Source organism: Halichoerus grypus, unplaced genomic scaffold, assembly GCF_964656455.1.
Source record: "Halichoerus grypus unplaced genomic scaffold, mHalGry1.hap1.1 HAP1_SCAFFOLD_68, whole genome shotgun sequence".
Lineage (NCBI taxonomy): Eukaryota > Metazoa > Chordata > Mammalia > Carnivora > Phocidae > Halichoerus > Halichoerus grypus.
The window spans coordinates 2,858-147,036 of NW_027555009.1; the positions used below are offsets into that span (position 1 = coordinate 2,858).

Here is a 144,179-nt window from a genome sequence, read left to right on the forward strand (position 1 = left end):
TTTTAAAAAGTGTATGAATAGAAGTACTATTTAGTTTTTTGAAAGATGGATTCTATAAATAGAAACTAATATCATTATCAAAAGCCTTATATATCAAAAATCTATCCATGTATGGAATTAGGTGAAATAGAGACTGTCCTTTGGGACTTTGTGTTCTAAGTAAGTTCTGGTGGAGACATAAAAAAAGGTACATAGATGGCCAAAAAGCATTACCTAAATATGTCGAATAGTTACAATAATAACATAATCAGATGTTTTGGTGAGTACCTCTTGAAGGGTGAAGTGTAAATATTCTGTCCTCACGTATCATATTGGAATGATTTGTTAATGTGCCTGCATTTCCACTAGACTGGCCTCATAAGGGCAACAGGTATCCATAATTATGTAGTTTTGTTTCCATAATATGCTGGCAATATAGCAAGTACTGAATAAATATATAAATAAAGGTGAGAACCTGTGTGCTTCTTTATCTGTTCTTTTTCACCCAAAGATCATGTGGGCTCCTGATCGTCTGGAGCTTACCTCTGTATAGCTCTCTCTTACAGACTTGCTAAGTCACAAAGTGTTCAGAAACACATAGACACACCAGATCAACTTTTGTGAATGGGCTGCTTGGCTGAAGTATGACTAAAGCACACATGGGCAAGGGGAGTTTGTTGCTTCTTTTACAGAAACAGAAGTGAGATTTCAGTATTTATTTGTGTCATGGAAGAAGAGGGCTCAATGAATATGGGGGAAATGGGCTTGATGAGTAATGAAGGCCAGGCAGCAAAGGGCGTCATTGTCTTTGGACACACTCAAGAAGGAGTGATCAGGGACAAAGAACTTTTAATCGAGTATGTTAAAGAAAAGCAGGAGAGCTCTGTGGTAGGAAGTAGTTAAATGTGCCATCTGTTTAGGTCTCTAGTAGGCTCTAAAATGACTTCAGGATATGTGTTTTAACCATTTTGAGGTTTCTTTTCCAGGACATGTTCACATTGGGCTATATTCACATTTTTAATATTCCTGGTTATTTTTAGGATTTTAAAGTATTCATATATTGTGGTACTGTTTTTTCTTTGTTAGAGCCTTGAGAGGGATAGTTTTCATATAATTCCACATGACATAGTGAAAAGAGTAATAGTACAATTTTTTTTCTGCAAGTTTTGTAAAGCTCGATAGCAGGAAATGGTGTATTGTGAATCTATCACTTCCTAAAAAGGCATTCTGGAAGAAACTACTTTTCAGCTGAATGAACTTTACTTTTACATTATTTGTTATACTTTGTGTATAGTCTTGGCTTAAAATGTTCTTTTGGCATTGGACATTATGAGATTTCCTTTCCATGATTACTTTTATTTAACCGGTTATTCATATTCTTGGTGCAAATCGATAATAATGAAATAAATTCTATGTTTTCATGTAAGTATATGCAGTTTCAAAAAATATAAATGGTTTCTAACAGATCAACAATCCAAAAATAGGCAAAGAATATGAAAAAGAGTTAAACCAAATGACCTAAAAACAAACAAAAATGTTTATAAATCTGGGAGGCTCAGTTTCACTTACAAGAAAAATGCAACTATAATATGAGCTATCGCTTCTTTCATGCATCCAGATTGGCAAGAATAAATAGTTTGATAAAACACAAACTGGGTATGGGAAAATAGGTAGTGTCAGGAAATAAGTGCTTTCATATGTGGATGATGGGAATAAATCAAAATTAAAAATGCACCTAGCCCTAAATGCAGTGAATTCAGGTCTAAGAATTTATCTCAAGAGATATAAGTGCACATGTTTGCAAAATATACTTTGGTATTCAGTATTTTCTGGCTCCACCCACTCTAAATATCTATTCATATACTGTTTTTAAAAATGTCAGCATTTCCATATGGGGTGTGTGTGTGTGTGTGTGTGTGTAAAATTAGAAAGGAAAGTATAAAACAATGCCTTTATTAGGTATATATATACAAATGTGTGCACAGACAGGATATCAGAGACCTGGAATAGGAGGGGACTTTCTTTTCACTGTATTTTTGTTATTCAGTTTGCAGTTTTGTTTTTATTGTGTATATGCATTACTTTGTAAAAATCAGCTTGAATAGTTTTTGACATGTAATTTACATGCTGTAAAATTTGCCAGTTGAAAGTTAATTATGTGATTTTTAGTGTATTTATAGAGTTCTGCATCTATCCATACAATCTAATTTTAGAAACTTTTCATCATCCTCAGAAGAAACTTTGTACCATTAGCAAACAGTTGCTATCACACCTCACTTCCCTAGCTCTAGACATCCATTACTCTACTTTCTGTAAATAGATTTGTCTCTTCTGGAATTCATATAAATGGTATCATACAACATGTGGTCATTTATAACTAGCTTCTTTCAGTTAAATAATATTTTTGAGGTTCATCCATGTTGTAGCATGCCCTATATTACTTTTTGAGTTAAAAAATGTTAAAATTAAAGTAAAAAAAGCAATTGGAAAATTATCCTTTTTAAGTATGTTGTGTAATGGTTGTGAAATGGAAGAGAATTACAGAGAAAGTATTTGTTGTCAGAGTTACTATTTATTGAGCATCTTTGATGTACTAGTAATTCTTTTAGGCTTTATGTATGTTATCTTATTTAATCCTTACAATATATGTAATAGATGGTATTGTATTGTTTCTACAAATGAGTAAATTAAGTGGTATGATTATAAGTTTTGTGTCAATTTACACATAAAAGCATAAAGTATAAAAATAGATGTATGCAGATATCTACAGCCAAAGTTAGAATATTTTACATGCTACATAACACCACAATGCACAGTGGAAATACCACTCATTAGCCAGATAGTTCTAATAGAATTTTTTGCAATTATAGATCTAGTCTGTATCTCTTCTGTTATAGTATCCACAACTACATGTGGCTGTTGGTTACGTGAAATAGGACTAGTGTGAGTGAGGAACTAAATTTTAATGTTATATAATTGTAAATAATTTAAATTTAACTACACTCTGCTTCTGTCCTTGATGTAGTAACAGTTACCGGTTGATCACAGTAATCCTTACTCCTACAGCTGTAACAGTCAAACCCTGTGCAACAGATGAAACAGTGGTTTCAAGGTCTTGGTTATAAGACACCAAAGGGCAGAGAGGTCCCTGAGAGCAGGGAAACAAATGAAATTAACCCTACGAGTAGAGTATGCTAGCTTCCCACTTGCGGGAGTTTCAAGGCTTGGATCAAAGAGGAGGCATTCAGACAAGGTCAAGGACTTTCTGAGTTGAAGAAACAGAGTGGAGAGTGAGAGAAGACAATGCTGGATAGAGTTCATAGAACAGAAGACTAGAGAGAAAAGTGCTTAGCTGCTTGCCTAATGATTAGGACAAGTACCTGCGGGAAATGCCCCAGGTCAAGGAAAGAACAACCTGAAAGGATTTGAGGTCCTTACTTGAGTGCTTGCCTTTCAGATAGCAGCAGGAATAGTGTCTTGTTTCTACTAGCCAGACTGGAAAAATCTCAAGATTCATGTGGCTTTGGGTAAAGTACACATAAGGGTCTTATCTCAGTTAATGGGGAGTAATTGGCTCTAAATTGAGTACTACTCTGCTCCCTCCTAAAATATCTTAAGAGCAAGTCCTTAAGTGATCAAACTGTTTCCAAATAACTGTGTCCCTGAACAAAGCTCAAGATCTATGAGAATACAGAAATATCGAGCACTCACCAAGGTAAAATTCAGAATGTCTGATAGCCAATCAAAATTACCAGGCATGCAGTAAGAAACAAGAAAATTTGACCCATAATGAGACAATAAATATGTCAATACCAAACCCAAACTGACAAAGCTGTTAGAGTTAGTAGGCAAGGACATTAAAAAGAGTTATTATAACTGAATTCCATAGTTTCAAAAAGTTAGAGATATGGAAAATAGGGAAAAAATCTAAATCAAACTTCTAGAGATGATAATTACACAGTGTAAGATGGAAAATCTACTGAATGGCATTAATGACACACATTGCAGAAGAAAATATTGGTGAACTTGAAGACATAATAATAGAAGCAACCCAAAATAAAACAGAGAGAGTAAAGAGATTTTTTTTTTTTTACAAAGTAAACAGAACATTAGTTGTGGGACAACTTCAGGGGACCTACTGTATATTAATTTGAGTTCCTAAAGAAGAAAAGGGGGAAAGAAAAAAATTAATGTAATTATGACTGAAAAATTTTTCAAATTTGGTGAAAATTGTAAACCCACAGGTCCAAGAAATTTAATGAAACCATAGTAGAAGAAACAAGAAGAAGACTACTCCAAGGCACATCATAATCAAATTGTACGAAGATATTGGAGTGACATTTGTTGAGCTAACTACTGAAATAAAATCCATCAACCTAGAAATCTACACCCTGCAAAAGTCTTTAAAAATAAAGGAAATTATTTTAGATCTATGTTTTTAAAGAAAAAATATTAAAATGTAGTCATTTTGTAATATAGGTTAAAGTATGATAGATGACAATAATAGCACAAAGGGCAGAAGAGGAGGAATGGAAGTATCCTATTGTAAAGTTCCATATTATATATTAAGTAGTATAATATCCCTTGAATGGAGACTATCAATTTAAAAATCTATACTATAAACCCTAAAGCAAACACTAAAATAAGCCAACAAAGGAGAGAAAATGGAATCATAAAAAATAGTTAATCCAGAAAAGGCAGAAAAAGAACACAAATGAGAAACAATAGAAAAATAAATACCAAGATGATAGATTTAATTTTGAACTTACCAGTAGTCATGTTAAATATGAACACTCAATGCCAATGAAGAGATGGAGGTTTTCAGATAGCATGTAAAACAAGAAACAACAAGAATGCCTACACACATGAACTTCTAATATAAAGACCCAATCAGTTAAAAGTAAAAGAATGGACAACTAATAGTATCAAAAGAAATCTGGAGTTACAGACAAAATAGATTTCAGAACAAGGGATATTATCAGAGATAAGGTAATTTCATCATGATAAAGTGGACATAATTCTAAATATTTATGTTCCTAAAAACAGAGCTTCAGAATACACCAAGGAAAAACTGATAGAACTGCAAGGAGAGATTGTGGAGACAACTCCACAATTATAGCAGGACATTTTGATAACTTTTCTCAATAATTGATTGAACAAGTAGACAATTAGGGATACAGAAGATTTGAACAACCTAATCGATAGGTATCTCTCTCAGCAACAGTAGAAGGCACATTCTTTTAAAATGCGCATTGGGGGGCGCTTGTGTGGCTCAGTCGGTTAAGTGTCTGCCTTCGGCTCAGGTCATGATCCCACATCTGGCTCTGCTCGGCAGGGAGTCTGCTTCTCCCTCTTCCTCTGTAATCTCTCTCACTTTTGTGCTCTCTCAAATAAATAAATAAAATCTTAAAAAAATAAAATGCACATTGGGGTGGGGGGTTGCCTGGCTGGCTCAGTCTGAGGAGCATGCAACTCTTGATCTTAGCATTGTGAGTTTGAGCCCCATATTGAGTATAGAGGTTACATAAAAAAAAAAAAAATACACATGGATATTTACCAAGTATATGGAACATATTCTGATATGTTTTGGGACACAAAATAAGTCCTGATAAATTTAGAAATAATCAACTCATATAAAGTATTTTCTGACCATAATGGAATCAAATAAGAAGTCAGTAACAACAGAAAGGTCACTTAAAATCCCCAAATATTTGGAAACTAAACATACTTCTAAGTAAGTCATGTATCACAGAGGTAAGCAAAAGCAAAATTTGAAAGTATTTTGAATGAATAAAAATGAATAACGAACTTATCAAAATTATCAGGATACAGGTACAGCAGATCTTAGGAAGATATTAATTATATACCTATATTTAAAAAAAAAATCTAGATCAATGGCCTAAATTTTTGTCTTTAAAAAAATAGGAAAACAAAAGCAAATGAAATCCAAAGCAAACAGAAAAAGGAACTAATAAAGATCAAGTTGAAATCAATGAAATAGAAAACAGAAAAACGATAGAGAACATTAATGAAACCAAAAGTGAAACTTAGGTGGACCTAAATTCTTTTTAGCTTTAAAATTTTGTAATTTGAAACACAGAGAAAATACTCTTCTTTATTTACCTACAGATTTACATTTATTTGAAAAAACATTTTTTTGAAAGTCAAGATGTATAGTAAATTAGCACAATTAAAAAAAATTTGAAACACTAGGTCACTCAAATTTCAATCCTTTCTTTAGCATCTTTAACACAATACTGAATACCTTTCATAATAAGAATCAGAACCTTCCCATGGTTCTGTTGATATAGTCCCCTCACTTATCTCTCATTTCCTCAATGTCTGTACCAAGTCTCTGCATCCTTGACTACTTTGTATAAAACAACAACCCCTATTCTCCTGCATTTATTTCCTTATCCTGCTTTGTTTTTCTCCAAAACTGCAATCACTATCTTTTCCTTTAATATCTTCTTTTACCTAACTAAAAGATAGCTTTCTTTAGGGCAAGGAGTTTGTGCATTTTGTGTACTGTTGTAAGTTCTCGAACAGTGCCCAGCACATAATAGGCAGTCAGTAAATACCTGTTAAATGAAATGATCAATTATACATTAATATCCTTTAGATTCTCCTCCCCCCCACCCCATTTGTACAGATTTTCATCTCTTGAATTTGAGAGATTTTGAAAGGTCTGTCTGTTTAATAGAAACTTTCCAGACTTAGGTGTCTAGGTGACGTTTTTCGTATCTAGATCACTTCTGTAAGTAACAAAACAAAGTTAAAACAGTTTGCTGAACACCTCTAACAATTATCGTCTCATTAAATCTTCCCAGCAGTTCAAAGTGAGATGAAATTCTCACTTTACAGACAAGGGATCTAAGGCTTAGGAAATTAAGTAAGGCTTTGAAAGTCACATACAACTAGATTCAAACCCAGATCTGCCATACTGTAAAGATTGAGATCTTAAACATTGTACTTTTTCCCAGTTTCAGATGTATTATTTGCAGAAATAAATGTTAGTTTAACATGAGTATCGATAGGTTTAGCATATTAGGTTAGAGCATAGCAACATTTTGAGGGAAAGAGACTAAGGAAATTTTCCTTAGAGAAGTTAGAGGGTGTGGGAAAGATTTGTGGGACACTTCTAGAGAGGTTTGTGAATAGGTCTGCAAAGGGGAAAATGACTAGGTCAGGGAAGGAATGAAACATTGAACATCTAGGAAGGATGGCTTTGCCCAAAGGGATAAAATGATAGGGAAATACAAATTGAGGTTCGTGATCTGGGTCATTGGCTGGCAAATTATAACCAGTAAATAAACTCAATTGGACTCTAATTTTTAATTGGTTAATCAATAATTGAAAATTATTCCATATGCTTTAAGTTATGTTGTCAAAAGCAGTGATATGAACCTTACACATCATTGATAGGGTATTTTTAAAGGTAATGGAAAGGAAGGAGCGAGGAGGACAGAAGATTGTGTGTGCTTATTAGAAAAAATTTTATATACTTTACATATAGAAAAAGATTTTATATATTTTCTGTATAATAAGTAATAAAAATATTTGTTTTGTAGTAATTGATACTTTCTTTTGGTTTGTAGGTTTATAGATTTCTAAGCCATTCAGGTTATGTTTATAGTGCTTATCTTAAGCCAAGGTGGCAAACTTGTCAAACTTAATTTGTAATAGCAAAACTATTAGACTTCCCTTAAGTTGACTAGAAATTATTTGTGTTGGAAGTAACAAAACACTGTTTTGCACAATATTCATTTTTGGTGCGCTTTGCGGTCAGCCATTTACAGTTAAAGATTGTCCATTTGTCATTTGTCTATGATGTGAGGCCATTGACAGTCATGTTTAGTTTACACTGTTGTTAACATAAGAACACATTTTACAACTTGTTTTTCAGTGATTTAAAACAACTTATGGAGATCCACTTTGTTGGCACAACTAAGCTTTTGGTCAGGACTTGGATTCTGGATTCTTTCCATATATACCTTTTTTTTTTTTTTTTTAGGAGAGTAGCGGGGAAGGGGCAGAGGGAGAGGGAGAATGTTAGGCGGGCTCCATACCCAGTGTGGAGCTGGACGTGGGGCTTGATCTCGCAACACTGAGATCATGACCTGAGCCAAAATCAAGTCAGATGCTTAACTGACTGAGCACCCCTCCATATACATTTTATTTTGTTGTATTTAGTGTGATATGTTTGAGGGGAGCTTTTAAAGTTAGGTTTACTATATTCGGATGCCTGTTTTTAGAGGATTTTTTTATAGCTAGTCCATATCCCACAAAGGATGATTATATTTTTAGGAGTTTTTCTTATTGATTAGAATTGGTTGACAACTGAACTGTATTTTAGGTTTGAAAAAAATCTGGTCATCTTGGTATAACAGTTAATATGCTTATGATTTATTTGCTGACTTCATTATATAAGAGCCATTGTCTTTGTTCTTAAGTTACTTGCTTTTTCAGGCATTTTTAGATTATTTAAAAAATTGATCCTTTTTGAACCATGTTACCCTTCTACCTAATCTGTATACATATATACATATAGTAATATATATACATATTTTATACTACATAATGTAAAATGTATGTAATTTTATTTATATGTGTGTGTACAGACTCATTATTGCCTTAATATGGTTTATATGAAAGGTAGAGAATATGACACGTGTATGACTAGTTTTCACATCTTTAAATCAGGCACAAGATTTAATAGTGGGTATTTTGCTTTTATAAGACACAATGATGCAACAACATGGGTGGAGCTAGAGAGTATAATGCTAAGTGAAATAAGTCAGTCAGAGAAAGACAAATACCATATGATTTCACTCACATGTGGGATTTAAGAAACAAAACAAGTAAAGGGGAAAAAAAAGAGAGGAGAGACAAACCAAGAAACAGACTCTTAACTATAGAAAACAAACTGATGGTTACCAGAGGGGAGGTGCGTGGGGGGATGTGGATTAAAGAGTACACTTGTCCTGATAAGTACCCCACGATGTATGGAATTGGTGAATCATTATCTTGTACTCTTGAAACTAATATAACACTGTATGGTAACTATACTGGAATTAAAATTTAGAAAAAGAAAGATACACAAATGATGTCAGTGTTCTTTTGCAAGTAATATATTTTCTCCTTGTTGTAGGTCCTTTTGTTCTGCATCACAGCTGCCATGTACATGTTCTTTTTCAGGTATGTCCTGTTATACCTATTTATTTTAATAGAAAAAATAGGGTTCCTTTGTGTTTTTTAAATCAGCCATGTAACTAATGTTGTTCCCTAAATAATTATTTCTCACAAGTAGCACGAGGTTTTGTTTTGTTTTTGTTTCCTTCCTCTAGGATTGTTAGAGATAAATCACTGCTTCTTAGTGGATAGAAGAGAGGGAAAAAAGATTTGTTTTGTTTGTTTGTTTGTTTTTCATATTCTCCTTACAGGTTCATCTTGGAAAGCTGAATATATAAATTAATAATCTTAAATACTGATAAGTGAGTTTTTGTTTTTTGTGGACCTGATTTTAGATATTCTCCACTCTCCAACATTTTAAATCAATTTAAGTCAACATTTTAAATTTAAATAAGAAATTTAAATAAATTTAAATAAGAAAAAAGTGATGGTAGGGCTTAATCTAAATCTTCTGCCAAGGTAACCTAGCACATTAATAATTGTCTTTAAAATATTAAATTAGTCCATAATGTCAGAGTTGTATTTCTCATTGACATTGAAACTGTGAGGCCTGTGGAGCAGTGTTAGGATGGCTCAAGATTTCAAGGCCAATGAAAAGGATACCATCGTTCTATAGCCATAGCAGTACAGGAAGAGGATTTTGGATTGGGAAGAGTCCATTCCTTCCTAACCTTTATTGTCAGTGATACCAGTAATTCCCATTTATTTCAGTCTTATTACACTAATTTGAATAGACTTTTCTTGATTTTTCTGGATATAGGCAGAATTCAATCACAATAGGAAGGACCAAACTTTTAAAATTAAAATTTGTACTTGATTGACCAAAGCAGTTACAGATTTTAATAAGATATATTTGATAGATATCTTAATTTTTTTCTTTTTACCTAAATCAGACAATTCAACCATACCAGAATTTTAAAACAATTTCCTGCCAGAACATCCTAATAAATATTTGATAAGCACAATGATAGGATTTTAACTTACTATGACTTTATCCAAAATTTTACATGCACATTTAAAGTGATGCTGCTGCTGTTATTCTTGTCAAGGGACAGCCAGGCCATTAGAAGGGAAAAATGGATCAGATTTCAAGGTAGGGAGAACTTGATTTGTAAAGGATTGGTAATGGGTGCATAATATTTTTTGTCAGTTATTAATGACTGAAAAATCATTGCAGCTCTCCGGGGGTCTTTGTGAAATTGTTTGAGCTACCATATGGTCTTTCTTATATTTTAACAATTTAGGGGTGTCTACCATATGGTCTCTTTCTTATATTTTAACAATTTATGGGTCAGGTATAGGAGTTAGGGACAATGACTATATCATTTCATCAATTTCCAAAAATTGTATATTGTATTCAGATACATTATTAGGACAATATGTAAAAAGTTCACATGGTTGATCTTTATGTCTATCTAGTCTGAAGGTAAAGCTTACCTAGTGGGGAAAATATAAAAAAGAGAAAAACTTAGAAACCTATCTTCTGTTGACATGTACAGGAGGAAAATACAATATCAAGTAAATTTTCTTTTTGTGAAAATTCCCAAAAGCAGATAGTTAAATGCAACAGTCCTTCCAGTCTGACACTTAAAGACAGTGTATTTGATCAAGAGTTAGCATTTCTTAGTCGTCAGTTTTTGAGGTTTAAAAAACAAATTGTATGTTGAATATCGTGATAATGCCCAAGTTTTAGCTTGGTCCTCAGAAATCATACTTTGAAAACTGCTGCCATCAACGTAGTATTTTTGGTGTAGAAAGAAAATCAGCCCTATAAATATGTATTTTGGTGTAGAGCTATGAAGCCTTTTCCTGTTTCAGTCACAAAGTCTAGGTTAAAAACAACATTTTAAAATACTTTCCAGAAGGCTCAATACAAGGTTTTAGTGCCAAGATAAACATTTTCAGTTTTCTGAGGAAAGGGCTTGTTTTCTCCTAAAAGAAGCACTATCACCAAATTCCTAGTGTTCTTGGCAGAAGTTAGTTTGAATAACTCAACAAAAGAGGTTTGGCAAATGGTAAAATAAAACCATTTATAAAGTACTACAATCAAACAAAACAATGTTACATGTTTGTCTGAACTCTGGCTTGTGTTTGGAATGAACAAACAACATTGTACATAGCAGTTAGCGAGTCTAATTGCATTAAAATATTTTATTCTTAAAACTCAGTTTAATATACAGATATTTGAGGTCATATTTTTTCCATTTATTAACAATTTTAATTCTAATTGCTTAAAATAGGTAAATATCAAATGATATTGTCCCTAGGTTTCCATTTATACTAATTTCCTTTGAGAAGAGAGGATAAGGGAATCATTTTATGTTAGAAATTAATAAGCTTGTGTTTTTATCCTAACCTATAAGTGGGAAAAAGGGAAATGAGACCCCCTTTCAATAGAGAGGAAATGTGCCAATTTTATTTATTTAGAGTAGGAACTTGAGGAAGTAGTTCTATAAGTATTTTCTAAAAGTGACATATAGGATATGATGGTTATAGTATGAATTTACTTAAAAAGTAATGCAGTGTTCTTAGTATTAAAATCATGGCTATTAAAATGTGTAATGAAAACATCTTACTTTTGAGTAGTTCTTTTGTTATTTTTTAATAGGTACAGTTTTCTTTTCACATGCATTTTCTCATACACAGTGATCTTGATTTTCAATCTGTACATCAGAAATAAGGCTTACATTCAGATAGAATTCTAAGAAAACTTCAGAGGCTTGGGTTAAGGAACGTGAAGAGAGTTCTAGTTCTTAGCCAGCTGGCCATCCATCCATCCAGGTGTCTGTTGATACCAACATATGCTGTGGATTCTGTTAAGAACTGGGGTACAATATTTTGAAGATATTTTGAAAGAAGTCTTTCTGTACAACCCCCCAGTGGGCATTCTTCATAATGATTCTGCTTCCATTGTTCAATCATGTTATTATTTTGTATGTTGTTGTCATAACTTCGTCTTAGAGCATGTCTGTCACTATGAAGCAGAAATCATAGTTGAAAATTTGGTAGAATATTTCTTCTCATGCATACCTTTAAAGCACATTTTTTTTTTAACTTCTAAATGTATACTTATGGGTAAAGCAACTTTTTTTTTTTTTTTTTTAAGTCAAGGATTTATTATAGTTGTTGATTCAGGCTTTATTAGGATCTTTCCAACAGTCATGTGGAGAGAAGAAATGACTCTCTTTTGAACCATTAGCTCTTTCATTTTTTTAACTGAAAAGCAAAGGAGAGAATCAACAACAACACAAACAGCATGCCAAAACTAATACACATAATCCTGCTAACAAAAAACAATGAAACATGCTATACTTTTAAACAATTTATTTATTGGTTTTATTTCAACATTAGGTATCTGTGTATGGAGAACACATAGTTTAGAAAAGTGAAATAATTCAGTTTCACTTTTCTTTAATAATTTAATTTAAAATAGTATCATAAAGCATATCATGACAGCTTTGATCCCATCCTGGTGAGTACCTAGCTAGAAATTCTTTCCACCTGCCTTTGCAAAGGCAGCAACAAATCCAACAGTTTGTTTAAACATGTAGATTGAAAGACTCAGACTTGTTGTCATAGCAGATAATCTATGGACTGTGTATGACTGATTCACAGGAGACATAACTTAATCTGCTATAAACATTGAAAAACGTATTTTTATTTAGAATCTAGTGCAAATTAAAGTTGATTGTTGTTGTGTTTAAAACATTATTTAGAAATAGTATTGATGCCTGCCATGGATGAATTCTGGTCAAGTCTCTGTGAAGGTACAAATAATAAACTGTTTCATTAGTCTCAAGATAATGGATGTATTTTGTTTTTAAGAAAATGAAATGACACTATTCATTGGCTGTCTGCATTTTTGAGTGAAAGACATTTGTGATTGTCCTTGAATCTCCTAATGTAAATGGAACCTAGTATCTTTGAAGTGACTTTAACAGCAAGTAAAGAACTTTTTATCTGGGTCTTTCGACAATTATTGATTTTAACAAAAGCCCTTTAAATATCAATTAGGTTCTATTTTTTAAAGTACTGCCTAAAACTACACAGAAATTCAGTCTAGAAAATTATATATAGCATTTGAACTTTAAAAGTTTTACTTCAGGATTAGGAGAGTTTGCCCTAATGAGGTTTGTATTTTGAAGAGATTTCTTCCAGCAAAGCAGAGAGTGAATTGGGGGCTTGTAGGGGGCATAATGGCAGTTAATGGGAGGATACTGTTGCAGTTATCCTGGAAGAAAAGTGGGGGCGTGACTGAAGGTTATTATGGTAATAATAAATAATAAACATAGTAAAGAGTGGATCTATATGAGATATGAGTATTGATGCTTGGATGAAGAAGAGAAAAACACTGGAAATTAGAAAATTAGCAAATTAGAAAATGTATGGAAATTGAGTACAGATTTTGCAATTACTGAGATTGAAGTGCATTTAAGACACTCACATTAAGAGATATAAATGTATATCACTTGGGTATTTGGAGATTAGGACATAAATAGAGGCTATGCTTGATTGTCACACCAATTGGTTGAGTACAGACAAATTATACAACTTCTGTATGCTTAGCTTTTTCTTTATTAAAAAGTATAAATTATTATATGGACCTCATAGGTTGGCTTCTGGTGATTAAATTAGCACAGTGTCTTTCAAACTTTTTTGAATATGACCCAAAATAAGAACTACACACACACACACATAAATTTTCCAGAATAATACTTAACCTTACTACATGGAATACATTTGGATATTTTTTATTCTAATTTGTTTTATTTAAAAAGCTGCTTTGAACTACCAGCAGTGTGAAAAAACACTGAGCTAATACAGGTGAGCACCTTGCTCAGTGATTATTATTTTAGCAGAAGTAGAGTTATGAGTAGTGATTATTGTCTGTAAACTAGGAAAGAAAGTTAATTAAAATGGAGGATTTCAAGAATGAGGGCATTATCTTTAGTGTTAATGCTGTAAATATATTCATTAAGGTAAGGGCTAAAAATGTTCATTTGCTCTAGCAACCTGGTTGTCAGTAGTAACCAGCTAGAGAAATTTTTGTTGCTGAATTGGGATAGTAGATTGAGAAATGTGACATGATGTTCACTTTAAATATATACAATTAATTTTGTCAATTATTTTTTGAGGAAAGTTAGGAAAATTTTTTTTAATAAATGCAAAAAAGGTGTGAGCTGAGGAAGCGGAATGAATATAATAAACTCAAAGTTTGAGCGGAGAAAGGGCAAGTTGTTATAGGAGTAAGGTTTTCTTTTGGATTCCTTCTTAGTTTATTTTTTTTTAGGCAAGAGAGACTAGACTATGGGAAAGTTTAAGTGAGTAAAAGAAGGTTGCACAAGCAGGAGAGATTAACAAGTTGGGGAAATAGGAAAGAGAAGAGAAATGGTCTAAAATGCAGTCCAGAATGTCAACAGAGATAGCTAGATTGTTAAACCTATTTGTCTGATAGAGATCATGTTAGATAATTATGAGGAAATTGAAGTTCCTTTTAAAAGCCTTGAACATACTGTTTAAGTGGAAGAGGATTGATAAATATAGAAGAGGTAGTAAATAGAAAAATCTTAGGTCTTTGGCTTCCTAAATTCATTGTCATTCTTAAAAGGTATTAATTACAAGTTAATTAACTTGTTGATAAAAATTGACATGGGCTTGGGAAACCAACATTCCTCAGAAGATATATGCAGGTGAACTGAGGTACTTTCATAAATGGCAACTAACTAGGGAGCTTACCAAGAATGCAAAATCTGTCCTATGCAAAGATAAAGGTAGAGATCCTCAGGACTGTTGCTTTCCTCAAAGCAAGTTGAAAAGGTGAGAAAACATAGGTTCAAAATTTTGTAAATCACTGTGTCTGACAATGCAGAGCTTATTATCAAGTCAAATGACTGTAATCTGACTTTCTTTTTGGGGGAGGTAGAGAATTAGTCTGCCCATGTGGTGAATATACTCCATCTATGGATGGAAGTTGTGGCAAATCTGTTTTCACTTTTTGCCTATCAGCCTTTGAAATACTGTGCCTCAATAAAGAAATTGCTCAAACATTTTATATCTAATATAAATGTTTGTTGTTTTTTAGTAGAAAGCAAAGAGAAATATTGTTTGGAGAAATACTATCAACTTAAAATGCAATTTCTTACAGACTTCGTGGCACACAATCACATTAGAAGTGGTCAGTTGTCTTTGCAGTTTTATTTTCAAGAATAAAAATGCATTTTTGGGTGGTTTTCTAAATGTAAATATTTTATTTATTTTTATTGATGTCGAAGTTCAAGAAGTGATGACATGTTACTAAGTCAGTGAAGAGTTTACACTGTTAACATGCCAGTAGGCTTGTTCTAGTAGTTCTCAGGTTCCACTGGATGTTGGAGCCTCTGTGAATCAAGATGGCAGTTTGCAGTTACAATAAAGGATAAACCATAATTATGCTTATCTTTTTTTTTTTACTAAAACAATTTTAACTTATGTTAGCACTTTTCACCTAAATCAAGTTGGCACTATATAGTTGTATTTATTTTTTATTGAATCTGTAAGATACAATGTAGCTAGAATTTAATAGTAGTTAATAGCTATGTCATGCATAAGAAGTCATTTGTTCCAAGTTCTACACTTGTATTTATTTTATTAACAGAAGAATAATTCTTATAAATAATTCTTCTTAAGTATTTAGGAGAAATGAAAATGGTTTTGTTTTGGAAATGACAATTCACAGAAGATTTTAATAAAGCATTTCTGTTTTGAGCAACAAAAAATCACTCTTGGGTGTAAGAATCTGTTACCTTAACAGAAGTCTCAGCAAATCAAATATTCATAAGTAAGAGAAATAATATGATAAAGTTCTAACATTAGTGGTGAATTCTTGAAATAATGTAGATACATTTTTTTTTCCCTGATGATGTCAGTCATAGTTTATTAGCATTGGTGATTATTGCTGGAGATGGTTTGAGTAAAAGAGTACCTGGTAAATGTTTGAATAAATGATACTGAGTTTAAAATATCTAATGATTGAGTAAAATTTTTAGCTTTTCAGAATTTTCATTTACTTAATGAAAAACATAGATGTGTTTTTGGAGGTTCCATGGTATAATGGAAATTGTATAGTCTTCAGTGCCTCACGTTCGAACAGACCTCTCTTTAGGTTTTGGCTCTTACCACTTACTAATTCTGTGGCTTTGGTAAATTATTTCTTTGGTTTCTTTTTAAATTTTTCATCCATAAAAGTATCCCTATAGTTATGAGAATTTAGAACAGATATCCCCAAGAAAATATTTTTTAAATGATATTTAAGTTTCCAAGCTAATCCTTTAAAATTAACCTATAAATGAATCCATAAAATGTACTTGGAGTATAGTGCCAGTAGTACTATAGAAACAAATAATATTTATGATAATATATTTTTGGGAAAATATATTTATTTCCAATATGTTAGAGCTAAAGCAAAAGGATTGGAAATTACCCAGTTCTTGAGCTATTCCACAGTGTCCCCTGTCAGAGCAAGAGCTCAGAGCATAGGAGATGGGAAATGAGGGGATAGAAGAACAGAATTAGACCTCCCAGGAAGAGAGTGGTTAAAAGCAAAATGAAACAGTGGCGCCTGGGTGGCTCAGGTGGTTAAGCATCCGACTCTTGGTTTTGGCTCAGGTCATGATTTCAGGGTCGTGAGATAGAGCCCCGCATTGGGCTCGTGCTCTGTGAGGAGTCTGCTAAAGATTCTCTCCCTCCCACCCCGAAATAAATAATCTTAAAACAAACAAACAAACAAAAACAGGCTAATACCGCAAATTTAAGAGCCAAAAGAGTGGGATTATGGTTTAACCTGGGGCTTTCCTTTTACTTGTCTTCCTTTTTCTTTCTTCTCCTCCCTATTCCCTACTCTGATGCCATCTGACTGGAGGGGTGTTGGGGCAGCACAGTAAGTGGGGCTAGAGAAGAAGGGGTCTTGGAAGTATAGGGTAGATGGGCGCTGTGGGTGTTGGGGTAGGTGGGTAGGGAGGAGAGTGAGGAGGAAGGAAGTGTATTGGCCCCAGATTCCCAGAGCAGCAAGATTTGGCTGTGTCTTTCTGTTGCCAGCCTTACTCTTAACTAGTTGCTAGTCCATCCATTGGAAATTGGTTTAAAAAAAATCTAAAGAATGGAACCAACCAAGGTTATGGGGATTAAGGAGTGCAACTTGTTGTGATGAGCACCCGGTGATGTATGGAATTGTTGAATCACTACACATACACCTAAAAGTAATGCAACACTGTATGTTAACTAACTGGAATTAAAATAAAAACTTAAAAAAAAAGAATGGAGCCAAATAGGGTATCCTTTTCACTCCACGTTCCAAATCTCTCTGGGCATCATATTGCATCATATTCTATCATAACTCAACAGAATAAAGCCATAGGTGATTCCTGAAAGTGTCTGCAGCACTTTTTTGGTCATTTTTCAAACAGCTACCATGCACTTGACCCTGTTTTCACACAGTTGACTATTTCATCTCTTGCCTGTAGAGGTGGGAATGATAGAGAAGGGGAGGAATAAGGAAGAGGAAACAATTGCTAGAAGCAGTAGGTTAAGAGGAGGCCTAAGTTATGTTGCTAGAGTGGCCATTTGTATTGGAAGAATCTACATTCATTTTTGTGTATCTTCCGTGTAGTTAAAAGCCAGTATTTTCCCAGAATTTGCTGGTATATCATCTTCTTGTATAAAAGGGGCTGAGGAGAGCGCCCGTGCTCTCCTCTGCCATAGGAGGTTACAGGGAGAAGCCTCTGTCCATGAGGAGGTGGGCTGCACCAGGCACTGAGTAGGCTGGCACCCATGGCCTTGGACTTCCCAGCCCCAAGAGCCGTGAGAAACAGATTTCCGTTGTTTGTAAGCCATCCAGTGTCTAGTATTTTGTTATACTAGCTTGAACTAAGACAACTGGGAAGGGCTTTTCCACTTTCTAATGTAATGCGTTAATATTTCAGGTGTCCATTACAAAAATTGGCTTGCAGACCTGCTTGCTACCCTGAGGTGTAGGCCAACTACTGTCTCCATGTAAGCTTCCTTTCCCTTAAAGGAAAGTCTTTTAATAGGAGTCTTTTAAATGAAGTCTGAAATTATAAACTCCTTTGAATTAAATTTATTATTCATTCTTAACCCAAACACCACTCTACTGTATACAATAGAAGATCTATAGTATTAGCCAAAACCAGGGATTCCAGCTATGCAAACTTACACACCTATACACCATAGTCGTAATTATAACTTACTCCATTTCATTTGGGCTTGAGATATAAATATAATGGTTTTGAAAATATGAGATTAAAATTATTTGGAATTGAATATAATTTATAAATGATAAATATAGAAGCTTGAAGCGATTTAGCTGTGAAGAGACGATACAGAAGTAATTGCAGATACTTTTAAGAATTACCTTTTGGCTTTATTTGGTTGAGTTATGATATAATGCCTAGAGAGATTTTTAAATTTGGGAATTATGATGAGTAAAGAAGAATGATAAAACTAACTCTATAATGAGAACTGATGCCTTGTGAATTAGAAAAATAGCCAGAATTTTGTAAAACACATTAGAGGACAAATAGCCTCAAATTAAGATTATATTGATTTTTTTGTAAAATACATATATGTATATATTTTGTTCATTGTAGAAAAATACCAAACAAAATCTTTCAGAGAATAACTGCTACCTTTGTGTATATCCTTATTGGCCATTTGCTATGTCTTTGTCTGTCTTTCCTCTCCACCTGCCTGCCTTCTCTCCCTCTGCCTTCCGCTTTCCCTTCCTTCCTTATTCCTTTTCTTCCCCCCTCCTCATTTCCTCTCTCCTTCCACATCTTCTACATAGATATACTTCTCAAATGAGATCATATCATGTTGCTGGATGATGAAATGCCTTTTGTTGGCATATCTGCATTAGAAAAGACTAGGAACTTTCTGTGATTAGTCTAAGCAGCAAGCCTTCTCTTGAATTACACACACTTATACTCACATCCACTTGCCCAGGTGCACACAACAAATTATTAGAAGCGGTAGAAAGGATTCTGACACCAGTCTTCAGTTCTTCACTAAAAGAAACTGGTGATAACTCTTAATAATCTGAACATGACTAAAATAATGATTCCAAGCATCTATTCTTTCAAGTCCGGGGAATCCTCTTCTGTGTGCTATCTTCTTCTTGTTTAAGGAGAATTACTACTAATCACAGAAAGTTCTTAGACTTTGCTGATACAGATGTACAAATTTGAAGCAGTTAATTGCTTATTTTATTGGTTATGAGGAATGCTGTAACTCACTATGTTTTTTTCAAGCCTGACTTTGTTTCTGTTGTTTTCAACCGTGTGAGTTTGCTTAGAGGTAAGCAAGGGGCACTGTAGTGTAGCAGAGTTGGTTAAGAGCGTGAACTGTGGAGCCAGGCTGCGTTACGTTCAAATCTTCACTTCATCTAACTTGTTTTGTGATCTTGGCTAAGCTACTTAGCCTCTCTGTGCATCAGCTTTCTCATCTTAAAGTGGGAATAGTAATAGTACTTACCTCATGGGATTATTATAAGAATTAAATGACTGTTGAGGCGCCTGGGTGGTTCAGTCCTTAAGCGTCTGCCTTCAGCTCAGGGATCAAGCCCCGCATCGGGCTCCCTGCTCTGCAGGAAGCCTGCTTCTCCCTCTCTCTCTCCCCCTGCTTGTGTTACCTCTCTCACTGTCTCTGTCTCTCTGTCAAATAAAAGAATTAAATGACTGTCATATTTTACACACTCAATAAATGTTAGCTATTTTTATTATTTAAGTCTGAGCTGTAAAGATCATTCATGTAGTCTATGATTCCATTTATATGATATGTCCAGAATAGGCAAATCCATAGAGATAGAAAGTAGATTTGCATTGCCTATGACTAGGGGACTTGCAGGGAATGGGGAATGACTACAAATGAGTATTTTTTTAGTGGTGATGAAAATGTTCTTAAAGTAATTGTGATGATGGGTACACAAGGCTGGGACTATAAAAATCACTGAATGTTGCATTTTAAATAGTGATTTGTATATTATGTAAATTATATCAATTAGCATGTTATTAAAAAATCTGAACTGGAAACAAACCTTTGTTGCACAGAGGCATGGTGTTTCTTGTGTTACCACCATCAGATATCCCACTGGTTGCTGCCTCTCAGGGATGCTACTCGTTTTTGTGGGCACATAGGCGTACACTGAAACAGAACATCAGGAGACTTCTCTTTTTCTCAGGTGTATTTGAAGGAGTGTTCCCTTGGAGAATGACAGAATGAAGAACATGCACGTGCCCTGTAGGGCTTATCAGCTCTCTTTCCAGAATTGTCAGAACTGCAGTTTAGGATATGTATGCTCTTGGTTATGAGACACTACACTTTGGAATTAGAAGGAAAACAAAAGAGGAAGCTGCCATAGAAGTCTCAAGTGTATATAAGATTGTTAATACAACATTGTGCTGAAATTCGTTTTTTGATATTTCTGAGTTAGGATGTTAAATTTTTTACTTGGTAGTAGCGTTTGAAAAGTGCAGTTTAAAAAAAGGTTTATAGGCTTGCCAACAAAGACTAATTTCAGAAATACATGCAGATATGGTACAATATCAAAAGTACTTATTAATTGGAGGAAAACAAGATGAAGGATGAGATAAAGTTATTTATATGAAACAGGCGTTTAGTGAAAATATTCTTAAATATAAGTCTGATGACTTATAGGCATCAGAATGAACACATGAGGAGAAGAACTGCCCTAACTGACCCACAGACCTGCAGCATGACACAGAGCTGGCCCAGTCAACTTGCTTATTACATGCTATGCTCCGTAGATGCCAGCTAAAACTGGGATAATAAATTAAAGTAAAATACACAATGAATGCTAAAAGAAGTTGATATTGAGAAAAATGTAAGAGAGAGAAAAAGAAACTTAATAATCGCTAAGCATCCAAAGTGAGTATATGAATACCTGTTTTCTATTTCATCTAAGAAAAGGACTTGGGTAAGCCCATTTCCCCTTGTTAGAGACATTTAGGATATTTGGGGAAAATGTCCTGACTCTATATATAAGTCTTGCTTATCAAAGTGAAAAGTCATGGATTGCCATTTAAAGACTGATCACGAGGATGTTCTTTAAATACCTAGAAAGTGCATTGCTAATACATCCCAATTTAGTTTGAATGAAAATTAAATTATAGTCTTTGGCAAAAGAAATTATTAGTTCATGACTTGATTATATTTTGAATATGTATTTCACAGATTATATCTGATTATATATTGAAGAAGAATTTTGCTGTAGTGTCCTTTTATTTTGAGGGAGATGTTTTAAATCGCTGTCCTTGCCATAGAAAATTATTGAATTGAATGGAAGGGCATAGAAGGAAATTATATTAGTATTTATGTCATGTATCATCAATTCTTTTTCTTTCATGATCTATTCTAGACATTTTTTAAGTCACAGCAAAAATTGGAAATATTTGGATTTATTCCAATCTGTATCCTTAAAATGTCAAATAAAATCTCCACTCATGAAGGCTTATTTTTCGTGCTGCACAGGTTTAGTGACAGGGCTTCCTGGGGGAGGAAGTACGTTACAGCTGCACTGAGCTGAAAGTTACAGTAAAAGAATATTTTTCCACCATTATCAGTTTTCAGCACAGATTCTGTCTCTAATTTGTGATTGAGTCACTGAACCAGGAAGGTGTTTACCTGCAAGGTGAGCTGGTCGAAACGGGAGAAGCTTTTAAGTTCTAAAATTTCAGCCATAGTCTTCCCTAGAGGAAGAAAAAAGTGGGTCTCCTCCTCCCTTTTTTATATGCTCTTGTCAATCACAAAGCCTCTTTGTACTGGTGGGGCCTGGATGGTGACTGAGGGCTGGCTGTTTATCGTGTTCCCGTCATCCTAAAACGCAAAATAAAAGGAGGAGGAAAACATAACTTTGGGTTCCCAGGCCTTAGAGAATTAAGTTGCTTGTGGCAGCCCGGGTCCTCTGAATCCAAGCTACCTTGGAATGCTTTCTGAGGTGATTTGTTTGTTCACTAAAATGGAGTATGTAATTCTTACAGTTTTAAGCTCCTTAAAGCACATTCAGAACAAGAATAATATTCAGAATCTGATAATGGAAAGCAGTTGAGCTTATCAGAGTTAATGTCTTCTATCACAGAAACATCAAGCTCTAGTAATAGGAGCACAATTGCTATTTTATCTTATGTTTCTTGCTTGAGTGTTAAAAAGATGCTTTTGGAATTCGATAATTCTCAATTGTACCAATTGTAATTGTACCAATTGTAATATTTTGTACAAACCCTTCTTGCAGGGTGTCATTTTAAGATATTTTCAGGGATTCTTATAGAAGAGGAGACTCCCCTCACCTTTTAAAATCACTAGCAACTTCTGGTATGAAACATGTAGGGAAATTTGTTATAGCAAGCCAACCTTGTTGAAATTACTTGAGTCCTAAGACTTACAGTCATTAAAGTTTTTGATCGCTTAACTAAAGTTATTGACTCTTTCTTTTGGATTTTAGCTTATATCCCTTATAATTTTCTATTACATTCTAATGATAGGAACAACTGTGTGAATGGATATGAGTTGGACTGATATGGCTTTCACCTTAAAAGAATATTGACCTGGTGAAATAGTGTTCTTTTAAATTATTCTTTAGAAGAGCAGAAATAAAATAGTTCCAATAAGGATGAAAAAGAAAGGTTTTGTTGTTAAATGAGGTATTCCTTTTTATTGATTCCGAAGTACACACTTACTAATGCTCAAGAGGTATAAAATGAATTATTACAAATTCAGATGTCTGATGTAAAAGCTATAAGGAAATTCTCAAACTTGTATGTGCATACAGATCACTGGGAGATATTATTGAAATGCAGATGATGATTCAGTTGGTCTGGGGTGGGATCTTAGCTTCTGCATTTCCAGGAAGTTCCCAGGTGATGCTAGTGCTGCTGGCCCTGGGATCACATCTTGAGCGGCACATCTGTAAGTCACCTCAAGAAACAAATTATAAAATTAAAATGAAAAAAAAAAAATCCAAGACTTTATAATCTCACTGCCTCTCTTGGCAACCCATTCTAGTAGTTGACAATATATAGAGTCAGGACATTTTCCCCAAATATCCTAAATGTCTCTAACAAGGGGGAATGGGCTTACCCAAGTCCTTTTCTTAGATGAAATAGAAAACAGGTATTCATATACTCACTTTGGATGCTTAGCGATTATTAAGTTTCTTTTTCTCTCTCTTACATTTTTCTCAATATCAACTTCTTTTAGCATTCATTGTGTATTTTACTTTAATTTATTATCCCAGTTTTAGCTGGCATCTACGGAGCATAGCATGTAATAAGCAAGTTGACTGGGCCAGCTCTGTGTCATGCTGCAGGTCTGTGGGTCAGTTAGGGCAGTTCTTCTCCTCATGTGTTCATTCTGATGCCCACGCTGAAGAGACAAAAGCTATGCAAGGAAAGCCATCCTCAGGGCAGTGGAATGAGGTTTGTTTTCACTAACGCATTCTCCAAAATGTTTGTACGTGTATATCTTAAGTGCTTTATTAGCACACATCTATATTCGCTCATTTACCAAGGCATTTTCTTCGAGTATGAGTTCCCTAGCTGGGGTCCTGAGTTGTTTTTGTTGTATAAACCATACTTATAAGGTGTTGTCTTTCCAAAGCATTCAACTCAGTTTCCATGGAAAAAAAAATTTAATCCTTTTTGGTTTATGTAATGTGTAGGTCAGTTACATAATTACATTAATAAATATAAATGACATCAACACATCTGGGGACAAACACAACCGATTTTTGACAGGCATATAACTCAGCTAGTGTGAACAGAGGTGTATGCAGTCATATTTGAGAGTGGTGTTTTTATTTCTGAGCAATCAATGTGAATATTAGAATGTTTTACAGAGAGAAAATAGAGACGCCAAGATAAATTTGTCTTATTTAATGTAGTCTCCTAAATGGAGGTTAGATAATTTTTTACAGTAAAGAGCACATTTAAAACATACTAACTTCTGATCCTACACCTTTTACCTCTGCAATATCATCATCCTGGCTTCTTTTCCATTCTTTCAGGATTTTTTTTCTATGCTTTAAAGCCCTCAAAATTTGGCCGTTACCCTTTTTTTTTTGTTGGTGGTGGTGGTGGGGGCGGGGGGCTTGTTATTTATCCTAGTAGAGCCAAACTTCAGTCATACTTTCACTGTAGGAATCAATTTATATATTTGACATAGATCTTGATGCTTATTTAGCCTAAAAATAACTGAATTTAAGAATTCATGGATTATATGCTGATTCAGTGTTATTTTAAGTTCATTTGATATGTTGCAAAATTCCATAAACAAAAGTATTTTCCTTTAAAGTGAATAATACCAATACTTAATGTTTCAGAGGATCATAGATTTTTAGAGTAGGGAGCAAATTAGAGATTATGTAATATAGCATTGTCCCTTTTCTGTTGAGGAAACAGAATCTCTGAGGATTTTTGTGACTTGTCTTAGCTCAGTCAGCAATTAGGGCAGAGGTAGAAGTAGAATTTTGAAAAATTTGCTTTAAATACCATAAATCATTTCAAAACAGTTGAATATTTAGAAATTTATGTGAGAAACATGGCAAAAGATTCAGCTGTTTTTGTACTCTTAAATGTACAATGTAATGGAAAGCACTTTTTGAGAGGAAAGCTGAAATTAAACGGAAAGACCTAGAAATTAAGGAAGGTAAAAGTTTGGTCACAATTTTCTTAATGCATATTTTGGGTTTGTGTATGAAATAGTTTTAACTATAACAGAAATACCATCTCATGGGATTATTAATCTTTCTGTTTGAAATAATATTTCTGATAATTGCCATTAGAAATCCTTGGAACTCCTTTCTTGTGACTAGATTTTAAACCAGAAAGGAGAAAAGCTCCTTTGTAGTCAGATGGCTATGCTTTCTGTCTTTGTGTTTCAGCCTCTCTCCCTTTCCCTATCTTCCTCCCTGCCTCTGACCCTCCCCATCTCCACCGTTTCTCTTTCAATCTTTTTGTTTTTTGCTTTATTATATATTGTCAAGGAAATAACTAGAATTGCTTTATGGCACTTACCATTAAATATCCATCATGTCATTTTAAGTGTGACAAATGTGTCTGTGAATGGCATTTTAGAATGGAATTAAATTTATGTTACTCCTCCTTATGCCTTATTACTAATTTCTTAAAACGAAGAAACTATACATTAGTATATATTTATAATCATCTCTGAAATTTTATCATGAATATGTTTTTATGAAATGTAAAGAGATATGTATTAAACAGCAGTTGGTACATTTTAAGGACTTCAGTTTTAATTTCTGCAATATAGTTGCAGCCTTAAGGCCAGTGCATATAGTCAGTTGTCACTTACATTTAATCTTCTAAAGGTAAGTTATATTAATTTCATGTAGGAACTCAGAAACATATTAAACTTTATTCTGCATTTATTACCTTTGAGAACATTATTTTACTTGTAGCATTAAAGTTTATTTTGTTGAAAAATGACTGACTAGATTTCCAAAGAGATTTATAAAAAGAGATTGTTATTTTTTAAAGCTCTGAACTACTTGAAATTTCATAAGTCTGAAACTAGGTTGTAGAAGACAGGTTTTACATTCTTGGTTTTCAGATCAAATTGGCTACAGTAATAATAAGCTACAATTGAAATATGAAACTTTGACGTAAAGCAGAAATTGGAATGTTACTAACAGCTGTTGTCATAAAAGAGAGTGGCTAGAATTTTATTGTGTGTATAGAACATCTCACAAGTCTCATCTTTTAGCTTACTGAATTTAGTTCTAATTCTGCTCTGCTTCATTTCTCTTCAAGAACCAAATGTTTCCTCTCCAGAAATGAATTAAATGGATATTAGGCTGATCACACCCACCTTGTAAAACGTTCTGTCATGTCTAAAACTGATCACACCCACCTTGTAAAATGTTCTGTCTTGTCTAAAACTATTCTTTCCAAATCATAATTCCTTTGGGTTTAACTGTTTTTATGGGTTAATAATATTTAGATCTTGACCTCCTGCCCCATTTCTAACCCTGCAAATCTGACTAGATTCCCTCTCTTGGCTGTTGAACTTTTTTTTTAAGATTTTATTTATTTATTTGAGAGAGAGTGCGAGAGAGAGAACATGAGCAGAGGGAGGGGTAGAGGGAGAAGAAGACCCCTTCCCCTGCTGAGCAGGGATCCCAGCACCCTGGGATCATGACCTGAGTGAGCCCAAGGTAGACACTTAACCAACTGAACCACCCAGGGGCCCTCCCCCTCTTTTTTTTGGCTGTGAACTTTTTGTTTAAATTCAGCCTATCTCTTCTTTTCAGCATAATTTCCCTTCTTTTTCTTTTTTTTTTTTTCCGCCTGTCAGTGAAGTCTACCCTGTGAGTGGTCATCTACAAGGTGGGAGTCATTATACAGGTCACACTTTGGGCACAGCATGCCTTATTTCAGTGCCCAGTTTTGTGGCGTGTGACTAATGTACCCTAAGTAGAACCTTCTATATTCTCATATAGGAAATAGTGCAGAAAGTCTGATTTCTTGGCCTGCAACATGAGTGGAAGAAATTTTAAATGTTTATGGCAAGGGCTATCAACACACTAGTGAAAGAGACAAATATTGTGAATCTGAGGAACAGATATTTAAGTTTTATCAGCTTTGAAGGAGTCATATATTAATAGGAACTTTACATGTAAATAGTATACAAAGTTCCCGTGACTTAAAAAATCCACCCTACTAGTCAGTGTCCGCCAGAGCATCTGAGCCATTTTGTCCCTCTTTGGCAGTTGGAGAGGGCTGTGGATGGTGACACTCTGATGAAAGATGAAATAATTATAGCTAGCTAGTATTTACTGAATGCTTATTATGTGTCAGGCATTGTGTTTAAACAGTATTGGGTTAATCCTTCCTAGTACCCACTATACACCAGGGTAGGTACTATTATCTTCTCCATATTCCACGTGAGGGAACTGAGGCTTTGAGAGGCCAAGTAACTTGCCAAGGATTATAGAACTAGAAATAAACAGAGATGAGGTTTGCTTTAAGGTCTCTTTAATCTCAGAGCCTGTTCTCATTTTCTTACCTATCTGACCACACCAGTACTTCCAGTCTTTTCCACATCATGTCATACCTAGAAAATGTGCGTGTGTTTACAGCATGGTGGGGGAAACGGCTAGGCTGCTTACAACTGGAGGCAACTGACCTGGAGATGATGGATAACCTAGAGGTCTCTCCCTGGATCCCACTGAGTCAAGTCAGAGTAAAGAAGGATTTAGTACCTAGTGATACTGGTCAGTTATTTGTGGCAGGCCCACCCATTGGGAAGCTCTGCGCTACACTACAGTGTCCCTTTAGAAAATAGGACGTGAGAGGTTTTTTTTTCCTAAGTTCACAATGCCTCCGGCTCCCCTTATCATCACAGACCAGGTGGTGGGAGTTTGGATTGGTGATGTGTTCTCAGATCTGTTATATTCCTCTCTTCCTCCCTCGCCCCCATCATCTGCTGAAGTAATAACAACATATATTATTGATGGTTGAGTTTTGTTCATTCAAGAAATATTTATTGAATATTTCTATGTGCAGCACTTTGGTAGTTAAAAAAGATTCACGGTTTGCCAGCAGAGATGATACTTGTTGCCATGGTCTGGATGTTTGTGTCCCCCTTCAGATTCATATATTAAAATTCTAACCTTCCAGGTGACGGTATAGAAGGAGGGGCCTTTTGGTGGTGATTAGGCTATGCAGGTGGAACCCTCATGAATGGGATCAGTGTCCTTATAAAACAGGCCCAAGAGAGATACTTTGGTCCTTTTGCCATGTGAAGACACTGCAAGAAAGTGCCATCCCACACACCAGGAAACTGGTTCTCACCACACACTGAATCTTACCAGACACTGGTGCCTTGATCTTGGACTTCTTAGCCTCTAGAACTATGAGCAGTAAGTTTCTATTGTTTATAAGCTACTAAGACTATGGCATTTTGTTGAAGCAGCTCAAATGGACAAAGACATTTGTACATCAATTACTTTACTATAGCGTGTACAGTATCCTACCCGTGTCATAAACAAAGTGCAACAAACAGGAAGGGTACTGTGATTAGTTTCAGTTAGTAAGTGTAGTGAATGTTTCACTAACAGGTAGCATCTTATCCAGGCCTTGAAAGATTAGTGGAATTTAAACACAGGAGGTTAAGAGGTTGGTGATGAGGACAGTAATGCAGATAGAGTTGATAGTATCAGGAAAGACTTAGACTAAAGTTGGAAAAGTTGGAATGCTTAGAACAGTGTTTACCTGTTAAAAAGAAAGGGAGGGACAAGGAGAGGAAAAGAACCCTTTCTTGCCCCTTGTTTCTTCCAGTTAGTACCTTATTTCTTTCTTCCTTTGTATAGCCAAATTTCTCAAATCATTTGCCCATACTTGCTGTTTGGCCTTCTTCTGTGCCGCTGTAATCTGATTTCCACATACTATGCTTCTGAGATTCATTTCGCTGAGATCATCAAAGACACCCTGTAACTAAATCTCCCAGGCACGTTTATGTTCTTATCAGGTCTCTCAACTGGTTACAACATTGTTGTCCATGTGTCATCCCTTAAAACATTCTCCTTAGTTTCCCTGAAATCATGTTTTTCCTCTCTGTCTAGTCACTCCTCCATCCTCTTTTTGTCCCTCTCTTACTTCTACCATCCTTAAGTGTTCTTGTATTCAATATTCTTTTCTAGGACCTCACCTTTTCTTACTCTTCATACTCTCTGTGGGTACTCTTACACATTTCTCTGGGTTCAGTTACCATGTATATACTGACGACCCCCTAATCTATATCTGTGTCTCAGATCTCTCCTGAACTGCTTGCTTAGTTATCTCACTGCCCCTCAAAATAAATTTTTCCCAAATTGAACATATTGTCACTGTCTCAACCCCTCCCCTAACCTCTTCTACCCTAAACTCTGTTTTTCATCAAGTGTTGATTGCAATAAACGGAAATGCCACCTACCCCGTTGGCCCCAGTTGGAAATTTGGCCACCATCCCAAACTTCTCCTTTTCAATTACTACGATATCGGCAGTCACCAAGAATTATCTATTTTGCGTCTTTAATAAATGTCGAATCCCTGAGACTCTCTCCATGCCCACTGTTGCTGCTCTCCTCCTTGATCAAGGCTTCCTTTGCCTTGGTACCACAACTGCCTTCTTATAGGTTTCCACGCGTCTCTTGTCTCACCTGTCCAGTTCATTTCCGAACTATAACCAGAGAGTATTCTGATCCTGTGCTTCCAGTTTAAAGCCATTCAGTGAATTTTTTGCCCTTAGAGTAAAGTCTAAACTCAGGTATTTATAAGTCTTTTTATAATGGTCTGGTATCACCTGAGAGACTAGGATCCTGCTCAGGAATTGGAGTCTGTTGCTTGGATTTGGATACCACTTTGTGTGATGTTGGACCGATTATCTTTCTTTTGCCTCATTTCTTTGCTTTGTTAAAATGGGATTAGGATTATTGCTAGGATTGAATGAGTTGTTAGAACAATACCTTGTATGTAGTAATTAGTCAGTAAATGTTAACTCTTATTATTGCAATTGTTACCTTACCCAAATCCATTATTAAATCCAATCTTAGGGCATCACTTAATATGGTCATTCACTGGTTAGAGCACAAGGATTTCTGTGATTTCAGCATACGTGGGGAGCATGAGGTAATTGGTGATTGTTGCAGATATGTACTAGCAGAAAGTAAATGGTTTATATGTTAGGTGCCAAATGAGAGAATAGACATTTGAACACCATCAGATTTCAAAAGAGGAAGAAGATGTTTTGTGAAAATTTGATCTGTCCTTTAAAAAGATAATCAGTACAGTGGTAGCTGCAGTAGCTAACATTTACTGAGCCCCTGCTATGTGCCAGGGACTATGTTAAACATTTTATGTACATTATTTTCCTCAAAAGAGCTTTCAGAAATGTTATTTGTAGCCCTGTTTTACAGATAGGAAACTGAATCAACAAAAATGAGGCAGTCCTATCAAATGTAGAGCTGGAATTCAAATCCAGAGAGATGACCAAGAAGTCTTCCAATTATTCATGTTTTCAAATGTTTTTCCTTATCTGTCACAAGTCTTTTGAGGCAATGCATGCACACACACAATCTCTTTGTCTCTCTAGTGGTGTTGAAAAACAATTTAGTTTCTTCATCCTGACATTATTTTAAATGTATATAAAATATGGCATATTTATCCAAACTCCTCATGCATAAAATACATTCTTCAAGTAAATTATAGTCTCAGCATGTAGAAAGAAAAAAAATTCCAAACATCAGCCTTGTAACATGAAAGGTTTCGGGAGTCAGTGTTCAAATGCACAAAACAAATAAATAAATATTTGACATGTTGTGTTACCTCAGGCTTTTTTTTTTTATTTTTTAAAGATTTTATTTATTTGACAGAGAGAGACACAGCACGAGAGGGAACACAAGCAGGGGGAGTGGGAGGGAGAAGCAGGCTTCCCGCGGAGCAGGGAGCCCGACGCGGGGCTCGATCCCAGGACCCCAGGATCATGACCTGAGCCGAAGGCAGACGCCCAACGACCGAGCCACCCGACCGAGCCACCCAGGCGCCCTACCTCAGGCTTTTAAGTGAAACATTCCGAGTTAAGTTTAGAGGAGCTTATGTTAAATATGTCTGTCGCTTTAGCCTTTTGTACTTTTGCAAATGTTAAAAAAGAACTAATATCCTATTGACAGTAGAGAAGTTCTGTTCAGGCTTGATTTAATCTGACTCTGTAGGCTTAGTACATTTCATGAAAGGAGAGCATTTGTTACAGAGCTTTTGTCTGAAGATTTGGGATGTTTATATTGGGTTTTTATTTTATTTGCAATAGACTTTAAATGGTGTTACAACAAGTACTATATTTTCGAACACCAAACACATTAGATTCTCTTGTGAGGATAGATTGGCTTTGGTTGCCACCTATGTGGTAATACCTTTTTCTTTCATTTCATTGGAAAAGATTATCCAACAATTATTGTCGTTCATCCCAGATTTAATTTGGTATTATGCATACCTATTGCATGGTTTGCTTTTTGTTCTTTCTTTTAAAATATCTAAAAGTTAATTTTGATTTTTTTTTTTGATAGCTTGCCCTAGCAGGCCAAAACTATGAACATTTTTCACTTTTCAGAATGTTATTTAGTCTTTTGTTCTTTCTGTTTCTTTGATAAAGAGATTATCAACTCTTTTTTCAACTGTCAGGATGTAGGGATGTAGACAACAATTCACAAGTTAATTGAGCTCTTTATGAAAAGAATATGACTTACTGCTTTTCACTAATACCAGATGAAAGAAGGTTTTTTTCTTTGAAATTTCTCACAGACATATTTATTTGTATTAGTGCATTTGTATGCCAAGTGACTTCTGATTTTTTCCCCCTTTAAAGAAAACATCTTGGAAATGAAGTCTTGGCAATTGGCTTCTCTTTTCCACTGTTTATATTTCTATCAGTGATTTTAGATCATCCATCCTGATGTTTTAGTTTGAGTTAGGATGGGGGAAAATGTAACCTTAAACTCTCTTTCTCCCTCTCTCTCTCTTTTTGACTGCCTTTTGAACATACAGTTGGCAATTTCGTAGTGGAATGAGCAGGCTTTAGAATTAGACTACTCTGGATTCAGATTCCACTTTTACCATTCACTGGTTGTGTGCAACCTTGAATAATTTACTTAATCTCCTGGAGCCTATTTATTTATTCATAAAATACCAATAATTTCTTCTTTGCTGATTGTACTGAAGATTAGAGATAGTTCTGATAAGGCCTCGTTCAGTGCCTGACACATAGTAAATACTCAGTAAATTTGTGGGGATTGTGCCACTTCTGTGAAGGAAAAAGATATTTTAGTTTGAGAAAATATCTGTTAAATTTTGTAATAGTTGTTAGTGCTAATCACTAAATATTTCCAAATTTCTCCCCCGACCTTGGGTTACATGGTAGGCATGTACTTTACTGACCCTTGAAGCTAAATGTGACTAGATTGGGCCAAATGGATGTGAATGAATGTGATTTATGTATGTCACTTCCAGGCAGAAGCTTTAAGAATTCATGTATCAGTTGCCATATCCCCATTCCTGTCTTTCCTTTTTTTTTTTTTTAAGATTTTATTTATTTATTCGACAGAGAGAGAGCACAAGTAGGCAGAGTGGCAGGCAGAGGGAGAGGGAGAAGCAGGCTCTCCGCCGAGCAGAGAGCCAGACGGGGGCTCGATCCCAGGACCCCAGGACCATGACCCAAGCCGAAGGCAGCTGCTCAACTGGCTGAGCCACCCAGGCGCCCCTATTCCTATCTTTCTGATAGAAGAAATACATGTCAAGATAGAGAGGACCCATCAGCCTGGGTTTCTGACTACATTGAACAGAGCTCCTCCTGCTGAGCTTGCAGCATGAGCTAGAAATAAACTTACTGTATTATGCCACTGAGATTGGGGCATAGTTCCTTACTGCTGTCAAACCATGTCCCGAATGATACAGAACTACTCAGAAATCGTGTGTAGTTTTTATGTGAATGAAGCAAAATCTTTACTTGTTGTAAATGAAGATTTGACCTTTAGAAAACACAAATTGTTTATGATTGTTCATTAATGCAAAATTGATCTTGAACATCGTGGCCTTTGAAAACACAGACTATATTTTATAAGAATGTAGTGCTTAAAAGGCACGTTGGAATCTAGAAGTTACATTCTTTTTTTTTTTTTTTTTTTTTTTAAAGATTTTATTTATTTATTTGAGAGAGAGAGAATGAGAGACAGAGAGCATGAGAGGGAGGAGGGTCAGAGGGAGAAGCAGACTCCCTGCCGAGCAGGGAGCCTGATGCGGGACTCGATCCCGGGACTCCAGGATCATGACCTGAGCCGAAGGCAGTCGCTTAACCAACTGAGCCACCCAGGCGTCCCTAGAAGTTACATTCTTAATAAGTATAACATGGGGGTGGGGTACATTGTTAGGCAGTAGAAAGCCTCTGGGTTTCATTTAGTGTGGAGGACCCCATGCCTGATAGCAGCAAGAGTAGCTGTTTAACACCACTGAACACCACAGGTCCTGAGCGAAAGATAAAAGGTTAGGAACTGGAGATTCAGATTAATGGTATTTCATAATAGTTGCTGCCACTTGCATTGCTAGCATGATTGCCTATTTAAGCATCTGCTTTACATGCTTTGGGGGTTGAGTGAGAATGTGCACCACTTGTTCTGGCTGCTTCATCTCGAGCAAGTTCTATAATTCTTTTGGTTTTGTTTTCTTACCCATGAAATGGGCAGGGTAATGCCGCCTGATGATGTAAAGATATGAGCTAATGTATTATGGAATAGCATATTCAATATTTAGCTCTGTGACTGTAATTTAGAAGGTGCTAAAAATATGGGAGTTCCTATGCTCTCCTGTTAACTGCATTTGTTGTGAAAGGTGGTGCTGATGCATTATTAAGACCTTCCTTTTTCTACATGTTTTTAGAAAGGAGTGATACTATTCCTTTTCTTGTGAGTAGTAGCGTTTATAAAATCCTTTTATTTTCTGTAATATCACATAAAACTCACTAGACTATGAGTTTCTTGAGGGGCATGAACTCTTTTTTTAATTCTAGAGGACTACCAAATACCTGTTAAAATAGGTCTTCATTTCTGTGTATAGTATAGGCCCTCAGTAAATGGTAGGTTAGATTCAATTTATTCTTTAATTATCCAGCAGCGTATTTATCATGCTCATACTTATACATATAGACTGCATATTGAATATAGAAATATTATTTCTTGACTTGCCTATATGAACAGGTGTTAGTCTAGAAACTTTCTATTAAATTAAATCGTCAGAACGCTGTTTGCTTTGTGCCCGTCTGATAATAAAAGGTTGTTGATGAGGGGCGCCTGGATGGCTCAGTCGGTTGAGCAGCTGCCTTCAGCTCAGGTCATGATCCCAGGGTCCTGGGATCGAGCCCCGCATCGGGCTCTCTGAAGTTCAGCAGGGAGCCTGCTTCTCCCGCTGCCTGCCGCTCCCCCTGCTTGTGCTCTCTCTCACTCTCTCTTTCTCTCAAATAAATAAATAAAATCTTTAAAAAAAAAATTCTAGTTTAGTTTTAGGAATAGTCTTGCTTTATGTTTGAGTAGTCTTATTATATTCTTCATTATCATTTCATACCACCTAAGAATTGAATTTCCTTCAAAATGTGTAGTTCGTAACTAACGCTACTTTTGATTAGTATACTATATGACAGTGTAGTATCCAGAATTTTCATTCATTTGAAATACTATAAAAAAATGCTAAATATCAATTCATTGGGTTTTTTATTATGTTAATCACCATACATTGCATCATTAGTTTTTGATGTAGTGTTCCATGATTCATTGTTTGTGTATAACACCCAGTGCTCCATTCAGTATGTGCCCTCTTTAATACCAATCACCAGGCTAATCCATCCCTCCACCCCCTCCCCTCTAGAACCCTCAGTTTGTTTCTCAGAGTCCATAGTCTCTTATGGTTTGTCTCCCCCTCCGATTTCCCCCTCTTCAATTTTCCCTTCCTGCTATCTTCTTTTTTTTTTTCTGTTTTTCTTTATTATGTTATGTTAATCACCGTACATTGCATCATTAATTTTTGATATAGTGTTCCATGATTCATTGTTTGTGTATAACACCCAGTGCTCCATGCAGAACGTGCCCTCCTCAATACCCATCACCAGGCTAACCCATCCTCCCACCCCCCTCCCCTCTAGAACCCTCAGTTTGTTTTTCAGAGTCCATTGTCTCTCATGGTTCATCTCCCCATCCGATTTCCCCCCCTTCATTCTTCCCCTCCTGCTATCTTCTTTTTTTTTTTTTAACATATAATGTATTATTTGTTTCAGAGGTACAGGTCTGTGATTCAACAGTCTTACACAATTCACAGCACTCACCATAACACATACCCTCCCCAGTGTCTATCACCCAGCCACCCCATCCCTCCCACCCCCAACCACTCCAGCAACCCTCAGTTTATTTCCTGAGATTAAGAATTCCTCATATCAGTGAGGTCATATGATACATGTCTTTCCCTGATTGACTTATTTTGAAATGCTCAGCATAATACCCTCCACGTCCATCCACATCGTTCCAAATGGCAAGATTTCATTCCTTTTGATGGCTGCATAATATTCCATTGTATATATATATATATATATATATATACACACATACACCATATCTTCTTTATCCATTCATCTGTTGATGGACATCTTGGCTCTTTCCATAGTTTGGCTATTGTGGACATTGCTGCTATAAACATCGGGGTGCACATACCCCTTCGCATCCCTACATTTGTATCTTTGGGGTAAATACCCAGTAGTGCAATTGCTGGGTCTTTGGTAGCTCTATTTTCAACTTTTTGAGGAACCTCCATACGGTTTTCCAGAGTGGCTGCACCAGCTTGCATTCCCACCAACAGTGTAGGAGGGTTCCGCTTTCTCCGCATCCCCGCCAGCATCTGTCGTTTCCTGACTTGTTAATTTTAGCCATTCTGACTGGTGTGAGGTGGTATCTCATTGAAGTTTTGATTTGGATTTCTCTGATGCCAAGCGATGTTGAGCACTTTTTCATGTGTCTGTTGGCCATTTGGATGTCTTCTTTGGAAAAATGTCTGTTCATGTCTTCTGCCCATTTCTTGATTGGATTCTTTGTTCTTTGGGTGTTGAGTTTGATAAGTTCTTTATAGATTTTGGATACTAGCCCTTGATCTGATATGTCATTTGCAAATATCTTCTCCCATTCTGTCGGTTGTCTTTTGGTTTTGTTGACTGTTTCTTTTGCTGTGCAAAAGGTTTTCATCTTGATGAAGTCCCAAAGCTCATTTTTGCCCTTGCTTCCCTTGCCTTTGGCGATGTTTCTAGGAAGAAGTTACTGCGGCTGAGGTCGAAGAGGTTGCTGCCTGTGTTCTCCTTTAGGATTTTGATGGACTCCTGTCTCACATTGAGGTCTTTCAACCATTTGGAGTCTATTTTTGTGTGTGGTGTAAGGAAATGGTCCAGTTTCATTCTTCTGCATGTGGCTATCCAATTTTCCCAACACCATTTGTTGAAGAGACTGTCTTTTTGCCATTGGACATTCTTCCCTGCTTTGTCAAAGATTAGTTGACCATAGAGTTGAGGGTCCATTTCTGGGCTCTCTATTCTGTTCCATTGATCTATGTGTCTGTTTTTGTGCCAGTACCATACTGTCTTGATGATGACAGCTTTGTAATAGAGCTTGAAGTCCGGAATTGTGATGCCACCAGCTTTGCTTTGCTTTTCAACATTCCTCTGGCTATTTGGGGTCTTTTCTGGTTCCATACAAATTTTAGGATTATTTGTTCCATTTCTTTGAAAAAAGTGGATGGTATTTTGATAGGGATTGCATTGAATGTGTAGATTGCTCTAGGTAGCATTGACATCTTCACAATATTTGTTCTTCCAATCCATGAGCATGGAACGTTTTTCCATTACTTTATGTCTTCCCCGATTTCTTTCATGAGTATTTTACAGTTTTCTGAGTACAGATCCTTTGCCTCTTTGGTTAGATTTATTCCTAGGTATCTTATGGTTTTGGGTGCAATTGTAAATGGGATCGACTCCTTAATTTCTCTTTCTTTCTTGTTGATGGTGTATAGGAATGCCACTGATTTCTGTGCATTGATTTTCTATCCTGCCACTTGACTGAATTCCTGTATGAGTTCTAGCAGTTTTGGGGTGGAGTCTTTTGGGTTTTCCACATAAAGTATCATATCATCTGCAAAGAGTGAGAGTTTGACTTCTTTGCCGATTCGGATGCCTTTGATTTCTTCTTGTTGTCTGATTGCTGTGGCTAGGACTTCTAATACTATGTTGAATAGCAGTGGTGATAGTGGACATCCTGCTGTGTTCCTGACCTTAGGGGGAAAGCTCTCAGTTTTTCCCCATTTAGAATGATATTGGCTGTGGGTTTTTCATAGATGGATTTTATGATTTTGAGTTATGTACCTTCTATCCCTATACTCTGAAGAGTTTTGATCAAGAAAGGATGTTGTACTTTGTCAAATGCTTTTTCTGCATCTACTGAGAGGATCATATGGTTCTTGTTCTTTCTTTTATTAATGCATGGTATCACACTGATTGATTTGCAGATGTTGAACCAACCTTGCAGCCCAGGGATAAATCCCACTTGGTTGTGGTGAATAATCCTTTAAATGTACTGTTGGATCCTATTGGTTAGTATTTTGGTGAGAATTTTTGCATCCATATTCATCAAGGATATTGGTCTGTAATTCTCTTTTTTGATGGGGTCGTTGTCTGGTTTTGGGATCAAGGTAACAGTGGCCTCATAAAACGAGTTTGGAAGTTTTCCTTCCATTTCTATTTTTTGGAACAGTTTCAGAAGAATAGGTATTAATTCTTCTTTAAATGTTTGGTAGAATTTCCCTGGGAAGTCATCTGGCTCTGGGCTTTGTTTGTTGGGAGATTTTTGAGGACTGCTTCAATTTCCTTAGTGGTTATAGGTCTGTTCAGGTTTTCTATTTCTTACTGCTTCAGTTTGGGTAGTTGATACATCTCTAGGAATGCATTCATTTCTTCTAGATTATCTAATTTGCTGGCATATAGTTGCTCATAATATGTTCTTATAATAATATGTTCTTATAATATGTTCTCATAATATATTCTTATAATAATCTCTCTGCTTTCATTCATGATTTTGTTGATTTGGGTCATTTCTCTTTTCTTTTTGAAAGTCTGGCCAGGGGTTTATCAATCTTGTTAATTCTTTCAAAGAACCAGCTCCTAGTTTCGTTGATCTGTTCTCCTGTTCTTTTGGTTTCTATTTCATTGATTTCTGCTCTGATCTTTATTATTTCTCTTCTTCTGCTGATTTTAAGCTTTATTTGCTGTTCTTTCTCCAGCTCCTTTAGGTGTAGGGTTAAGTTGTATATTTGAGACCTTGTTTCTTGAGAAAGGCTCGTATTGCTATATACTTTCCTCTTAGGCCTGCCTTTGCTGCATCCCAAAGATTTTGAACAGTTGTGTTTTCATTTTCATTGGTTTCCATGAATTTTTTTAATTCTTCTTTAATTTCCTGGTTGACCCATTCATTCTTTAGTAGGATGCTCTTTAGCCTCCATGTATTTGAGTTCTTTCCGACTTTCCTTTTGTGATTGAGTTCTAGTTTCAAAGCATTGTGGTCTGAAAATAGGCAGGGAATGATCCCAATCTTTTGGTACCGGTTGAGACCTGATTTGTGACCTAGGATGTGATCTGTTCTGGAGAATGTTCCATGGGCACTAGAGAAGAATGTGTATTCCGTTGCTTTGGGATGGAATGTTCTGAATATGTCTGTGAAGTCCATTTGGTCCAGTGTGTCATTTAAAGTCTTTATTTCCTTGTTGATCTTTTGCTTAGATGATCTGTCCATTTCAGTGAGGGGGGTGTTAAAGTCCCCCACTATTATTGTATTGTTGTCGATGTGTTTCTTTGCTTTTGTTATTAATTGGCTTATATAATTGGCTGCTCCCATGTTAGGGGCATAGATATTTACAATTGTTAGATCTACTTGTTGGATAGACCCTTTAAGTAGGATATAGTGTCCTTCCTCATCTCTTATTACAGGCTTTGGTTTAAAATCTAATTTGTCTGGTATAAGGATTGCCACCCCAGCTTTCTTTTGGTGTCCATTAGCATGGTAAATGGTTTTCCACCCCCTCACTTTCAATCTGGGGGGTGTCTTTGGGTCTAAAATGAGTCTCTTGCAGACAGCATATCGATGGGTCTTGTTTTTTTATCCAGTCTCATACCGTGTGTGTTTTGATTGGGTCATTTAGCCCATATACATTCAGGGTAAGTATTGAAAGATATGAATTTAGTGCCATTGTATTGCCTCTAAGGTGACTGTTACTGTATATTGTTTGTGTTCCTTTCTGGTCTATGTTACTTTTAGGCTCTCTCTTTGCTTAGGGGACCCCTTTCAATATTTCTTGTAGGGTTGGTTTCGTGTTTGCAAATTCCTTTAGTTTTTGTTTGTCCTGGAAGCTTTTTATCTCTCCTTCTATTTTCAATGACAGCCTAGCTGGATATAGTATTCTTGGCTGCATATTTTTCTCATTTAGTGCTCTGAATATATCATGCCAGTCCTTTGTGGCCTGCCAGGTCTCTGTGGATAGGTCTGTTGCCAATCTAATGTTTCTACCATTATAGGTTACAGATCTCTTCTCTTGAGCTGCTTTCAGGATTTTCTCTTTGTCTCTGAGACTCATAAGTTTTACTATTAGATGTCAGGGTGTTGACCTATTTTTATTGATTTTGAGGGGAGTTCTCTGAGCCTCCTGGATTTTGATGCCTGTTTCCTTCCCCAAATTAGGGAAGTTCTCTGCTATAATTTGCTCCAATATACCTTCTGCCCCTCTGTCTCTTTCTTCTTCTTCTGGGATCCCAATTATTCTAATATTGTTTTGTCTTATGGTATCACTTACCTCTTGAATTCTGCCCTTGTGATCCAGTAGTTGTTTATCTTTTTCTCAGCTTCTTTATTTTCCATCATTTGGTCTTCTATATCACTAATTTTCTCTTCTGCCTCCTTTATCCTAGCAGTTAGAGCCTCCATTTTTCATTGCACCTCATTAATAGCCTTTTTGATTTCAACTTGGTTAGATTTTAGTTCTTTTATTTCTCCAGAAAGGGTTTTCTCTAATATCTTCCATGCTTTTTTCAAGCCCAGCTAGTATCTTTAAAATCGTCATTCTGAACTCTAGTTCTGACATCTTACTAATGTCCGTATTGATTAGGTCCCTGGCAGTCAGTACTGCCTCTTGTTTTTTTTTTTTGAGGTGATTTTTTCTGTCTTGTCATTTTGTCCAGAGGAGAATAGATGAATGAGAGAACACTATGCTAACAGGGTAACAACGACCCCAGAAAAATACACGCTAAACAAATCGGAAGGGACCTGAAACCGGGGGGAAAAAAGGGAAAGAAAGAAAAAAGAAAAAGATATAAACCAACCAACCAACAAAGAAACAAAAAAAAAAACAGAATATGATCAAATATGATCAGGCTGGTACATAGATCAGTGCCACACACTAGATTTTGGGCGTATTTTGGTCTGTTAGAAGAAAGTGCGTACCAAAATTTTAACGAAAGAAAACCTTATATATGTACAAAAATAAGGGTAAATACAATGAAGGGATGGAATATGACTGTAAAGATGAAAATTATCACAAATTTTATAAAAGGAATTGATAAGATAAGAAGTTGGTTGAAAAAAGAAAGAAGAGGATCTTTAAAAAAAAAAAAAGGAGAGAATGTCATCAGGCAGGAGACTAGCACAAAGCCATACACTAGAGATTTAGGGTATATTTTGGTCTGTTAGAAGAGACTGTATCCCAAAATTTTAAAAAGAGAACAACTTACATATATATATATATATATATATATATACACCAAAAATAAGTTAACTACTATGAAGGGATAGAATATGACTTAAAAATGAAAAATAAAAAAGATTTTTTAAAAAGGCATTGATAAGATGTTGGTTGAAAAAGGGAAGAAGAAAAATTCAAAAAAAAAAAAGAAAAAGTTAAGAAAAAAATTAACTTTGAAATTCAGACTGAAGAATCATGGGAAAAAAGCCATGCATTCTATGTGCAGTATTCCCCTAGCCCTGGAGTTCTGCCGTTTTCATTGATGGTAAACTTGGTCTTGGCTGGCTGTTCTTGCTAATCTTCTGGGGGAGGGGCCTGTTGCTGTGGTTCCCAAATGTCTTTGCCTGAGGCAGAATTGCCCCGCCCTTGCCGGGTCCGGGCTAAGTAATCTGCTTGGGTTTACTCTCGGGAGCTTTTGTTCCCTGCAAGCTTTCTGTGCAGCTTTGGAGGACGAGAGTGAAAATGGCGGCCTCCCAATCTCTGCCCCGGAGGAGCTGAGAACTCAGGGCCCACTCCTCAGTGAGCCCCCAGAGAAAAGCAGTCAATCACTCCCGTCTCCCCGGTCTCCCGCCGCACTCCATGCTCACCCGGCCTGTGACCGAGTGTTTCTATCTCTGCTGGCACATGACCCCATCTGGAGTCTCCAAACCCAGCAGATCCCTGCAGCACGCTAGGGAGTCTCCCCAGATCTGCTGCTTGTTGGGTCCGTGCTGGAGGAGCAGTGGCCCGACTGTGCTGCGGATCACCGTTTATGGCAACCCCGAGCTGAGAGCCCGCTCCTCGGCTCTGTCTCTGCAGCCAGCTTCCCTGTTCTGACACCTGGGAGCTCTGCCACACTCAGGCACCCCCGGTCTTTCTGTGACCCCAAAGGTCCTGAGACCACACTGTCCCAGTGAGGGTTCCACCCCCCGCTTAGCCACTGGAGCGACATCTGTCAGCGGAGCCGACTTCTAGAAGTTCCGATTTATGCTCTGCTGCTCTATCATTTGCCAGTAGCGGCCAACGGAGGCCCCCTCCCCGCCATCTATCTTCCCCAATATCACCTCGGATTCACTTCTCCGCATGTCCTACCTTCCAGAAAGTGGCTGCTTTTCTGTTCAGAGAGTTGCTGCTATTCTTTTCGGTCTCCTGTTGAGTTCTAGGTGTTCAGAATGGTTTGATCCCTATCTAGCTGAATTCCTGGGTCCAGACGAAATTTAGGTCTCCTACTCCTCCACCATCTTGCTCCTCCTCCTCATTTCATTGTTTTAAAGGTATGTTACACCCCAGAATTTTGTTCAATAATAAGCAGAATAAGGAGTGACACAAGTATGAAAAAGGACCATCCTTTATGAAGTTTATGATAGAAATCACACACTCTTCCTGAGTGGACACGTCCCTGGGTTGATAAAATATTTGTTTTATAAAGCACAATTACTAATGTTTAAATTACAACTCTGAAGTGAAGTTTTCCACAAGTACATGAAAAGTTTCCTGTATTACACGCTCCTGGCTCCTGGCTAGTACTGTCTTACAACAGGGAAGAAAAGAAAATCCTGTTTTCATATTTTAACTAGAATAATTTAAAGATGGCATGTATTCTTTATTTCCCATTATTCTTTTTTTTAATTCTTTAATTTTTGTTTGTTTTATTTATTTATTCATGAGAGTCAGAGAGAGAGATAGAGAGAGGCAGCAGCAGAGGGAGAAGCAGGCTCCCTGCCTAACAGGGAGCCCGATGCGGGACTCGATCCCAGGACTCCGGGATCGTGACCTGAGCCGAAGGCAGATGCTTAACCATCTGAGCCACCCAGGTGTCCCTCCCATTATTCTTTTTACAAAATAGTATCGTTTTTATTTAAAATGTGCCTTCCTCCCCCAACATATTAGATTTCTATTTATTTAGACTTAGTTTAATGCATCCAGTAATACTAGCATAATGAATGTTTGGATTCAAACTCAAGATGAATCTTAGCTTCCTCATTATTAAAAATGTGTAGCTTTTTTCTGCCTATGTTATCCCAATACAATAAAGATTTTTATAATTAAAAGATGGCTATGGTGTTTGTCACAAATTTTCAGTTATTAGAAAAACTAAGAGAATCGAAGGTGAAATTTTTTATCATTTAGATAATAAAATAAAAAGTATCATATTAATTATATAGGGTACTATATAATTACTGTTATAAAGTAGTGTTAGTATTCCACAGCTGCAGGTCTGAGTATTGGGTTATATAAGAGCTGAGTGAACATCTGAGTATATATGTACCCATCTGGAAAACAGCCAGTTGCAGCTCACACATTTCCTCATAATGTTCATTAACTTTTCATAGAGAAAGTGTTTCACACTTAGATCAGCTCTTTTAGAAGGAGGAAATTTAGAGCTAGAACAAATAGTATTTAATTCTCATTTTATAGACCAACTGTGAGAAACCCAGCCAGAAGCCAAGATTTTCAGTCCTACACATCTGGTCATGATGATTTTGGAATCTTTACACACTGATGATATGTCTTTGTTATGACTTTAGAATATATTCTGGCCAACTCATTAGGCAGGTATGGAAACAAATCCTGAATGAGTCAGACCGAGTTCCTATCATGCATGAAGAATACTGGACTCTTTTCATTGTGAAAGAGAAAAACAATTCTGTGGATGGTTTCATGGAGCCATTTTGCCATATTGTACATAAATGGAGTATGTTACTCCTCAGTGTTTTCCCCTCTTCTACTCTTTTTCAAAAAAAAAGAAAAAGGAAATGTACTTCCTTTCATTTATATGCTACTTTTCCTTATTTTTAGACCAAAGTTTGATAAGGATCTGAAGGCTTTAAAATAATTCATATGCATCATTTATAAAATATTTAAATATTCTCTTAAAGACACATTTAACCTAATCAGCTGTCATTTTGATATAAAATTTAAAGAAAATGAAAGACATGTTCGTTTAAAAATAGTCTTTAGGGGGCTTGTATGTTATGCCAAATAATATAGTAATAAGTTATCTCTGAGATAAAAACAGGAATACGGGGTATTTTGATGTTCATTTCATCCCCCGAATCATAGCTTATTATTAAACACTATGCAAAAAATATCAGTGATCATTAAATGCATGGGGAGGATTCATTTATCATTAAGCATCTTCCCAGTTTACTGAGTGTTCTTGAGGTACTGAGAAAATCAGTTAAGATCTTTTCATATGCATTTAATGAAGAATAGTATCCTGAACTATCTATTGAATATATGGACTTATATCTAAAAGACTTTATTGAAAACCTTTCTTTTTTAAACAAAGATTGAATCTCTTCCATGACTCAGTAATGAAAAAGGAAATATTTATTTTGAGGATAAGCCAATTTATATATTATTGGAAATAACACAGACCACCCAGGCCTGAAGCCTACTGTTTATAGTTAAGGATCTTAAATCTACATATGCTCTTGATGAGCAAGAGCTATCTTTATTCCAGCTAGAAAGTTTTATGTCTACAAAGGGTAATAATTTCATGTTTCTCCCCACCACCCTTGGCTAGTAAAATTCTGTCAAGGAGATTATTTCATTTCCACAGGGGAAAAGATTTTTTTGGACCTCAGCAATGATAACATTTCCAAATTTCATCTGCCAAAGGGCTAATGTTTAATATTGTTGGAAAACACTAGAGTTATATTTGCCTTCAAAACCAGTTTCTTGTATAAATATGAGTGTGTGTATGTATGTATGACTGCATAAACAAAGACACAAAATGTAGCTGACTTGTTTTTAGTGCAAAATTTATACCTTGATTTGAAGCTTCATTCTCCTCTACTCAGCCATCAAATCTTAGAATTCTTCAAAGACTGGTTCTAAACTCTCTTCTTATCTCTCTCTGAATTCTCACTATAAATAGCTATCTCATGTTCATAGCTTTAACTGCTGTCTAATGGTAGGAGGGAAGGAAAAGAAAATGGTGCAAAGCAGAAACTGTCAGGCATGAATGTCTTCCACTTTTCATTGAAAAGTCATGTCTGTGAACCTCTGTGTTTCTCAGTAAAGTAGAAGGTAGGGTCAGAATTTGGAGGATTTGAAATACTTGTTTTGTATAGATCAGAGAAAAAATGATAGGATTGCTGGGCCATATTCAGGATCCGTTGAGCATGGTGATTATATTTTGCTTTGTGGTTTTCCCTAGCAGCACATACCAGCTTCATTATATTTACGGAGAAAGTAGTTAGTTTCACGATGGTTGCAGTTTTGCCAATGGAGGCGATGCAAAGACTGAATGGGAAAGGAGTTTAGAGTAATAGAATGTTTCCTGGGATCATGGAATTTAAACTAGATTAGGAGGATAGTGAAGAAGAAAGCATTGATAGGTGGGAAGCACTACGCAGCTAATGAACTGGAAGTCTCTTAAGAGACGGATCTTCATGGTGAGAGTAGTTCATCAAGACAATTGGAAGTAATAAGATGGACTGCTTGAATAAACGATTCAAGAACAGTTAGGATGGCAAGATTATGATAATTGTGGAAGTAAATGGCTGAGCTGACGTGGAGTTACTTAATGGAATCGAGAAGGCCAGAGGACTACATGGATCACACATGTGGATACGGAAGTCACTCAGAATAATGGAAAGATTTGGAATGCAGAGAAGACTGAGTTAAGTTCCAAAGCCTTTGATGAATATGGAAGAATGACAAGAGATTAGTAGATACAACAGTGATGCAGAGGCAGAGGGGGTGGTATGACTGAATGGCATGAGCCTCAAGTGATCAGGGTCTTTACTAAAGAATCAGAGATAAATGGTGTAAAGCTAGAAATAGAGAACAAGGAAGAATGTGATTAGTAAACAAATAGCCTTCATCTGAGATGGCTACAGGGCATATATGTCTCTAAGGAACAGCTACTTTTCACTGGAGGAGGCAAAAAACCAAAAATACACATACACACCGAACCTTTTCAAGATGGAGTTAATATTATAGGACAAAACACAGGTAGTCGGTACTCAGTGAAAGGTGATTTAGTAATAAAGTTGATTGAAACACCAATATTACGTGCTTACTCCTTTTGGTTTTCATGTGTATTGGTGTTTGGAATGGAGTATGCCTATACAGATGGACTTTAATAATCTCACCATTAAAGAGATGAGGTCAAGAGTACTAGGATGGGTAAGAGAAATTATCAGAACGATGGGTGATGTCAGTGCAAAATTTATAAATCAAATGAAATATCTACTGTTTAAGGACTGTAGTATTCTATTTGTAAATGTGGTAAACTGATTATGCACCTGTTGGAATTAAATTTTCCTCAGTGCCTCATGCTGTTTAAAGAAAATGCTTCTAGGTTTAATATTCTTTGAGTTAATGATCATATGATCATGCTTATAAATTACCAAGATACAATAAAAATTGCTTTTTCTTTAATGATTCATTTAACCTACTAAGTGGTAAAATTAAAAAATTGTTTTCTCATTGAATGATGTCATTATCCTTTCTTGGAAATACTTTTTAAAAATTTCCCAGTGAAATAAATCTTCTCTTACTAAGCAGATATATTTGGCTGCACCCATCTTCCAGTGTTGGACTTGGTATATGTTTGAGAAAATCTCCTTGTGTTGAGCAATTTCCTCAAATCCATTTAGTATTGAAATATAAATTTATAATCAAGGCTATTTGTTGTTATTAAAAGTATCTACAGAGGTAATCATGTAGCTAACATAGATATAACACTTATATTGTGCCAAGTGTTGTTAAAGTACTTTACATGTATTAATTGATACTCAAAACAATCCTATGGGGGTAGTCCCATTATTATCATCATCCCACTTTTACAGATGGGTAAACTGAGGTACAGAGAGGATAAACTAACCTGTTGGTAAGTGGCAGAGCCAGGACCTGGACCCAGCTGTTTGAATCCAGTCTGTGATATTAACCATTATGCTAAATCACTTTATGTGAAGAATATGGCCCATGAAAAAATAAAACTTTTACATTTTCTTTCTTATTTTTTAGTCCCTGTGGATTACTTAGGATTCAGTGTTTAAGACTGAAGAACCCAAAATACAGTGGCTTAAACTTTGTGAGAGAAATTTATTTCTTACATAAAAGAGGACACGAGGTGGGCAGTGCAGGGCTGATATGGCAACGCCATAGTCATTGTGTCTGGACCCACTATCTGTTTCATCAGCCTTGTGAGTGTATTTCATTCCTGAGATCACTTCCTATACTAGGATGGCAGCTGGAACTCCAGCCACTGTGTCTGTCTTACAGGCCAGAAGGGAGATGAATAGTGAAAAAAGAAAAAAATGGACCACTTCTATCAGATTCAGCTTTCTTTAAACAAAGCCCCACTAATACTTTTGCTCTCATTTCATTATTTAGAATTCAGTCATATGGCCATACAGGCTGGGAATTGTGGTCTTTTGTTCTGGATAACAGCATAACTAGACAATGATTTCTGTTACGTAGAAAGGGAGAATGGATATTGGGTAAGTATCCAGCAGCCTGCGAGACACCATCCTTGGTATCCACATCCTTTCCTACTGGTCTTTTACACTAATTTTATCAGAACATTTTGGACTGAAAATTCATTTTTTTAAAAATATTTATCTATTTGGGAGGGCCAGAGATGGAGGGAAAGGGAGAGAGTGGGAGCATGAGTGGGGGAGGGGCGGAGGGAAAGGGAGAAGCGGACTCTCCACTGAGCTGGGAACCCAATGCTGGAGCTCCATCCCAGGACCCTGGGATCATGACCTGAGCCGAAGGCAGATGCTTAACTGACTGAGCCACCCAGGTGCCCTGGACTGAAAATTTAAATAACAGACACAGGTGAGGAGAAGGATTGGAAAAAGAGTAGAATGGGGATTTTGGGGGCACTCATAGCATATGGTGAGAGTAACACAAAAAGCAAATTGTGGCGGGCACAAGTCATATTGCTGTAGTTTTCCTTTAGAGTAAAACTCTTCCATAAAGTGACTAGTGAAGTCTGATTATATATTCACATAAAATATGTTATTAACAGGTTAATAAAAAGCAGTACTTTTTTTTTGTACTGTTATGTTAATCACCATACATTACATCATTAGTTTTTGATGTAGTGTTCCATGATTCATTGTGTGTGGTTAATACCCAGTGCTCCATTCAACACATGCCCTCTTTAATACCCAACACCAGGCTAACCCATCCTCCTACCCCCCTCCCCTCTAGAACCCTCAGTTTGTTTCTCAGAGTCCATTGTCTCTCATGGTTCGTCCACCCTCCGATTTCCCCCTCTTCATTTTTCCCTTCCTGCTATCTTCTTCTTCTTTTTTTTTTTTTTTTAACATATATTGTGTTATTTGTTTCGGAGGTACAGGTCTGTGATTCAACAGTCTTACACACTTCACAGCACTCACCATAGCACATACCCTCCCCAATGTCTATCACCCAGCCGCCCCATCCCTCCCACCCCCCACCACTCCAGCAACCCTCAGTTTGTTTCCTGAGATTAAGAATTCCTCATATCAGTGAGGTCATACGATACATGTCTTTCTCTGATTGACTTGTTTCACTCAGCATAATACCTTCCAGTTCCATCCACGTTGTTGCAAATGGCAAGATTTCATTCCTTTTGATGGCTGCATAATATTCCATTGTGTGTGTGTGTGTGTGTGTGTGTGTGTGTGTGTGTGTGTGTGTGTGTATATACCACATCTTCTTTATCCATTCATCTGTTGATGGACATCTTGGCTCTTTCCATAGTTTAGCTATTGTGGACATTGCTAAGCAGTGTTTTTTAATTGGGCTTCTTGTCCCTACATGGGAAGGGAGTGGATGAAAAAATTATCACTTTGTGTCATTTATTTAGGTATGTAAGAGAAGATTGATTATTGAACTGAGAGAGTTCTAAATGATCAGAGGGAAGTTCCTTTCTAATTCTCCCTCTCTCTTGTCCACACCCCTTTAAAGAGTGGAAGACATGCTATGTCTGATTTCACATGGAGTTATGGGAGTTTTATTACACAGAAAAAGAAAAACAAAGTATTTTGGAGGAAAAACATTTCATTGGAAAAGTTTTGTTTCCCCCCCCCCAACTGAAGGTAGTAGTAAGCTTCTGATCGTTACTTAAGTTTATTTCTTGTTTTATTTACAGCTTGGATCTCTTTATTGCTTTTGGTAATACATAAAAAGTTTTCATGAAAGTAGAGAATATTTTGCATGATATACATTTAAAAAAACAATATATGAAACTAAATGTCATGATCCATATTCTTATTTCCCTGTAAGACAGTGTGCTTTGGAATACAGGGTAGCTATAGTAAAGTCTTATTTATTTTCAGGGGAGATTAAGTACACCTACTTTTTTCTAAAGATGGTCTAAGTATGAATATTTATATGACTTTGTCATTTATACACACTCTATCAACTATCACATTTTAGATGACTTAAGTTTTCAATAAGTGACCTGAGGATTTGAATTAGAATGAGAAAACCTTCTACATCTTTATTTCAAGAGTGTATTAGGAACAAATTCTGACCTTAAGGGTCAAAGGTACTGGATGGATGATCATGGATTTAACAAGGAATTCTTTTCTGTCTCCTCTTTTCTATTGTGTTTTTTTTGTTGCTGCACAATTAGTAAACCCAGTTTACTAGTGTTATTGATGTTCTTTGTTTTGTTTTGTTGCTTGTGGAAACCTGATTAGAGCTTTTGAGAGTGAATTTTCAGTCAGAAATGATTTATTTTGTGTATCTAAGCTGGATTCCAGCTGTTTGAGGTTTTTCTCTTAGAAGTCTAGGTTTCATAGAGCATCTAGATTGAAAAGGCAGTTCTGGTTAGATGCCTCTCCTAGTCTTTCTTTTTTTTTTTTTTTAAGATTTTATTTATTTGACAGAGAGAGAGACACAGCGAGAGAGGGAACACAAGGAAGGGGAGTGGGAGAGGGAGAAACAGGCTTCCCGCCGAGCAGGGAGACCGATGTGGGGCTCGATCCCAGGACCCTGGGACCATGACTTGAGCCAAAGGCAGATGCTTAACAACAGAGCCACCCAGGCCCCCCTTTCCTAGTCTTTCTTAAGCAGTTTAAATTCTTTGTTTTTCTAAGTTTCGAAGAATTTTACTTAGATTTTCATGTTAAAAATCGGTATTTAAGCTTCAATTTGTTACACTGATAGAATTATAGATTCCAAAATTTGCTTGTAAAAATGGCTAGTTTTTTATTTTGTTATGTTATGTTAATCACCATTATGTCATTAGTTTTTGATGTAGTGTTCCATGATTCATTGTTTGCATATAACACCCAGTGCTCCATTCAGTACGTGCCCTCTTTAATACCCATCACCAGGCTAACCCATCCCTCCACCCCCCTCCCCTCTTGAACCCTCAGTTTGTTTCTCAGAGTCCATAGTCTCTCATGGTTCGTCTCCCCCTCTGATTTTCCCCCCTTCATTTTTCCCTTCCTACTATCTTCTTCTTTTTTTTAACATGTAATGTATTATTTGTTTCAGAGGTACAGGTCTGTGATTCAACAGTCTTACACAATTCACAGCACTCACCATAGCACATACCCTCCCCAATGTCTATCACCCAGCCAAAAAATGGCTAGTTTTAAGGAAGGAAGGGTTTTTTTAAATTACTTGTGCTTTTCTAATTTCAATTAATCAAATCAGAATTCACTCCAAGAAAAGTGCCACAGTATATATCAAAAGAACATTTCCTTAGTGCTTCTGATTCAGAAATTATAACCTCTAATAATGTGAAGAGACAAACTTCTATTCATATTTACCATATGATTTATCATACCCGAATTTTTTGCATGAATTCTTGCCTTCTTATTTTTTTCACCAAAATGTAAGCAGTTTCAAACATATAGTTTTGACTTACATGACTTGTCAGACTCTTCTGTTTATTATTAAAGCAGAGTTGCATATCTTCCTTCATAATGCTACAAATGTTAAAAGTTCTACACAATAACATTTTCTGGAAAGGTATTGGCCATCATTATTCTTAAGACTACAGATTTCTGTTGACTTTCAAAAGTTGTTGGTTTTTTTTAGATAAGCTTTCAGTTTTATCATATTCAGATCATACATACCTGAGAGAGCATCTGTAAAAATCTCAATTCTGTTTTTATGTGAAGTCCCAGTTATAATATACTTCTCATGACACTATATCAGGTTACTTATCAGCTTACTTTTTAGAAAGGTCATTTGTGATTGTTTCCTTGTTGACTATAATCCTTAGAAGAAAAGCCCCCCTTGAAAATTATATACCAGCACTAAAAATATATGTCTGTAATCATAATCTTACTGGGTTCAATTGATCAATAACCACCCCGTGAACTACCGTATGGTCACATTAACTTAGTATGGATTTCTATGAGGTTTTCATGGTTCTAATATCAATGAAGAGAAGAAAGTTGTATCTCACATTCTATTATCACAGTATTAATTTTAATCTTTAGAAAGTCACTTAACATATGCAGGCTGTCGTTACTTTTGTGATTATGTAGAAGTTCATTGTTCTGTATGGTAGCCACCAGCCACATACAGCTCTTGAGCACTTGAAATGGGGCTAGTCCAAATTTAGTGTGCTATAAGTATAAAGCACACACTAGATTTTGAAGACTTAGTGCAGAAAAAGGTGTAAATATCTCACTAATAATTCTTTTATGTTGATTATTTGTTGATATGATATATCTTAGATATATTGGGTTATGTAAAATATATTATTGAAATTAATTTCTCATCTTTCACTTTTCTTTTTAATATATGGCCATTAGCAGATTTAAAATTATATACACATAGCTTGCATTATATTTCTGTTGGACAGTGATACTTTAGCAGATATAAGACTAGAGATGATCTCTATGGATCCTTCTGTTCCCAGCATTGTGGTGATTCTGATTGATGTCCTGATTGACTATGGAGCCGTCATTTTATTTTTGATTGTTATGATATTGCTGTCTCTATTGAGGACTTTTACAGTATGTTACTTTGGAATGTAGAGCTCTTGGAAAATCCTTTCTGTTTCTCAGGGCATAAACCAAACTTCTTCGCTTTGGAGAATTTCACCTTTAAACTTTTTATTATGCCTAAATTTTCTCATTTCTGAAGTTGGATCTTTCTACCTGGTAAGCTGTTATCATGCCTTTCCTCATCATTTTATTGTTAAAAACCTCACATTTATTGATTTTATCTAGTGATCGCATTTTTCCATCCAAAACTTTTGACTTCTCAGAGTTTGAGTTCTGTCTTCATTAGGTCTAGAATGGATAATAGAATGAATGAATATAGGATTTAGAGTGAAAAGTCTTAGATTCTAATTCTGGTTCCTCATCTAATAACTTACTAACTTAACAATCCTAGACAAGACAATTGTCTTCCTAAACCTCAATCTTTTTATCTGTAAAATGGATATTATGAGGCTCAAATAAAACATTATGTAAATATTGTTACCACTTACCCATGTTCTTATTCGGAAATATTTTCCTTTTAACCTTCTTGACAGCATTCGACTTCAAGGGTACTGTCCTTTCCTAGTGTCCTTTATTCCTTGCTATTTACTCCTATTATTATTTTAGGTCTTCTCTTTCTCTCATCCATTGATATTTGTGTTTCCACGATCTTTAGTCCTTCTAAGAAACTATGGTTATAAAGGAAAAATAGAGCAAATATCTTATTGCTCACAAAATGAAAGCATCACTTGGGATTTGCATGTAGATTTTTAATAGCCGAGATCATAGATTGAGAGAAAAGTTCCAAATACCAAGAGTGGGGGAAGGGAGAGCACCACATATTGAAGAATACAAGACCCTAGGTGAAGGGAGAACCCAACACATACTGAATACTTATCATGTGCCAGGCACTGCTCTTGATAGATGATTTTATGTTACCTCATTTTATTTCATGTTCACTACAATTTTTTAAGGGAGTTTTGTTTTTTCCTCCTATCTTATAGAGAAAGGAACTTCGGGCCAGGCCATTAAGTAACTTGCTTTCAAGTAATTCAAGTCTCTCCTTATTGTTTATCTGCATTCCCCCCCACCCCAGACCATTGTTTGGTAAGCACTATTTACTTTGGGTGCTTGAGTTCTATGCTAACAATGTAGATAGAGTTGGTCTCCAGTGTACTAGTGAAACTAAATGAAATTTGAGTGTTTTTAAACAAGGATACCAGATACGATATTTATGAAATGAATTTTGTACTGTTTTGGGAAACATAGATTTCTAGACCGGTCTTTAGAGTGGGTGGAAGGAGGGTGGTGGTAATTCAGAAGGCCTTCCTTTCCCGAGCTAAAAATGCCAACAGAACTTTCAGGTCTGAAAGCTGCTCAACACTCAAAGTGAAACCCTCTCAGTGTCTGGTTTTCTTTCCCACATTCCCTTAGGACCTGGCTCTCACTCTTCAGCCAGCTACTTCCGTTACGGGTAGGCAAAGCTAAAATGGTAATTGTAAATTTGTGAATTATGCTGTGCCTTTCAGGGCTAACTCCAGACTCACTTGAAATGTCTTCACAAATGTGGCTTATAACAATCTGCGTGCTTCCCTCAAAGCTTTCCTCTCTGTCCATGCTTTTCTGCTTATTAGCTCCCTCGTGTTCTACCCCATACATGTCTCTTAGGTTCCACCAATCCATTCTTCCCTCCTGACTTGCTGACTTCGTTTTTGGAACAGCCAAAAGATGCCGGATACTTTGTGCTTTCGAAGTCTTATGGCAAATGTGCTCTATGGACTCCAGTGTAGAATTTGTGGCAGGAATGAATGGACTCTTGAGAAAGAAATACCGTATTTTCAAGTCCATGTTCTCATACTAAAGAAGGCCGGACAAGACATTTATAAAATATGATTTCTAAGTGCACAGGTTTCTAAAGAAATCTTTTTTCCCTTAAGGAGAAAAGAGGCATCTGTTGTATTTCTAGAACAAATAACCCTTAACCTCTTTCTTCTTCATTTTCTCTTTCATTTACATGAATGAATATTTGAGAAGCTCTTATCTCCACGTTCAGACCTCTACAATTTTTCTACTTAAAAAAGAAAGTTATGTGAAGTGTTATTATTACATTGGGTAATTTTATTTCAAACTAAATACCAGAATATTATAATTCTTTTATCCTACTGTGTGATTGTCTTTTGTACTTTCACTTAATTCTCCCTCCTCTTTAGCCTCTTGGAATTTTGCCTCTGAAGCTTGAATTTCCTTCCCTTTCTTCTACAAAAATGAGATGCAGAACAAGGCATGGCTTGAAGTCAAAGTAAATTCCCATCTTTAAGTTCTAGCAACCGATACAGGCTCCTTAAGGCCAAAGCCTGCCTATTAGCCACTTGGCTGTTGAGTGACTATATGTTCTAGGAAAGGGTACTGGACTAACTCTAAGAATGTGGAGTGTTGATATACTGTTACCAAAAATTAAAAAAAAAAAAAAACCACTCTGTGTATTAAGTATTTGTCTGGCAGGATACTGAAAACCTAAAATATAGCCCACACATACAAACTTGTTGGAAGACAAAATACATTTTTCACCAAGTTAGAGTCTCATAGTGAGAAAAGCCAAGCTAATTTGGATTTTAAAGTTTTCCTCCCATTTTCCCCTACTACCAAGCTCCACAGGGCCCCCTAATCATGTAGCACTGAAAAGAAAGTACTTTCTGCATTTTTAAATACTGTTACTGCTTTTGACTCCCCAGCATCTCAGTTTACATATGCGAAGGAAAATAAAAAAACTATAAGGAACAGACATTAGCTAGGATGGTATTTAGGAGGGAATTAAGATGTAATTAGAATTACTTAGGTGTGCCCATACATCAGTTTTGCCATCTTTAAAGCAGAACATAGGTAATCCTAAAACTGTGTGTGTATATAAATCTTGTCAGCTTTTTAATATATTCTTAAACATTTCCCAGTGGAGGTTTGTTAAATGTTCTGAGATATTTTCTTGCTAAATATTAGATTATATACACATTAAATACTCTACAATATTTTCCTGTAAAATGTTGCACATGAATGTTTCACCTTTCAAAACTGGTAAAAGCAAGAGTATGTTGCAGAAAGTCAGCTTATAAAAAATGTAGATGGTACTGTAAGCGGTATACCCTGGTTATTTGCTATAGTACTTAATTCAACAGAGCTCAGATAATTTCCACATATGGAAATATGATGGACTAATACAGAAATAGATAAGCCCTTGAAGGTAAAATATGATTTTGACCATTTGACTATTTAGTTGGTATTAGAAGTTTTTTTACTTTGGGTAGAGTGTTAATTATACAATATTTTTTCTACTTAGAACAAAGAAGGTATCTTCAGTGGTCTCTAGAATATGTTCCAGTGCACCTCATACAAATTTGGTATTGATTTGATTTTTTACTTTGGTTTTACTTCAAAACCTAGAATCAAACTGGGACTGTATCAGGTTTGAGCAAATCATAAAAATTTGTGGATAATTTGCATCAGAATTTTTAAGTTTTGCAGAATCTGAAGGACCGTTCAATTCAGTCCTTTCATTTTATACTTGGAGAAACTAAGGCTGAGAATCTCAGTATGTTTCTGTTTAAGGTTTTGTAACTGTTTAGTCAAAGAGCCAGAACTAAAAATGAGAATCTCAGACTCTGGCTTATCATAAATTAATTATGGAGTCTAAACTGGGAGAAGAATGTTCACTAGAAAGAAAAGAGTTAACCTCTCACTATAGCAGAACATATATATCTCTCGACCTATTTGTAGATGAACCAGTCATTTCTGTCGAAATTCATGATAACCTTAAGACCATTCTAAGTCATTAATGTTGTTGGCTCCAGTAAGTGAAACACTGCTCAAGTAAGAATAGCTGTCTTTCCTTTCTCTTGCATTTCTAAATTATCAATGCCACATGATTGATATCTCAGAAATACCTTCCAGATGGCTTTACTGTTTGTTTACTGAACTGTGTTGCAAAACTGCTTGTTACTCATTCAGGCTGGTCAGATAGGGTTGGTTTTTGTTTTTGAGGTAAAGAAGACTGTTTGCATATAAATTCATTGTGTTTTGTGTGTGTGTTAAAAAAAAAACTTCATTTTTCCAAGTAGTTTGATGAATTAAAACCTTTTTATTTTAGTTTTTTATCTGTGTAGAATTTTACTTTTAATAAAGCTTGGGGGAAAGTAAAACATCCCTTTCTAAAGTTTCTCAAAAAATATCAGGGTATCCCTGCAAACAGTCCCTTTTTCTTCCCTCCATTACTCAACTCAATCCCCCCAAAATATTTGCAGAAGTGGAGTTCTAAGGCTGGTAAGAGCCATCAAACTTAGGATTTCCCATGAGATCCTCTTAGAAGGGATTAAGAAGACTTCAGGAGCCCCTTCTCCTCCACACCCTCCCCTAGTGCTCCATCTTTTCTGTCTTTTGTCACTCATTTCCCTCCCTGAGGTTGATTTGCTGGTTTTGTCATCTTAAAATTATAATGCCTAAAGGATGATAAATTCTGTGTTCAGTGAGTAGTTTTGAGATTTTTATAACTCTTTAATTGCAGGCATTTAATCCTGTGTTTAGAAAGCTATGTGTTACGATGCTCAAACCCTCTGGCGCTTTCCCCGTCTCCTCCCAAAAGACCACCAACAGAACCCCAGGCAGTAACAATGTATTGAGCACCTTCTCTGTTTCAGACCTAACTCTATGTCCTACAGCAGTGCTCTTACGGGAAGTCATACTATGTGATTTTACATTTGAGGAAACGGAAGCCCTCTGAGGTCAAGTGATTTAATCATTAGTCTCTACAAGTTCTCTTGTGCATTCAGTTTTGCAGTCACTTCCTACCCTTACCCCATCCCTGGTACCAGGGAAATGCCGATCTGCTTCCTGTCACTATAAATGAGATTCTTTCCCTAGAATTTCATATAAGTAGAATCACACAGTATACAGTGTTGGGTCTGGCTTCTCCTCCACATTTTTTTGAGATTCATCTGTTCTGTTGAGTATATCACCAGTTCGTTTTTTTTCACTGCTGAGTAATGTTCCCTTATATGCCACAGTTTACGCATTCATATGTCTGTGGAATCCTTTCCAGGTCCAGTCAACTTTTCATTTGACAGTTTATGTCATATGTATTGTCCCAGATTTGTAAATAATTAGGTTATAACGTGATTATATCTTTGTATCTTTGGAGGGAGGGCTGTAATGTTGGACCTTTTAGATAATGGTGTTAATGTCCTGGCAGATGCTGTCCAATTTCCTCTTGCTATTCGTGGCTCGATCTTTCAACTTAGGGTTTAAGCTGATGAGTTTGACATGGGTAGGGATTATTACATTTTCTTTATAGTCCTCCCACTACTGAGGACAGGAACTACCATACACTCACCTTTGTAGTTTGTAACTTCACAGTAATAACAGAAGCAGTAGTAATAGGTGATATTGAGCACTTAGTATAATAATTATATGAAGTTGGTGCTATTTTTTGCATTTTACCTGTAAACAGACACAGGATTTATACAACTTGCTTGTCTGATTCTGTAGCCCTCCCCTTTTAACTCTGCTGCCTCAGTGCTTAATAATTGTGGGACAAACAAATGAATGTGTAGAAGAATAAGGATTGCTTCATAGTTCTCTGGATATGGTGTTAGTTACACAAAAGTATATAACTTCGTCTGAAATGACTCATTGGTAGTCTTAGTTTTCATCATCCTTCCCTGTTCCCACAATAAATGATGTGACTTTATTAATCATATACACACAGAGCAATATCTAGAACTCCATTATGGTTGCCAGAAATGAGGTTACTCTCTGAGGCAGAGACAGTCTAGATGAATTCCTACTTGGATGGTGACAAGCAAGTAATCGGTCTTCATTATGTTAAAGCACTGAGATTTTTTGGCTTGTTTACTGCAACAGCTAGTGTTAATGACCTTGATTTTATTTATTTATTTTTTTAAAGATTTTATTTATTTATTTGACAGAGAGAGAGAGAAAGAGATCACAAGCAGGCAGACAGGCAGGCAGAGGGAGAGGGAGAAGCAGGCTCCCTGCTAAGCACAGAGCCCGATGCGAGGCTCGATCCCAGGACTCTGGGATCATGACCTGAGCCGAAGGCAGACGCCCAACTGACTGAGCCACCCAGGTGCCCCATGACCTTGATTTTATAGTGTCATTAAGTTTCATACTTTATGTCTGTATTTAGTTGTGGTTTTGAAAGGAGTTATTATTTTTAAACTAATTTGTTAATCTATCAAAAGATATTAAAAATCTGTCTTAAAGTTGATGTGTGGTTTAATCTATTATCTTAAAGAACAATATAAGTTTTTAGATGGCTTTAATATCTGTTGCTTTCAACAGAATTCAGTTTGTAAGTTGACATGTTACAAAGTTTAAACAAATATTACTAAATTAGATTAATTTAGAAGTAAATAATGAGATGAGATTCAGTAGTAGGTCCTGAAAACTCCACTTGGAATATCATTGTTAAACACAAATCTGGTCATGTCATTCTTGTGGAGCATAGGGCCTTTTGCCTTATAGGTAAATTTCAAACTCAATTTGGGGTGGTCTGGCCTGTGCCAGTCTCCCTCCACTCTGCTTCCTTGTCTCCAGGCTCCAGTTACATTAAACTTCCTCAGTTCCCAAAATACTCAATGTTCTCTTTTCTCTAAATCTTATAGATACTGTCTCTCCCTGCTTTCTTCTTCCCCTTCTTCCTTTACATACCACCTTAAATATGTCATTTTTCTGGCTAGCCTTCCATGACAAAGCCAAGGTCAGGCACCCTTCCTTTGTGCTCCTATAAACACTGTGTCCCTTATATTGATACACTTTCTGTAATATTGTAGCACTTTTCACTTATATGTATACCCCACTGGATGGTGAACTTCTGGAAAACAGGGAAAATAGCTATTCCCAGCACTTGGCAACCTGCCTGGTACATAGTCAACTCAGAGTAAATATTTGTGAAATATTGAATGTGTGAATAAGTGAATGAATGATGAATGAGTGTGAATAATGCCCCAATCTACAAACTTTATGGTCTTACTTTTTTTACTCAGGTACAGATCCTAGTCAATTAACAAGCTAACTATATCAGCGTCCCAGTCCTGCCTTTTAGACTTGATAGTTTTACATTACAGTCACTTACATTGCATTTGAGGTATTTAAAATAGCTCTAGGGGGACCTGGCTGGTTCAATCTATAGAGCATGCAACTCTTGATCTCAGGGTCATGATTTCAAACCCCATGTTGGGTATTGAGCCTACTTAAAAAAAAAAAACATTAAAAAAAGATGAGCAACTCATATTTTAGACTTACTTATGCATATTTATGTCTATATAAATTCATGCCAAATTATCAGTATAAAAAATTAATACAAATTGATATTAAGGACAATCATTGGAAGTTGTTAATAAGTGTCAGGGTAGCTAATTTAAACATATACAAATTTCTGGGCACCTGGGTGGCTCAGTCAGCTATGCATCTGCCTTTGGCTCAGGTGTTGATCCTGGAGTCATGGAATCGAGCCCCAGGTCAGGCTCCCTCCTCAGCGGGGAGTCTGCTTCTCCCTCCCCCTCTGCCCCTCTCCATTGCTCATGCTCTCTCTCTCTCTTTCTCTCAAAATAAATAAAATCTTTTTTAAAAAGTTTCTCAAAAAATATACACAAATTTCTTTAGAAACTGAATGTGAAAAACCCCCAAACTCTAGAATTGCTGTTAAAAAAAAGAATCCAAAAAAGTTGGTACCCAATTAGAAATATATGAAGTGTGATGTTATCAGTTACTACACAGATAAAAATTTCTCTCTTTCAACATATGTCTTTTGAGTGACTAATATGTTATGCATTGCTGTAGGCACTTGGGATACATAATTGAACAATGTTAACTTCCTGAATGCTTTAATAAATAGGAAAAAATGGAGCCTAGAACACATACACACACACACGTTTATGCATATATGTAAAATACTAATTAGTATGTTTTAGATAAGCCTTTTTCTGAAACCAATACCAAAAGATTTTAGGATTATTTAAAGTGAGATATTAAAGTTACTGTGAAAAAAACTAAATGATGGTAGGATTTGGGAGGAAAGGAGGAATTGTGCTTTGAATTTCCTTAAATGTAATAAACAAATACAATTGATCTTCAAGAATAATATACCTGGCCCGTATGGTAGACTGTGTTATTGTTCAGAAACCTTTGCTGTTCCTCCCTATCCTATTGGCCTCATGCCAGGCCTTAGCTTTGCCTTGACTAATAAAATAAGAGTGGAAATGATTTATGTTTACTTATGAGCAGAAGTTTTGAGTCAGAACATAGTGTCCTATATTCTCTTTTCTTCTCTGCTCTGACAACCAGCAGATCTGATAGATGCTTCTTCCTCACCCTAACGTCTGAAATAAAAATGACCTATAAGACGAGCCATTGCCAACCCTTGTTTGACATGTAACATGAGCAAGAAAAAAAAATGTTGAAAGCCATTGAAATTTTATTACGGCAACATAACCTCACCCAGTGGTTGTCCAACTTGAGCATGCATTAGAATCACGTGAAGATTCTGTTAAAAGGCGATTGTACAGGTTTTACACTGTTGGGCCCCTTAGAGTTTCTGAATTCAGTAGGTCTGGGGTGGGGACCAAGAATTTGCATTTCTCACAAGTTACCATCAGATGCTGAGGTGCTTCAGAGCCCGCACTTTGAGAACTCACCTTTCCTGATACAGCCCGTGAATTCATATTCCTGGATACTCTAATTACTTAATAAATATTACAGCAACAAAATGCGGAATATTTCCCAACTTCATTAATAAAGAAGTAAACTCTGTAAAATGCTCCTTTGATTTGTGGAATATGGACACACAAAATGTCGTAAGAAACCCTAAATTTGGTAGAGTGGATTAGATAACCATGGAAATTACTATCATATTAGTCAGATTCAAATAAAAGGTGCTAAAAATATACAAAGAGCAAAGGGAATTTGAGAAAGAAACAGTCACATCTGATTGTGGGAGAAAATGCCATCCTGATGGACTTAGTAGGAATTCTCTCAAAAAAGGAGGGTAGTTAAAGAGGTCATTGCATATGGAAGGACCACGGATGACCAAAATGAGAGAGGTGAGAAAGTGTGAAATGCATCTGAACGTAACACTAATAGAGTTCGCTACTGAGAGACAGATAAAGGAGAGTCTCTTTCAGAAGTCCAGTTTCTAACTTGGTCTGTAATGAAACACAGTGAAGCTTCAGTTCAGTACTGTTTTTTGTATTCATGTTTACATTGAGGTGCTTTGGGAGTTTTTGTTGCTAAAGGTGGCAAATTAATACCAAGGGTAGGCCTTATGATTGTCCAGGAAGTCCTGGAGAGACTGCTGTGAATAATAGCTATTGTCGAAGAGGAAGTGGGTGAGAGAGGCCAGCATGGAGTCTTGACCAAAGGACACTCCCCAGTACGTCAGGTTTAGCTAGGAGACATGTGGAAGTGAGGAAATGGAAATTGGTTCCATGCGCTTCAGTCCTGTGTAAAGTCTTTGCATAGAACTAGTTGGAAGAGCATTGCTCTCTGTGTTCACATGTTTTGTGGTTTCTTTTCTATGGCCCAAGGTCCCACTGCTTCTCTGTGGTATTTCTCCTCCACAGGGAGACCTCAGCAGGCAGAAAGGGAGTTGACTGGGATGTAGAATAATTTTAGTGTTGTGTGAGGGTGTCTAGGAACAAACTGTTTTCAGGGAGATCACTTAACCTCTTTGGGCCTTGGTTTCTTAATTTGTAAAATATAATTCTCTCAGGTTCCAGTATTCCATTTTTCTAATACTTTCGGCCAACAAAATTCCGGTATGTGTTAACTTGCCCAATTTCTATTATACATACCACAAATTAAGTTCATAATCTTTGAGATGCATGAAGTACGCTGCAGTATTTGAAATAAATGTATTTCTTTTAGAGTTAGGATACTCTGTAGTGCTCAATCAGAAAATAGTTTTCTAAAAGCTTCCAAAATTTTGTTTTTACTCCATTACCTATAGATGGCGTATTTTATTTTTAGATTTGAACTTTGATACTGAATAAGCATAAACTTATGAAAAAGCATGGCCTAATGTTATAGTTTCAAATAGCTGCTTATTTTGTTCAGTATGAAAACCAATTGCCATTATTATTTTAATGACATAGATACCAACATGCATTTGAAAACAAATTAATGTTAATTCAAAGATTCTGTATAATTGAAAACATTTGTTTTAATCTTTTACAACCATTATGGGAGGGAGAAAAAATGAAAATACTTGCCAGTCTTGAAGTCTTTAAAAAATGGATTGGTTCAGAATTGTGGTTATAATTCTGTTTAATGTAAATAATTTGTGGCTATTGCAATGCCATGATCTTAAGGAACTTGCAAAGTTTTTCCTTGGATTTACATAAAACACCATTTTGATCTTAAATTTGCCTTTTGCCTCTAGTTAATTTGTCAGGTCTAAACACATGCCATTTCCTCAGCAACTGCAAACAGGCCTTTCATGTTAGGTCCAATACAACTCAAATCTACTCCTTTTACAAGTATTTTAAAGCTTGACTAGTATTGCTATTACTGTTTCATTTTGGGAGGGAAATTCATCCTAATTAGCATTTCTTTTAGAAACATTCTGTAGGTGATTCTTGGTTCATATTTAGGACACACCAGAAAAAGTGCACAATAATCATCTGGGGACTTACAAACACACTTGATTACCCGTAACTGCTGCCTGCTTCAGTAACATCCCTTAGGTTCTTGAGAACAAAGCTAAACACCAATGTTCCATTCCATATGAAATAAAGTACTGTAAAATATTTGCCAGAATCAAAAATAACATTTTTGATGCTCTTGGAGAATTCACTTATATTTAAAGAAATCCAATTGAAAATTAGTTTGAAGATATATAATGTGTTCATGAAGCAAAGAAAATAATCGTCCTCAAATTTCTTGATTTGTTGCTATTCCGACTTCAGATTTTTGTATGAGGTTCTTAAGATAGGAACATAACATTAGTTATTTTGCTTTCTCATATACAGTGCCATATGCAGACTGAAACTGAGCTCTCTCAGTCTATTAGTCAAATAATATTAGATCTAAGAGAAAAAGTCTCTTGTGTGTATGTAAGCAATGAATGTATTTTAATTGAGCACCCCAAGTTCTGAGTAGTAAATTGAAATTGTTGATTTAAGCTATTGGAGCATGCTATGTGATTAAGACAGTGAAGTGTTTTTTTTGTTTGTTTGTTTTTTTAAACAAAACGAAAACAAAAAGCTGGAATTAATTCCATGTCGATCTTTTTTTGTTATTCTTATGATAAACAGGTGTCAACCAAAATTCTATAGTTGTTGATCAAGTTTCAGTTACTAATTTATAACTGAGTACTTAGATGAGTTTCTACACTTGAAAATGGATTAGGAAAATTAATTAGAAAAAGTGGTTTATTCTTTTATGTGAGTTTTCAAAACAAAATAAGAAAAATTTAACTTTAAGTTGAGTTCAACAAAGATGATGCAGATGGCCTCAAGAGCAGCCTAATCCCAGAACTTGCACATCCCTTGTGGAAACATTGACATTTTCATTAACATTAGGAAACCACCAAATACATTAATCCTGTCCAACTCTGCTGAATGGGCTAGACTTGGCATATATCTAGCCAGAAAAGGGAGCCAGAGAAATAAGAATATACCAGGGCTGCTCAGTCTCTAACATAAATATATTAATCAACTTATGGATATACTATAACCTTCTTTTTTTAGAAGTCAACTAGATTCAGGAATATGTCATTTTCAATGCTGTATTGGTTTAGGATATATGATTTTAAGATCTTCCAATGCTGTACTAAAACTTTTTTTTTTTTTGAGAGAGAGAGAGAGAGAGAACGCATGCGAGTGTGCATGAGCGGGGGCGGGGGTGGGGTGGCTGGGAGGGGCAGAGGGCCAGAGAGAATTTTAAGCAGGCTCCATGATGACCCTGATGACCCAAGCTGAAATCAAGAGTTGGATGCTTAACCCACTGAGCCACCCAGGGTGCCCAAGTGTATTAAAACATTTCAGTAAAATCATGGACTTTTTCTTTCATTTTAAAAAAAAAACTATATAAAATTGCATGAGTTTTCTTTATAATAAATACAACAATGAGTCACAAATTTGAAGCATTTAAATAGGCATTCTGGTTCCTTTTTTAACTTTCACATTAAACTTTTCAGTCATATTCACTCCAAATATATTTATGTTTTTAATACCAGTAATAATTAGACAAATCAAAACTTTGATTTTGATTCAGCTATTATCTGTAACTATTATTTATAATTAACTTTATATGTCATTCTTTTTATACCTTCTATATGCCTGAACTTTAAGCATTTTCTGTTTTAAATAATTTTGTTCACATATAATAATGTAACTTGTTTTTGATACTGAGTGACTTAGGTGATTACAATATAATCAACAGAATAGAATATTTTAAGGCTTATCAATGTACTCAACTATTTTAAATCTAATTCATCTCTATTTATTGCCAGTCTTTTAGCATCGTTAATTATGGTTTTGCATGTACTGCTTTTCTCAAATCAAATAATTTAAGAAGATAAATGAAGAAAAAGACTGGACAAAGAAATTTGAAGCTGAATTATAAATATAAAGCAGGGTAGAGTAATTAAACTCTTGAGAAGCACTACTGATACAAGAAATTTTGTGTCATAACTTGTAGTCAAGGTTTATACCTTATAACATTTTAGTCAAGGTTATTTTTATTCTTATGAGAAACAAACACAGAGCTTTGCATATACCTTTTTTTTAATGGTCAGAGATGGCATATAATTTATCTTTCCCTTCCTCAAGAAATAAGCAATACAGTGTTTTCTGTGTATTAGCTGCCCAATAAAGAAATGACTGTTGAGCGAATAAAGATAGATGATGTAATATTTAATCAATATTTGAGTTTCCTTTTAATCAATTCAGTGGTTAAAAATGGACAGAACTCTGAAATTGATACTTAATGCATGTTTCTTTCTTTCTTTCTTTTTTTAATCCTTGTAGTCACCTAATTATCCATGTTGATTGGGGATATAGTTTCTGAAAATCTTAATCTAAACTATCTACTTTAGTTAGTAATTTTACAAAACTTTTACAACAGTGAAGTTGACTACTTTGAGTTTACATTCTCTGCCATTGTGGGGGTGAAATAGAGATGAATAATTTGCACTGTTTAATCTGTTCCTAAGTACTCAAGTATTGATGTTTTAAATGAAACTACACAATATATAAATATATACTTGTAAAAATTTTTTTAGTAGTATATAAATAGAGAGTAAAAGGTTATGTTCTTTTCATGCATCTTAACCCATTCGACTTCATTAGGTAGCCTACTATCAAGGGTTTCAGATATTTCTTTTTGACCACTTTTTCATATGTATATAAACAACATTTTTACGTTTTCTCATTAATTATATTTCAGCATTGATATTTAATATAGATAATAATGTAACATTTAATCATTATTGAGATTATATCTATAGAATTCCTTCTTTTATTTGATGGTGTTTCTTATCAGGTCTTTCTATAGCAGACTAATCCAATAGTTGGTCTTGTAATCTTAAAGTTAAAAAAGAAAAGGTTCCCTTTGAACCTTTGCAGGAATAAGTTGCACATCAGTAAGTATTACAAAACAATAAGCAAATGTAATAATATTAGTAGCAGGCCAGTAATCTCAAGGCAAATTCAGGGGGGTTTTTTGTATGGTTTTTAAAAAATTTTTTTATTCTCGATGGTGAGATCAATTTTTTATGTTACTAGTGACAGAATAATTCATTCTATTTTTCTATTGTGATTTCTAATAACACTAGCAGTAAATAAAATGATAAAATAATTGGTAGAATTTCAGAATTAGAAGACATTCAGTCAGTCAATTATGAAGGTAATTTACTTCCAGGCTCTTGTTTATTTATTTATTTTTTTTTTTAAAGATTTTATTTATTTATTTGACAGAGAGAGACACAGTGAGAGAGGGAACACAAGCAGGGGGAATGGGAGAGGGAGAAATAGGCTTCCTTCCTTCCTTCCTTCCTTCGGCAGGAAGCCTGATGTGGGGCTCGATCCCAGGACCCTGGGATCACGACCTGAGCCGAAGGCAGACGCTTAACGACTGAGCCACCCAGGCGCCCCCCAGGCTCTTGTTTAACAGACAACAAAATTGAACCCTAAAGTTAAATGATTTACTCCAGGTTGGTAGTGAAGTTATGACTGTGAATCATTCAAATCAAGAGTCTTTTCCACTGTAGCATGCACTGCCTTCAAGAAATATTTTAAAGATTTATTGAGTACTACATCTTTTATATTCCGTTATGTTTACCAAATAAAAAAAGTGGGAAACAAAATAGTTTTCATTGTTTTCAGCTTAATAGAGACCATAATGATATAGCACATGTACATATCAGATTTTATGTTGGTGTCAAATGGTGGGGTGTTCTTAAAGATTTCATAACTGTATAGAATGATAGGAATGAACATCAGCTGTAATTAAAAGTCTAATATGACGATATTTACTTGTGGGAATTTAATGCAATGTAGCTAAGATTAACAACATTTCAAATGTCAGTAAATGTGTTTTTAAGGGAAAACATGCAAAAAATGATAAATCACCTCACAGAGCTACAAACTCTTCAAAAAATGGTTTACTAGTGACATCTGCTGGTGTAATTTGGTAATAAAAATAAAAGTATCTCCTGGAAATAATTTCATGGAAATTAAGCGTGAGACAAAGAATCTTTGTGGGCAAATTGTTTTGTTTTTTTTAACTATCATTTACACTTACAATTTAAAAAAAAATTGTGTTTGTGGGTTCCCCCTCTCATTGGCATTTGACCAAGTATATTATTCTAATAACAGTATTAAACTTTATACTTTCTTCTCCACAGTGTATAATTCCAGCCTGAACCTCTCTAATAAGTTGTGTATCACCTAAGTTGTTTGATATGGTGCTGCACTTTTTCCTCCTCCTCTTTCCTGAACCTTGCACATAACCTTGCAAATGTAGAGATTCAGTAACTACGACTGACTCTTACTAGATATTTATGCCATTTATAGGCTAACTAATAGAAAAGTCTGTGTGTACATGAGTTATAGGCATTATATTTATGCACGCTCAAAAATAAAAATGAGACTTTGTATTAGAGAACAATTTCTTTAGGAAGAGAAATGACTTTGTTTTTTGTTTTTTTCCTATGGAACAGATTTTCTGCACTATAAAATAATAGAGAAATAAAATACACTCAGTCCCTGGGTATTTTCTCTATTGGCACTTATTTCCTAGATGATTGTACTGTGGGTTTAAGTTCTACTTATAGATGAATCACCCCTCTTCCTTGACCCCCAAACCTGTACAGCAGCCACTTGTTTCATTAACATTTCCATTTGTAGGTAACAGTCATCTCAAATTTACCATGTCCGAAATAAAACTGATTTTCTCCTCAAACCTGTTCTTCCCGTAGTCTTCCTCACTTCAGTAAACGGACGTTTTATCCTTTTGCTTGCTCAAATCAAAAATATTTTAATAATTTGTAAATTTTCTCTTTCTCTTGTACCATCAAGGAATTCCACCAACTCTATTTTTGAAATACCTTTGGAGTCTTAACCACTTTTCTCTACCTCTACCACTTAATGACCTAGTCAAGCCACAATCGTCTTTCCCCTCCTAATTCACCTCTTTGCTGGTTGTTTTTTTTTTTTAAAGATTTTATTCATTTGAGAGACAGAGAGAGACAGAGCACAAACAGAGGGAGAGGCAGAGGGAGAGGGAGAAGCAGACTCCCCGCTGAGCTGGGAGCTGGGGCTCCATCCCAGGACCTGAGATCATGACCTGAGCTGAAGGCAGACGCTTAACCGCCTGAGCCACCCAGGCACCCCTCGCCTCTTTGCTGTTAACCTTGCCTTCCTGTGGTTTGTTTTCCAATGAGCAACCAAAGATTATCTTAAAATTTAAGACAGGTCTTTGTCACTCTTCTGCTGAGGTTTTGTTTTGGTTTTTTTTTTTACCATGCCTAAAGGGCCCTACCAAGAACTTTGGACCACTCCTTCCCTCCTCCACTGTGACTGTGACCTCCTTTCCTACCACGGCTTCCCTCCCCTCTTTTGTTCCAGCTACAGTAATCTACTTTGCTGTTCTCCTTCAGTGCCACGAAAACTCCTAGTCAGGAGCTTTGTGCTTGCTCTTCCTTCAATCAGATACTCTTCCCTCCATCCTGTAAGGCTTCTGATCACATTATCAAATTTCACCTTCTTGGAGAGGCCCTTCTGGATTACACTACCTAAGATAAGAAGGCCCGACCACATCTGTTTCTCCTCTTCCCCTGCGTCGTGTTTTGCCATAGCACTTATCACCACCAGATATATTTACTTGTTTTCCTCGTACCTTTCCCTGGCCCAGAATGTCACCTGTATGGAAACAGAGATTCTGTATTGTCCGCTGTTACCTCCTTAGATCTGAAACTAGTGTTTACACATAGTAGGCATTCAGTCAGTATTTGTTGAGGAAATCAGTGAGCCTTAAGACGTGAATGTAGAAAGTAATTTGATTTGCATTATAATAACTGGATCTGTTAAATAGTGAGGCCCCTTCTAATGGGGTCTGTTCTGTATAAATCTTTCTATGCATACCATACTTTTTACATTTAAGTCAGATTACGATAGTGTTTCATAGTTAGGCTAAGGCTCAGACAATACTCTTGGTATCAAAATGCAGGGCGATATTATTATTTTAAAGATTCTTTTTAGGGGAATAATTACTTTTTTGTTCTTTTGACATAGACATCTGACCCTCAATTACATTAACAGACCTTATTCACATGAATGGAAAGAAGAATAGCCCCTTTTGAATTCAGGCTAAGACTTTATCAATATGAAGTGCTTCCCACAGGGTTCTGCTGAAAGAACCAAACTTCCATCATAATGAAATTGCAAATTCATTTGTACATGCCCTTTTTTATTTGAAGCTACTTTTTGATGTTTGGTCTGCAATTAGATTTATTGTTTAAGGTCACAAATATGCAATCCTGACTAGACCAAGTTGTCAGAATCCTTTATCTATTCAGCATTGCACAAAGATAAATGGCTATCTCTTAACAATAGCATACCAAAGCCAAAATTTGTTCCCACTTGTATATAATCTTAATCAATCTGCTGCTTTCTGTTTTCCAGTCAGTAGACGCCTAGCCTAACCCGCTCACCACCCCACCTATCTAGAAATTGCCCAATTATGGGTTTTAAATTACTGAGAAACACTTCAGATGGAAAAAAGATAAGTTTAAGAATGTTAATGCTATAATTTTCTCATGCATATTTTTAGCTTAACATATGAATTCTTTTGCCTTTACCCTCATTCTGTGTGGGGTGAGTAATTATGTAGTATGTTAGCTAAATTCTGTGATTACATTTCTCACTGTTAACATGATCGCAAAGTAGATCATGTTTCTTAATTAAAATGAATTCTTAAGTGTTTTAAAAGATCTATGCACACGAATTAAATTCTTTTCTGAGATTCTGTGTGTCCCCCAGTAAAAATATCTACATTTAGACTTGTTCAGAAGGACTTCTTATATTTTTATGCATTTCCTTTGTGACCTTTCATATAAAAGGTATACTGAGAGAGTTGCCCAATTAGATTTGAGGCTGTACTTTTTATCCAAGAATATCCAGTGTCTAAAATTAACATACATTTGAGCATCATTGTATCACCAATCTCTATAGTTTCTCCAAAGGATTCTGATACTAGATATACAACAATTCTTTAGTAACTTGATCATACTTATAAAGCAGGCCATTAAGACTAGTATAGTAATGTCCCCATTTTAAAATCTTGTTTAAATATTTTTTGCAGATCTGAGAATCTTTTTTTAATTGTCATGCAGTTTGAACCTTCCCCCAGTTAAAAGGAATACACTATTTCAGAAGGAGGTATAAGAGAAAACCACAGTTTTTAAGTCAGAGGAACTTTTTTTTCCTGAATTCCGACTATTATTTATTTTGTGACCTCTTGGAAGTTGCCCGTTTTGGGGGAGGGGGCCTCTGCCCAGCTATAGAATAGAGAAATACTTATTCATAGAGGTGTGATATAATTAAATGAGACAACACATATAAAGTGCCCAAAACAATGCCCAGCAATAGTAAATACTCAATAAATATTATTTGAACTCCTGCCTCTGTGCCCTCCCCTTACCCCCACTCTGTTCCCGTTGCTATGTTATCCATTCTGATTGGGCTTACTCAAAAGTTAAAACTGTTGAACTAAACTTGAAGCCTTTTTGTGCCTGCCAGCTCTACATTGCTCTGCATTCACTGAATTAATAAGTAGGGAGAAGTCAGGACCTTGAATTGATCTATTCATAATACCCAGCAGGTGTATGTGGCCTTTTCTTCTCAACAATTTGCTCCCCCAGGGATTGGGTAAAATGAATATTCCACTCTGAGCCTTCATTTTAAGTCCACATGGAGATATACTTAGAAGATATACTTAAATCTCTCTTCCACCTGCAAATAGGAGAGTTGAGCCTTAAATTATGTTAATTTGACATAGGAAATTTTAATCATCCTGTGTAAGATGGCTTGCTTGTTTGTTGCATTTGTACTGCTCAGATCACTGTCCTAAAAGTTTCACCTTTTAAAAGTAATCTGTTTCAGGGGCGCCTGGGTGGCTCAGTCGTTAAGCATCTGCCTTCGGCTCAGGTCGATCCCAGGGTCCTGGGATTGAGCCCCACATCGGGCTCCCTGCTCGGCGGGAAGCCTGCTTCTCCCTCTCCCTCTCCCCCTGCTTGTGTTCCCTCTCTCGCTGTCTCTCTCTCTCTGTCAAATAAATAAATAAAATCTTTAAAAAAATAAAAAAATTTTAAAAATAAAAGTCATGTGTTTCAGAATAAATTTTAATAGCTACTTAATATACTACTTTATATCTCAAAAATTGTTACTTTATCATAATTTTTATTGTTTTAGGTGCAAAGATGGTTTGAAAGGATTTACATTCTCTGCTCTTAGGTAAGTAGTTTATTTACCTTATGTTAAGAGAGAATTTGCAAGTTAACTTTTTCAAAAAGTAATATTATTGCGCATAATTACAATAGATGTTTATCGACTCAGTTTTCTAGCCCAAAATAATTGCAGGAGTCACAGTCACTTTTACGATATTTTATTAAAAGAGTCTAATTTATTGGATTTCTTTCCCCCTAAAAATCAGTCAATCAACTACTGTTTTTGGAGGTGCCTGGGTGGCTCAGTCGTTAAGCGTCTGCCTTCGGCTCAGGTCGTGATCCCAGGGTTCTGGGATCAAGCCCCACATTGGGCTCCCTGCTCAGCGGGAAGCCTGCTTCTCCCTCTCCCACTCCCCCTGCTTGTGTTTCCTCTCTCACTGTGTCTCTCTCTGTCAAATGAATAAGTGAAATCTTTGAAAAAAAAAAGATCAACAACTGCTTTTGGGACCTATTGTGTGCCTCATATCACTGGGTGTTAGGAAAGAATTAGAAGAACTCTCTCTTCAAGGAGCATTGGAAAAACAAAGCTACATGTGAATAATTACTGCAAAATTAAATACTGAATTGTGTGGTACCACATTATGGGCTTCATTAGGACAGGGCTCATGTCAGACACATTTTGAATCATAAGCTTCACTAGAGTCACTAGAATCTGCTTTTCACCCTGTATGCCATCTCTTGCCATAGTTATTGGCCGATAGTAGTAGATAGTGTAGAAAAGTTGGTTGGCAGCACTTCCATTGTATTTTACAGTTCACCAAGCATTTTCACATAGATTAGAAAATTTTCACAGCAGTTCTGTGAGATGGGTATTTTTATGCCCATGTGACGTGAGGCTTAGAATACTTAACTAATTTAATGTCACACAGTGACTGCATATACTTACTTGAAACCTAATGCTCTTCCAGTTTGTATTATAAATGTTGCCTCTTTTATTCTCCTAAGTACATATAGTAGATGCTTAGTGAAGATTAGGTGTGGAGTATTTATTATAAATATAGGAGGGAAAAATTAGGGTAGCCTTCGGTATGCTAGAAGATTTCATATGACTGTCTTTTTTAGGTTATTTTGAGGATCAAATGAGTTAATGCATGAAAAGTGTTTAGAACTGTGCATGGCACATAGTGCTCAAGAAATGTTGGCTATTACTGTTATTATTATTCTTATGGGGATAAGCCTTAAACTGCACTTGAAGGATAGCTTTAGAGAACTAGAAGGGAAGAGGAGGAACCTTCTGGGTAGAAGTGAATAATGTTAGCAAAAGTATGAAAATTATAAACATGAAATATGAGGTAAGAGTGGGAAAATCAACTTAATTGGTATGAAAAGCTTATTTTAGGGATCATAAGGTTTTGTGGGGTTTTTTGATTTTTTAAATGATGGTCAGAGCAGGGCCAGATTTTGGAAGACCTAAACAGAAAAAAAAGAAGACAAATTTGAATTTGATAAGATGGGCAGTAGAGAGCCACTAAAGGGTTTTGAGCAGGGTAGTTGACATTGTTTCAGAAAGATTAGTCTGGCCACAGTATTTGGGACAGACATTGTGAAAGAGAGAATCAGAAGGAAGAAAGATGAAGTGATAAGGACTGGGATTTGGCGACAGTGGAGGATTAAAGAGAAAGAGGCAAAGTTGAGACTGGTGTCGAAGGAAATGAAGACCTACTGATTGATATTTTCCTTCTTCCTCTTTCCCTCCAATCCTTGCTACGAGCCAAGTTTTGAAAACCTAAGTACATGAAAAAAGGTGCTATTAACAGAAAATCAGATGGTGTGCAAGGAAGCTAGTTTGGGAGGGGACAAATTGAGTCCCCTGTGTGAATAAGAGTATCTTTGGTTGTGGAAACTCTGTGGTAACAGTAACTAAGTCATAATACACAGCGGTAATTTTTTCATATTATATTTTTCATTGAAAGATCATGAAACATTTCAGAAAATAACTTTTTGTTGTTGTTGCATTGAATGTGAAGATTCTATGTTATGTCAAAAGTTTATAACAAAACCAAAAGTTGGTTTTCCTAAAGAGAAAACTTTGCCTTTTCCCGTGTCTCTCCATAGGCTCCCAGAATCCTTACAGAAACTCAAAATGTATCCGATATTTTTGTGTCTCTTCGTCAAATCCACTCAAAATAAGGGGCTGGATAACTATTTGCACTTAGAATTTACTCTGTATTATAGGAAAATATTCTGGAAAAAAATGGTTATTAATTCTTGCTAAGTTAGTAGAAGTTATGAGAACAGGTAGAGTCAAGGATAGAGTCAAAGGCTGGGAACCAGTTCAGGAGCCTTATGGTATACCAAACCTGCATCAACATAGTTTAATACTTAGAAGTGTATAGGCAGCTTAGTGATTAAGAGCCCAGGCTTTAGAGTCAGACAGTTTTTTGGGTCCAAGTAATTGTTTTTGGATGTGGTCAAATGCTTTTTCATGCTAACTCTCACGGAAATGATGGCACCTACTTACTTCGTAGTGTTGCTATGAGGATTAAATGATTTAATCCTCTGTACTGTCCTGTCATATAGTAAATGTTCAGAAAATGCTCATTATTACTATATTTGATCATTCAGTATGTATTAATTAAATTTTTACTATGTGCCAGTCCCTGGGGTGTAATAGCAAAAGATGTATAGAGTCTCACAGACCCACAGTTTAATGGGGGATGCAAACTACTAATAAGGTGCTTCTGCTATTGGGGACTCATTGGGCTTTGATAGCACAAGGGAAGGATTGCTAACTCACTGCAGCTTGGGCGGGGACAGTTTCTCCAAGGAAGTGACCTCTAATCTGAGATGGTCAGTCCTGGCCAAAAGAGAAACAGTGTTATGAACAGTGTGAGAGAGATGATTTTATCTGTTCTAACATAGTTTTTGTCTTGTTTATAAAGAACAGTAGTACAGACCTTGAACTCTCCATGCACACCCATGATTAAGAACCAAATTCTTTTGGAATAACAGCTACTGAGACTGCACAGCTGCCACCTTGTGACAATCTCATTACATGCCCTTTATGATTTAATAAGCTAGATATTTTACCAAGTTTGTCCGAATGAGATGGGATACAGTTGTTGATAGTAATAGCTTGTTTCACCTCTCTTTTCTGAGTGTTTACATTTTCTTATTCTATTTGTCATAGGTCCCATGTTCCAGAACCTTAGTGTAGTATTACTGATCCCTTGTTTTTGTCTGCATTTTATGGTATTTTCTGAAAGTTCAGCAAGTAGAGTTCTCTTAAGAAAGCTTAGTTATTCTTTATAAGAGCAATGACTCATAGTGAAGGTACAAACAGCAAAAATGGAAAACTAGTAAAGGATACTGATTGAATGATATCTAATGGTAGCAACTCTTTTTTTCTTTTCTTTTCTTTTCTTTTCTTTTCTTTCTTTTCTTTCGCATTGTCTGGGAAAAAAATACTCCAGTTTTGATGAGATAAGAATAGTGTCTTCTCCCAGATATTAGGTTTTTCAGAAGAGAAATAACTAGATTAGAATAATATTGAGTTTAAGGTTTTCTAATGAAATTATGTGAGAATGCATGGAATCTTGACCATTTTATGATTCTCAGTCTTTAGTTTCCTCCATTTCCCTGAATATCTTTATATGACCTAATATTGCATTGCAGCTATTTTATGACTCAAAGTGACATGAGATATAACTTTATACTGAAAAATGAGAACCTCATTCAATTGTAACTATTAGTAGAATTTAGACAAAAAAATAGAATTTTTTGATCAACTAGTAGACCCAAGTAAATATTTCACCTGCTTTTTTGTTTGAAAAAACTTCAAGGTGTGTAATATCTTTAAAAAGTGGTAACTTAAATTAAAAAGGTGCATCATAAAAGTGTTATGCTGTATTTTACTTGGTTAATTTGATTTTAAAATACGTGCATTGTTGGGAAGCTTGGGAAGATGGTGGAGTAGCAGGACCCTAAGTTCACCCCATCCCATGTTGACAACTAGATATCACTCACATCGATGTAAATACGCTAGAGGGCAATCCAAAGATGGGCAGAACAAACTCCACAACTAAATGTAAAGAAGCTGCATCTGAGGGGGTGCCTGGGTGGCTCAGTCAGTTAAGTGTCTGCCTTCAGCTCAGGTCATGATCTCAGGGTCCTGGGATCAAGTGCCATGTCGGGCTCTCTGCTCAGTGGGGAGTTTGCTTCTCCCTCTCATTCTCCCTCTGTGCTTTCCCTCTCTCTTTTTCTCTCTCAAATAAATAAATGAACTCTTTAAAGAAAAAAAAAGCTGCATCTGAGAGGTTACCAAGGGTAGAAACAGTGGTTGGGAGCTGCCCACAGGAGGGAGGGAGCTACGGGTGTAGAGAGGGGAAAGAAAACAGTCTCTCACACTAGGGATCCCAAACCATAACATCTGGCTTTGAAAACCAGAGGGGCTGAATTCCATGAGTTTGTATAAATCACAGGATTTGGAGTCTGGAGCTTAAAAAGTCAGCTGACTCAGCACCGGGCAAGATGGAAGAGTGAGTGATAGCTGGATCCTGCCTTTAAAGATACAGCAGCCCATAGAGAGGCAACATAGAAATGACAGTTTGCATAGTGCCTGGGACAAACAAGAGGAAGATATGTTTATACTGATTTTGAGTGTGTTAGGGAACTTCTCTGGGAACAAAGGAGGTGGCAGGCACCATTTTCCTCCCCTGCTGCCCAGCATAAACACAGGGCCACCTGTGGGCAGCACTGTGCAGACACTTGCTACCTAACCTGCTAGCAGTGTGCCTTGCCCATGTGTTCTCCTGAGGACTGGCACACTCCAAGCATGCTGACCTCAGCCCTTAGCTCACCTGATGTCTTCTCAGAGCTCGCAGCCTGTGTCTCACTAACACCACAGAAAGCAAGCAAAGCCCACAACAGATACAGAGTCAATGAAGATGTCTGGACTGAAAGAAAAAGCGACTCAGACACAACACAAGCAACACAAACAGGAGATTCCCCTGAAGTGCCAGGTTCTGGTGAACAGGGGACACTATACTGCAGAGCAGTACAGGACCTCTTCTTCATGAAGCCATTACTTTCAAGAGCAGAAGGTGTAGCTGACTTTCCTAACAAAGAGAAACTGACACAGATAGACAAAATGAGGAAACAGAGGAATATGTCCCAAATGAAAAAACAGGACAAAATCACAGCAGGAGATTAAGTGAAACAGAAAAAAGTAAGATGTTTGATAAAGAATTTAAAGTAATGCTCATAAAGATAGTGGACTTCAGAAAAGGGTGGAGGACATCAGTGAAACTCTTGACAAAGAGATAAAAAATGGGTGCCTGGATGGCTCAGTCATTAAGTGCCTGCCTTCAGCTCAGGTCATGATCCCAGGGTCCTGGGATTGAGCCCTGCATCGGGCTCCCTGCTTGGCAGGAAGCCTGCTTCTCCCTCTCCCACTCCCCCTGCTTGTGTTCCCTCTCTTGCTGTGTCTCTCTCTGTCAAACAAATAAATAAATAAACTCTTTAAAAAAAAGAGAGAGATAAAAAATAACGTATCAGAGGTGAAGAACTCGATAAATGAAATTAAAAATACAATAGATGGAATAAATAAACAGTAGGCTACAGGAAGCAGAGGAGTCTGTAAGTGACCTGGAGGATAGAGTAATGGAAAGCAATCAAGCTGAACAGGTGAGAGACAAATAAATACTACGTAATGAGAATAGACTTAGAAAATTCAGTGACTCCATCAAGCATAAGAGAGAAAGGGGGACAGAAAATGTATTTGAAGAAGTAAGAGCTGAAAACTTCCCACATCATGGGAGGGAAACAGAGATCCTGATTCAGGGGCACAGAAATCCCCCTGTTAGGATTCAACCTAAGGAGGTACACACCAAGACACATAGTAATTAAAATGGTAAAAAATAGTGATAAACGAAGAATTTTATTTTATTTTATTTAAAGATTTTATTTATTTGACACAGAGAGAGAGATAGCGAGAGCAGGAACACAAGCAGGGGGAGTAGGAGAGGGAGAAGCAGGCTTCCCACCAGGCAGGGAGCCCGATGCAGGGCTCAATCCCAGGATCCTGGGATCATGACCTGAGCCAAAGGCTGACACTTAACGACCGAGCCACCCAGGTGCGCCAGGAAAGAATTTTAAAGATTGTAAAAAAAAAAAAGATGGTTACATATACAGGAAACCCCATAAGGCTATCAGTTGATTTTTCAGCAGAAACGTTGCAGACCAGAAGGGACTGGTATGATATATTGAAAGTGCTCAAAGGGAAAAATTGGAAGCCAAGAATATTCTATCCAGCAAGGCTGTCATTCAGATTAGAAGGAATTTCCCAGACAAACAAAAGTTAAAAGAATTCATGACCACTAAACCAGCCCTACAAGAAATGCTAAGGGGGGCTTTGTAAGAGGAAAACAAAAATCATAAGTAAGAGTAAGAAAAAACAGGAAGTACAAAAACAACAAAAAAATAAGTATATCTATAAAAATCAGTCAAGAGAAGCACAAAATAAAAGGATGTAAAATATGATACCAAATATCTGAAATGTGGAGAGGAGAGGAGTAAAATTAAGCAACCATTAGCTGAACATAGACTGCTATATGCGGAAGATGTTATATATAAACCTAACGGTAACTACAAGTCAAAAACAGTAATAAATTGAATGAGATCTTGCCATTTGCAACAACGTGGATGGAACTGGAGGGTATTATGCTGAGCGAAATAAGTCAAACAGAGAAAGACATGTATCATATGACCTCACTGATATGAGGAATTCTTAATCTCAGGAAACAAACTGAGGGTTGCTGGAGTGGGGGGGGGTGGGAGGGATGGGGTGACTGGGTGATGGACACTGGGGAGGGTATGTGCTCTGGTAAGCGCTGTGAATTGTGCAAGACTGTTGAATCTCAGATCTGTACCTCTGAAACAAATAATGCAATATATGTTAAGAAAGAAAAAAAGAAGAAGAAGAATGTAGCAGGAGGGGAAGAATGAAGGGGGAGAAATCGGAGGGGGAGAAGAACCATGAGAGACGATGGACTCTGAAAAACAAACTGAGGGTTCTAGAGGGGAGGGGGGTGGGAGGATGGGTTAGCCTGGTGATGGGTATTGAGGAGGGCACGTTCTGCATGGAGCACTGGGTGTTATGCACAAACAATGAATCATGGAACACTATATCTAAAACTAATGATGTAATGTATGGGGATTAACATAACAATAAAAAAATTAAAAAAAAACAGTAATAAATTAAAAAAAAAACAATAAGGAATCCAAATATTTTGCTAAAGAAAGCCAACAAATCATGAAAGAAGAGAGCAAGAGAAGAAAGGAACAGAGAGGAACTATCAAAATAACCATAAGTCAAGTAACAAAATGGCAATAAATACATACATATCAATAATTACTTTGAATGTACATGGACTAAATGCTCCAATCATGGCACATGATGACAGAATGGATAAAAAAGCAAGACCCATCTACATGCTGCCTGCCAGAGACTCATTTCAGACCTAAGGACATATGCAGACTGAAAGTGAAGGGATAGAGAAACATCTATCATGCAAATGGAAGTGAAAAGGTAGCCTGAGTAGCAAGTTATATCGACAAAATAGACTTTCATACAAGGACTGTAAAAAGGGACAAAGGACACTGTATGAACAATACAATCCAACAAGAAGATATAAAAATTGTAAATATTTATGAATCCAACTTGGGAGCACCCAAATAAATACATAAAGCAGTTAATAACAAACATAAAGAAAATGATCAATAGTAATACAATAATAGTAGGGTACTTCAACACTTCACTTACATCAATAGACAGATCATTCAAACAAAATCAACAAAGAAACAGTGGTTTTGAATGACATATTGGCCCAGATGGATCTAACAGATATAGTCAGAACATTCCATCCTAAGACAGCAGAATACACATTCTTTTCAAATGTACATGGAGCATTCTCCAGAATAGATCACATATTAGGCCACAAAACAAGTCTCAACAAATTCAGAAAACTTGAAGTTATAAAAATACATCTTTTCTGACCACAATGGTATGAAACTAGAAATCAAGCACAAGAAAAAACATGAAAAGCACATAAATACATGGAGGTTAAATAACATACTACTAAACAATGAATGAGTAAATCAAGAAATCAAAGAGGAAATAAAAAATACATGGAGAGAAATGAAAATGCAAACACAATAGTCCAAAATCTGGGATATAGCAAAAGCTGTTCTAAGAGGGAAGTTTATAGCAATATAGGCCTACCTCAAGAAGCAAGAAAAATCCTAAATAAACAACCAATCTAACCTTACATCTAAAGGAACTAGAGAAAGAACAACAAACAAAGCCACAAGCCAGTAGAAGGTAGGAAATAATAAAGATTAGAGCAGAAATAAAGTAGAAACTAAAAAAACAATAGAACAAATCAGTGAAACCAGGAGCCAGTTCTTTGAAAAATCAACAAAATCATAAGCCTTTAGCCAGATTCATAAAAAGACAGAGAGGACTCAAGTAAATAAAATTAGAAATGAAAGGGGAGAAGTAACAACCGAAGCACAGAAATCAAAAAGATTGTAGGAGAATGTTAACCTATGTCCCAGCAAACAAAAGTCCAGGACCAGATGGTTTCACAAGGGGATTCTACCAAACATTTAAAGAAGAGTTAACACCTGTTCTCAAACTATTCCAAAAAATAGAAAAGGAAAACTTCTTAATTTATTCTATGAAGTCAACATTACCCTGATACCAAAGCTAGATAAAGACACTACAAAAAAAGAGAAATACAGGCCAATATCTCTTTCTGAACATAGATGCAAAAATTTTCAACAAAATACTAGCAAACTGAACCCAACAATACATTAAAAATTCATTCACCAGAATCAAGTGGAATTTATTCCTGGGGTGCAAGGGTGGTTCAGTATTCACAAGTCAATCAATGTGATTCATCACATCAATAAAAGAAGGAATAAAAACCAAATGATCATTTTAATGGATGCAGAAAAAGCATTTTAGAATATAAAACATCCATTCATGATAAAAACCCTCAGCAAAGTGGGATTAGAGGGAACATCTCAACATAATAAAAGCCATAAATGAAAAACCCACAGCTAACATAATATTCAATGGTGAAAAACCGAGAGCATTTCCCCTAAGGTCAGGAACAAGACAAGGATGTCCACTCTCACCACTCATATTTAACGTAGTACTGGAAGTCCTAGCCACAGTGATCAGAAAAGAGGAAGGAAGAAGTAAAACTTTTTCTATGTGCAGATGACATGATACTATATATGGAAAACCTTAAAGACTCCACCAAAAAGCTATTAGAACTGATAAATGAATTCAGTAAGATTGCATGATACCAAATCAACATATAGAAATTCATGGTATTTTTATATACTAATAAGCAACAGAAAGAGAAATTAAGAAAGCAATTCCATTTACAATTGCACCAAAGGTAATAAAATATCTAGGAATAAACTTAACCAAGGAGGTGAAAGACTTGTGTAAAAATATATAAATTATCTTTTATCAATGTTTTATAGTTTATATTTTATATATATATTATATATAGTTTATATATTTATAAACAGTATTCATAAACATTGATAAAAGATGTTGCTGTTTCTACACAAACAAGTGGAAAGATAATCTGTGCTCATGGATTGGAAGAACAAATATTGTAAAAGTGTCCATACTACACAAATGTATACAATCTACAGATTTAATGTTATCCCTATCGAAATACCAACAACATTTTTCACAGAACTGGAACAAAGAATCCTAAAATTTGTATGGAACCACAAAGACCCCGAATAGCCAGAGCAATTTTGAAAAAGAAAAGCAAAGTTGGAGATGTCACAATTCCAGACTTCAACTTATACTACAAAGCTTTAGTAATCAAAACAAGCATGGTACTAGCACAAAAATAGGCACATAGATCAATGGAACAGAATAGAAAACCAGAGGTAAACTCACAATTATATGGTCAGTTAATCTTCGACAAAGCAGGAAAGAATATCCAGTGGGAAAAAGACAGCCTCTTCAACAAATGGTGTTGAGAAAAGTGGACAGCAACATGCAAAAGAATGAAACTGGCCCACTGGCTTACACCATACACAAAGCTAAATTCCAAATGGATTAAGGACCTAAATGTGAGACATAAAACCGTAAAAATCCTAGAAGAGAGCACAGGCAGTAACTTCTCTGATATCGGACATAGCAACTTTTTTCTAGATATGTCTCCTGAGGCAAGGGAAGCAAAAGCAAAAATAAAACTATTGGGACTACATCAAATAAAAAGCTTCTGCACAGCAAAGGTAATAATCAACAAAACTAAAAGACGGCCTATGGGATGGGAAAAGATATTTGCAAATGACATATCTGATAAAGGGTTAGTATCCAGAATTATAAAGAACTTCTATAACTCGATGCCTGAAAAACAACTAATTCAATTTAAAAATGAGCAGACAAGATGAACGAACATTTCTCCAAAGAAGACATCCAGATGTCCAACGGACACATGAAAAGATACTCACCATCAGTGATCATCAGGGAACTGCAAAGCAAAACTGCAATGAGCTATCACCTCACACCTGGCAGAATGGCTAAAATCAACAACACAGGAAACAACAGGTGTTGGCAAGGATGTGGAGAAATAGGAACCCTCTTGCACTATTTGTGGGAATGCAAACTGACGCAGCCATGCTGGAAAACAGTATGGGGATTCCCCAGAAAGTTGAAAATGGAACTACCCTACAACCTAGTACTCACAGTACTGGGTATTTACCCAAAAAATACAGAAACACTAATTCACAGAGACACTACGTGTACCCTCTGTTTATTGCAGCATTATTTACAATAGCTAAATTATGGAAGCAGCCCAAGTGTCCATCAATAGGATAAAGAAGAGGTTTTATACACACACACACATACACATATACACACAATGGAATATTGAGCCACAAAAAAGAATAAAATCTTGCCATTTGCAACAACATGGATGAGCTAAAGAGTATAATGCTAAGCAAAATAAGCCAGCTAGAGAAGGACAAATACCGTATTATTTTACTCATATGTGGAATTTAGGAAACAAAACAAATGAGCAAAGGAAAAAAAATGAGAGAGAGAGACAAACGAAGAAATAGACTCTTAACTACAGAGAACACACTGATGGTTACCAGAGGGTAGGTGGGTGGGGGATGGGTGAAATAGGTGAAGGAGATTAATAGTACACTTATCTTGATAAACACTGAATAATGTTGAGTCAGTGTATTATGCACCTGAAACTAATATAACACTGTATGTTAACTATGCTGGAACTAAAATAGAAAACTTAATAGAAGAATTTATTGCATTATTAAAGAAATGGCTGTCAGCATTTTCTTATAAAGGATAAGATTTTATTTAAATTTTGAAAAACATTATTTCAAATGATAAGGTACTCTCCAAAATGTATTTGTATATTAACAGAATCAGGATGGGTTTTTTTTCCTTATTGTCTTTTTCCTTTTATTTTTTAAAGGTGAAAATGCCTCACATTGTGCTCTTTTCTTTAGGTTTATTGTAGGGAAGGAAGAAATTCCCACACATTCTTATTCACCAGAAGCAGCATATGCAAAAGTGGAACAAAAGACAGAGAAACATGAAGAAAAGCCAAGAAGATTGAATATAATTGCTCTAATCAGGAAACTTGTGGATTCAGTGTAAGTTTTTTATCTTGATATTTAGCACACTGTGTTACTGTTTTATATGATATTTGTACTTTGCCAAGGTGTTTTATTTTCTTTTCAGTAATGATATACATATATATCATATCTATCTTTTTTTTTTTTTATCAGAAACAGTGCATAGAGTTTTATAAAAGGCACATAATGGCAAGTCAGTGTTATTTATTATTTTTGTCTGGACTATAGACCAACATATGCCTTTAGAATAGATTTATATGAACTTGTAATAGTTTTCTATGTCAAACTAGACACAGTTGTAGGAGGCTAGAATGGGGAACTTTAGGAAACAGGTTAATATGTGCTAATCAAATATTCCAAATGTGGAAAGGAGAAAGAAAAGTTCTGGGGCACATTCAAGAAGATAGAGGAATAATAAGGAGCAAACCTTACATAAATGTTTTTTGTAAGAGTAGAAATTTTCAGGGCTTTGGAAATGGAATAAAACATCTTTATTTGTATATTATACAAAGAAGTCTGAATTTCATACAAATAGTATTTGGTTTTTTTGGTTTTTTTTTTTAACTTTGTCCTTTTTTTGTTGTTGTTATGTTAGTCACCATACAATACATCATTAGTTTTTGATGTAGTGATCCACGATCCATTGTTTTCGTATAACATCCAGAGCTCCACGCAATATGTGCCCTCCTTAATACCCATCACTGGGCTATTTCAAGTATAGGAATTATACTTCTATATAATATTAAAATACATCTATAATTAATAGAAAATTTAGTGATTTAAAATTAGAACATCAGTTAATAAAAATAATCTTTGTAGTGATATTTTAGAGAGTGTTGAATGAATAGCCAATATAGAAAGTTAGGGATCAGTTATGGGAAGCTGAAGCCAATAAATCAGACCTTAGACTCTCATTTCACCCCTGCTGGCTTTGTGACTTTGGGCAAGTGATTTAACCACTCTGGACCCTAAAGTCCTCATCTGTTAACTTGGGTTAATGATCTCTGTTATGGAGTGTTGCGTCCATTAAATGAAATAACATGTGAGTTGCCTCACGTACATGAGCACAGAGTAGGTGCTCAAAATTTTTACTGTATTTAAAGACTTTGTCTTCATTTTAGTATACAGCACATACAGAAGGTAAGAGGGAGGGAAGGAATAACAGATGGCAGGAATAATTGTGGTAGTAAACTTTTAAAAAAAATTTATGTATATCCTTTTTTTTATCATGATAAGTGCACTCCTTAATCCCCATCACCTGTTTCACCCATATCCCTAACTACCTCCCCTCTGATAATCAGCAGTTTGTTCTCTGTAGTTAAGAGTCTGTTTCTTGATTAGTTTCTCTCTTTTTTTTTCCCTTTGCTCATTTGTTTCCTAAATTCCACATATGAGTAATACGGTTGAATATTACTGTGTGTGTGTGTGTGTGTGTGTGTGTGTGTGTGTGTGTATACCACCTCTTCTTTATCCATTCATTGATTGAAATGGGCTGCTTCCATAATTTGGCTATTGTAAATAATGTTGCAATAAACATAGAGATGCATATGTCCGTTTGAATTAGTGTTTTGTAATTTTTGGGTAAATAGCCACTAGTGAGATTGGTAATGAACTTCTTAATTCTTAAGCAAGTTCAAAATAGTTACTGATCACCTGAGTGAAGAAAAGAGACAAGGAATCCCTATTCATGGAAATCATGTCACCATGAATCAGAGGGGAATGCGGAGACGGGAATGCAGAGAATGTATTATGTGGGTGAATGATGCCTTGGGTATCAGAACTAATCAGGTCATGGCAGAACTTGTCAGACTTGCCTCCGTGAGTCCACTGCTGTGGAAGCAGATGCAGGGTAATACATAAGCAGAGCAGATAAGACAGGAGATGGGGAGTCCAGGTTTTGAGAAGTTTTAATAACAGACTGAGGGAAGATTAAATGACAGTATAGCTGATACCAGAATTGAACTTCACTAGCAAAGAGAGTTTAACGATTTCTGTGTAGTTCCAGTAGCACTGGCTGAGGAATGCCTTTGAAGAGGACACTTAGAAGTATGAAGAGTGATGGTTTACACATGGCCACCCCTCTCTGATTTACCTCTTTTAGGTCCCAGCTTTAATCCCTCAACTTCACATGGCCAGATATGTCCCATCATCCTGATGACATAAGGGCTACGGGCAGCAGGAATCCCTGCCGTCCCCCTTGTCTGTGAAGGGCTACACGTATATGCCAGCTGTGGTGCAGAATTGGATTTCTGAAAGGGTTTTGCTAATCAGTTTGCAAATGGAATTAAAGAGGTGTGGAGCCAGAATATCACTCTACACATTATTGTTACAAACAAGAAACTTAATGTGTTCCAACCATGAGATAATTAATTAACTGCAGTCTGCAAGAATTACAAAGACTACTTATTTTGGAACATGAACACTTCATAGAGAAAGGGGGAGAGCCAGACCCCTGTTAGATATTTTACTTACTTTTTTACGCCTCAATATAGTCCTGGAGTCAGCATACCAAATAATTAAAAATCTATGTGTCTTGAACAGTAGCCCCCCCAGCAGAAACATTTACTAAACACCAGAGGACCAAGTGGTTTGCATTTAAATCACAAATAACCTACTTTTGAATTCCCACATGATCTATTACTCTATTTATTTTAAAAACTGAATTTTGAAATCTAATACCGTATCATGTTTCTTTTCCAGATGTTTTCTCTCAAATATAATTAAGTATAAATTCCTGTAACCTGAGCACTTTCTCATTATGATTGTTGCTCAAGTACTGACTTCATGGGTGACTTATGACCATTATACTCTACAGTAAGCAACTTAAAGCTTCCAAAAGATTTGGCAGAGTATAGAGATAATATATTACATATTTTTCATATTTAGTCACAAATATTTACCAATGTTTTTTCTGTTCTGCATTTAAGTATTTTGACTGCAGTCACATATTTTATGCACTGTGTCAAATGGTGAACTGAAAAGAAAAAAAAATCTGTTATCTTTGCTTTTTTATGTCCTAAGAAACCAAAAGATGCATGCATTTAGAAACAAGTAGGTAATGTTTTCTGCTTTTTTGGTTAGAGAATGTTAAGCACATCTACACACATACACATCATTTATTATTTTTGTCTTATTTCAGATGTAAGCATGGACCAAGGCATAGGTGTTGCAAACACTATGAAGATAATTGCATCTCTTATTGCATTAAAGTAAGTATATAAAAGTATCACTGTTAGCCATGGGGAATATATATAGAAATAACTTTTTAAAGATTGTATTTATTTGAGAGAGAGAAAAAACATGAGTGGGGGGAGGGGCAGAGGGAGAGGGACAAGTAGACTTCCCACTGAGCACAGAGCCAGATGCTGGGCTTAATCCAGGACCTGAGATCATGATCTGAGCCAAAGTCAGACACTCAACTGGCTGAGCCACCCAGGCGTGCCCCATATAGAAATAACTTTTGAATTAAAGCATGATTTCAAAGTAAATGGAAAAATAGACAGTAATTGCTATCATTCTTTGCATTTGACTTGAAGAATGAGAAATTTGTGAAAAATAGATAACAATTTAGCTTTTAGTATTCATTTACCAGATCCTTGGTTAATTAATTTTAAAATTCGCTTATTTAAAAGTTAGTGAAGGGGTGCCTGTGTGACTCAGTCGGTTAAGTGTCTGCCTTCAGCTCAGGTCATGATCCCAGGGTCCTGGGATCAAGCCCCGTTTCGGGCTCCCTGCTCAGGGGGAGTCTGCTTCTTGCTCTTCCTCTCCCTCTGCCCCCTCCCCTGCTCATGTTCTCTCTTTCTGTCTCAAATAAATAAAATTGTATAAAAAAATCAGTGTAAAACTTTTAAAGTAGAAGAGAAGGTGAAGCAACAACAGCAAAAAAGACAGAAAAATAAAGTTATTAAAATTTATATGTTGTAATGTGTTCTCATTAGAATGCGTGCTAGAACAAGGTCCCTGGGGTATGCTGTCTACTAGTGGATCAGCAGTCATACACATACCCTGTGCGCAATCTGATACAGTGGCATTTGGTGTTGGACTTGTAAAGCTGTTACATTTTTGAAGGCATGGAGGTTACTGGAGCATGTTCAACAGTTACTCTACATGAAGGAAGTTAGCTGTGCCCACTGGCAGAAATTCCTCCCTCCCTAGTATATTTGTGTACTAGAATGTCTCTGCTCACACCCGTCCCCCGTTCTGTGCCTGCCGTCCTTCCATCCTCCATCACCACCATCTCTGGGGAGGAAGTCATTTTCATTGCAGTTAGTCTGGTGCAGGTGGCACCACCTGCCACAAATTCTCTAGTTTTGTCTGTCACAATCCTGATGCTTTAAAAAGTTTATGTTCTTCCTTTATAGTATCTGATCCCCACTCAGTTGGTGATGGAAAGTTGTACAGCACCCCCAAAAGACAGCCTCCCAGCAGTCACTCTGAGGAAGAGGGACTGTATCACATTTTGCTTCTGAATGTGAATGCCTGTGGTCTAATATTGATGGTGGCATATACCCAAGCTAACACTTACCTTAGAGTCCCTGAAGATATGAGCAGAGGTTAAAGCAGTATTTTTTCATTTGTGCAGTGGTTTCTGAAACACTCCTTCCAAATCTGATTTCCTGCCCCACTTGTACAATGGCGGGGGGGCGGGCAGCAATGTTGCTGGCAGCCCTCAAGATCTGCCAGCTCCCAGGCAGGAGTTACGCCCTCCAAATGGACGTAATTCTGATTTAAGGGGAGACTTCAGGAGGGGAACTAAGAGAACTATTCTGATTAAATCGGAGGTATTTGAGAAAGTTTGGAAAGAGGGCAAGTGATATTTAAAAAAAAATTATATGAGAAAAGGAGAATTACTGAGGAAGGAAAACATCTAGTCATTGTATCAAAATGTGTACCAGTCCTATAAACTTGGCAATTTATGTATAAATTGGAATATTGTCCATGAATGTAAAATTATTTGGAGACCTGTAGGTGAGGAATTTACGCTACAAATATAGTAAAATACTTTGACAGTGCACCTCATTATCCTAACAGCTCAGTTATACCACATGTTAAATCACATCCCTGAGTAAATATTCGTATGAATTAGCCTTCCCTGCAGCTCACTATGCTCCATTCATACTTTTTGTTGGTTCCTCGTAAGTGCCAATCTCTGTTTTGTCTTTGTGCTTTCTGCCCAAGCTATCTGAAATGTTTTTCTCATGCTAGCTCCTTCTCTTTTCTCTTTAAATGTCACATCCTCTTTCACTTTCCCTTACCACCTAATTTAATATCGGCTGCCTCTTATTTGCCTCCTAGAGTCTTATTTCCTGCACAACACTTAACTGTAATCTGTAATTATTTTATGTACTTACTTATTTGCTCTTTCTCTAATGAGCGTGAAGCTCCATGAAGGCAAAAACTTTGTGTCCTCTTGACCACTCTGTCCCCAGCATCTAGTGTAGTGGTTGGCACATGAGAGGCCTTCAGTGAATGTTTTCTGAATACGTGAAAGGGTGAATGGATGGAAGGATGAATGGATCTCTTGAAAATAGCATGGAAAGATTGAACAGGAGTGTGATCCTTGAATCTTTAGATTAATATTGTTAAGATTATTAATGGCAAGATAAAGTGTGAACACTTCATGCATTAAACATATACTGGGCAGTTTCAGTTAAGCAAATGCATGGTAATTTATGCTGATTGGTCAGACAATTTAATTTTCATGTTTTAACCAGGTGTTAAATAGTTTCAGGTAAATTAATGAATGTTTCTTCATAGTAATTCAGTTTTTTTCTAAAAAAGAAGGCTGCTCTCTGGAAGATACAAACCTGACCTTTGGAACTTAGCAGGAATGTAGACATTTTTCCATCCCACTGGTGGTGAGAGAGGAGGAGGATGGGAGACTGGTATTACAATGTATTGGTTGAATCATGTGAACTACTGTTCTTTTATATAACATTAGCTTTTGTGCTAATTGGAATTTTTCAGCCTCTCAGTATGAAGTGACATTTAAACTTCATTACCCTAAATACTGAAATGAAATTGACCAACAGTAGTCATCCTCTCTGTTCCCTTTTGCCCTATAGATAGTTGCAGGTAATATGGAAAAATGTTGGCAGCAAGTATGCCTTTGTAGTGGATTTGCCTTTTCGAGTTTTGTTTAGTATACTTTAAAGCTACCATTTCTTAGAGATGTTTTAGCCTGACACTGTTGAGCATAGAAATAAAAACCTAGGTATAATTATATTTTTTTCCAGGAGAATTCTTTTAACCTGATCATTTAAAAAATTGATATTAAAGGTCTAAAAATAAAATTATTTTTCTGTCAAAAGAATTCCTATTTATAGTAATGATTAAGAAGAGTTCTCTGTTAAAATTTCTGAAAAGCATTTTTTTTTTTTTTGGAATTTCAGTGCTTTTGTTCCTAAAATACAGTTATGGTTTAGGAATTTTAAATCCTATGTTAACAATGTTAACAAAATGTCAAGAAATGGAAGTTTGGTGCATAGACAAGCTTGGCCAGTGCTTGTGAACCTTTCAAGTTTTTGAAAATCAAAGATGAGGTATAGTCACTAAAAATTTTACTCTTATTCTAAGGTAATTGTTTTAAAATTGAGGTCTTTAAGGCTTAATTTTGAAAATACTTTGATATAAACTGGGGTTATTTATTATTTGGAATTATGTTTTGATTCTGCGACAGTAAAATTTATATCTGACGGACCTCTCCACAGGGTGGCAGCATTTTCAACTCTGCTTGAGTGCAAACCTGGGGAATGAGTCCCAGCAGAATTCCGAGGGAGAAATAAGCATGGGCAGGAGGCAGCTATCGACTCAACTCTTGTTTCGGGAAACTAGATCGGCTCTCCCGTGTGTGCGTGTAGTCCTAAGTGCCATCCACCCAACGCAAAGGAACAAAAGCGCAGAGGACCCGTGCCTCAGCAAAGATCGCCCTTCCTGAGCGTGCACTTCATCTATTGTGTGTTTTTGTGAAAGCATGAGAAATGGAACCTAAACGTAACTCGGAGTGAGAAGCAGGCCTGTAAGGAAGGCTGCTGTGGACTCACCTCTTGTTTGAGGAGATTAGCACTGCTGTACCCTGTGTGCCTGGATGCCTAGTTACCAGGCTACTAACACCAAGAATCAATGCTATAGAGTTACTGCGCTTTAGTTAACATTGCCGTTCCTGAAGCCAGGGGAATTTGACAGTGCTCGTGGTTGAGAGCCCGGGGAAAGGGTCCCATACGTGAAATGGAGTGAGAAACAGGCCGGAGCGGAAGGCAGCTCTCAACTCACCTCTTGTTGATGAGGCTGGTACCCTTGCCCCGGGTGTGCCTGCAGGCCTAAAGCCAACCACCTAACTCAAAGGAACAACTCTGTAGAGAATTCCTGCTTCGGCTAAAGTAGCCATGCCGGAGGGTGGACGCATTTTGCTGTGTGCATGCGTGAGCGCACTGCAAGTGAGTCCACAACCATTTTCCGTGTGGGACTCAGGCCCCGGCAGAGGGCAGAACACGACTCCCCACGTGTTTCCTGAGGCTAGCACTGCGGCCCCACTTTTGCATGGAAGTCTAATAGCAAGCATTCTTTTTTTTTTTTTATTAAATTTTTTTATTGTTATGTTAATCCCATACATTACATCGGTAGTTTTAGATATAGTGTTCCATGATTCATTGTTTGTGCATAACACCCAGTGCTCCACGCAGAACGTGCCCTCCTCAATATCCATCACCAGGCTAACCCATCCTCCCACCCCCCTCCCCTCTAGAACCCTCAGTTTGTTTTTCAGAGTCCATCGTCTCTCACGGTTCTTCTCCCCCTCCGATTTCTCCCCCTTCATTCTTCCCCTCCTGCTACATTCTTCTTCTTCTTTTTTTCTTTCTTAACATATATTGCATTATTTCTTTCAGAGGTACAGATCTGAGATTCAACAGTCTTGCACAATTCACAGCGCTTACCAGAACACATACCCTCCCCAGTGTCCATCACCCAGTCACCCCATCCCTCCCACCCCACCCCCCACTCCAGCAGCCCTCAGTTTGTTTCCTGAGATTAAGAATTCCTCATATCAGTGAGGTCATATGATACATGTCTTTCTCTGTTTGACTTATTTCGCTCAGCATAATACCCTCCAGTTCCATCCACGTCGTTGCAAATGGCAAGATCTCATTCCTTTTGATGGCTGCATAATATTCCATTGTGTATATATATATATATATATATATATATATATATATATATATATACCAAACTTCTTTATCCATTCATCTGTTGATGGACATCTTGGCTCTTTCCACAGTTTGGCTATGGTGTTCATTAATAGCAAGCGTTCTACCTCGGAGAAACAACACTGAAGAGAAACCGTGCTTTAGCTACCGACGACCTCTGTGTGGGAGGAAGCAGTTTAGGGTGTACTGTGGGTGAGAGCCTGGGGACGGGTTCCGTTTCGTAAAATCGAGGGAGAGACAGGCCGGAGAGAAGGCAGCTCTCAACTCACACCATGGCTATGGGGCTAGTACCGTTGCCCCGGGTGTGTGTGCAGGCTTAATGAAAACCGCCTAACTCGAAGGAAAAACTCGGTGGAGAATCCATGCTTCAGCTAAAACAGCCGCTCCTGAGGGTGGAAGCATTTTGTTGTGTGCGTGCATGAGAGCCCTGCAAGGGAGTCCAAAGCTTTTTGCGAGTGAGACTCAGGCCCCAGCAGAAGGCAGAACACGACTCCCCCTGTGTTTCATCAAGCTAGCACTGCGGCCCCACTTTTGCATGGAAGTCTCATCACTAGCGTTCTAACTCAAAGAAACAACAGTGTAGAGAAATCGTGCTTTAGTTACTGTCGACCTCCAGGCGGAGGAAGCAGTATACAGGGTACCGTGGGTGAGAGCCTGGGGAACGGTTTCCATACGTGAAACCGAGGGAGAAACCGTTCCGGGCAGAAGGCACCTCTGGACTCAGCTCTTGCTACCTGAAGCTAACACTACTGCTCCATGTGTGCTTGGAATGCTCCGTGCTCAACACAGCCTTGGAAGGAACAAGCCTGTAAAGAATCCCAGCTGCAGCTCATTCGCCTACCAGGCTACTAAGGCCACGAAGCCATGGTGTATAGTTACTGCACTTTAGGTAACATTGCCGTTCCTGAAGTCGGAGGAATTTTACCGTGCTCCTGTAGGAGAGACCGGGAAAGGGTCCCATACGTGAAATGGAGTGAGAAACGGGCCGGTGTGGAAGGGAGCTCTAAACTCACCTCTTGTTTCTGATGCTAGTACCCTTGCCCCGGGGGTGCCTGCAGGCCTAAAGCCAACCACCTAACTCAAGGGAACAACTCTTTAGAGAATTCCTGCTTCGGCTAAAAGAGCCATGCCTGAGGGTGGACGCATTTTGCTGTGTGCAAGGGTGAGCGCCCTGCAGCTGAGTCCCAAACCATTTTCTGTGTGAGACTCAGGCCCCGGAGGAAAGCAGAACACGACTCCCCACTTGTTTCATGAAGCTAGCACTGCGGCCCCACTTTTGCATGGAAGTCTAATCGCTAGCGTTCTAACTCGGAGAAACAACACTAGAGAACCCGTGCTTTAGGTACCGTCGACCTCTGTGTGGGAGGAAGCGGTTTAGGGTGTACTGTGGGTGAGAACCTGAGGACGGGTTCCATTTCGGAAAATCGGGGGAGGGACAGGCCGGTACACAAGGCAGCTCTCCGCTCACACCATGGTTATGGGGCTAGTACCGTTGCCCCGGGTGTGCGTGCAGGCTTAAAGACAACCACCTAACTCGAAGGAAAACCTTGGGAGAGAATCCATGCTTCAGCTAAAACAGCCACTCCAGAGGGTGGGGAAGCATTTTGTTGTGTGCGTGCGTGAGAGCCCTGCAAGGGAGTCCAAAGCTTTTTGCGAGTGAGACTCAGGCCCCAGCAGAAGGCAGAACACGACTCGCCATGTGTTTCGTCAAGCTAGCACTGCGGCCCCACTTTTGCCTGGAAGTCTCATCGCTAGCGTTCAAACTCGAAGAAACAACAGTGCAGAGAAAGCGTGCTTTAGCTACCGTCGACCTCTCTGTGTGAGAAAGCAGTTTACGCTGCACTGTGGGTGAGAGCCTGGGGACAGGTTCCATAGGTAAAATCGAGGGAGAGACAGGCCAGTGCAGAAGGCAGCTGTCAACTCACCTCGTGTTTACGAGGCTAGTGCAGTTGCCCCGGGTGTGCCTGCAGGCCTAAAGCCAAGCACCTAAGTCGAAGGAACAACTCTGTAGAGAATTCCTGCTTCAGCGAACATAGGCATTCCTGAGGCTGGAAGCATTTTGCTGTGTGCCTGCGTGAGAGAAGTGCAATGGAGTCCCCAACCATTTTCCGTGTGAGACTCAGGCCCCGGGAGAAGGGAGGACACACCTCCCCACTTGTTTCATGAAGTTAGCACTGCGGCCCCACTTTTGCATGGAAGTCTAATCGCTAGCGTTGTAACTCGGAGAAACAACACGGTAGAGAAACCGTGCTTTAGCTACCGTCGACCTCTGTGGGAGGAAGCAGTATAGGGTGTACTGTGGGTGAGAGCCTGGGGACGGGTTCCATTTCGTAAAATCGGGGGAGAGACAGGCCGGTACACAAGGCAGCCCTCCACTCATACCATGGCTATGGGGCTAGTACCGTTACCCCGGGTGTGCGTGCAGGCTTAAAGACAACCACCTAACTCGAAGGAAAAACTTGGGAGAGAATCCATGCTTCAGCTAAAACAGCCACTCCAGAGGGTGGGGAAGCGTTTTGTTGTGTGCGTGCGTGAGAGCCCTGCAAGGGAGTCCAAAGCTTTTTGCGAGTGAGACTCAGGCCCCAGCAGAAGGCAGAACACGACTCGCCATGTGTTTCATCAAGCTAGCACTGCGGCCCCACTTTCGCATGGAAGTCTAATCGCTAGCGTTCTAACTCGAAGAAACAACACGGTAGAGAAACCGTGCTTTAGCTACCATCCACGTCTCTGAGGGAGGAAGCAGTTTCCAGGCTACCGTGGGTGAGAGCCTGGGGAACGGGTTCCTTACGTGAGACCGAGGGAGAAGAAGTCCGGGCCAGAAGGCACCTCTCGACTCAGCTCTTGTTACCTGAAGCTAACACTACCGCTCCGTGTGTGCATAGGAATGCCAAGTGCTCCACACTGATTTGGCAGAAAGAAGCCGGTCAAGAATCCCAGCTTCAGCTCATTCGCCTCTCCACAGGGTGGCAGCATTTTCAACTCTGCTTGAGTGCAAACCTGGGGAATGAGTCCCAGCAGAATTCCGAGGGAGAAATAAGCATGGGCAGGAGGCAGCTATCGACTCAACTCTTGTTTCGGGAAACTAGATCGGCTCTCCCATGTGTGCGTGTAGTCCTAAGTGCCATCCACCCAACGCAAAGGAACAAAAGCGCAGAGGACCCGTGCCTCAGCAAAGATCGCCCTTCCTGAGCGTGCACTTCATCTATTGTGTGTTTTTGTGAGAGCATGAGAAATGGAACCTAAACGTAACTCGGAGTGAGAAGCAGGCCTGTAAGGAAGGCTGCTGTGGACTCACCTCTTGTTTGAGGAGATTAGCACTGCTGTACCCTGTGTGCCTGGATGCCTAGTTACCAGGCTACTAACACCAAGAATCAATGCTATAGAGTTACTGCGCTTTAGTTAACATTGCCGTTCCTGAAGCCAGGGGAATTTGACAGTGCTCGTGGTTGAGAGCCCGGGGAAAGGGTCCCATACGTGAAATGGAGTGAGAAACAGGCCGGAGCGGAAGGCAGCTCTCAACTCACCTCTTGTTGATGAGGCTGGTACCCTTGCCCCGGGTGTGCCTGCAGGCCTAAAGCCAACCACCTAACTCAAAGGAACAACTCTGTAGAGAATTCCTGCTTCGGCTAAAGTAGCCATGCCGGAGGGTGGACGCATTTTGCTGTGTGCATGCGTGAGCGCACTGCAAGTGAGTCCACAACCATTTTCCGTGTGGGACTCAGGCCCCGGCAGAAGGCAGAACACAACTCCCCACTTGTTTCCTGAGGCTAGCACTGCGGCCCCACTTTTGCATGGAAGTCTAATAGCAAGCGTTCTTTTTTTTTTTTTATTAAATTTTTTTATTGTTATGTTAATCCCCATACATTACATCGGTAGTTTTAGATATAGTGTTCCATGATTCATTGTTTGTGCATAACACCCAGTGCTCCATGCAGAACGTGCCCTCCTCAATACCCATCACCAGGCTAACCCATCCTCCCACCCCCCTCCCCTCTAGAACCCTCAGTTTGTTTTTCAGAGTCCATCGTCTCTCATGGTTCTTCTCCCCCTCCGATTTCTCCCCCTTCATTCTTCCCCTCCTGCTACATTCTTCTTCTTCTTTTTTTCTTTCTTAACATATATTGCATTATTTCTTTCAGAGGTACAGATCTGAGATTCAACAGTCTTGCACAATTCACAGCGCTTACCAGAACACATACCCTCCCCAGTGTCCATCACCCAGTCACCCCATCCCTCCCACCCCACCCCCCACTCCAGCAGCCCTTAGTTTGTTTCCTGAGATTAAGAATTCCTCATATCAGTGAGGTCATATGATACATGTCTTTCTCTGTTTGACTTATTTCGCTCAGCATAATACCCTCCAGTTCCATCCACGTCGTTGCAAATGGCAAGATCTCATTCCTTTTGATGGCTGCATAATATTCCTTTGTGTATATATATATATATATATATATATATATATATATATACACACATATATATATATACCAAACTTCTTTATCCATTCATCTGTTGATGGACATCTTGGCTCTTTCCACAGTTTGGCTATGGTGGACATTAATAGCAAGCGTTCTACCTCGGAGAAACAACACTGAAGAGAAACCGTGCTTTAGCTACCGACGACCTCTGTGTGGGAGGAAGCAGTTTAGGGTGTACTGTGGGTGAGAGCCTGGGGACGGGTTCCGTTTCGTAAAATCGAGGGAGAGACAGGCCGGAGAGAAGGCAGCTCTCAACTCACACCATGGCTATGGGGCTAGTACCGTTGCCCCGGGTGTGTGTGCAGGCTTAATGAAAACCGCCTAACTCGAAGGAAAAACTCGGTGGAGAATCCATGCTTCAGCTAAAACAGCCGCTCCTGAGGGTGGAAGCATTTTGTTGTGTGCGTGCATGAGAGCCCTGCAAGGGAGTCCAAAGCTTTTTGCGAGTGAGACTCAGGCCCCAGCAGAAGGCAGAACACGACTCCCCCTGTGTTTCATCAAGCTAGCACTGCGGCCCCACTTTTGCATGGAAGTCTCATCACTAGCGTTCTAACTCAAAGAAACAACAGTGTAGAGAAATCGTGCTTTAGTTACTGTCGACCTCCAGGCGGAGGAAGCAGTATACAGGGTACCGTGGGTGAGAGCCTGGGGAACGGTTTCCATACGTGAAACCGAGGGAGAAACCGTTCCGGGCAGAAGGCACCTCTGGACTCAGCTCTTGCTACCTGAAGCTAACACTACTGCTCCATGTGTGCTTGGAATGCTCCGTGCTCAACACTGCCTTGGAAGGAACAAGCCTGTAAAGAATCCCAGCTGCAGCTCATTCGCCTACCAGGCTACTAAGGCCACGAAGCCATGGTGTATACTTACTGCCCTTTAGGTAACATTGCCGTTCCTGAAGTCGGAGGAATTTTACAGTGCTCCTGTAGGAGAGACCGGGAAAGGGTCCCATACGTGAAATGGAGTGAGAAACGGGCCGGTGTGGAAGGGAGCTCTAAACTCACCTCTTGTTTCTGATGCTAGTACCCTTGCCCCGGGGGTGCCTGCAGGCCTAAAGCCAACCACCTAACTCAAGGGAACAACTCTTTAGAGAACTCCTGCTTCGGCTAAAAGAGCCATGCCTGAGGGTGGACGCATTTTGCTGTGTGCAAGGGTGAGCGCCCTGCAGCTGAGTCCCAAACCATTTTCTGTGTGAGACTCAGGCCCCGGAGGAAAGCAGAACACGACTCCCCACTTGTTTCATGAAGCTAGCACTGCGGCCCCACTTTTGCATGGAAGTCTAATCGCTAGCGTTCTAACTCGGAGAAACAACACTAGAGAACCCGTGCTTTAGGTACCGTCGACCTCTGTGTGGGAGGAAGCGGTTTAGGGTGTACTGTGGGTGAGAGCCTGAGGACGGGTTCCATTTCGGAAAATCGGGGGAGGGACAGGCCGGTACACAAGGCAGCTCTCCGCTCACACCATGGTTATGGGGCTAGTACCGTTGCCCCGGGTGTGCGTGCAGGCTTAAAGACAACCACCTCACTCGAAGGAAAACCTTGGGAGAGAATCCATGCTTCAGCTAAAACAGCCACTCCAGAGGGTGGGGAAGCATTTTGTTGTGTGCGTGCGTGAGAGCCCTGCAAGGGAGTCCAAAGCTTTTTGCGAGTGAGACTCAGGCCCCAGCAGAAGGCAGAACACGACTCGCCATGTGTTTCGTCAAGCTAGCACTGCGGCCCCACTTTTGCCTGGAAGTCTCATCGCTAGCGTTCAAACTCGAAGAAACAACAGTGCAGAGAAAGCGTGCTTTAGCTACCGTCGACCTCTCTGTGTGAGAAAGCAGTTTACGCTGCACTGTGGGTGAGAGCCTGGGGACAGGTTCCATAGGTAAAATCGAGGGAGAGACAGGCCAGTGCAGAAGGCAGCTGTCAACTCACCTCGTGTTTACGAGGCTAGTGCAGTTGCCCCGGGTGTGCCTGCAGGCCTAAAGCCAAGCACCTAAGTCGAAGGAACAACTCTGTAGAGAATTCCTGCTTCAGCGAACATAGGCATTCCTGAGGCTGGAAGCATTTTGCTGTGTGCCTGCGTGAGAGAAGTGCAATGGAGTCCCCAACCATTTTCCGTGTGAGACTCAGGCCCCGGGAGAAGGGAGGACACGCCTCCCCACTTGTTTCATGAAGTTAGCACTGCGGCCCCACTTTTGCATGGAAGTCTAATCGCTAGCGTTGTAACTCGGAGAAACAACACGGTAGAGAAACCGTGCTTTAGCTACCGTCGACCTCTGTGGGAGGAAGCAGTATAGGGTGTACTGTGGGTGAGAGCCTGGGGACGGGTTCCATTTCGTAAAATCGGGGGAGAGACAGGCCGGTACACAAGGCAGCCCTCCACTCATACCATGGCTATGGGGCTAGTACCGTTACCCCGGCTGTGCGTGCAGGCTTAAAGACAACCACCTAACTCGAAGGAAAAACTTGGGAGAGAATCCATGCTTCAGCTAAAACAGCCACTCCAGAGGGTGGGGAAGCGTTTTGTTGTGTGCGTGCGTGAGAGCCCTGCAAGGGAGTCCAAAGCTTTTTGCGAGTGAGACTCAGGCCCCAGCAGAAGGCAGAACACGACTCGCCATGTGTTTCATCAAGCTAGCACTGCGGCCCCACTTTCGCATGGAAGTCTAATCGCTAGCGTTCTAACTCGGAGAAACAACACGGTAGAGAAACCGTGCTTTAGCTACCATCCACGTCTCTGAGGGAGGAAGCAGTTTCCAGGCTACCGAGGGTGAGAGCCTGGGGAACGGGTTCCTTACGTGAGACCGAGGGAGAAGAAGTCCGGGCCAGAAGGCACCTCTCGACTCAGCTCTTGTTACCTGAAGCTAACACTACCGCTCCGTGTGTGCATAGGAATGCCAAGTGCTCCACACTGATTTGGCAGAAAGAAGCCGGTCAAGAATCCCAGCTTCAGCTCATTCGCCTCTCCACAGGGTGGCAGCATTTTCAACTCTGCTTGAGTGCAAACCTGGGGAATGAGTCCCAGCAGAATTCCGAGGGAGAAATAAGCATGGGCAGGAGGCAGCTATCGACTCAACTCTTGTTTCGGGAAACTAGATCGGCTCTCCCGTGTGTGCGTGTAGTCCTAAGTGCCATCCACCCAACGCAAAGGAACAAAAGCGCAGAGGACCCGTGCCTCAGCAAAGATCGCCCTTCCTGAGCGTGCACTTCATCTATTGTGTGTTTTTGTGAGAGCATGAGAAATGGAACCTAAACGTAACTCGGAGTGAGAAGCAGGCCTGTAAGGAAGGCTGCTGTGGACTCACCTCTTGTTTGAGGAGATTAGCACTGCTGTACCCTGTGTGCCTGGATGCCTAGTTACCAGGCTACTAACACCAAGAATCAATGCTATAGAGTTACTGCGCTTTAGTTAACATTGCCGTTCCTGAAGCCAGGGGAATTTGACAGTGCTCGTGGTTGAGAGCCCGGGGAAAGGGTCCCATACGTGAAATGGAGTGAGAAACAGGCCGGAGCGGAAGGCAGCTCTCAACTCACCTCTTGTTGATGAGGCTGGTACCCTTGCCCCGGGTGTGCCTGCAGGCCTAAAGCCAACCACCTAACTCAAAGGAACAACTCTGTAGAGAATTCCTGCTTCGGCTAAAGTAGCCATGCCGGAGGGTGCACGCATTTTGCTGTGTGCATGCGTGAGCGCACTGCAAGTGAGTCCACAACCATTTTCCGTGTGGGACTCAGGCCCCGGCAGAAGGCAGAACACGACTCCCCACTTGTTTCCTGAGGCTAGCACTGCGGCCCCACTTTTGCATGGAAGTCTAATAGCAAGCGTTCTTTTTTTTTTTTTTATTAAATTTTTTTATTGTTATGTTAATCCCCATACATTACATCGGTAGTTTTAGATATAGTGTTCCATGATTCATTGTTTGTGCATAACACCCAGTGCTCCACGCAGAACGTGCCCTCCTCAATACCCATCACCAGGCTAACCCATCCTCCCACCCCCCTCCCCTCTAGAACCCTCAGTTTGTTTTTCAGAGTCCATCGTCTCTCATGGTTCTTCTCCCCCTCCGATTTCTCCCCCTTCATTCTTCCCCTCCTGCTACATTCTTCTTCTTCTTTTTTTCTTTCTTAACATATATTGCATTATTTCTTTCAGAGGTACAGATCTGAGATTCAACAGTCTTGCACAATTCACAGCGCTTACCAGAACACATACCCTCCCCAGTGTCCATCACCCAGTCACCCCATCCCTCCCACCCCACCCCCCACTCCAGCAGCCCTCAGTTTGTTTCCTGAGATTAAGAATTCCTCATATCAGTGAGGTCATATGATACATGTCTTTCTCTGTTTGACTTATTTCGCTCAGCATAATACCCTCCAGTTCCATCCACGTCGTTGCAAATGGCAAGATCTCATTCCTTTTGATGGCTGCATAATAATCCATTGTATATATATATATATATATATATATATATATATATATATATATATAGACCAAACTTCTTTATCCATTCATCTGTTGATGGACATCTTGGCTCTTTCCACAGTTTGGCTATGGTGGACATTAATAGCAAGCGTTCTACCTCGGAGAAACAACACTGAAGAGAAACCGTGCTTTAGCTACCGACGACCTCTGTGTGGGAGGAAGCAGTTTAGGGTGTACTGTGGGTGAGAGCCTGGGGACGGGTTCCGTTTCGTAAAATCGAGGGAGAGACAGGCCGGAGAGAAGGCAGCTCTCAACTCACACCATGGCTATGGGGCTAGTACCGTTGCCCCGGGTGTGTGTGCAGGCTTAATGAAAACCGCCTAACTCGAAGGAAAAACTCGGTGGAGAATCCATGCTTCAGCTAAAACAGCCGCTCCTGAGGGTGGAAGCATTTTGTTGTGTGCGTGCATGAGAGCCCTGCAAGGGAGTCCAAAGCTTTTTGCGAGTGAGACTCAGGCCCCAGCAGAAGGCAGAACACGACTCCCCCTGTGTTTCATCAAGCTAGCACTGCGGCCCCACTTTTGCATGGAAGTCTCATCACTAGCGTTCTAACTCAAAGAAACAACAGTGTAGAGAAATCGTGCTTTAGTTACTGTCGACCTCCAGGCGGAGGAAGCAGTATACAGGGTACCATGGGTGAGAGCCTGGGGAACGGTTTCCATACGTGAAACCGAGGGAGAAACCGTTCCGGGCAGAAGGCACCTCTGGACTCAGCTCTTGCTACCTGAAGCTAACACTACTGCTCCATGTGTGCTTGGAATGCTCCGTGCTCAACACTGCCTTGGAAGGAACAAGCCTGTAAAGAATCCCAGCTGCAGCTCATTCGCCTACCAGGCTACTAAGGCCACGAAGCCATGGTGTATACTTACTGCCCTTTAGGTAACATTGCCGTTCCTGAAGTCGGAGGAATTTTACAGTGCTCCTGTAGGAGAGACCGGGAAAGGGTCCCATACGTGAAATGGAGTGAGAAACGGGCCGGTGTGGAAGGGAGCTCTAAACTCACCTCTTGTTTCTGATGCTAGTACCCTTGCCCCGGGGGTGCCTGCAGGCCTAAAGCCAACCACCTAACTCAAGGGAACAACTCTTTAGAGAACTCCTGCTTCGGCTAAAAGAGCCATGCCTGAGGGTGGACGCATTTTGCTGTGTGCAAGGGTGAGCGCCCTGCAGCTGAGTCCCAAACCATTTTCTGTGTGAGACTCAGGCCCCGGAGGAAAGCAGAACACGACTCCCCACTTGTTTCATGAAGCTAGCACTGCGGCCCCACTTTTGCATGGAAGTCTAATCGCTAGCGTTCTAACTCGGAGAAACAACACTAGAGAACCCGTGCTTTAGGTACCGTCGACCTCTGTGTGGGAGGAAGCGGTTTAGGGTGTACTGTGGGTGAGAGCCTGAGGACGGGTTCCATTTCGGAAAATCGGGGGAGGGACAGGCCGGTACACAAGGCAGCTCTCCGCTCACACCATGGTTATGGGGCTAGTACCGTTGCCCCGGGTGTGCGTGCAGGCTTAAAGACAACCACCTCACTCGAAGGAAAACCTTGGGAGAGAATCCATGCTTCAGCTAAAACAGCCACTCCAGAGGGTGGGGAAGCATTTTGTTGTGTGCGTGCGTGAGAGCCCTGCAAGGGAGTCCAAAGCTTTTTGCGAGTGAGACTCAGGCCCCAGCAGAAGGCAGAACACGACTCGCCATGTGTTTCGTCAAGCTAGCACTGCGGCCCCACTTTTGCCTGGAAGTCTCATCGCTAGCGTTCAAACTCGAAGAAACAACAGTGCAGAGAAAGCGTGCTTTAGCTACCGTCGACCTCTCTGTGTGAGAAAGCAGTTTACGCTGCACTGTGGGTGAGAGCCTGGGGACAGGTTCCATAGGTAAAATCGAGGGAGAGACAGGCCAGTGCAGAAGGCAGCTGTCAACTCACCTCGTGTTTACGAGGCTAGTGCAGTTGCCCCGGGTGTGCCTGCAGGCCTAAAGCCAAGCACCTAAGTCGAAGGAACAACTCTGTAGAGAATTCCTGCTTCAGCGAACATAGGCATTCCTGAGGCTGGAAGCATTTTGCTGTGTGCCTGCGTGAGAGAAGTGCAATGGAGTCCCCAACCATTTTCCGTGTGAGACTCAGGCCCCGGGAGAAGGGAGGACACGCCTCCCCACTTGTTTCATGAAGTTAGCACTGCGGCCCCACTTTTGCATGGAAGTCTAATCGCTAGCGTTGTAACTCGGAGAAACAACACGGTAGAGAAACCGTGCTTTAGCTACCGTCGACCTCTGTGGGAGGAAGCAGTATAGGGTGTACTGTGGGTGAGAGCCTGGGGACGGGTTCCATTTCGTAAAATCGGGGGAGAGACAGGCCGGTACACAAGGCAGCCCTCCACTCATACCATGGCTATGGGGCTAGTACCGTTACCCCGGGTGTGCGTGCAGGCTTAAAGACAACCACCTAACTCGAAGGAAAAACTTGGGAGAGAATCCATGCTTCAGCTAAAACAGCCACTCCAGAGGGTGGGGAAGCGTTTTGTTGTGTGCGTGCGTGAGAGCCCTGCAAGGGAGTCCAAAGCTTTTTGCGAGTGAGACTCAGGCCCCAGCAGAAGGCAGAACACGACTCGCCATGTGTTTCATCAAGCTAGCACTGCGGCCCCACTTTCGCATGGAAGTCTAATCGCTAGCGTTCTAACTCGGAGAAACAACACGGTAGAGAAACCGTGCTTTAGCTACCATCCACGTCTCTGAGGGAGGAAGCAGTTTCCAGGCTACCGTGGGTGAGAGCCTGGGGAACGGGTTCCTTACGTGAGACCGAGGGAGAAGAAGTCCGGGCCAGAAGGCACCTCTCGACTCAGCTCTTGTTACCTGAAGCTAACACTACCGCTCCGTGTGTGCATAGGAATGCCAAGTGCTCCACACTGATTTGGCAGAAAGAAGCCGGTCAAGAATCCCAGCTTCAGCTCATTCGCCTCTCCACAGGGTGGCAGCATTTTCAACTCTGCTTGAGTGCAAACCTGGGGAATGAGTCCCAGCAGAATTCCGAGGGAGAAATAAGCATGGGCAGGAGGCAGCTATCGACTCAACTCTTGTTTCGGGAAACTAGATCGGCTCTCCCGTGTGTGCGTGTAGTCCTAAGTGCCATCCACCCAACGCAAAGGAACAAAAGCGCAGAGGACCCGTGCCTCAGCAAAGATCGCCCTTCCTGAGCGTGCACTTCATCTATTGTGTGTTTTTGTGAGAGCATGAGAAATGGAACCTAAACGTAACTCGGAGTGAGAAGCAGGCCTGTAAGGAAGGCTGCTGTGGACTCACCTCTTGTTTGAGGAGATTAGCACTGCTGTACCCTGTGTGCCTGGATGCCTAGTTACCAGGCTACTAACACCAAGAATCAATGCTATAGAGTTACTGCGCTTTAGTTAACATTGCCGTTCCTGAAGCCAGGGGAATTTGACAGTGCTCGTGGTTGAGAGCCCGGGGAAAGGGTCCCATACGTGAAATGGAGTGAGAAACAGGCCGGAGCGGAAGGCAGCTCTCAACTCACCTCTTGTTGATGAGGCTGGTACCCTTGCCCCGGGTGTGCCTGCAGGCCTAAAGCCAACCACCTAACTCAAAGGAACAACTCTGTAGAGAATTCCTGCTTCGGCTAAAGTAGCCATGCCGGAGGGTGGACGCATTTTGCTGTGTGCATGCGTGAGCGCACTGCAAGTGAGTCCACAACCATTTTCCGTGTGGGACTCAGGCCCCGGCAGAAGGCAGAACACGACTCCCCACTTGTTTCCTGAGGCTAGCACTGCGGCCCCACTTTTGCATGGAAGTCTAATAGCAAGCGTTCTTTTTTTTTTTTTTATTAAATTTTTTTATTGTTATGTTAATCCCCATACATTACATCGGTAGTTTTAGATATAGTGTTCCATGATTCATTGTTTGTGCATAACACCCAGTGCTCCACGCAGAACGTGCCCTCCTCAATACCCATCACCAGGCTAACCCATCCTCCCACCCCCCTCCCCTCTAGAACCCTCAGTTTGTTTTTCAGAGTCCATCGTCTCTCATGGTTCTTCTCCCCCTCCGATTTCTCCCCCTTCATTCTTCCCCTCCTGCTACATTCTTCTTCTTCTTTTTTTCTTTCTTAACATATATTGCATTATTTCTTTCAGAGGTACAGATCTGAGATTCAACAGTCTTGCACAATTCACAGCGCTTACCAGAACACATACCCTCCCCAGTGTCCATCACCCAGTCACCCCATCCCTCCCACCCCACCCCCCACTCCAGCAACCCTCAGGTTGTTTCCTGAGTTTAAGAATTCCTCATATCAGTGAGGTCATATGATACATGTCTTTCTCTGTTTGACTTATTTCGCTCAGCATAATACCCTCCAGTTCCATCCACGTCGTTGCAAATGGCAAGATCTCATTCCTTTTGATGGCTGCATAATATTCCTTTGTGTATATATATATATATATATATATATATATATATATACACACATATATATATAGACCAAACTTCTTTATCCATTCATCTGTTGATGGACATCTTGGCTCTTTCCACAGTTTGGCTATGGTGGACATTAATAGCAAGCGTTCTACCTCGGAGAAACAACACTGAAGAGAAACCGTGCTTTAGCTACCGACGACCTCTGTGTGGGAGGAAGCAGTTTAGGGTGTAGTGTGGGTGAGAGCCTGGGGACGGGTTCCGTTTCGTAAAATCGAGGGAGAGACAGGCCGGAGAGAAGGCAGCTCTCAACTCACACCATGGCTATGGGGCTAGTACCGTTGCCCCGGGTGTGTGTGCAGGCTTAATGAAAACCGCCTAACTCGAAGGAAAAACTCGGTGGAGAATCCATGCTTCAGCTAAAACAGCCGCTCCTGAGGGTGGAAGCATTTTGTTGTGTGCGTGCATGAGAGCCCTGCAAGGGAGTCCAAAGCTTTTTGCGAGTGAGACTCAGGCCCCAGCAGAAGGCAGAACACGACTCCCCCTGTGTTTCATCAAGCTAGCACTGCGGCCCCACTTTTGCATGGAAGTCTCATCACTAGCGTTCTAACTCAAAGAAACAACAGTGTAGAGAAATCGTGCTTTAGTTACTGTCGACCTCCAGGCGGAGGAAGCAGTATACAGGGTACCGTGGGTGAGAGCCTGGGGAACGGTTTCCATACGTGAAACCGAGGGAGAAACCGTTCCGGGCAGAAGGCACCTCTGGACTCAGCTCTTGCTACCTGAAGCTAACACTACTGCTCCATGTGTGCTTGGAATGCTCCGTGCTCAACACTGCCTTGGAAGGAACAAGCCTGTAAAGAATCCCAGCTGCAGCTCATTCGCCTACCAGGCTACTAAGGCCACGAAGCCATGGTGTATAGTTACTGCCCTTTAGGTAACATTGCCGTTCCTGAAGTCGGAGGAATTTTACAGTGCTCCTGTAGGAGAGACCGGGAAAGGGTCCCATACGTGAAATGGAGTGAGAAACGGGCCGGTGTGGAAGGGAGCTCTAAACTCACCTCTTGTTTCTGATGCTAGTACCCTTGCCCCGGGGGTGCCTGCAGGCCTAAAGCCAACCACCTAACTCAAGGGAACAACTCTTTAGAGAATTCCTGCTTCGGCTAAAAGAGCCATGCCTGAGGGTGGACGCATTTTGCTGCGTGCAAGGGTGAGCGCCCTGCAGCTGAGTCCCAAACCATTTTCTGTGTGAGACTCAGGCCCCGGAGGAAAGCAGAACACGACTCCCCACTTGTTTCATGAAGCTAGCACTGCGGCCCCACTTTTGCATGGAAGTCTAATCGCTAGCGTTCTAACTCGGAGAAACAACACTAGAGAACCCGTGCTTTAGGTACCGTCGACCTCTGTGTGGGAGGAAGCGGTTTAGGGTGTACTGTGGGTGAGAGCCTGAGGACGGGTTCCATTTCGGAAAATCGGGGGAGGGACAGGCCGGTACACAAGGCAGCTCTCCGCTCACACCATGGTTATGGGGCTAGTACCGTTGCCCCGGGTGTGCGTGCAGGCTTAAAGACAACCACCTCACTCGAAGGAAAACCTTGGGAGAGAATCCATGCTTCAGCTAAAACAGCCACTCCAGAGGGTGGGGAAGCATTTTGTTGTGTGCGTGCGTGAGAGCCCTGCAAGGGAGTCCAAAGCTTTTTGCGAGTGAGACTCAGGCCCCAGCAGAAGGCAGAACACGACTCGCCATGTGTTTCGTCAAGCTAGCACTGCGGCCCCACTTTTGCCTGGAAGTCTCATCGCTAGCGTTCAAACTCGAAGAAACAACAGTGCAGAGAAAGCGTGCTTTAGCTACCGTCGACCTCTCTGTGTGAGAAAGCAGTTTACGCTGCACTGTGGGTGAGAGCCTGGGGACAGGTTCCATAGGTAAAATCGAGGGAGAGACAGGCCAGTGCAGAAGGCAGCTGTCAACTCACCTCGTGTTTACGAGGCTAGTGCAGTTGCCCCGGGTGTGCCTGCAGGCCTAAAGCCAAGCACCTAAGTCGAAGGAACAACTCTGTAGAGAATTCCTGCTTCAGCGAACATAGGCATTCCTGAGGCTGGAAGCATTTTGCTGTGTGCCTGCGTGAGAGAAGTGCAATGGAGTCCCCAACCATTTTCCGTGTGAGACTCAGGCCCCGGGAGAAGGGAGGACACGCCTCCCCACTTGTTTCATGAAGTTAGCACTGCGGCCCCACTTTTGCATGGAAGTCTAATCGCTAGCGTTGTAACTCGGAGAAACAACACGGTAGAGAAACCGTGCTTTAGCTACCGTCGACCTCTGTGGGAGGAAGCAGTATAGGGTGTACTGTGGGTGAGAGCCTGGGGACGGGTTCCATTTCGTAAAATCGGGGGAGAGACAGGCCGGTACACAAGGCAGCCCTCCACTCATACCATGGCTATGGGGCTAGTACCGTTACCCCGGGTGTGCGTGCAGGCTTAAAGACAACCACCTAACTCGAAGGAAAAACTTGGGAGAGAATCCATGCTTCAGCTAAAACAGCCACTCCAGAGGGTGGGGAAGCGTTTTGTTGTGTGCGTGCGTGAGAGCCCTGCAAGGGAGTCCAAAGCTTTTTGCGAGTGAGACTCAGGCCCCAGCAGAAGGCAGAACACGACTCGCCATGTGTTTCATCAAGCTAGCACTGCGGCCCCACTTTCGCATGGAAGTCTAATCGCTAGCGTTCTAACTCGGAGAAACAACACGGTAGAGAAACCGTGCTTTAGCTACCATCCACGTCTCTGAGGGAGGAAGCAGTTTCCAGGCTACCGTGGGTGAGAGCCTGGGGAACGGGTTCCTTACGTGAGACCGAGGGAGAAGAAGTCCGGGCCAGAAGGCACCTCTCGACTCAGCTCTTGTTACCTGAAGCTAACACTACCGCTCCGTGTGTGCATAGGAATGCCAAGTGCTCCACACTGATTTGGCAGAAAGAAGCCGGTCAAGAATCCCAGCTTCAGCTCATTCGCCTCTCCACAGGGTGGCAGCATTTTCAACTCTGCTTGAGTGCAAACCTGGGGAATGAGTCCCAGCAGAATTCCGAGGGAGAAATAAGCATGGGCAGGAGGCAGCTATCGACTCAACTCTTGTTTCGGGAAACTAGATCGGCTCTCCCGTGTGTGCGTGTAGTCCTAAGTGCCATCCACCCAACGCAAAGGAACAAAAGCGCAGAGGACCCGTGCCTCAGCAAAGATCGCCCTTCCTGAGCGTGCACTTCATCTATTGTGTGTTTTTGTGAGAGCATGAGAAATGGAACCTAAACGTAACTCGGAGTGAGAAGCAGGCCTGTAAGGAAGGCTGCTGTGGACTCACCTCTTGTTTGAGGAGATTAGCACTGCTGTACCCTGTGTGCCTGGATGCCTAGTTACCAGGCTACTAACACCAAGAATCAATGCTATAGAGTTACTGCGCTTTAGTTAACATTGCCGTTCCTGAAGCCAGGGGAATTTGACAGTGCTCGTGGTTGAGAGCCCGGGGAAAGGGTCCCATACGTGAAATGGAGTGAGAAACAGGCCGGAGCGGAAGGCAGCTCTCAACTCACCTCTTGTTGATGAGGCTGGTACCCTTGCCCCGGGTGTGCCTGCAGGCCTAAAGCCAACCACCTAACTCAAAGGAACAACTCTGTAGAGAATTCCTGCTTCGGCTAAAGTAGCCATGCCGGAGGGTGGACGCATTTTGCTGTGTGCATGCGTGAGCGCACTGCAAGTGAGTCCACAACCATTTTCCGTGTGGGACTCAGGCCCCGGCAGAAGGCAGAACACGACTCCCCACTTGTTTCCTGAGGCTAGCACTGCGGCCCCACTTTTGCATGGAAGTCTAATAGCAAGCGTTCTTTTTTTTTTTTTATTAAATTTTTTTATTGTTATGTTAATCCCCATACATTACATCGGTAGTTTTAGATATAGTGTTCCATGATTCATTGTTTGTGCATAACACCCAGTGCTCCACGCAGAACGTGCCCTCCTCAATACCCATCACCAGGCTAACCCATCCTCCCACCCCCCTCCCCTCTAGAACCCTCAGTTTGTTTTTCAGAGTCCATCGTCTCTCATGGTTCTTCTCCCCCTCCGATTTCTCCCCCTTCATTCTTCCCCTCCTGCTACATTCTTCTTCTTCTTTTTTTCTTTCTTAACATATATTGCATTATTTCTTTCAGAGGTACAGATCTGAGATTCAACAGTCTTGCACAATTCACAGCGCTTACCAGAACACATACCCTCCCCAGTGTCCATCACCCCGTCACCCCATCCCTCCCACCCCACCCCCCACTCCAGCAACCCTCAGTTTGTTTCCTGAGTTTAAGAATTCCTCATATCAGTGAGGTCATATGATACATGTCTTTCTCTGTTTGACTTATTTCGCTCAGCATAATACCCTCCAGTTCCATCCACGTCGTTGCAAATGGCAAGATCTCATTCCTTTTGATGGCTGCATAATATTCCTTTGTGTATATATATATATATATATATATATATATATATATATACACACATATATATATAGACCAAACTTCTTTATCCATTCATCTGTTGATGGACATCTTGGCTCTTTCCACAGTTTGGCTATGGTGGACATTAATAGCAAGCGTTCTACCTCGGAGAAACAACACTGAAGAGAAACCGTGCTTTAGCTACCGACGACCTCTGTGTGGGAGGAAGCAGTTTAGGGTGTACTGTGGGTGAGAGCCTGGGGACGGGTTCCGTTTCGTAAAATCGAGGGAGAGACAGGCCGGAGAGAAGGCAGCTCTCAACTCACACCATGGCTATGGGGCTAGTACCGTTGCCCCGGGTGTGTGTGCAGGCTTAATGAAAACCGCCTAACTCGAAGGAAAAACTCGGTGGAGAATCCATGCTTCAGCTAAAACAGCCGCTCCTGAGGGTGGAAGCATTTTGTTGTGTGCGTGCATGAGAGCCCTGCAAGGGAGTCCAAAGCTTTTTGCGAGTGAGACTCAGGCCCCAGCAGAAGGCAGAACACGACTCCCCCTGTGTTTCATCAAGCTAGCACTGCGGCCCCACTTTTGCATGGAAGTCTCATCACTAGCGTTCTAACTCAAAGAAACAACAGTGTAGAGAAATCGTGCTTTAGTTACTGTCGACCTCCAGGCGGAGGAAGCAGTATACAGGGTACCGTGGGTGAGAGCCTGGGGAACGGTTTCCATACGTGAAACCGAGGGAGAAACCGTTCCGGGCAGAAGGCACCTCTGGACTCAGCTCTTGCTACCTGAAGCTAACACTACTGCTCCATGTGTGCTTGGAATGCTCCGTGCTCAACACTGCCTTGGAAGGAACAAGCCTGTAAAGAATCCCAGCTGCAGCTCATTCGCCTACCAGGCTACTAAGGCCACGAAGCCATGGTGTATAGTTACTGCCCTTTAGGTAACATTGCCGTTCCTGAAGTCGGAGGAATTTTACAGTGCTCCTGTAGGAGAGACCGGGAAAGGGTCCCATACGTGAAATGGAGTGAGAAACGGGCCGGTGTGGAAGGGAGCTCTAAACTCACCTCTTGTTTCTGATGCTAGTACCCTTGCCCCGGGGGTGCCTGCAGGCCTAAAGCCAACCACCTAACTCAAGGGAACAACTCTTTAGAGAATTCCTGCTTCGGCTAAAAGAGCCATGCCTGAGGGTGGACGCATTTTGCTGCGTGCAAGGGTGAGCGCCCTGCAGCTGAGTCCCAAACCATTTTCTGTGTGAGACTCAGGCCCCGGAGGAAAGCAGAACACGACTCCCCACTTGTTTCATGAAGCTAGCACTGCGGCCCCACTTTTGCATGGAAGTCTAATCGCTAGCGTTCTAACTCGGAGAAACAACACTAGAGAACCCGTGCTTTAGGTACCGTCGACCTCTGTGTGGGAGGAAGCGGTTTAGGGTGTACTGTGGGTGAGAGCCTGAGGACGGGTTCCATTTCGGAAAATCGGGGGAGGGACAGGCCGGTACACAAGGCAGCTCTCCGCTCACACCATGGTTATGGGGCTAGTACCGTTGCCCCGGGTGTGCGTGCAGGCTTAAAGACAACCACCTCACTCGAAGGAAAACCTTGGGAGAGAATCCATGCTTCAGCTAAAACAGCCACTCCAGAGGGTGGGGAAGCATTTTGTTGTGTGCGTGCGTGAGAGCCCTGCAAGGGAGTCCAAAGCTTTTTGCGAGTGAGACTCAGGCCCCAGCAGAAGGCAGAACACGACTCGCCATGTGTTTCGTCAAGCTAGCACTGCGGCCCCACTTTTGCCTGGAAGTCTCATCGCTAGCGTTCAAACTCGAAGAAACAACAGTGCAGAGAAAGCTTGCTTTAGCTACCGTCGACCTCTCTGTGTGAGAAAGCAGTTTACGCTGCACTGTGGGTGAGAGCCTGGGGACAGGTTCCATAGGTAAAATCGAGGGAGAGACAGGCCAGTGCAGAAGGCAGCTGTCAACTCACCTCGTGTTTACGAGGCTAGTGCAGTTGCCCCGGGTGTGCCTGCAGGCCTAAAGCCAAGCACCTAAGTCGAAGGAACAACTCTGTAGAGAATTCCTGCTTCAGCGAACATAGGCATTCCTGAGGCTGGAAGCATTTTGCTGTGTGCCTGCGTGAGAGAAGTGCAATGGAGTCCCCAACCATTTTCCGTGTGAGACTCAGGCCCCGGGAGAAGGGAGGACACGCCTCCCCACTTGTTTCATGAAGTTAGCACTGCGGCCCCACTTTTGCATGGAAGTCTAATCGCTAGCGTTGTAACTCGGAGAAATAACACGGTAGAGAAACCGTGCTTTAGCTACCGTCGACCTCTGTGGGAGGAAGCAGTATAGGGTGTACTGTGGGTGAGAGCCTGGGGACGGGTTCCATTTCGTAAAATCGGGGGAGAGACAGGCCGGTACACAAGGCAGCCCTCCACTCATACCATGGCTATGGGGCTAGTACCGTTACCCCGGGTGTGCGTGCAGGCTTAAAGACAACCACCTAACTCGAAGGAAAAACTTGGGAGAGAATCCATGCTTCAGCTAAAACAGCCACTCCAGAGGGTGGGGAAGCGTTTTGTTGTGTGCGTGCGTGAGAGCCCTGCAAGGGAGTCCAAAGCTTTTTGCGAGTGAGACTCAGGCCCCAGCAGAAGGCAGAACACGACTCGCCATGTGTTTCATCAAGCTAGCACTGCGGCCCCACTTTCGCATGGAAGTCTAATCGCTAGCGTTCTAACTCGGAGAAACAACACGGTAGAGAAACCGTGCTTTAGCTACCATCCACGTCTCTGAGGGAGGAAGCAGTTTCCAGGCTACCGTGGGTGAGAGCCTGGGGAACGGGTTCCTTACGTGAGACCGAGGGAGAAGAAGTCCGGGCCAGAAGGCACCTCTCGACTCAGCTCTTGTTACCTGAAGCTAACACTACCGCTCCGTGTGTGCATAAGAATGCCAAGTGCTCCACACTGATTTGGCAGAAAGAAGCCGGTCAAGAATCCCAGCTTCAGCTCATTCGCCTCTCCACAGGGTGGCAGCATTTTCAACTCTGCTTGAGTGCAAACCTGGGGAATGAGTCCCAGCAGAATTCCGAGGGAGAAATAAGCATGGGCAGGAGGCAGCTATCGACTCAACTCTTGTTTCGGGAAACTAGATCGGCTCTCCCGTGTGTGCGTGTAGTCCTAAGTGCCATCCACCCAACGCAAAGGAACAAAAGCGCAGAGGACCCGTGCCTCAGCAAAGATCGCCCTTCCTGAGCGTGCACTTCATCTATTGTGTGTTTTTGTGAGAGCATGAGAAATGGAACCTAAACGTAACTCGGAGTGAGAAGCAGGCCTGTAAGGAAGGCTGCTGTGGACTCACCTCTTGTTTGAGGAGATTAGCACTGCTGTACCCTGTGTGCCTGGATGCCTAGTTACCAGGCTACTAACACCAAGAATCAATGCTATAGAGTTACTGCGCTTTAGTTAACATTGCCGTTCCTGAAGCCAGGGGAATTTGACAGTGCTCGTGGTTGAGAGCCCGGGGAAAGGGTCCCATACGTGAAATGGAGTGAGAAACAGGCCGGAGCGGAAGGCAGCTCTCAACTCACCTCTTGTTGATGAGGCTGGTACCCTTGCCCCGGGTGTGCCTGCAGGCCTAAAGCCAACCACCTAACTCAAAGGAACAACTCTGTAGAGAATTCCTGCTTCGGCTAAAGTAGCCATGCCGGAGGGTGGACGCATTTTGCTGTGTGCATGCGTGAGCGCACTGCAAGTGAGTCCACAACCATTTTCCGTGTGGGACTCAGGCCCCGGCAGAAGGCAGAACACGACTCCCCACTTGTTTCCTGAGGCTAGCACTGCGGCCCCACTTTTGCATGGAAGTCTAATAGCAAGCGTTCTTTTTTTTTTTTTTATTAAATTTTTTTATTGTTATGTTAATCCCCATACATTACATCGGTAGTTTTAGATATAGTGTTCCATGATTCATTGTTTGTGCATAACACCCAGTGCTCCACGCAGAACGTGCCCTCCTCAATACCCATCACCAGGCTAACCCATCCTCCCACCCCCCTCCCCTCTAGAACCCTCAGTTTGTTTTTCAGAGTCCATCGTCTCTCATGGTTCTTCTCCCCCTCCGATTTCTCCCCCTTCATTCTTCCCCTCCTGCTACATTCTTCTTCTTCTTTTTTTCTTTCTTAACATATATTGCATTATTTCTTTCAGAGGTACAGATCTGAGATTCAACAGTCTTGCACAATTCACAGCGCTTACCAGAACACATACCCTCCCCAGTGTCCATCACCCAGTCACCCCATCCCTCCCACCCCACCCCCCACTCCAGCAACCCTCAGGTTGTTTCCTGAGTTTAAGAATTCCTCATATCAGTGAGGTCATATGATACATGTCTTTCTCTGTTTGACTTATTTCGCTCAGCATAATACCCTCCAGTTCCATCCACGTCGTTGCAAATGGCAAGATCTCATTCCTTTTGATGGCTGCATAATATTCCTTTGTGTATATATATATATATATATATATATATATATATATATATACACACATATATATATAGACCAAACTTCTTTATCCATTCATCTGTTGATGGACATCTTGGCTCTTTCCACAGTTTGGCTATGGTGGACATTAATAGCAAGCGTTCTACCTCGGAGAAACAACACTGAAGAGAAACCGTGCTTTAGCTACCGACGACCTCTGTGTGGGAGGAAGCAGTTTAGGGTGTACTGTGGGTGAGAGCCTGGGGACGGGTTCCGTTTCGTAAAATCGAGGGAGAGACAGGCCGGAGAGAAGGCAGCTCTCAACTCACACCATGGCTATGGGGCTAGTACCGTTGCCCCGGGTGTGTGTGCAGGCTTAATGAAAACCGCCTAACTCGAAGGAAAAACTCGGTGGAGAATCCATGCTTCAGCTAAAACAGCCGCTCCTGAGGGTGGAAGCATTTTGTTGTGTGCGTGCATGAGAGCCCTGCAAGGGAGTCCAAAGCTTTTTGCGAGTGAGACTCAGGCCCCAGCAGAAGGCAGAACACGACTCCCCCTGTGTTTCATCAAGCTAGCACTGCGGCCCCACTTTTGCATGGAAGTCTCATCACTAGCGTTCTAACTCAAAGAAACAACAGTGTAGAGAAATCGTGCTTTAGTTACTGTCGACCTCCAGGCGGAGGAAGCAGTATACAGGGTACCGTGGGTGAGAGCCTGGGGAATGGTTTCCATACGTGAAACCGAGGGAGAAACCGTTCCGGGCAGAAGGCACCTCTGGACTCAGCTCTTGCTACCTGAAGCTAACACTACTGCTCCATGTGTGCTTGGAATGCTCCGTGCTCAACACTGCCTTGGAAGGAACAAGCCTGTAAAGAATCCCAGCTGCAGCTCATTCGCCTACCAGGCTACTAAGGCCACGAAGCCATGGTGTATAGTTACTGCCCTTTAGGTAACATTGCCGTTCCTGAAGTCGGAGGAATTTTACAGTGCTCCTGTAGGAGAGACCGGGAAAGGGTCCCATACGTGAAATGGAGTGAGAAACGGGCCGGTGTGGAAGGGAGCTCTAAACTCACCTCTTGTTTCTGATGCTAGTACCCTTGCCCCGGGGGTGCCTGCAGGCCTAAAGCCAACCACCTAACTCAAGGGAACAACTCTTTAGAGAATTCCTGCTTCGGCTAAAAGAGCCATGCCTGAGGGTGGACGCATTTTGCTGCGTGCAAGGGTGAGCGCCCTGCAGCTGAGTCCCAAACCATTTTCTGTGTGAGACTCAGGCCCCGGAGGAAAGCAGAACACGACTCCCCACTTGTTTCATGAAGCTAGCACTGCGGCCCCACTTTTGCATGGAAGTCTAATCGCTAGCGTTCTAACTCGGAGAAACAACACTAGAGAACCCGTGCTTTAGGTACCGTCGACCTCTGTGTGGGAGGAAGCGGTTTAGGGTGTACTGTGGGTGAGAGCCTGAGGACGGGTTCCATTTCGGAAAATCGGGGGAGGGACAGGCCGGTACACAAGGCAGCTCTCCGCTCACACCATGGTTATGGGGCTAGTACCGTTGCCCCGGGTGTGCGTGCAGGCTTAAAGACAACCACCTCACTCGAAGGAAAACCTTGGGAGAGAATCCATGCTTCAGCTAAAACAGCCACTCCAGAGGGTGGGGAAGCATTTTGTTGTGTGCGTGCGTGAGAGCCCTGCAAGGGAGTCCAAAGCTTTTTGCGAGTGAGACTCAGGCCCCAGCAGAAGGCAGAACACGACTCGCCATGTGTTTCGTCAAGCTAGCACTGCGGCCCCACTTTTGCCTGGAAGTCTCATCGCTAGCGTTCAAACTCGAAGAAACAACAGTGCAGAGAAAGCGTGCTTTAGCTACCGTCGACCTCTCTGTGTGAGAAAGCAGTTTACGCTGCACTGTGGGTGAGAGCCTGGGGACAGGTTCCATAGGTAAAATCGAGGGAGAGACAGGCCAGTGCAGAAGGCAGCTGTCAACTCACCTCGTGTTTACGAGGCTAGTGCAGTTGCCCCGGGTGTGCCTGCAGGCCTAAAGCCAAGCACCTAAGTCGAAGGAACAACTCTGTAGAGAATTCCTGCTTCAGCGAACATAGGCATTCCTGAGGCTGGAAGCATTTTGCTGTGTGCCTGCGTGAGAGAAGTGCAATGGAGTCCCCAACCATTTTCCGTGTGAGACTCAGGCCCCGGGAGAAGGGAGGACACGCCTCCCCACTTGTTTCATGAAGTTAGCACTGCGGCCCCACTTTTGCATGGAAGTCTAATCGCTAGCGTTGTAACTCGGAGAAACAACACGGTAGAGAAACCGTGCTTTAGCTACCGTCGACCTCTGTGGGAGGAAGCAGTATAGGGTGTACTGTGGGTGAGAGCCTGGGGACGGGTTCCATTTCGTAAAATCGGGGGAGAGACAGGCCGGTACACAAGGCAGCCCTCCACTCATACCATGGCTATGGGGCTAGTACCGTTACCCCGGCTGTGCATGCAGGCTTAAAGACAACCACCTAACTCGAAGGAAAAACTTGGGAGAGAATCCATGCTTCAGCTAAAACAGCCACTCCAGAGGGTGGGGAAGCGTTTTGTTGTGTGCGTGCGTGAGAGCCCTGCAAGGGAGTCCAAAGCTTTTTGCGAGTGAGACTCAGGCCCCAGCAGAAGGCAGAACACGACTCGCCATGTGTTTCATCAAGCTAGCACTGCGGCCCCACTTTCGCATGGAAGTCTAATCGCTAGCGTTCTAACTCGGAGAAACAACACGGTAGAGAAACCGTGCTTTAGCTACCATCCACGTCTCTGAGGGAGGAAGCAGTTTCCAGGCTACCGTGGGTGAGAGCCTGGGGAACGGGTTCCTTACGTGAGACCGAGGGAGAAGAAGTCCGGGCCAGAAGGCACCTCTCGACTCAGCTCTTGTTACCTGAAGCTAACACTACCGCTCCGTGTGTGCATAGGAATGCCAAGTGCTCCACACTGATTTGGCAGAAAGAAGCCGGTCAAGAATCCCAGCTTCAGCTCATTCGCCTCTCCACAGGGTGGCAGCATTTTCAACTCTGCTTGAGTGCAAACCTGGGGAATGAGTCCCAGCAGAATTCCGAGGGAGAAATAAGCATGGGCAGGAGGCAGCTATCGACTCAACTCTTGTTTCGGGAAACTAGATCGGCTCTCCCGTGTGTGCGTGTAGTCCTAAGTGCCATCCACCCAACGCAAAGGAACAAAAGCGCAGAGGACCCGTGCCTCAGCAAAGATCGCCCTTCCTGAGCGTGCACTTCATCTATTGTGTGTTTTTGTGAGAGCATGAGAAATGGAACCTAAACGTAACTCGGAGTGAGAAGCAGGCCTGTAAGGAAGGCTGCTGTGGACTCACCTCTTGTTTGAGGAGATTAGCACTGCTGTACCCTGTGTGCCTGGATGCCTAGTTACCAGGCTACTAACACCAAGAATCAATGCTATAGAGTTACTGCGCTTTAGTTAACATTGCCGTTCCTGAAGCCAGGGGAATTTGACAGTGCTCGTGGTTGAGAGCCCGGGGAAAGGGTCCCATACGTGAAATGGAGTGAGAAACAGGCCGGAGCGGAAGGCAGCTCTCAACTCACCTCTTGTTGATGAGGCTGGTACCCTTGCCCCGGGTGTGCCTGCAGGCCTAAAGCCAACCACCTAACTCAAAGGAACAACTCTGTAGAGAATTCCTGCTTCGGCTAAAGTAGCCATGCCGGAGGGTGGACGCATTTTGCTGTGTGCATGCGTGAGCGCACTGCAAGTGAGTCCACAACCATTTTCCGTGTGGGACTCAAGCCCCGGCAGAAGGCAGAACACGACTCCCCACTTGTTTCCTGAGGCTAGCACTGCGGCCCCACTTTTGCATGGAAGTCTAATAGCAAGCGTTCTTTTTTTTTTTTTATTAAATTTTTTTATTGTTATGTTAATCCCCATACATTACATCGGTAGTTTTAGATATAGTGTTCCATGATTCATTGTTTGTGCATAACACCCAGTGCTCCACGCAGAACGTGCCCTCCTCAATACCCATCACCAGGCTAACCCATCCTCCCACCCCCCTCCCCTCTAGAACCCTCAGTTTGTTTTTCAGAGTCCATCGTCTCTCATGGTTCTTCTCCCCCTCCGATTTCTCCCCCTTCATTCTTCCCCTCCTGCTACATTCTTCTTCTTCTTTTTTTCTTTCTTAACATATATTGCATTATTTCTTTCAGAGGTACAGATCTGAGATTCAACAGTCTTGCACAATTCACAGCGCTTACCAGAACACATACCCTCCCCAGTGTCCATCACCCCGTCACCCCATCCCTCCCACCCCACCCCCCACTCCAGCAACCCTCAGGTTGTTTCCTGAGTTTAAGAATTCCTCATATTAGTGAGGTCATATGATACATGTCTTTCTCTGTTTGACTTATTTCGCTCAGCATAATACCCTCCAGTTCCATCCACGTCGTTGCAAATGGCAAGATCTCATTCCTTTTGATGGCTGCATAATATTCCTTTGTATATATATATATATATATATATATATATATATATATATATACACACATATATATATAGACCAAACTTCTTTATCCATTCATCTGTTGATGGACATCTTGGCTCTTTCCACAGTTTGGCTATGGTGGACATTAATAGCAAGCGTTCTACCTCGGAGAAACAACACTGAAGAGAAACCGTGCTTTAGCTACCGACGACCTCTGTGTGGGAGGAAGCAGTTTAGGGTGTACTGTGGGTGAGAGCCTGGGGACGGGTTCCGTTTCGTAAAATCGAGGGAGAGACAGGCCGGAGAGAAGGCAGCTCTCAACTCACACCATGGCTATGGGGCTAGTACCGTTGCCCCGGGTGTGTGTGCAGGCTTAATGAAAACCGCCTAACTCGAAGGAAAAACTCGGTGGAGAATCCATGCTTCAGCTAAAACAGCCGCTCCTGAGGGTGGAAGCATTTTGTTGTGTGCGTGCATGAGAGCCCTGCAAGGGAGTCCAAAGCTTTTTGCGAGTGAGACTCAGGCCCCAGCAGAAGGCAGAACACGACTCCCCCTGTGTTTCATCAAGCTAGCACTGCGGCCCCACTTTTGCATGGAAGTCTCATCACTAGCGTTCTAACTCAAAGAAACAACAGTGTAGAGAAATCGTGCTTTAGTTACTGTCGACCTCCAGGCGGAGGAAGCAGTATACAGGGTACCGTGGGTGAGAGCCTGGGGAACGGTTTCCATACGTGAAACCGAGGGAGAAACCGTTCCGGGCAGAAGGCACCTCTGGACTCAGCTCTTGCTACCTGAAGCTAACACTACTGCTCCATGTGTGCTTGGAATGCTCCGTGCTCAACACTGCCTTGGAAGGAACAAGCCTGTAAAGAATCCCAGCTGCAGCTCATTCGCCTACCAGGCTACTAAGGCCACGAAGCCATGGTGTATAGTTACTGCCCTTTAGGTAACATTGCCGTTCCTGAAGTCGGAGGAATTTTACAGTGCTCCTGTAGGAGAGACCGGGAAAGGGTCCCATACGTGAAATGGAGTGAGAAACGGGCCGGTGTGGAAGGGAGCTCTAAACTCACCTCTTGTTTCTGATGCTAGTACCCTTGCCCCGGGGGTGCCTGCAGGCCTAAAGCCAACCACCTAACTCAAGGGAACAACTCTTTAGAGAATTCCTGCTTCGGCTAAAAGAGCCATGCCTGAGGGTGGACGCATTTTGCTGCGTGCAAGGGTGAGCGCCCTGCAGCTGAGTCCCAAACCATTTTCTGTGTGAGACTCAGGCCCCGGAGGAAAGCAGAACACGACTCCCCACTTGTTTCATGAAGCTAGCACTGCGGCCCCACTTTTGCATGGAAGTCTAATCGCTAGCGTTCTAACTCGGAGAAACAACACTAGAGAACCCGTGCTTTAGGTACCGTCGACCTCTGTGTGGGAGGAAGCGGTTTAGGGTGTACTGTGGGTGAGAGCCTGAGGACGGGTTCCATTTCGGAAAATCGGGGGAGGGACAGGCCGGTACACAAGGCAGCTCTCCGCTCACACCATGGTTATGGGGCTAGTACCGTTGCCCCGGGTGTGCGTGCAGGCTTAAAGACAACCACCTAACTCGAAGGAAAACCTTGGGAGAGAATCCATGCTTCAGCTAAAACAGCCACTCCAGAGGGTGGGGAAGCATTTTGTTGTGTGCGTGCGTGAGAGCCCTGCAAGGGAGTCCAAAGCTTTTTGCGAGTGAGACTCAGGCCCCAGCAGAAGGCAGAACACGACTCGCCATGTGTTTCGTCAAGCTAGCACTGCGGCCCCACTTTTGCCTGGAAGTCTCATCGCTAGCGTTCAAACTCGAAGAAACAACAGTGCAGAGAAAGCTTGCTTTAGCTACCGTCGACCTCTCTGTGTGAGAAAGCAGTTTACGCTGCACTGTGGGTGAGAGCCTGGGGACAGGTTCCATAGGTAAAATCGAGGGAGAGACAGGCCAGTGCAGAAGGCAGCTGTCAACTCACCTCGTGTTTACGAGGCTAGTGCAGTTGCCCCGGGTGTGCCTGCAGGCCTAAAGCCAAGCACCTAAGTCGAAGGAACAACTCTGTAGAGAATTCCTGCTTCAGCGAACATAGGCATTCCTGAGGCTGGAAGCATTTTGCTGTGCGCCTGCGTGAGAGAAGTGCAATGGAGTCCCCAACCATTTTCCGTGTGAGACTCAGGCCCCGGGAGAAGGGAGGACACGCCTCCCCACTTGTTTCATGAAGTTAGCACTGCGGCCCCACTTTTGCATGGAAGTCTAATCGCTAGCGTTGTAACTCGGAGAAACAACACGGTAGAGAAACCGTGCTTTAGCTACCGTCGACCTCTGTGGGAGGAAGCAGTATAGGGTGTACTGTGGGTGAGAGCCTGGGGACGGGTTCCATTTCGTAAAATCGGGGGAGAGACAGGCCGGTACACAAGGCAGCCCTCCACTCATACCATGGCTATGGGGCTAGTACCGTTACCCCGGGTGTGCGTGCAGGCTTAAAGACAACCACCTAACTCGAAGGAAAAACTTGGGAGAGAATCCATGCTTCAGCTAAAACAGCCACTCCAGAGGGTGGGGAAGCGTTTTGTTGTGTGCGTGCGTGAGAGCCCTGCAAGGGAGTCCAAAGCTTTTTGCGAGTGAGACTCAGGCCCCAGCAGAAGGCAGAACACGACTCGCCATGTGTTTCATCAAGCTAGCACTGCGGCCCCACTTTCGCATGGAAGTCTAATCGCTAGCGTTCTAACTCGGAGAAACAACACGGTAGAGAAACCGTGCTTTAGCTACCATCCACGTCTCTGAGGGAGGAAGCAGTTTCCAGGCTACCGTGGGTGAGAGCCTGGGGAACGGGTTCCTTACGTGAGACCGAGGGAGAAGAAGTCCGGGCCAGAAGGCACCTCTCGACTCAGCTCTTGTTACCTGAAGCTAACACTACCGCTCCGTGTGTGCATAGGAATGCCAAGTGCTCCACACTGATTTGGCAGAAAGAAGCCGGTCAAGAATCCCAGCTTCAGCTCATTCGCCTCTCCACAGGGTGGCAGCATTTTCAACTCTGCTTGAGTGCAAACCTGGGGAATGAGTCCCAGCAGAATTCCGAGGGAGAAATAAGCATGGGCAGGAGGCAGCTATCGACTCAACTCTTGTTTCGGGAAACTAGATCGGCTCTCCCGTGTGTGCGTGTAGTCCTAAGTGCCATCCACCCAACGCAAAGGAACAAAAGCGCAGAGGACCCGTGCCTCAGCAAAGATCGCCCTTCCTGAGCGTGCACTTCATCTATTGTGTGTTTTTGTGAGAGCATGAGAAATGGAACCTAAACGTAACTCGGAGTGAGAAGCAGGCCTGTAAGGAAGGCTGCTGTGGACTCACCTCTTGTTTGAGGAGATTAGCACTGCTGTACCCTGTGTGCCTGGATGCCTAGTTACCAGGCTACTAACACCAAGAATCAATGCTATAGAGTTACTGCGCTTTAGTTAACATTGCCGTTCCTGAAGCCAGGGGAATTTGACAGTGCTCGTGGTTGAGAGCCCGGGGAAAGGGTCCCATACGTGAAATGGAGTGAGAAACAGGCCGGAGCGGAAGGCAGCTCTCAACTCACCTCTTGTTGATGAGGCTGGTACCCTTGCCCCGGGTGTGCCTGCAGGCCTAAAGCCAACCACCTAACTCAAAGGAACAACTCTGTAGAGAATTCCTGCTTCGGCTAAAGTAGCCATGCCGGAGGGTGGACGCATTTTGCTGTGTGCATGCGTGAGCGCACTGCAAGTGAGTCCACAACCATTTTCCGTGTGGGACTCAGGCCCCGGCAGAAGGCAGAACACGACTCCCCACTTGTTTCCTGAGGCTAGCACTGCGGCCCCACTTTTGCATGGAAGTCTAATAGCAAGCGTTCTTTTTTTTTTTTTTATTAAATTTTTTTATTGTTATGTTAATCCCCATACATTACATCGGTAGTTTTAGATATAGTGTTCCATGATTCATTGTTTGTGCATAACACCCAGTGCTCCATGCAGAACGTGCCCTCCTCAATACCCATCACCAGGCTAACCCATCCTCCCACCCCCCTCCCCTCTAGAACCCTCAGTTTGTTTTTCAGAGTCCATCGTCTCTCATGGTTCTTCTCCCCCTCCGATTTCTCCCCCTTCATTCTTCCCCTCCTGCTACATTCTTCTTCTTCTTTTTTTCTTTCTTAACATATATTGCATTATTTCTTTCAGAGGTACAGATCTGAGATTCAACAGTCTTGCACAATTCACAGCGCTTACCAGAACACATACCCTCCCCAGTGTCCATCACCCAGTCACCCCATCCCTCCCACCCCACCCCCCACTCCAGCAACCCTCAGGTTGTTTCCTGAGTTTAAGAATTCCTCATATCAGTGAGGTCATATGATACATGTCTTTCTCTGTTTGACTTATTTCGCTCAGCATAATACCCTCCAGTTCCATCCACGTCGTTGCAAATGGCAAGATCTCATTCCTTTTGATGGCTGCATAATATTCCTTTGTGTATATATATATATATATATATATATATATATATATATATATATACACACATATATATATATATACCAAACTTCTTTATCCATTCATCTGTTGATGGACATCTTGGCTCTTTCCACAGTTTGGCTATGGTGTTCATTAATAGCAAGCGTTCTACCTCGGAGAAACAACACTGAAGAGAAACCGTGCTTTAGCTACCGACGACCTCTGTGTGGGAGGAAGCAGTTTAGGGTGTACTGTGGGTGAGAGCCTGGGGACGGGTTCCGTTTCGTAAAATCGAGGGAGAGACAGGCCGGAGAGAAGGCAGCTCTCAACTCACACCATGGCTATGGGGCTAGTACCGTTGCCCCGGGTGTGTGTGCAGGCTTAATGAAAACCGCCTAACTCGAAGGAAAAACTCGGTGGAGAATCCATGCTTCAGCTAAAACAGCCGCTCCTGAGGGTGGAAGCATTTTGTTGTGTGCGTGCGTGAGAGCCCTGCAAGGGAGTCCAAAGCTTTTTGCGAGTGAGACTCAGGCCCCAGCAGAAGGCAGAACACGACTCCCCCTGTGTTTCATCAAGCTAGCACTGCGGCCCCACTTTTGCATGGAAGTCTCATCACTAGCGTTCTAACTCAAAGAAACAACAGTGTAGAGAAATCGTGCTTTAGTTACTGTCGACCTCCAGGCGGAGGAAGCAGTATACAGGGTACCGTGGGTGAGAGCCTGGGGAACGGTTTCCATACGTGAAACCGAGGGAGAAACCGTTCCGGGCAGAAGGCACCTCTGGACTCAGCTCTTGCTACCTGAAGCTAACACTACTGCTCCATGTGTGCTTGGAATGCTCCGTGCTCAACACTGCCTTGGAAGGAACAAGCCTGTAAAGAATCCCAGCTGCAGCTCATTCGCCTACCAGGCTACTAAGGCCACGAAGCCATGGTGTATACTTACTGCCCTTTAGGTAACATTGCCGTTCCTGAAGTCGGAGGAATTTTACAGTGCTCCTGTAGGAGAGACCGGGAAAGGGTCCCATACGTGAAATGGAGTGAGAAACGGGCCGGTGTGGAAGGGAGCTCTAAACTCACCTCTTGTTTCTGATGCTAGTACCCTTGCCCCGGGGGTGCCTGCAGGCCTAAAGCCAACCACCTAACTCAAGGGAACAACTCTTTAGAGAATTCCTGCTTCGGCTAAAAGAGCCATGCCTGAGGGTGGACGCATTTTGCTGCGTGCAAGGGTGAGCGCCCTGCAGCTGAGTCCCAAACCATTTTCTGTGTGAGACTCAGGCCCCGGAGGAAAGCAGAACACGACTCCCCACTTGTTTCATGAAGCTAGCACTGCGGCCCCACTTTTGCATGGAAGTCTAATCGCTAGCGTTCTAACTCGGAGAAACAACACTAGAGAACCCGTGCTTTAGGTACCGTCGACCTCTGTGTGGGAGGAAGCGGTTTAGGGTGTACTGTGGGTGAGAGCCTGAGGACGGGTTCCATTTCGGAAAATCGGGGGAGGGACAGGCCGGTACACAAGGCAGCTCTCCGCTCACACCATGGTTATGGGGCTAGTACCGTTGCCCCGGGTGTGCGTGCAGGCTTAAAGACAACCACCTAACTCGAAGGAAAACCTTGGGAGAGAATCCATGCTTCAGCTAAAACAGCCACTCCAGAGGGTGGGGAAGCATTTTGTTGTGTGCGTGCGTGAGAGCCCTGCAAGGGAGTCCAAAGCTTTTTGCGAGTGAGACTCAGGCCCCAGCAGAAGGCAGAACACGACTCGCCATGTGTTTCGTCAAGCTAGCACTGCGGCCCCACTTTTGCCTGGAAGTCTCATCGCTAGCGTTCAAACTCGAAGAAACAACAGTGCAGAGAAAGCTTGCTTTAGCTACCGTCGACCTCTCTGTGTGGGAAAGCAGTTTACGCTGCACTGTGTGTGAGAGCCTGGGGACAGGTTCCATAGGTAAAATCGAGGGAGAGACAGGCCAGTGCAGAAGGCAGCTGTCAACTCACCTCGTGTTTACGAGGCTAGTGCAGTTGCCCCGGGTGTGCCTGCAGGCCTAAAGCCAAGCACCTAAGTCGAAGGAACAACTCTGTAGAGAATTCCTGCTTCAGCGAACATAGGCATTCCTGAGGCTGGAAGCATTTTGCTGTGCGCCTGCGTGAGAGAAGTGCAATGGAGTCCCAAACCATTTTCCGTGTGAGACTCAGGCCCCGGGAGAAGGGAGGACACGCCTCCCCACTTGTTTCATGAAGTTAGCACTGCGGCCCCACTTTTGCATGGAAGTCTAATCGCTAGCGTTGTAACTCGGAGAAACAACACGGTAGAGAAACCGTGCTTTAGCTACCGTCGACCTCTGTGGGAGGAAGCAGTATAGGGTGTACTGTGGGTGAGAGCCTGGGGACGGGTTCCATTTCGTAAAATCGGGGGAGAGACAGGCCGGTACACAAGGCAGCCCTCCACTCATACCATGGCTATGGGGCTAGTACCGTTACCCCGGGTGTGCGTGCAGGCTTAAAGACAACCACCTAACTCGAAGGAAAAACTTGGGAGAGAATCCATGCTTCAGCTAAAACAGCCACTCCAGAGGGTGGGGAAGCATTTTGTTGTGTGCGTGCGTGAGAGCCCTGCAAGGGAGTCCAAAGCTTTTTGCGAGTGAGACTCAGGCCCCAGCAGAAGGCAGAACACGACTCGCCATGTGTTTCATCAAGCTAGCACTGCGGCCCCACTTTCGCATGGAAGTCTAATCGCTAGCGTTCTAACTCGGAGAAACAACACGGTAGAGAAACCGTGCTTTAGCTACCATCCACGTCTCTGAGGGAGGAAGCAGTTTCCAGGCTACCGTGGGTGAGAGCCTGGGGAACGGGTTCCTTACGTGAGACCGAGGGAGAAGAAGTCCGGGCCAGAAGGCACCTCTCGACTCAGCTCTTGTTACCTGAAGCTAACACTACCGCTCCGTGTGTGCATAGGAATGCCAAGTGCTCCACACTGATTTGGCAGAAAGAAGCCGGTCAAGAATCCCAGCTTCAGCTCATTCGCCTCTCCACAGGGTGGCAGCATTTTCAACTCTGCTTGAGTGCAAACCTGGGGAATGAGTCCCAGCAGAATTCCGAGGGAGAAATAAGCATGGGCAGGAGGCAGCTATCGACTCAACTCTTGTTTCGGGAAACTAGATCGGCTCTCCCGTGTGTGCGTGTAGTCCTAAGTGCCATCCACCCAACGCAAAGGAACAAAAGCGCAGAGGACCCGTGCCTCAGCAAAGATCGCCCTTCCTGAGCGTGCACTTCATCTATTGTGTGTTTTTGTGAGAGCATGAGAAATGGAACCTAAACATAACTCGGAGTGAGAAGCAGGCCTGTAAGGAAGGCTGCTGTGGACTCACCTCTTGTTTGAGGAGATTAGCACTGCTGTACCCTGTGTGCCTGGATGCCTAGTTACCAGGCTACTAACACCAAGAATCAATGCTATAGAGTTACTGCGCTTTAGTTAACATTGCCGTTCCTGAAGCCAGGGGAATTTGACAGTGCTCGTGGTTGAGAGCCCGGGGAAAGGGTCCCATACGTGAAATGGAGTGAGAAACAGGCCGGAGCGGAAGGCAGCTCTCAACTCACCTCTTGTTGATGAGGCTGGTACCCTTGCCCCGGGTGTGCCTGCAGGCCTAAAGCCAACCACCTAACTCAAAGGAACAACTCTGTAGAGAATTCCTGCTTCGGCTAAAGTAGCCATGCCGGAGGGTGGACGCATTTTGCTGTGTGCATGCGTGAGCGCACTGCAAGTGAGTCCACAACCATTTTCCGTGTGGGACTCAGGCCCCGGCAGAAGGCAGAACACGACTCCCCACTTGTTTCCTGAGGCTAGCACTGCGGCCCCACTTTTGCATGGAAGTCTAATAGCAAGCGTTCTTTTTTTTTTTTTTATTAAATTTTTTTATTGTTATGTTAATCCCCATACATTACATCGGTAGTTTTAGATATAGTGTTCCATGATTCATTGTTTGTGCATAACACCCAGTGCTCCATGCAGAACGTGCCCTCCTCAATACCCATCACCAGGCTAACCCATCCTCCCACCCCCCTCCCCTCTAGAACCCTCAGTTTGTTTTTCAGAGTCCATCGTCTCTCATGGTTCTTCTCCCCCTCCGATTTCTCCCCCTTCATTCTTCCCCTCCTGCTACATTCTTCTTCTTCTTTTTTTCTTTCTTAACATATATTGCATTATTTCTTTCAGAGGTACAGATCTGAGATTCAACAGTCTTGCACAATTCACAGCGCTTACCAGAACACATACCCTCCCCAGTGTCCATCACCCAGTCACCCCATCCCTCCCACCCCACCCCCCACTCCAGCAACCCTCAGGTTGTTTCCTGAGTTTAAGAATTCCTCATATCAGTGAGGTCATATGATACATGTCTTTCTCTGTTTGACTTATTTCGCTCAGCATAATACCCTCCAGTTCCATCCACGTCGTTGCAAATGGCAAGATCTCATTCCTTTTGATGGCTGCATAATATTCCTTTGTGTATATATATATATATATATATATATATATATATATATATATATAGACCAAACTTCTTTATCCATTCATCTGTTGATGGACATCTTGGCTCTTTCCACAGTTTGGCTATGGTGGACATTAATAGCAAGCGTTCTACCTCGGAGAAACAACACTGAAGAGAAACCGTGCTTTAGCTACCGACGACCTCTGTGTGGGAGGAAGCAGTTTAGGGTGTAGTGTGGGTGAGAGCCTGGGGACGGGTTCCGTTTCGTAAAATCGAGGGAGAGACAGGCCGGAGAGAAGGCAGCTCTCAACTCACACCATGGCTATGGGGCTAGTACCATTGCCCCGGGTGTGTTTGCAGGCTTAATGAAAACCGCCTAACTCGAAGGAAAAACTCGGTGGAGAATCCACGCTTCAGCTAAAACAGCCGCTCCTGAGGGTGCAAGCATTTTGTTGTGTGCGTGCATGAGAGCCCTGCAAGGGAGTCCAAAGCTTTTTGCGAGTGAGACTCAGGCCCCAGCAGAAGGCAGAACACGACTCCCCCTGTGTTTCATCAAGCTAGCACTGCGGCCCCACTTTTGCATGGAAGTCTCATCACTAGCGTTCTAACTCAAAGAAACAACAGTGTAGAGAAATCGTGCTTTAGTTACTGTCGACCTCCAGGCGGAGGAAGCAGTATACAGGGTACCGTGGGTGAGAGCCTGGGGAACGGTTTCCATACGTGAAACCGAGGGAGAAACCGTTCCGGGCAGAAGGCACCTCTGGACTCAGCTCTTGCTACCTGAAGCTAACACTACTGCTCCATGTGTGCTTGGAATGCTCCGTGCTCAACACTGCCTTGGAAGGAACAAGCCTGTAAAGAATCCCAGCTGCAGCTCATTCGCCTACCAGGCTACTAAGGCCACGAAGCCATGGTGTGTACTTACTGCCCTTTAGGTAACATTGCCGTTCCTGAAGTCGGAGGAATTTTACCGTGCTCCTGTAGGAGAGACCGGGAAAGGGTCCCATACGTGAAATGGAGTGAGAAACGGGCCGGTGTGGAAGGGAGCTCTAAACTCACCTCTTGTTTCTGATGCTAGTACCCTTGCCCCGGGGGTGCCTGCAGGCCTAAAGCCAACCACCTAACTCAAGGGAACAACTCTTTAGAGAATTCCTGCTTCGGCTAAAAGAGCCATGCCTGAGGGTGGACGCATTTTGCTGTGTGCAAGGGTGAGCGCCCTGCAGCTGAGTCCCAAACCATTTTCTGTGTGAGACTCAGGCCCCGGAGGAAAGCAGAACACGACTCCCCACTTGTTTCATGAAGCTAGCACTGCGGCCCCACTTTTGCATGGAAGTCTAATCGCTAGCGTTCTAACTCGGAGAAACAACACTAGAGAACCCGTGCTTTAGGTACCGTCGACCTCTGTGTGGGAGGAAGCGGTTTAGGGTGTACTGTGGGTGAGAGCCTGAGGACGGGTTCCATTTCGGAAATTCGGGGGAGGGACAGGCCGGTACACAAGGCAGCTCTCCGCTCACACCATGGTTATGGGGCTAGTACCGTTGCCCCGGGTGTGCGTGCAGGCTTAAAGACAACCACCTAACTCGAAGGAAAACCTTGGGAGAGAATCCATGCTTCAGCTAAAACAGCCACTCCAGAGGGTGGGGAAGCATTTTGTTGTGTGCGTGCGTGAGAGCCCTGCAAGGGAGTCCAAAGCTTTTTGCGAGTGAGACTCAGGCCCCAGCAGAAGGCAGAACACGACTCGCCATGTGTTTCGTCAAGCTAGCACTGCGGCCCCACTTTTGCCTGGAAGTCTCATCGCTAGCGTTCAAACTCGAAGAAACAACAGTGCAGAGAAAGCGTGCTTTAGCTACCGTCGACCTCTCTGTGTGAGAAAGCAGTTTACGCTGCACTGTGGGTGAGAGCCTGGGGACAGGTTCCATAGGTAAAATCGAGGGAGAGACAGGCCAGTGCAGAAGGCAGCTGTCAACTCACCTCGTGTTTACGAGGCTAGTGCAGTTGCCCCGGGTGTGCCTGCCGGCCTAAAGCCAAGCACCTAAGTCGAAGGAACAACTCTGTAGAGAATTCCTGCTTCAGCGAACATAGGCATTCCTGAGGCTGGAAGCATTTTGCTGTGTGCCTGCGTGAGAGAAGTGCAATGGAGTCCCCAACCATTTTCCGTGTGAGACTCAGGCCCCGGGAGAAGGGAGGACACGCCTCCCCACTTGTTTCATGAAGTTAGCACTGCGGCCCCACTTTTGCATGGAAGTCTAATCGCTAGCGTTGTAACTCGGAGAAACAACACGGTAGAGAAACAGTGCTTTAGCTACCGTCGACCTCTGTGGGAGGAAGCAGTATAGGGTGTACTGTGGGTGAGAGCCTGGGGACGGGTTCCATTTCGTAAAATCGGGGGAGAGACAGGCCGGTACACAAGGCAACCCTCCACTCATACCATGGCTATGGGGCTAGTACCGTTACCCCGGGTGTGCGTGCAGGCTTAAAGACAACCACCTAACTCGAAGGAAAAACTTGGGAGAGAATCCATGCTTCAGCTAAAACAGCCACTCCAGAGGGTGGGGAAACGTTTTGTTGTGTGCGTGCGTGAGAGCCCTGCAAGGGAGTCCAAAGCTTTTTGCGAGTGAGACTCAGGCCCCAGCAGAAGGCAGAACACGACTCGCCATGTGTTTCATCAAGCTAGCACTGCGGCCCCACTTTCGCATGGAAGTCTAATCGCTAGCGTTCTAACTCGGAGAAACAACACGGTAGAGAAACCGTGCTTTAGCTACCATCCACGTCTCTGAGGGAGGAAGCAGTTTCCAGGCTACCGTGGGTGAGAGCCTGGGGAACGGGTTCCTTACGTGAGACCGAGGGAGAAGAAGTCCGGGCCAGAAGGCACCTCTCGACTCAGCTCTTGTTACCTGAAGCTAACACTACCGCTCCGTGTGTGCATAGGAATGCCAAGTGCTCCACACTGATTTGGCAGAAAGAAGCCGGTCAAGAATCCCAGCTTCAGCTCATTCGCCTCTCCACAGGGTGGCAGCATTTTCAACTCTGCTTGAGTGCAAACCTGGGGAATGAGTCCCAGCAGAATTCCGAGGGAGAAATAAGCATGGGCAGGAGGCAGCTATCGACTCAACTCTTGTTTCGGGAAACTAGATCGGCTCTCCCGTGTGTGCGTGTAGTCCTAAGTGCCATCCACCCAACGCAAAGGAACAAAAGCGCAGAGGACCCGTGCCTCAGCAAAGATCGCCCTTCCTGAGCGTGCACTTCATCTATTGTGTGTTTTTGTGAAAGCATGAGAAATGGAACCTAAACGTAACTCGGAGTGAGAAGCAGGCCTGTAAGGAAGGCTGCTGTGGACTCACCTCTTGTTTGAGGAGATTAGCACTGCTGTACCCTGTGTGCCTGGATGCCTAGTTACCAGGCTACTAACACCAAGAATCAATGCTATAGAGTTACTGCGCTTTAGTTAACATTGCCGTTCCTGAAGCCAGGGGAATTTGACAGTGCTCGTGGTTGAGAGCCCGGGGAAAGGGTCCCATACGTGAAATGGAGTGAGAAACAGGCCGGAGCGGAAGGCAGCTCTCAACTCACCTCTTGTTGATGAGGCTGGTACCCTTGCCCCGGGTGTGCCTGCAGGCCTAAAGCCAACCACCTAACTCAAAGGAACAACTCTGTAGAGAATTCCTGCTTCGACTAAAGTAGCCATGCCGGAGGGTGCACGCATTTTGCTGTGTGCATGCGTGAGCGCACTGCAAGTGAGTCCACAACCATTTTCCGTGTGGGACTCAGGCCCCGGCAGAAGGCAGAACACGACTCCCCACTTGTTTCCTGAGGCTAGCACTGCGGCCCCACTTTTGCATGGAAGTCTAATAGCAAGCGTTCTTTTTTTTTTTTTATTAAATTTTTTTATTGTTATGTTAATCCCCATACATTACATCGGTAGTTTTAGATATAGTGTTCCATGATTCATTGTTTGTGCATAACACCCAGTGCTCCATGCAGAACGTGCCCTCCTCAATACCCATCACCAGGCTAACCCATCCTCCCACCCCCCTCCCCTCTAGAACCCTCAGTTTGTTTTTCAGAGTCCATCGTCTCTCATGGTTCTTCTCCCCCTCCGATTTCTCCCCCTTCATTCTTCCCCTCCTGCTACATTCTTCTTCTTCTTTTTTTCTTTCTTAACATATATTGCATTATTTCTTTCAGAGGTACAGATCTGAGATTCAACAGTCTTGCACAATTCACAGCGCTTACCAGAACACATACCCTCCCCAGTGTCCATCACCCAGTCACCCCATCCCTCCCACCCCACCCCCCACTCCAGCAACCCTCAGGTTGTTTCCTGAGTTTAAGAATTCCTCATATCAGTGAGGTCATATGATACATGTCTTTCTCTGTTTGACTTATTTCGCTCAGCATAATACCCTCCAGTTCCATCCACGTCGTTGCAAATGGCAAGATCTCATTCCTTTTGATGGCTGCATAATATTCCTTTGTGTATATATATATATATATATATATATATATATATATATATATATAGACCAAACTTCTTTATCCATTCATCTGTTGATGGACATCTTGGCTCTTTCCACAGTTTGGCTATGGTGGACATTAATAGCAAGCGTTCTACCTCGGAGAAACAACACTGAAGAGAAACCGTGCTTTAGCTACCGACGACCTCTGTGTGGGAGGAAGCAGTTTAGGGTGTAGTGTGGGTGAGAGCCTGGGGACGGGTTCCGTTTCCTAAAATCGAGGGAGAGACAGGCCGGAGAGAAGGCAGCTCTCAACTCACACCATGGCTATGGGGCTAGTACCGTTGCCCCGGGTGTGTTTGCAGGCTTAATGAAAACCGCCTAACTCGAAGGAAAAACTCGGTGGAGAATCCACGCTTCAGCTAAAACAGCCGCTCCTGAGGGTGCAAGCATTTTGTTGTGTGCGTGCATGAGAGCCCTGCAAGGGAGTCCAAAGCTTTTTGCGAGTGAGACTCAGGCCCCAGCAGAAGGCAGAACACGACTCCCCCTGTGTTTCATCAAGCTAGCACTGCGGCCCCACTTTTGCATGGAAGTCTCATCACTAGCGTTCTAACTCAAAGAAACAACAGTGTAGAGAAATCGTGCTTTAGTTACTGTCGACCTCCAGGCGGAGGAAGCAGTATACAGGGTACCGTGGGTGAGAGCCTGGGGAACGGTTTCCATACGTGAAACCGAGGGAGAAACCGTTCCGGGCAGAAGGCACCTCTGGACTCAGCTCTTGCTACCTGAAGCTAACACTACTGCTCCATGTGTGCTTGGAATGCTCCGTGCTCAACACTGCCTTGGAAGGAACAAGCCTGTAAAGAATCCCAGCTGCAGCTCATTCGCCTACCAGGCTACTAAGGCCACGAAGCCATGGTGTATACTTACTGCCCTTTAGGTAACATTGCCGTTCCTGAAGTCGGAGGAATTTTACAGTGCTCCTGTAGGAGAGACCGGGAAAGGGTCCCATACGTGAAATGGAGTGAGAAACGGGCCGGTGTGGAAGGGAGCTCTAAACTCACCTCTTGTTTCTGATGCTAGTACCCTTGCCCCGGGGGTGCCTGCAGGCCTAAAGCCAACCACCTAACTCAAGGGAACAACTCTTTAGAGAACTCCTGCTTCGGCTAAAAGAGCCATGCCTGAGGGTGGACGCATTTTGCTGTGTGCAAGGGTGAGCGCCCTGCAGCTGAGTCCCAAACCATTTTCTGTGTGAGACTCAGGCCCCGGAGGAAAGCAGAACACGACTCCCCACTTGTTTCATGAAGCTAGCACTGCGGCCCCACTTTTGCATGGAAGTCTAATCGCTAGCGTTCTAACTCGGAGAAACAACACTAGAGAACCCGTGCTTTAGGTACCGTCGACCTCTGTGTGGGAGGAAGCGGTTTAGGGTGTACTGTGGGTGAGAGCCTGAGGACGGGTTCCATTTCGGAAAATCGGGGGAGGGACAGGCCGGTACACAAGGCAGCTCTCCGCTCACACCGTGGTTATGGGGCTAGTACCGTTGCCCCAGGTGTGCGTGCAGGCTTAAAGACAACCACCTCACTCGAAGGAAAACCTTGGGAGAGAATCCATGCTTCAGCTAAAACAGCCACTCCAGAGGGTGGGGAAGCATTTTGTTGTGTGCGTGCGTGAGAGCCCTGCAAGGGAGTCCAAAGCTTTTTGCGAGTGAGACTCAGGCCCCAGCAGAAGGCAGAACACGACTCGCCATGTGTTTCGTCAAGCTAGCACTGCGGCCCCACTTTTGCCTGGAAGTCTCATCGCTAGCGTTCAAACTCGAAGAAACAACAGTGCAGAGAAAGCGTGCTTTAGCTACCGTCGACCTCTCTGTGTGAGAAAGCAGTTTACGCTGCACTGTGGGTGAGAGCCTGGGGACAGGTTCCATAGGTAAAATCGAGGGAGAGACAGGCCAGTGCAGAAGGCAGCTGTCAACTCACCTCGTGTTTACGAGGCTAGTGCAGTTGCCCCGGGTGTGCCTGCCGGCCTAAAGCCAAGCACCTAAGTCGAAGGAACAACTCTGTAGAGAATTCCTGCTTCAGCGAACATAGGCATTCCTGAGGCTGGAAGCATTTTGCTGTGTGCCTGCGTGAGAGAAGTGCAATGGAGTCCCCAACCATTTTCCGTGTGAGACTCAGGCCCCGGGAGAAGGGAGGACACGCCTCCCCACTTGTTTCATGAAGTTAGCACTGCGGCCCCACTTTTGCATGGAAGTCTAATCGCTAGCGTTGTAACTCGGAGAAACAACACGGTAGAGAAACCGTGCTTTAGCTACCGTCGACCTCTGTGGGAGGAAGCAGTATAGGGTGTACTGTGGGTGAGAGCCTGGGGACGGGTTCCATTTCGTAAAATCGGGGGAGAGACAGGCCGGTACACAAGGCAGCCCTCCACTCATACCATGGCTATGGGGCTAGTACCGTTACCCCGGGTGTGCGTGCAGGCTTAAAGACAACCACCTAACTCGAAGGAAAAACTTGGGAGAGAATCCATGCTTCAGCTAAAACAGCCACTCCAGAGGGTGGGGAAGCGTTTTGTTGTGTGCGTGCGTGAGAGCCCTGCAAGGGAGTCCAAAGCTTTTTGCGAGTGAGACTCAGGCCCCAGCAGAAGGCAGAACACGACTCGCCATGTGTTTCATCAAGCTAGCACTGCGGCCCCACTTTCGCATGGAAGTCTAATCGCTAGCGTTCTAACTCGGAGAAACAACACGGTAGAGAAACCGTGCTTTAGCTACCATCCACGTCTCTGAGGGAGGAAGCAGTTTCCAGGCTACCGTGGGTGAGAGCCTGGGGAACGGGTTCCTTACGTGAGACCGAGGGAGAAGAAGTCCGGGCCAGAAGGCACCTCTCGACTCAGCTCTTGTTACCTGAAGCTAACACTACCGCTCCGTGTGTGCATAGGAATGCCAAGTGCTCCACACTGATTTGGCAGAAAGAAGCCGGTCAAGAATCCCAGCTTCAGCTCATTCGCCTCTCCACAGGGTGGCAGCATTTTCAACTCTGCTTGAGTGCAAACCTGGGGAATGAGTCCCAGCAGAATTCCGAGGGAGAAATAAGCATGGGCAGGAGGCAGCTATCGACTCAACTCTTGTTTCGGGAAACTAGATCGGCTCTCCCGTGTGTGCGTGTAGTCCTAAGTGCCATCCACCCAACGCAAAGGAACAAAAGCGCAGAGGACCCGTGCCTCAGCAAAGATCGCCCTTCCTGAGCGTGCACTTCATCTATTGTGTGTTTTTGTGAAAGCATGAGAAATGGAACCTAAACGTAACTCGGAGTGAGAAGCAGGCCTGTAAGGAAGGCTGCTGTGGACTCACCTCTTGTTTGAGGAGATTAGCACTGCTGTACCCTGTGTGCCTGGATGCCTAGTTACCAGGCTACTAACACCAAGAATCAATGCTATAGAGTTACTGCGCTTTAGTTAACATTGCCGTTCCTGAAGCCAGGGGAATTTGACAGTGCTCGTGGTTGAGAGCCCGGGGAAAGGGTCCCATACGTGAAATGGAGTGAGAAACAGGCCGGAGCGGAAGGCAGCTCTCAACTCACCTCTTGTTGATGAGGCTGGTACCCTTGCCCCGGGTGTGCCTGCAGGCCTAAAGCCAACCACCTAACTCAAAGGAACAACTCTGTAGAGAATTCCTGCTTCGGCTAAAGTAGCCATGCCGGAGGGTGCACGCATTTTGCTGTGTGCATGCGTGAGCGCACTGCAAGTGAGTCCACAACCATTTTCCGTGTGGGACTCAGGCCCCGGCAGAAGGCAGAACACGACTCCCCACTTGTTTCCTGAGGCTAGCACTGCGGCCCCACTTTTGCATGGAAGTTTCATACCAAGCGTTCTTTTTTTTTTGTTATTAAATTTTTTTATTGTTATGTTAATCCCCATACATTACATCGGTAGTTTTAGATATAGTGTTCCATGATTCATTGTTTGTGCATAACACCCAGTGCTCCATGCAGAACGTGCCCTCCTCAATACCCATCACCAGGCTAACCCATCCTCCCACCCCCCTCCCCTCTAGAACCCTCAGTTTGTTTTTCAGAGTCCATCGTCTCTCATGGTTCTTCTCCCCCTCCGATTTCTCCCCCTTCATTCTTCCCCTCCTGCTACATTCTTCTTCTTCTTTTTTTCTTTCTTAACATATATTGCATTATTTCTTTCAGAGGTACAGATCTGAGATTCAACAGTCTTGCACAATTCACAGCGCTTACCAGAACACATACCCTCCCCAGTGTCCATCACCCAGTCACCCCATCCCTCCCACCCCACCCCCCACTCCAGCAACCCTCAGTTTGTTTCCTGAGATTAAGAATTCCTCATATCAGTGAGGTCATATGATACATGTCTTTCTCTGTTTGACTTATTTCGCTCAGCATAATACCCTCCAGTTCCATCCACGTCGTTGCAAATGGCAAGATCTCATTCCTTTTGATGGCTGCATAATATTCCTTTGTGTATATCTATATATATATATATATATATATATAGACCAAACTTCTTTATCCATTCATCTGTTGATGGACATCTTGGCTCTTTCCACAGTTTGGCTATGGTGGACATTAATAGCAAGCGTTCTACCTCGGAGAAACAACACTGAAGAGAAACCGTGCTTTAGCTACCGACGACCTCTGTGTGGGAGGAAGCAGTTTAGGGTGTACTGTGGGTGAGAGCCTGGGGACGGGTTCCGTTTCGTAAAATCGAGGGAGAGACAGGCCGGAGAGAAGGCAGCTCTCAACTCACACCATGGCTATGGGGCTAGTACCGTTGCCCCGGGTGTGTGTGCAGGCTTAATGAAAACCGCCTAACTCGAAGGAAAAACTCGGTGGAGAATCCATGCTTCAGCTAAAACAGCCGCTCCTGAGGGTGGAAGCATTTTGTTGTGTGCGTGCATGAGAGCCCTGCAAGGGAGTCCAAAGCTTTTTGCGAGTGAGACTCAGGCCCCAGCAGAAGGCAGAACACGACTCCCCCTGTGTTTCATCAAGCTAGCACTGCGGCCCCACTTTTGCATGGAAGTCTCATCACTAGCGTTCTAACTCAAAGAAACAACAGTGTAGAGAAATCGTGCTTTAGTTACTGTCGACCTCCAGGCGGAGGAAGCAGTATACAGGGTACCGTGGGTGAGAGCCTGGGGAACGGTTTCCATACGTGAAACCGAGGGAGAAACCGTTCCGGGCAGAAGGCACCTCTGGACTCAGCTCTTGCTACCTGAAGCTAACACTACTGCTCCATGTGTGCTTGGAATGCTCCGTGCTCAACACTGCCTTGGAAGGAACAAGCCTGTAAAGAATCCCAGCTGCAGCTCATTCGCCTACCAGGCTACTAAGGCCACGAAGCCATGGTGTATACTTACTGCCCTTTAGGTAACATTGCCGTTCCTGAAGTCGGAGGAATTTTACAGTGCTCCTGTAGGAGAGACCGGGAAAGGGTCCCATACGTGAAATGGAGTGAGAAACGGGCCGGTGTGGAAGGGAGCTCTAAACTCACCTCTTGTTTCTGATGCTAGTACCCTTGCCCCGGGGGTGCCTGCAGGCCTAAAGCCAACCACCTAACTCAAGGGAACAACTCTTTAGAGAACTCCTGCTTCGGCTAAAAGAGCCATGCCTGAGGGTGGACGCATTTTGCTGTGTGCAAGGGTGAGCGCCCTGCAGCTGAGTCCCAAACCATTTTCTGTGTGAGACTCAGGCCCCGGAGGAAAGCAGAACACGACTCCCCACTTGTTTCATGAAGCTAGCACTGCGGCCCCACTTTTGCATGGAAGTCTAATCGCTAGCGTTCTAACTCGGAGAAACAACACTAGAGAACCCGTGCTTTAGGTACCGTCGACCTCTGTGTGGGAGGAAGCGGTTTAGGGTGTACTGTGGGTGAGAGCCTGAGGACGGGTTCCATTTCGGAAAATCGGGGGAGGGACAGGCCGGTACACAAGGCAGCTCTCCGCTCACACCATGGTTATGGGGCTAGTACCGTTGCCCCGGGTGTGCGTGCAGGCTTAAAGACAACCACCTAACTCGAAGGAAAACCTTGGGAGAGAATCCATGCTTCAGCTAAAACAGCCACTCCAGAGGGTGGGGAAGCATTTTGTTGTGTGCGTGCGTGAGAGCCCTGCAAGGGAGTCCAAAGCTTTTTGCGAGTGAGACTCAGGCCCCAGCAGAAGGCAGAACACGACTCGCCATGTGTTTCGTCAAGCTAGCACTGCGGCCCCACTTTTGCCTGGAAGTCTCATCGCTAGCGTTCAAACTCGAAGAAACAACAGTGCAGAGAAAGCGTGCTTTAGCTACCGTCGACCTCTCTGTGTGAGAAAGCAGTTTACGCTGCACTGTGGGTGAGAGCCTGGGGACAGGTTCCATAGGTAAAATCGAGGGAGAGACAGGCCAGTGCAGAAGGCAGCTGTCAACTCACCTCGTGTTTACGAGGCTAGTGCAGTTGCCCCGGGTGTGCCTGCCGGCCTAAAGCCAAGCACCTAAGTCGAAGGAACAACTCTGTAGAGAATTCCTGCTTCAGCGAACATAGGCATTCCTGAGGCTGGAAGCATTTTGCTGTGTGCCTGCGTGAGAGAAGTGCAATGGAGTCCCAAACCATTTTCCGTGTGAGACTCAGGCCCCGGGAGAAGGGAGGACACGCCTCCCCACTTGTTTCATGAAGTTAGCACTGCGGCCCCACTTTTGCATGGAAGTCTAATCGCTAGCGTTGTAACTCGGAGAAACAACACGGTAGAGAAACCGTGCTTTAGCTACCGTCGACCTCTGTGGGAGGAAGCAGTATAGGGTGTACTGTGGGTGAGAGCCTGGGGACGGGTTCCATTTCGTAAAATCGGGGGAGAGACAGGCCGGTACACAAGGCAGCCCTCCACTCATACCATGGCTATGGGGCTAGTACCGTTACCCCGGGTGTGCGTGCAGGCTTAAAGACAACCACCTAACTCGAAGGAAAAACTTGGGAGAGAATCCATGCTTCAGCTAAAACAGCCACTCCAGAGGGTGGGGAAGCGTTTTGTTGTGTGCGTGCGTGAGAGCCCTGCAAGGGAGTCCAAAGCTTTTTGCGAGTGAGACTCAGGCCCCAGCAGAAGGCAGAACACGACTCGCCATGTGTTTCATCAAGCTAGCACTGCGGCCCCACTTTCGCTGGAAGTCTAATCGCTAGCGTTCTAACTCGGAGAAACAACACGGTAGAGAAACCGTGCTTTAGCTACCATCCACGTCTCTGAGGGAGGAAGCAGTTTCCAGGCTACCGTGGGTGAGAGCCTGGGGAACGGGTTCCTTACGTGAGACCGAGGGAGAAGAAGTCCGGGCCAGAAGGCACCTCTCGACTCAGCTCTTGTTACCTGAAGCTAACACTACCGCTCCGTGTGTGCATAGGAATGCCAAGTGCTCCACACTGATTTGGCAGAAAGAAGCCGGTCAAGAATCCCAGCTTCAGCTCATTCGCCTCTCCACAGGGTGGCAGCATTTTCAACTCTGCTTGAGTGCAAACCTGGGGAATGAGTCCCAGCAGAATTCCGAGGGAGAAATAAGCATGGGCAGGAGGCAGCTATCGACTCAACTCTTGTTTCGGGAAACTAGATCGGCTCTCCCGTGTGTGCGTGTAGTCCTAAGTGCCATCCACCCAACGCAAAGGAACAAAAGCGCAGAGGACCCGTGCCTCAGCAAAGATCGCCCTTCCTGAGCGTGCACTTCATCTATTGTGTGTTTTTGTGAAAGCATGAGAAATGGAACCTAAACGTAACTCGGAGTGAGAAGCAGGCCTGTAAGGAAGGCTGCTGTGGACTCACCTCTTGTTTGAGGAGATTAGCACTGCTGTACCCTGTGTGCCTGGATGCCTAGTTACCAGGCTACTAACACCAAGAATCAATGCTATAGAGTTACTGCGCTTTAGTTAACATTGCCGTTCCTGAAGCCAGGGGAATTTGACAGTGCTCGTGGTTGAGAGCCCGGGGAAAGGGTCCCATACGTGAAATGGAGTGAGAAACAGGCCGGAGCGGAAGGCAGCTCTCAACTCACCTCTTGTTGATGAGGCTGGTACCCTTGCCCCGGGTGTGCCTGCAGGCCTAAAGCCAACCACCTAACTCAAAGGAACAACTCTGTAGAGAATTCCTGCTTCGGCTAAAGTAGCCATGCCGGAGGGTGGACGCATTTTGCTGTGTGCATGCGTGAGCGCACTGCAAGTGAGTCCACAACCATTTTCCGTGTGGGACTCAGGCCCCGGCAGAAGGCAGAACACGACTCCCCACTTGTTTCCTGAGGCTAGCACTGCGGCCCCACTTTTGCATGGAAGTCTAATAGCAAGCGTTCTTTTTTTTTTTTTTATTAAATTTTTTTTATTGTTATGTTAATCCCCATACATTACATCGGTAGTTTTAGATATAGTGTTCCATGATTCATTGTTTGTGCATAACACCCAGTGCTCCATGCAGAACGTGCCCTCCTCAATACCCATCACCAGGCTAACCCATCCTCCCACCCCCCTCCCCTCTAGAACCCTCAGTTTGTTTTTCAGAGTCCATCGTCTCTCATGGTTCTTCTCCCCCTCCGATTTCTCCCCCTTCATTCTTCCCCTCCTGCTACATTCTTCTTCTTCTTTTTTTCTTTCTTAACATATATTGCATTATTTCTTTCAGAGGTACAGATCTGAGATTCAACAGTCTTGCACAATTCACAGCGCTTACCAGAACACATACCCTCCCCAGTGTCCATCACCCAGTCACCCCATCCCTCCCACCCCACCCCCCACTCCAGCAACCCTCAGGTTGTTTCCTGAGTTTAAGAATTCCTCATATCAGTGAGGTCATATGATACATGTCTTTCTCTGTTTGACTTATTTCGCTCAGCATAATACCCTCCAGTTCCATCCACGTCGTTGCAAATGGCAAGATCTCATTCCTTTTGATGGCTGCATAATATTCCTTTGTGTATATCTATCTATCTATCTATCTATCTATATATATATATATATATATATATAGACCAAACTTCTTTATCCATTCATCTGTTGATGGACATCTTGGCTCTTTCCACAGTTTGGCTATGGTGGACATTAATAGCAAGCGTTCTACCTCGGAGAAACAACACTGAAGAGAAACCGTGCTTTAGCTACCGACGACCTCTGTGTGGGAGGAAGCAGTTTAGGGTGTACTGTGGGTGAGAGCCTGGGGACGGGTTCCGTTTCGTAAAATCGAGGGAGAGACAGGCCGGAGAGAAGGCAGCTCTCAACTCACACCATGGCTATGGGGCTAGTACCGTTGCCCCGGGTGTGTGTGCAGGCTTAATGAAAACCGCCTAACTCGAAGGAAAAACTCGGTGGAGAATCCATGCTTCAGCTAAAACAGCCGCTCCTGAGGGTGGAAGCATTTTGTTGTGTGCGTGCATGAGAGCCCTGCAAGGGAGTCCAAAGCTTTTTGCGAGTGAGACTCAGGCCCCAGCAGAAGGCAGAACACGACTCCCCCTGTGTTTCATCAAGCTAGCACTGCGGCCCCACTTTTGCATGGAAGTCTCATCACTAGCGTTCTAACTCAAAGAAACAACAGTGTAGAGAAATCGTGCTTTAGTTACTGTCGACCTCCAGGCGGAGGAAGCAGTATACAGGGTACCGTGGGTGAGAGCCTGGGGAACGGTTTCCATACGTGAAACCGAGGGAGAAACCGTTCCGGGCAGAAGGCACCTCTGGACTCAGCTCTTGCTACCTGAAGCTAACACTACTGCTCCATGTGTGCTTGGAATGCTCCGTGCTCAACACTGCCTTGGAAGGAACAAGCCTGTAAAGAATCCCAGCTGCAGCTCATTCGCCTACCAGGCTACTAAGGCCACGAAGCCATGGTGTATACTTACTGCCCTTTAGGTAACATTGCCGTTCCTGAAGTCGGAGGAATTTTACAGTGCTCCTGTAGGAGAGACCGGGAAAGGGTCCCATACGTGAAATGGAGTGAGAAACGGGCCGGTGTGGAAGGGAGCTCTAAACTCACCTCTTGTTTCTGATGCTAGTACCCTTGCCCCGGGGGTGCCTGCAGGCCTAAAGCCAACCACCTAACTCAAGGGAACAACTCTTTAGAGAATTCCTGCTTCGGCTAAAAGAGCCATGCCTGAGGGTGGACGCATTTTGCTGTGTGCAAGGGTGAGCGCCCTGCAGCTGAGTCCCAAACCATTTTCTGTGTGAGACTCAGGCCCCGGAGGAAAGCAGAACACGACTCCCCACTTGTTTCATGAAGCTAGCACTGCGGCCCCACTTTTGCATGGAAGTCTAATCGCTAGCGTTCTAACTCGGAGAAACAACACTAGAGAACCCGTGCTTTAGGTACCGTCGACCTCTGTGTGGGAGGAAGCGGTTTAGGGTGTACTGTGGGTGAGAGCCTGAGGACGGGTTCCATTTCGGAAAATCGGGGGAGGGACAGGCCGGTACACAAGGCAGCTCTCCGCTCACACCATGGTTATGGGGCTAGTACCGTTGCCCCGGGTGTGCGTGCAGGCTTAAAGACAACCACCTAACTCGAAGGAAAACCTTGGGAGAGAATCCATGCTTCAGCTAAAACAGCCACTCCAGAGGGTGGGGAAGCATTTTGTTGTGTGCGTGCGTGAGAGCCCTGCAAGGGAGTCCAAAGCTTTTTGCGAGTGAGACTCAGGCCCCAGCAGAAGGCAGAACACGACTCGCCATGTGTTTCGTCAAGCTAGCACTGCGGCCCCACTTTTGCCTGGAAGTCTCATCGCTAGCGTTCAAACTCGAAGAAACAACAGTGCAGAGAAAGCGTGCTTTAGCTACCGTCGACCTCTCTGTGTGAGAAAGCAGTTTACGCTGCACTGTGGGTGAGAGCCTGGGGACAGGTTCCATAGGTAAAATCGAGGGAGAGACAGGCCAGTGCAGAAGGCAGCTGTCAACTCACCTCGTGTTTACGAGGCTAGTGCAGTTGCCCCGGGTGTGCCTGCCGGCCTAAAGCCAAGCACCTAAGTCGAAGGAACAACTCTGTAGAGAATTCCTGCTTCAGCGAACATAGGCATTCCTGAGGCTGGAAGCATTTTGCTGTGTGCCTGCGTGAGAGAAGTGCAATGGAGTCCCAAACCATTTTCCGTGTGAGACTCAGGCCCCGGGAGAAGGGAGGACACGCCTCCCCACTTGTTTCATGAAGTTAGCACTGCGGCCCCACTTTTGCATGGAAGTCTAATCGCTAGCGTTGTAACTCGGTGAAACAACACGGTAGAGAAACCGTGCTTTAGCTACCGTCGACCTCTGTGGGAGGAAGCAGTATAGGGTGTACTGTGGGTGAGAGCCTGGGGACGGGTTCCATTTCGTAAAATCGGGGGAGAGACAGGCCGGTACACAAGGCAGCCCTCCACTCATACCATGGCTATGGGGCTAGTACCGTTACCCCGGGTGTGCGTGCAGGCTTAAAGACAACCACCTAACTCGAAGGAAAAACTTGGGAGAGAATCCATGCTTCAGCTAAAACAGCCACTCCAGAGGGTGGGGAAGCGTTTTGTTGTGTGCGTGCGTGAGAGCCCTGCAAGGGAGTCCAAAGCTTTTTGCGAGTGAGACTCAGGCCCCAGCAGAAGGCAGAACACGACTCGCCATGTGTTTCATCAAGCTAGCACTGCGGCCCCACTTTCGCATGGAAGTCTAATCGCTAGCGTTCTAACTCGGAGAAACAACACGGTAGAGAAACCGTGCTTTAGCTACCATCCACGTCTCTGAGGGAGGAAGCAGTTTCCAGGCTACCGTGGGTGAGAGCCTGGGGAACGGGTTCCTTACGTGAGACCGAGGGAGAAGAAGTCCGGGCCAGAAGGCACCTCTCGACTCAGCTCTTGTTACCTGAAGCTAACACTACCGCTCCGTGTGTGCATAGGAATGCCAAGTGCTCCACACTGATTTGGCAGAAAGAAGCCGGTCAAGAATCCCAGCTTCAGCTCATTCGCCTCTCCACAGGGTGGCAGCATTTTCAACTCTGCTTGAGTGCAAACCTGGGGAATGAGTCCCAGCAGAATTCCGAGGGAGAAATAAGCATGGGCAGGAGGCAGCTATCGACTCAACTCTTGTTTTGGGAAACTAGATCGGCTCTCCCGTGTGGGCGTGTAGTCCTAAGTGCCATCCACCCAACGCAAAGGAACAAAAGCGCAGAGGACCCGTGCCTCAGCAAAGATCGCCCTTCCTGAGCGTGCACTTCATCTATTGTGTGTTTTTGTGAAAGCATGAGAAATGGAACCTAAACGTAACTCGGAGTGAGAAGCAGGCCTGTAAGGAAGGCTGCTGTGGACTCACCTCTTGTTTGAGGAGATTAACTGGTACACTGCTGTACCCTGTGTGCCTGGATGCCTAGTTACCAGGCTACTAACACCAAGAATCAATGCTATAGAGTTACTGCGCTTTAGTTAACATTGCCGTTCCTGAAGCCAGGGGAATTTGACAGTGCTCGTGGTTGAGAGCCCGGGGAAAGGGTCCCATACGTGAAATGGAGTGAGAAACAGGCCGGAGCGGAAGGCAGCTCTCAACTCACCTCTTGTTGATGAGGCTGGTACCCTTGCCCCGGGTGTGCCTGCAGGCCTAAAGCCAACCACCTAACTCAAAGGAACAACTCTGTAGAGAATTCCTGCTTCGGCTAAAGTAGCCATGCCGGAGGGTGGACGCATTTTGCTGTGTGCATGCGTGAGCGCACTGCAAGTGAGTCCACAACCATTTTCCGTGTGGGACTCAGGCCCCGGCAGAAGGCAGAACACGACTCCCCACTTGTTTCCTGAGGCTAGCACTGCGGCCCCACTTTTGCATGGAAGTCTCATACCAAGCGTTCTTTTTTTTTTGTTATTAAATTTTTTTATTGTTATGTTAATCCCCATACATTACATCGGTAGTTTTAGATATAGTGTTCCATGATTCATTGTTTGTGCATAACACCCAGTGCTCCATGCAGAACGTGCCCTCCTCAATACCCATCACCAGGCTAACCCATCCTCCCACCCCCTCCCCTCTAGAACCCTCAGTTTGTTTTTCAGAGTCCATCGTCTCTCATGGTTCTTCTCCCCCTCCGATTTCTCCCCCTTCATTCTTCCCCTCCTGCTACATTCTTCTTCTTCTTTTTTTCTTTCTTAACATATATTGCATTATTTCTTTCAGAGGTACAGATCTGAGATTCAACAGTCTTGCACAATTCACAGCGCTTACCAGAACACATACCCTCCCCAGTGTCCATCACCCAGTCACCCCATCCCTCCCACCCCAACCCCCACTCCAGCAACCCTCAGTTTGTTTCCTGAGTTTAAGAATTCCTCATATCAGTGAGGTCATATGATACATGTCTTTCTCTGTTTGACTTATTTCGCTCAGAATAATACCCTCCAGTTCCATCCACGTCGTTGCAAATGGCAAGATCTCATTCCTTTTGATGGCTGCATAATATTCCTTTGTGTATATATATATATATATATATATATATATATATATACACACATATATATATATACCAAACTTCTTTATCCATTCATCTGTTGATGGACATCTTGGCTCTTTCCACAGTTTGGCTATGGTGGACATTAATAGCAAGCGTTCTACCTCGGAGAAACAACACTGAAGAGAAACCGTGCTTTAGCTACCGACGACCTCTGTGTGGGAGGAAGCAGTTTAGGGTGTACTGTGGGTGAGAGCCTGGGGACGGGTTCCGTTTCGTAAAATCGAGGGAGAGACAGGCCGGAGAGAAGGCAGC

General features: G+C 41.9%; 1 protein-coding gene across 1 annotated transcript; it reads left to right on the forward strand.

Moving 5' to 3' along the window:
- The first annotated feature begins 8,872 nt into the window (after positions 1–8,872).
- LOC144380698 (transmembrane protein 135-like) lies at positions 8,873–85,362 on the forward strand. Its single transcript, XM_078065528.1, has 4 exons — positions 8,873–9,177; positions 70,450–70,491; positions 81,996–82,142; positions 85,264–85,362. The coding sequence occupies exons 1-4, from the start codon at positions 9,158–9,160 to the stop codon at positions 85,343–85,345; spliced, it is 291 nt and encodes a 96-aa protein (XP_077921654.1). The 5' UTR covers positions 8,873–9,157; the 3' UTR covers positions 85,346–85,362.
- The last annotated feature ends 58,817 nt before the right edge of the window (positions 85,363–144,179 follow it).

What these genes read in the sequence shown, in the direction of transcription:
- LOC144380698 (XM_078065528.1), top strand. Translation starts at nt 9,158, where the DNA reads ATGTACATGTTCTTTTTCAG. An exon ending in ATGTACATGTTCTTTTTCAG is followed by an intron (nt 9,178 to 70,449) that starts GTATGTCCTGTT and finishes TTATTGTTTTAG; the next exon opens with GTGCAAAGATGGTTTGAAAG. An exon ending in TTTACATTCTCTGCTCTTAG is followed by an intron (nt 70,492 to 81,995) that starts GTAAGTAGTTTA and finishes TCTTTTCTTTAG; the next exon opens with GTTTATTGTAGGGAAGGAAG.